The sequence below is a fragment of the Peromyscus californicus genome, unplaced genomic scaffold (assembly GCF_007827085.1).
Source record: "Peromyscus californicus insignis strain IS unplaced genomic scaffold, ASM782708v3 Scaffold_6__1_contigs__length_162567912, whole genome shotgun sequence".
NCBI classification, from domain to species: Eukaryota; Metazoa; Chordata; class Mammalia; order Rodentia; family Cricetidae; genus Peromyscus; species Peromyscus californicus.
This window is the reverse complement of record NW_026294584.1, coordinates 76,029,577-76,173,755: the sequence shown is the minus strand read 5'-3', so window position 1 is coordinate 76,173,755 and position 144,179 is coordinate 76,029,577. Positions and strand designations below refer to the sequence as shown.

The following is a 144,179-nucleotide window of genomic DNA, read 5'->3' as shown; positions in this document are numbered from 1 at the left end:
GGCTCTATTCCCAGGTCTATTTATAGATATTTTTGCATACCTATTTACTTAGGCATAAATACCATTATCATATTCAGATGCCTCAGATTTAGTACAAGGCATGAGACTCCAGAGCTCTTAGAGGCATATCATTTATTGAATAAGTGGGTTGCTTCATACCAGCCCTGAGTCTTGAAAGGATTACTTCTAACTTATGTAATGTACCTTGCTAATACTATAAATAAATATAATACTGTTAAATTTTGTAAACAAGAACTTCTGGGGTCTTCCCAGTCCACCCCTATCCCCTTGTGACTTGCCATCACATATGGTGAGAACACAGATTCCCCAAGTTATTCCTAAACCACCATGCTCAATCATTACACCCAGCCCATCTCCACTCTATGCCAACCTCAGACCCACACTATTTCAGGGACCCTACAGCCACAAAACTTGTAAGGGACTCAGGTAGGTTACCTGTGCCCTCCTTTCCCTACTCCATTCTTGTTTCTCTGGGATACCCCTTGGCCTGATGCCACTACCTACAGCAGACCATTCTCCCAGCCTATATCCATTCCCTGAGACTTACTACCTTCTTTGCCAACCCAGGATACCCATAGTTCTGCTTCCATTGCCCTCCATGGAAACCAAAGATGCCAGACCAGACTACTACTATACCCAGCAAGACTGTGAATCATGATCATCAGAAAAAGCAAAACATTTCACAATAAAAAATTTAAGCAATTTCCCCTACACTCAAGAGAATACAAGGAATAAATAACCCCAAAGCGATTAACCAAATGAGTTAAAAGTTTTTAAAAGTAGCAATAATAGAACAAAAAATAACAGAAATTAATAAAAAAAAAAACCTGATCACTAATAGCTCTCAATATTGACAGTCTCAATTCCCCATAAAAAAAGGCAAAGACTTGGATTAGAAAGCAGGATCCATCTTGCTGCTGTTTCATAAAATAAATCCTATTACATTTAAAAAATCACATATTTCCCCTATCATAGTATATTAGCTATGGTTTTCATTGCTGTGAAGAGATACCATAACTACAGCACCTCTTGTAAAGGAAAATATGTAATTGGGGCCAACTCACAGTTCAGATATTTAGTCCATTATTGTCATGGTGGGAAGCTTGGTGGCATGCACACAGATGTGATGCTGGAGAGGTGGCAGAAAGTTTTATATCTGGATCCTCAGGCAGCAGGAAGAGAGAGACACTGAGCATGGCTTGAGCTTTTGAAACCACAAAGTCTATGCCCAGTGATGCACTTCTGCCAACAGGGCCACATCTACTCCAACAAAGCCATACTTCCTAATTCTTTCAATCAATGCCATTTCTTAAAAGCCTATGGGGTCCATTTTCATTCAAATCACCACACACAGTAATGATGGATATCTTCAATACCCCACTCTTACCAATAAACAGAAAATCCAGACAAAACTAAACTGAGAAACCCTGGGGTTAAATAACCTAAATCAAATGAACCTAGCAGACATCTTCAGAACGCTTAATCTAAACACTTAAAAATTCACTTCATCTACAGCCAATAGAATTTTCTCCAAATTTAACCGCATATTAGAACACAAACCTATCTTAACAAATATAGAAAAGATGAAATATCCTGCATCCTGTCTGACAACTGTAAATAAAATCTGGATATCAAGAATGAGAATGGCCGGGCGGTGGTGGCGCACGCCTTTAATCCCAGCACTCGGGAGGCAGAGCCAGGCGGATCGCTGTGAGTTCGAGGCCAGCCTGGGCTACCAAGTGAGTTCCAGGAAAGGCGCAAAGCTACACAGAGAAACCCTGTCTCGAAAAACCAAAAAAAAAAAAAAAAAAAAAGAATGAGAATGGCAGAAAGCACCCAAACTAATAGAAGCTAAACAACTCACTGCTGATGACAGCTCAAGACAAAAATCAAGAAGGAAATTAAAACTTTTAAAAACTGAACAAAAATGAAAACACAACATACCAAAATCTATGGGATACAACAAAGGCAGTTCTAAGAAAAGTTCACATAAGTGCCTACATTGAAAAACTGGAGAGATCTCATATTAATAACTTAAATATATACTTACAAGCTGTAGAAAACAAGAAGAAACAACTCCTCAAAAAGGTAGGCAGGAAGAAGTAATCAAACTCAAGTCTCAAATCAATGAAATACAAATTCCAAAAATACAAAGTATCAAAAAAAGGGAAAGTAACTTCTTTCAAAAATTCAACAAGATTGACAAACCTTTTGCTGACTTAACAAAAAGAAAAAGAGAACCTTTGAATTAATAAAATTAGAGATGAAAAGGGACATATTAGAGTAGATATTGAGGAAATTCAGAGGATCATAATGACATATATTAAAAATATGTGTTCACAAAACTGTAAAACCTAAAATGAGTGAGTTTCTCTCTCTCTCTCTCTCTCTCTCTCTCTCTCTCTCTCTCTCTCTCTCTCTCTCTCTCTCTCCATAGATAGATAGATATAGATATGTTAACCAAAGTTAAATCAAGATGAAAGAAACAATTTAAAGTGACTCATAATCCCTACTAAAATAGATCTTACAACTGAAAAGATTCCAGGACCATATTGATTCAGTGTAGAATTCTGCCAGACATTCAAAGAACTAATGCCAGTGCCCCTCAAACTATTCTGCAAAATAGAAACTGACGGAACATTTCCAAATTATTTTTATGAAGCCACAATTTCTCTAATACAAAACCACACAAGACTCAAAACAAAGACAATTATAAACCAATATTCCATACCAATATAGATACAAAAATTCTGAATAAAATACTTGCCAACCAAATTTAAGAACACATAAAAATATTATTCATCATAACCAAGTGGGCTTCATCCCAGAGATTCAGGAATGGTTCAACAAATGTAAGTCAGTAAATACAATCCACCACGTGAACAGATTAAATGACAGAAACCACATTATCATCTCATTAGATGCAGAAAAAGACTGACAAAATCCATTGTCCCTTTGTGATAAAAGACCTAGAAAGAATAGGAATATGAAGGACATATTTTAATATAATGAAGATAATTTACCACAAGCCCACAGCCAATGTTATTCTAAATTTCAAAAAAATCTCAAAGCTCTTCTATTAAAAACAAGACAAAGATATCTACTCTCTCAATATCTGTTCAATATAGTGATTAAAGTCTTAGCTAAAGTAATAAGTAAAAGACATCAAGGAGATAGAAATAGGAAGGGAAGAAATCAAAGTACCCTTATTTTCAGGTGATTTGGTTTTATGCCTGAAAAGACCCCAAATAATCTTGCAAGAATTGTCTACATCTGATATCAATGAAGTAGCATGATACAAAATTGACATACAAAAATCAGTTGCCTTCTTATATACAATGACAAATGTACTGAGAAAGAAATTTTTGGAAACCATACCTTTCACAAAGGCCTCAGGAGAATAAACTATAATGGAATAGCTAACCAAGCAAATGAAAGCTTTGTATAATAAAAATTTTAAGAGATTGAAGAAGGAAATTGAAAAAATTCAGAAGATGGAAGGAACTTCCATGCCTATGAACTAGTAATATTAATATTTTGGAAATGACTTTTTTATAAAAAGTGATCTACAGACAATGCAATCACCATCAAAATTCCAGCACAATTATTCACAGAAATTTTAAAAATAATTTCAAACTTAATATGAACACACACAAAAATCCACAATGGCTAAAACAATCCTGAATAATAAAAGGAACTTCTGAAGATATCATAATTCCTGATTTCAAGTTGTATTAAAGAGCTATGAAATAAAACTGAAGAACCAGACATAGTTCCACACACCTAGGAGCACCACAATTTAAAGAAGGAGGTGGAAGAGGATGAGGAGGAAAGGGGGAAGAAGGAGGAGGAGGAGGAAGAGGAAGAAGAGAAGGAGGAGGAGGAGGAGGAAGAGGAGGAGGAGGAGGAGGAGGAGAAACAACACTGGAGAAAAGCCAGCATCTTAAAGAAATGGGGCTAGTCAAATTGGATAGCTTCATGCAGATGAATAAAAACAGACCCTGTCTACCTATCATCTTGCACAAAACTCAATTTCAATTGGATCAAGAACCTCAGAGTAAAACCAGATACCTGAATCTCATAGAAGAGAAACTGTGATATACGATTGAACTTATTGGCAAAAGAAAACACTTTCTGAGCAGGAGCCTAAGAGCACAGGCGTCAAGACCAACAATTAATAAGTGGGATTTGGGGAAGCTAAAAATCTTCTGTACAACAAAGAACAACATCATTTGAGAAAAGAAGCAGCCTACAGAATGAGAAAAAATCTTTATCAATTATACATCTGACAGATGGTTAGTACCATAAAAATAAAGAGAACTAAAAAAACTGAATGTCAAGAAAACAACCTGAATAAAAAAAATGGGATACAGAACTAAATAGAGAGTTCCCCCAAAAAATAATCAACATCCTTAGTCATGATGAAAATGCAAATTAAAACTACTTTAAGATTTTATCTTACTCCAGTCAGAAGGGCCAAGATTAATAATAACAATACGTCATATACTGGTGGGGGTTCAAGCAAAGGGGAACATTTATTCAATACTGGTGAGGGTGCAAATTGGTGCAGTCACTATGTAAATCAATGGGGATGTTCCTCAGAATGCTAAAAATAAATCTGCTACAAAATATAGCTATACTACTTGGGCACATATCCAAAGGACTCTACATCCTACTACAGAGATATTTGCTAATCCATGTTCACTGCTGCTCTATTCATAAGATCCAGGAATTGGTAGCAGCCTAGATGTCCATCACCTGATGAATGGATAATGAAAATTTATTACATTTGCTCAGTGGAATGCTATTTAGCTCTCTTAAGTGAAATTTTCTTATAAATGGATAGTACTAAAAAAAATCATCCTAAATTGGGTAACCCAAACCCAAGAATACAAACATTTCATGCTTTATCTTATACATTGATGTTAGCTTTCAAGTTAGGTGTATGTATTTCACTTACATACACTTTGTGTTTCACTTAGAACAATCACAGAAGTCAGGAAGCTAGTAAAGGATCAGGGTGAGAGAAGGATCTTCCAAGGAAGGAGAAATAGAATACAGTGTTAGAAAGGGAAATTATAGCAGGAAGATTAAGTGGGGTGAGGGTTGGAGGGTAAGGTAGAATAGGGAATAGGGAGAGAGATAACAAACACTAAAGGGCTTTTGAAAAGTCCTCTAGAAACTCACTACTGTGGAGATTTAATGGAGTACTATATAATGGGGAAGAGAGTGTCCCAACTATATATCATATGCTACCAAATAAAATCCCTAGTACCAGCAGTGGGCTGTATACATTTGAGTCAATGGACAAAGGAGTCCCATATACTCCCCTAAACACTATAAGCTATTGCCAATGCTATTGGTTACCCTCCAAAACCTGATGGTAAGGTCCTATTGCTGAAGACATCACATATTTTTGTTACATAATCATGAAAAAATTGAAATAGTCCTCAACTAGGAGGAGTAAGAAATGTAATCATCGGTCTCACTGAGCTGTGAATCCTGTGATATATAACAGTGTCATCTAGCCTCAGTATATGCCCACTGGTGCAAAAGTGGTATGAATGTTCTAGGAGTAACCAACTAATTTTTTTCTTTGATATAAGGCCCAGTCCATGAAATGGAACCCATGTCAGACACTGTCAATAAAGTGAATACCCTAAGCCTAGATAATTCATGGGCTCTAGGGAAAAACCTATAACTAGTATTCTGCCAAATGAACATAAATAAAATGACTTTGAAGGACATTATTGGTATTGCCATGAATCAATGCATTGCTTAGACCTCATCAAAGAAGTTTCTTCTTGTAGTAGGTAATAATTAACACAGAGACTCATAACTGGAAAATATGTACAGAAAGTCAGAGACTTTGGAGCACTCAGCCCTAAGTTGGACGCCTTTATTGCTGCCACCCGCCACCACCACCACCACCTCAAGGCTCATGGATATATGCAAAACAGTAGATAGAAAGACTGGAAGATCCCAAGGTGGTAGACAACTCCAAGAAAACAATGTATTTGAGACAAAACAGGGTTAATGAACTCCCAGAGACTGTTAGAGCATGCACAACACTTTCACAAGTTCAAAATAGACAAAAATCGCTGAACGGAGAAGAGGATTTAGGCATTCCTACTCAGGAATTTATTAGCAATTGTTTGTTATCAGGAGATGGAAAATCATTTCTCTTCAGTGAAGTGACACCAATCATATCCACCATAGGGCAGGGCTCATGCTTAGTAGTTGTTAAACACAAAACTTTTTTTCATTTTGGTTTTTGGTTGTATGTGAGAACACACATTTATTTGCTTATTCGTTTGTTTTGTGTTGCTATTTTTTCACTTTTTTCTTTATTAAGAAATTTTTTACTCTTCTAACATACCAACCACAGATCCCCCTCTCTTCCCTCATCCCACCCACCCCCAGCCTCCCCCCACTCCATTCTCTCCATTCTGTAGTAATATTTGTAATCTAAGAAATAAAGCTTGCCTGAAGATCAGAGGACAGAGCCAGCCACAGAGTTAAACATAGAGGTCAGGCATTGGTGGCACACGCCTTTAATCCTAGCACTTGGGAGTCAGAGATTCATCTGGATCTCTGTGAGTTCAAGGTAACACTGAGCTACATGAGATTGATCCAGTTTAAAAGAGAAAGAGCTAGACAGTGGTGGCACACAAATTTAACCCCAGTATTTGGGAAACAAACACGCCATTAATCCCAGCACTAGGAAGGTTGAGATAGGAAGTAAAATGGCCTGTAAGAGAATGGCATATAAGGCCTGAGAAGACTGGAACTAGAGCCCTTTCAGCTGAGGACTTAGGGGCATTCGGTCAGAGGATCTGTGGAGTTGGCTAGGTGAGAAGTGACTGTGGCTTGTTCCTTTGTCTCTCTGATCTTTCAGCATTTACCCCAATATCTGGCTCTGGCTTAGGATTTGTGTAATACCATTCCCTCCTCCAAAAAAGGCCTCCTATGGGGAGTCAGCAAAGCCTGGTACATCCAGTTGAGGCAGGTCCAAGCCCCTACCCCTGTATCAAGGCTGTGCAAGGTGTCCCACCATAGGTAATGGGCTCCAAAAAGCCAGCTCAAACACCAAGGATGGATCCTGATCCTACTACCAGGGGCCCCTTAAGCAGACCAAGCTACACAACTGTCTCACTTATGCAGGGGGCCTAATCCAGTCCCATGGAGGCTCCACAGCTGTTGGTTTAAAGTTCCTGAGTTTCCACTAGCATGTTTCAGTTGTATCTGCAGGTTTCCCCATCATGATCTTGATGCCCCTTGCTCATAGAATCCCTCTTCCCTCTCTTCAACTGGACTCCTGGAGGTCGGCTTGGTACTTGGCTGTGGATCGCTTGTGTTGCTATTTTTTTTTTTTAAGAGAGAAAAAGAACATGAAGTTTGGAAGGTAGGAAGGGAGGTAGGGATCTGAGAGGAGTTGGGGAAAGGGAAGAAAATGATCAAAATATCTTCTATGAAAAATTTAAAAAAATAAATAAAAATGCCAGAATGTTCTATTGTGTTTGCTGTTAAGTGTTTTTCATATGCACAATTTTGCCAAACATATTTTTATAATATTTACTGGGTTTAGATTTGCCTATTCATATTCTACACATCTGCAACTAAACATAATAATGTCTTCACTCTTTCAAAATGTGTATACAATTTCCTCCTATTCAATTTTATTCTATTAACCAGAATGAGCAGAAGATGATACTGTGATTGTGAACAGAATTATCTATTTTCAAACCCTTTCATTCAGCAAAATAGAAGTAGTGCAGATGCTTTCTACTGAAGACTAGAGAAGCAGTCATAACTGAGTGGTAGGAGGCGGTTGGATTTATTACTTGAAGAGTGAGTGTGCTGGACCACACCTAAAACCTGATCTTAGAAGAAAGATGAAAAGAATTAATGAAAATGTTAACTTTGTGTTGTGTGTTGGATACAAAGCAAAGAATACATCAGAGAAAGCAAAGGGTGTCTCTCTCTCACACTAGTTCTTGGGATGAAGCATGTGGACCTTGAGCTTCATGCTTAGCACTGATTTTCATGTTATCTGCAGTAATGAGCTCACATCTTTGCTTTTCTATTTTGAAATAAAAGCAAAGTTTTGTTGTCACCTGTGCTGGCTAGTCTTATGTCAACTTGACACCCAAACCAGAATTACCTGAAAGAAGAGAAACTCAATTGAGAAAATGCCTCCATAAGATCTGACTATAAAGCATTTTCTAAGTTAGTGATTGATAGGGGGGAGTGTCCAGTCCATTGTGAGTGTTGTATTCCCTGGTCTGATGGTCCTGGGTTCTATAAGAAAGCATACCGTGCAAGCTTTAGGGAGCAAACCAGTAAGCAGTACCCTTCCGTGGCCTCTGCATCAGCTCCTGCCTCCAGGTTCCAGCCCTGTTTGGGTTCCTACCTTGGCTTCCTTCAATGATAAACAGCAATATGGATATGTAAGCCAAAAAAGAAACCCTTTTCTCCCCAACTTGCTTTTTTGTTCATAGTGTTCATTTTAGAAGAAACACTAACTAAGACATCACCTCCCAGACATAATTAATTTCATTCAAATGATGTGTTAGTCAGGGTTCTCTAGAGTAAGAGAACTTACAGAATTTTCTCTCTCTCTCTCTCTCTCTCTCTCTCTCTCTCTCTCTCTCTCTCTCTCTCTCTCTCTCTCTTTCTCTCTCCATATATATTATAATGGAACATGTTATAATGATTTACAGGTTGTAGTCCAGATAATCCAACAATGGCTACCTATGAACAGAAGGTCCAAGAATCCAGTAGTTTCTCAGTCCATGAGGCTTGTCTTCAGCATACCTGGAATCCTAAAGAAGTAGGCTTCAAAGCCGGTAAAGGAATGGACTTGCTAACAAGGCAAGAGTAAGCAGAAAGAGCTAAAGCTTTCTTCTACAGTATCCTTACATGGGCTTCCAGCTGAAGATGTTGTCCAGATTATAAGTGGATTTTCCCAGTTCAAAAGATCTGGACTAAAGGTGTGTCTTCCTACCTCAAAGATCCAGATTAGAAGTTGATTTTCTTACTTCAAATTAAGCAAAAGTCCTTCACAGGTATACCTTCCACTTTGGGGTTTTAGTTAATCCCAGATATAGACAAGTTGACAACCAAAAATCGCCACTATAAGTCCACCCCTTGTCAACTTGACACATAATCATATCTCCTTATGCCATGATTAATTTCCAAATGAAAATAATAAACAGGTCATAATAACACCTAAATATGATATAACTGTCCAACATACAACCTCAAACACATTATAAATTTAAAATACTGACAATGTCCCTTGAGGGACATTCTTTTAGTGTCTCAAACTTAAATATTAAAAAAATGAGAAAAGAAAACACAAATATCTGCACAAATGCATTCTTAATAAAATACAACAGAAACACTTACATCAATTATAATCCTCTTTTCTGTAACTGGTCATGTGGCCTTAGCTGGTATTTATAACTACCTCTACTACCCATTCTGCATTTCTTCATGCTCTGTAAGCATTTCTATAGGTCTTGGCTCTTTTCCTGGAAGAGTGATCCATACCTTCATTCCTGATGGGTCTATGCCATTTGCCATCTTCCTGGATTAGGCTGTTGTAGTTTCCCATTGACTTTAATCACAGGACATGGTGGAACCAAGAGAAGCCCTAAAGGATCTTCTGCACTACAGACATAATCTTTCTTACCTACATTGTGGAAAATCAATCCAATTCCCCCATGGTATTCTGCATCAGTCACCCCTCCAAACACTGTTATTCCTTTCTTAATCAAATGGTTTTAGCCCAAAGTGGCTAGGAGGAGTCTGAGCATCCAGTTCAATAGAATGTTTATTGTGGTTTCTGGCAGAAGGGCTCCCCTCTCTGGAACCAGTAGTTCTAGCCAACAGAACTCAAAGTCACGGGAACAGGAAGCAAAAATTTTCCTAGTTAGGTCACTAGGGGTGATAGTGAGTGGAACTATTCCTTTTCCCACCACTTGATTCCTGGACTTATGGATCCTGGCTATGGGATAAACTATACCATGTATTGGATGCTAATTCAATACATATACTGCCTTCTGGAGAACCCTGCACCAGCCTTCCAGGTTCTGTAACTGTGTCTTCAAAAGGCCATTCTCTTTCTGAACAGGATCAACACTGTTTTTCTTAGGAATTTATGATTAAAAGTAACATAAATGTTTTCTAGAAACAACAACAACAGCAAAAAGTAATAAGAGAGAATGTGTTTAGAGTTTCCATGAGGTAGACTGTGTTCCTGAGGTAAGGGCCATGTAGTGACAGGATTTACTGGAAGTGAGAACTTAATTAGAGTTGACTCTACACAATCACAGGAAGATGTTAGACTTGGAGACCAGCCAGCATCAAGACCCCAGTTACAAAGAGACTGTTCCAACATGGCAGAAAGGTTCCTGGAAAGCACTCTCCTCAACTGGCAAGCTTCCAGCTATTGAGAACGCCTTATGGAAAACAAACAAACAAACAAAAACAGCAGCCAGACACTTCCTTCAGAGAATTAAATTTTAGGAAGGGGAAGTAGAGGTGCTAGGTATAATGGGTAGAAAGAATTTGTCTTTTGAAGTAAACTATGAGTTGGCATCATGGCCTCTCCTATCACATTAATACTCTGCAATATAACTTGAAAATATAAAGCTCAGTTGACTCATCAATAAAACAAGTGTGTTTCTAGAGCTGTTTTGCCAGGCTGTCCTATTGTCTCTGAGACTCTGCTTTGAGTGCTGTTGACAGCTCTGTTCTTCTTTTAGGTTAACTGTAGCATGAATTCTAATTGGTCTTAATAGTAAAAACCCAGAGTCTGATACTAGGGTAAATGCTGAAAGATCAGAGAAGTAAAGAAACAGCCAAAGTCACCTCTTACCTCCACAACTCCTCAGACCAAAAAAGGGGCTGATCTCCTGTCTCCACCTGCCTTAAAGTCCTCTCTCTGCCCAGCCATATCACTTCCTGTCTCCTGTCTGTACAGACCTCCAGACCACTATGGTTAACTAAGGGCTAGCTCCACCCTCTGATCTTCAGGCAAGCTTTATTTGTTAGAGCACAAACAAAATATCACCACAGTTAACCAAACTAGTCTTATGTAAAGTCAACAGGTCTCAAGCCCCAGGAGTCCCATTTCACTGTGTCTTTCACAGTCATGTGTATACTTATGCACAGAAAGACAACACTCCCAATACTGGAGTGATGCACAGCCGAAAGAGGACATGGGGTAGCCATTCCTACCCGAGGTTGCCATGATTTAATTATTCCCTCTCATCTGCCTCCAGGGACAGATTTTTTCCCTCTTTATGGGTTTTAATATGAAACGGAGGGCCTCACATATACACATGCTAGGTAAGTGCTCTACCACCCAGTTATATCCCCAGCCCCAGAATTAGTCATTTTGATTGAGATTTTTGAGATTAGATTTTGATTTGGCCTAGCAATTCAAAAGTTTGTAATTCTCTGGCACAGAGTGAATGGTTACAAGACGTCATCTGGCAGGATAATTGAGAACTTGTCTCTCAAACTTGTCTTGCAGCTAGGGGGAACCAGAGTTTCTCTTTCCTCTGAGATATAAAATGATAAAGGAAAAATCTAAGGATAGCCTGCCCGAGTCTGTAATTGGCAGAGAGGGAAAATGTACCAAATGATGAGGGGAGGCATTTCCTGAAGATGTTTGCATTCCTGGCTCTATCACTACATGATGTCACCTGGACTTCTCTGTTTAATGACCTAATAAATATCTTTCTTTTCTTATCTTACTTTATAATCAACATACATCTAATACATAGCACAAACTGCCTCTGCAGCCTTTTCAAATACAGAAGGTGTCACTGTATAGCCCCAGCTGGCTTAGGACTCATAAGCTGTCTAGTCTGGGCTGACCTGGAGTTCATGATCCTCCTACCTCAGACTCCTGAGTGCTGGAATGTGTCCCTGTGCCCAGTGTTCCCTTTATAAATTCCCATTACATGCCAGTCATATGGTTGTTTGTTTTTTTTTTTTTTTTTTTAGAAACATTGAGTCAACACAGATTAGAGAAGATTATACAGGAGACAGAACAATTTGGCCCAAAGAGGTCTACATTCTAATGATCAGAACCTATGAATATGTTGTCTTTTATGCAAATAAGTCCTTTCTAAATGGGACTAAGGATAAAAAGTCTTGAGATTCAGGAGGTAAGTGTAGTCACATGAATGCTTGGACACAGAGCAGAAAAACAGGATAGGATCATTGATGAGGTGATCCAGACAATGTAACACACCAACAATCCCAACAGTTACTAGTGGAAGAAGGATTGAGAGTTTGCAGCTAGCCTGGGGCACATAGTGAGATTTAAGGCCTGGACAGAGATAAAGTGGAGATGAGAATGAAGAGAGATTCTAAATCTCAACCTGAAAGGAAACGTTTACTTGAGAAAGTGTGCCCTCTAGAAACTGGGAACAGCCTTAGTAGGCAGCAAGAAAATAGAGAAAACAGCATCACAAATACAAGGAACTGAGTTCTGTCAAATACCAGAATAACCAGGAAGCATATTCCTCTCTGTACACCACCCCCTAAAGGATCATTCCACTAACACCACGTCTTCTCTCAAGACCACAATAGAGATCTGAGAAAGGTAAATCCCTTTCATGTGTTGATTATCATGACAGCAACAGAAAACTAATTGGATTTTCATCACTGCATTTGCCTGAGGAATCAGATAATACCACCCAAAGTCTTTTGGAACATATCCAGTGTGACTATGTAAGCACATCCATACAAAGAGGAGGACAGAAGGGCAGCCCGCTATAGGCAGATTTTTCTGTCCCTCCTGCCAGCTCCCAAATCATGACATAGAGACTTATTATTATTTATGGAAGCTCAGCCAATAGCTTAGGCTTGTTTTTAAACTAGCTCTTATAAACTTACATTTAACTCATTTCTATTGATTTACATACTGCCAAATGGCTCATAGCTTGTTACCTCATCTCCTGCATTTCTTGCTTCCTCTGCATCTCTGGGCTGGTTAATCCCCATTTCTCTGACATTCTTCTTCCCAGAGTCCTCTCTGCCCTGAAAATCCTGCCTAGCTATTGGCTGATCCACTTTTTATTAAGCCAATCTTCACAGTGCACAAAAAGATTATTCCATAACAGCCCACAAAAGTTGGTCTCAGAGAGGTCCAGGGTCTCTGACTAACAAGGTATGGAAAAACATGGCTTTTGTGCCATGAGCAGTCACTGACAAGGAACATGTTATCTGTGCTAGCCTTAGCACTGATCCAAATACAACACTAGTGTGATGGTTGGGTTTTTCAAGTTGATGAAAACCTACACATGTCTGCCATAAGGGAATTTTAATTAAGGAATTGTCTTCATCAGATCAATCTGTAGTCAAGTGTATAGGGATTTTTTTTTCTTAATAAGTATTGTAAGAGGGACCAGTTCACTGTGGGCAATGCCAACCCTGGGGAGGTTTTTCTGGGTTGTATAAAAAAGCAGACTGAGTAAGTAATAAGGAGCAAGTCAGTAATCAATATTTGTTCATGGCCATTTTAGTTCTTCCCTATAGACTCCTGCCTTGAGCTTCTTCCCTGACTTCTCTTCATGTCATGACTATAACTTGCAAACTGAAATTAGCACATCCTTCCACAAACTGCTTTTGGCCATGGTCTTTATCAGAGTACTAGAAAGAAAACTAAGACAACTAGTAAAGAAAAAAGCAGAAGGTATGAGCCTAGAAGTTCAGACAGCATTAACTGGTGGTGTAGGTGCTTTCCTCTGACCAGAGGTACTGGTAGCAAAAGCCAGACAGCAAGCACAGGTGTTGATGGGGGAGGGGGGAGGAAACAGCAAGGGAGGCTTACTTGGAATGATGTGGACATCAGCAAAGTTATAATACGAAGTCCCCAGACCCTAACAGAAAGGAAGAATACTCAGTGAGCACTGGAGAAAAAGGACAGTTTGGTGGTTTGAACAAGAATAGCCCCCGTGGATTCATAGATTTAATGCTTAATCAATGATGAGTAGCACTAAATAAAAGAAGAGAAGGTGTGGCCTTGTTGGAGAAAGTGTCACTGGGGTTGGTCTTTGAGGGTTCAAAATCCCAATCCAGGACCCAGTATTCCTGTTTTTCTGCTGCTTGTAGATCCAGTTGTAAAACTCTCAGCTTCTTCTCTGCCTACATGCTGCTATGCTCCCTCACCATGACAATGATAGACTAAATCTCTGAACCTGTAAACAAGCCCAAATTAAATGACTTCCTTTTATGAGAGTTGCAGTGGTCATGACATCTCTTCACAACAATAGATGAAGACATACAGGAAAATCAAAGCAGCATGATTTCAATTATTATGCAGGTCCTACTATGGCCATGGTCCTGCAGTCAACAGCAAGACAGATTCACCCCACTTCCTATTTGCACACCTGGCAGGAGGTTCAAAGTGAGCTCATTCCCATTTCTTCATGCTGTCCTTGCCTTCAGGATGGTGTCTCAGAAGCCATCATGGCAACTATGATTCAAGCCTAAAACTGAGTCTTACATTGGGGGATTTATGTTGTGATCACAGACACCTTGCAGACTTACAACTCATTATGTGGATGGGACACAGTGAAGGAAAAGCCTAGGGCCTTTAAGGAGAGAAAAATAAAAGCTTCATCCATGTCTCAATGTTTTTGTGATTTACAGGACTATCCTCTGAGCCAAACTGCCACCATCTTCAAGATTTCTTCTAGGCCTGCTTGCAAAAATACTATCACCTGAGCCTGTTGGCTATTTACCTACCCTCATAGGAGGAGGGGACAGTGAGGGTCATGGAGTCCTTTAGACCCCTCTCACAATTTTTCCCCAATTGCATGTAGTCTTGCAGGAAAGTATAGAAAGATGGAGGAAGGGAGTTCCATCTGTGCAGCCAAGGGAAGTCACCATCCCTGCTGAGGGTGGATATTCCAGGGTGGCAACTTGAAAGTCACCTGGGCTCCTTTCTGTAACCCTACACCCATGACTCTCTATGTAAAGAGTCATGGACTTCCTGGGTAAATATTATGGAATTGTAATTCAATTTCATGTTGAGATCTTAGGAGGAGGGGTAGATATTGTTTCCATCTCTCCTAGCGGAAAAAAAAAAAATTTTGACAACTAGAATGCCTGCTGAAGAGTGCTCATGAGGACAGTTCTAGTTTAGTTCTATGTACCTGAGCAAGGTCCTCAAGAAAAGGAGATAAAGCTTATGTAACAGAACTGTTGAGGAAGTGTAGATGTAACCAACCGTCTTATTAAATAAGAAACACAGAGCCGATTCAGAGAAGAAAGCCAAGAGGTCAGAACTAAGAGCCTTACCCTTCCTGCTTCAGCCAAGAGAGCTCTCCAAAAAGGGCCTACTTCCTGTCTGTTCGTCTTTATATAGACTGTCTGTTCTGCCTTCTTATTGGTTGTAAACCCAAACACATGACTGCTTCATCACTGCCTGTATGTACAGCCCTCCAGGTCCTCTATGGTATTGAGATTAAAGGCGTGTGTCTCCATGTTTGCTGTATCCTTGAAACACACAGAGATCTACCTAGCTCTGTCTACCAAGTTCTGGGATTAAAGGCGTGCGCCACCACCGCCACGCTCTTGCTATGGCTCTAATAGCTCTGACCCCCGGGGAACTTTATTTATTACCATACAATTAAAATCACATTTCAGTACAAGTAAAATACCACCATAAGGAAGATACCCTTGTTTTCATTCAAGGGCCGCACTCAGTGCAAAATCTCTCAGGTCAGCTTTCTTTCTCTTTTTCTTTCTTTGTTGTGATGGGCTAGCCTTGTACTGTTAGAATGAAAGGTTATAGATCATCTGAAAGATTACATTTGAAAAAGCCTAGAACACCTGAATTAGTCATTAAGCTTTTAACAAGTATCAGAATTCTATTTAAAGACACTTCTTGAATTTTGATATTAAGTTGGTCAAACTGGAAACCATAGAAAAACTATTAAGATTATTAATAATAAAAGAATTTATCAGGGCCTAAAACTTTCTGTACACTGAGGAATAATTAGGAATTAATACCATATTTAAAAATGTCATAGTCTAATGCATATTCTTTTCCTCATTAACACATGGTTACGATGCTATTATTTGTAAATTATTCCATAAAGCTGATCATTATACATGGCTTTTTAGATAGAACCAGGAGCCTCTCCAGCCACAACTTGAAAGACAGGCTTCCAGCTAATACTTCTCCTGGGAGGCTGAGCTTGGGAATTTTTAAAGGAGGAAAACTGGATTTTTTTTTCTTTTTTCTTTTTTCCTGTGAAACTATACTTAGTTTTATTTGTTTATCTTCCTTGCTGCTTAATTGAGATACGAACAAAGATAATCTGATTTCTTATCTAGGAAACTGCATCTGCTAAACAGAAAACATTGGCATGTCCCTCCCAGCCCCAGGGGGTCCCTGAGCTTAATTGCACTCGTCTACAAATTACTCAGTGGTGGATGGCAGTGCAGTGCCTTTCTTTGATCATTAAGATTAATTGTTATTTATAGTTCTGAGAAATATCCATCAGTGAGGTTAATAGTGTACAGTAACACTATGGGGTTTTCTACTGTTTGCTTATCTTAACAAATTAGGGTGAAAGTCTAAAGAACATTATGCAAGTGTTATTAAACACAAAGCACACTAAAAAAAAAAAAAGCATGTGGCTAAATTCTGCTTTTCTACGAATGCTTTTAATTCTTGGATTTCTGGGAATTTCTGGTATAACAAGTCTAATTTTGTATAATATGAGCTTCTCCCAAAACAAACAAGCCCTAAGAAAACCAATAAGTAAAAAATAAAAATAACCAAACAAAAACCAGAATTAAGATTCCATTACATCCTATCATTTCAGCTCTGGTTGAGTAATAGTGGACAGTGTCCTAAAATGATTCAGAGAATTTAGGGGTAGAAATAATCCTTCACCTACTTTATTACTCCTTTTCTCACATACCACAACCCTGCCCTCAGACACAGAGTGCCTCTGTGTGGGTGTCTGTTTGTGCATTTGTGTGTGGGGGGTGTCTATATGTAGGTATGTTGTGTCTGTGTGTACATCTGTGTATGTATGTCTGTGTCTGTATGTCTTTGTGTGTTCTGTGTATCTGTGTGTCTGTGTGTGCATCTGTGTGTGAGAGAGTGGGGGTAAGTGTCTCTGTGTGTGTATCTGTATGGGTGTATGTGCATCTGTGTATGTTTGTGTGTATCTGTGTGTGAGAGGGTGGGGGTAGGTGTCTGTGTGTGTGTGTGTGTGTGTGTGTGTGTGTGTGTGTGTGTGTGTGTGTGTGCCTGTGTTCCTTGGTAACCTGTTTTCAGAAGTGAGAATAAGGCTCAGGACTAAAAAGTGAACAGTCCATACCATGAAGAGATCCCAACTCCCAACTTCCTGACCAGTTTCATTTCTGGTGTCTTTTGTCCCTAGAAGATATGAAGGATCTGAACAATAGTCCCTATAATGTTACTGATATGGTACAAGAAGGAATATAGCCATCTAGTTCATGAGAACTATGAGACCCAGATAGATTGCAATTGTCAAGGCTAGACACATGTCAAAGGAAAATCATATCGCAGATATGTGGTCCCCACCCCAATTAGCAATTAGCATGCTTTCAACATTGAGACCTGAGAGTATGAGAATATGGCCGGCATCTGAAATACATCTGCTGTCTATTTTCTTTCCTAACAGAGGAGATTCATGTATGTTTCTTTCTCCAAATACATACTAGCTTCCTTACCCCTTCCCTCCCCCTCTTTTCTTCCTCCCCATCTCTCTCCCTTGATATTTTAATTGAAGGAGTAGAACTGTCCTCTGCAATAACTTAGAGCTGAATATCATAATTATTTCCCAAGGAAGCCAATTTTAAAGGAGGAGGTATGTGGTACCATTGAGCATGGTCCAATAAGCCATGTTTCAGTGAAAGAAAGGAAGAAAGAAAGAAAGAAAGAAAGAAAGAAAGAAAGAAAGAAAAGAAAGAAAGAAAGAAGAAAGGAAGGAAGGAGGGGAAGGAGGGAGGGAGGGAGGGAGGGAGGGAGGGAGGGAGGGAGGGAGGGAGGGAGGGAAGAGGAAGGAAGGAGGGAAGGAAGGAAGGAAGGAAGGAAGGAAGGAAGGAAGGAAGGAAGGAAGGAAGGAAGGAAGGAAGAAAAGGCATTAGTTGAGAGTTGCTACATTGAAGATGAAGAGATGGTGTTTTCAGGGGGTCAGGGTAGTAGGCCAGTTGCCCACGAGTCCAGGTTCTTCAGGGACAAATCAAGAATAGAATATATCCAAGGACAAAGAAAGTGAAGAAAAGGTGAAAACAGGTGTTTTACTGAAGCAAGCAGAGAGCAAACAGCAGAAAGCACCCTTTTAGGAAGAGTAGGGTCTCCAGAGATGGTAGACTACCAAGGCCCATTTATAGGGCCTCTACATCTTTATTTCTTTCTTTAGATCCACTTTCCCCACACTCTATCCCTTAACTACATGGCCCTGTTACAGATAATAATGACTAAGACTAGTGGCCTTGTAAGACAGATGCCTTTGTTAGAAACCTATGCTGTTTGGAAACAGGATGCCATATTACAGATATGAGGGGCTATTTCTTGAGGGAAAGTATTCTGTAAGTAGCAAAGGTGTGATTAGATTTTCTTCAGCATTTGGGAGGTGTGTTCCATTGACCTCAAGGACAACATTGATCCCATTTGAATTAAGATGCCTAACTGACCCTTCTAGGCACTCTTCCAAGTTAATAGTGGAGGCATGCTATTGTAAAATGCACCCCAAGGTTATTAATCACTCTTTTTGAAAAATAATTCAACTTGGAGAATGGTTATAATAATTGAGGATGCCTCGGGATGGCCTTTTTCAGCATCTCCCAGGGGCTATTGGGGCCAGATTTCCTGGCAGAAAAAGATTAGACTTGTTTTCGTAAGACTTTTGGGTCTAATTCTGAGTGAATATCTGGAGAAATCTTGTAGCCAGGTGTCCCATCAGTAATGAGATGGAGGAGGAATGACTGAGAAGTCTCAGGTTGGGTATGACCTCTTTCGTCTAGTGTTCTATAGTTTACCTGGAGGTATCTCCAGTCTGCTGATTGGGGGAATAACTGGGTGCACCTAGCATGTCCCAGAAGGGTTCTGCCGGAATGGTGAGAATTCTGAACTTACCTGTGGCTCAGAGCCAGATTCTTTTTTCCTCTTTCCCTCCTGCCTCTGAACTAATCCAGAGGATCATATTTGGCATCCTTCTTTCCCACTTGCAGGAAGATGGAACCAGACCCCTGGTGCTTCTTCTTATATCTTATGTATTTGTAAAGTTGCCACTTTTCAAAAGAACTCACTTACCATTTGACTTCCTGTAACCAGGGTACAAGGAGACAACAAAAAACTAATAAATGAAGGAAAGTGAAGGTACCTTGTGGTAGGGGATTAAAACCCACTGGTTGGGTCATGTTCAGGCAAGCAAAGAAATGGGCTGTTGTCTGAGTACCCATAGTATAGGGTAGGGCAGGGGCAGAAGGGCTCAGACAGACAATGTGGTTGTTGGCAAGAAGTGCATTAGCTACCATGATAGTTAAGTTTTCCTTATATCTTAGTTTGCATGGTACCTGCCAAATATGGGACAATGGCAGAGGGTGATGTCCAAAGTGGTAGATACAGGCCAAGAAAAAGGGAGCCTGACACAGGGAAATTGTTCAATGGAGAGATGAGGTAGAGAGGGGAAAAACTGATGGGCAAATTTAGAAAATGAGATGTCACAGAAGCAGGAAGACTACTTCATAGTACAATGCCAGTCATGGCTGATGAAATACCCTACATTCTATTCAAAGGCGGAGGTAATGCTCAGACATGATGAACAATTGAATTTACCCAGCCATCCTGGGTTAATGAGTTGTAACTAGTAAGACTTAGCTATCTTAAAGAAAACAATCAATTGAGTGAAGAAATTCACAGAATGGGAGAGAATTTTTGCTAGCTATACACCTGACAAAGGATTAACCTAGAATACACAAAGAACTCAAAAAACAAACAAACAAACCAAAGTTGGGAAAACAAATGACACAATTAAGAAATGAGGCAGGAACCTCTCTCATTCTTTTGAGGCCTGCCCACCCTATCCCCAGTCCCACACCTTCCTAGTTGCCTTATCCCTTGCTCAACCACAGGCCACACTGATCAGAAAGGAAGTAGAAACCAAGAAACAGAACTCAAATCCAACAAAGACAAACTCGTAAATCAGCACCTAGACCTATTATCACCCCAAACCCAGATGCCCTGACAACAGCATAAGAACATAATCAACAACAGCCAGGGCAGCATGTCACTACCAGAGCCCAGCTATCCTACTTACAGCAAGCCCCAAATATTCCAACACAGCAGAAGCACAAGAAAACGACCTTAAAAACAACATTATGAGCTGGGTGGTGGTGGTGCACACCTTTAATCCAAGCACTCAGGAGGCACAGGCAGGCAGATCTCTGTGAGTTCAAGGCCAGCCTGGTTTATAGAGCGAGTTCCAGAACAGGCTTTAAAGCTACACAGAGAAACCCTGTCTCGAAAAACCAAATAAATAAATACATAAATAAATAAATAACAACTTTATGAAGATGGTTGAGGTCCTTAAAGAGAAAATGAATAAATCTCTTAAATAAATCAAGAAAAAGACAAATGAACATTGATGGAAATGAATAAATCCCTTTTTAAAAGCCAAGATACAAACAAACAATTAGAGGAAATGAATAAAGCTGTTCAAGACCTGAAAATGGAAATAGAAACAATAAAGAAAACATAAAGGGAATTCTGGAAATGAAAAATCTAGGTAAGCAAACAAGAACTACAGACCCAAGTATCAGCAACAGTATACAAGAGATGAAAGGGACAATTTCAGGCACTGAAGATACAATAGAATAAATAGATACATCAGGCAAAGAAAATGTTAAATCTAAAGAATTTCTGACACAAAACAATTAGGAAATCTGAGACACTGTGAAAAGACCAAACCTAAGAATAATAGGAATAGAAGAAGAAGAATCCCAGCTCAAAGGCACAGAAAATATTTTCCACAGAATCATAGAAGAAAAATTTCCTACACTAAAGAAGGAGATGCCAATGAAGGTACAAGAAGCTTACAGAACCCCAAATATATTGGACCAGAAAATAACACATAGTAACACCCTTGCCACATAGTAATCAAAACACTAAACATACGGAACAAGGAAAGAATATTAAAAACTGCAAGGGAAAAAGATCAAGTAACACATAAAGACAGACCTATGAGAATTACACCTGACTTCTTAATGGAGACTCTAAAACCCAGAAAGGCCTGGACAGATGTATTGCAGACTCTTGAGACCATAGATGCCAGCCCGGATTATACTCAGAAAAACTTTCAATCACCATAGAAGAAGAAAACAAGATATTCCATGATAAAGTCAAATTTAAACAATATCTATCCACAAATCCAGCCCTACAGAAGATACTAGAAGGAAAACTCCAACACAAGGAGGCTAACTACATCCACAAAAGCATAAGAAATCAATAATCTCATACCAGCAAAACTAAAAGAATGGAAAAACACTTTCTCTCTCTCTCTCTCTCTCTCTCTCTCTCTCTCTCTCTCTCTCTCTCTCTCTCTCTCTCTCTCTCTCTCACACACACACACACACACACACACACATACACAATCATCATCAACAATAATAACAACAATAAACAGGAATTAACACTTTTTGGTCGTTGATATCTCTCAATATCAATGAACTCAATTTCCCAATAAGAAAAAAAAAAACAGATTAAAGAGAATGGATATAAAAACAGGATCCATCCTTCTGCTGTGTAGCATGAATCTTAAAGAGTCTTATTAATAAAATCAAACCTGAGGCCATTTATTGGGGTGAATGCTGGTAGATCAGATGCAGAACAAGCCACATCTATCTCACCTTGCCAATTCCTCAGCTGATCTTGTTTCCTCAGACTGGAAGCCTCTGAGTCTTCATATCCGAATGGCTCTCAGCTGAACTGCTGCTAGAAGCCTGAAAGCTTAACCAGCCAAATGCTCAACCAGCCAAATGCTTAACCAGCCAAATGCTTCTAGTTTCTGGTCTTCACGCCTTTTATACCTTTCTGCTTTCTACCACCACTCCCTGGGATTAAAGGCTTGCTTTCTGGGATTAAAGGCGTGTGTCATCATGCCTGACCATTTCCAATGTGGCCTTGAACTCTCAGAGATCCAGAGGGATTTCTACCTCTGGAGTGCTAAGATTAAAGGTGTGAGTGCCACCATTTTCTAGCCTTTGTATCTAGTGGCTGTTCTGTCTCTGACCCCAGATAAGTTTATTAGGGTGCACAATATTTTGGGGAACACAATACCACCACACTGCTGCATACAAAAAACACTCCTCAACAACAGACCTCAGAGTAAAGAACTGGAAAAAGAATTTTCAAGTAAATGGGCCAAAGAAGTAAGTTGGTGTAGGCATTCTAATAGCTAACAAAATAGACGTCAAACCAAAATTAATCAAGAGGGACAGGGAATAATACTTCATACTCATCCAAGAAAACAAGAAAAAATCTGCCAAGATGATATTTCATTTCTTAACATTTGTGCTGCTCTGCTTCTCTGATCTTTCAGCTTTCACCCTGATATCTGACTCTGGGTTTTTATTAATAAGACCAATTAGAATTAATGTTACAATTCCCCAAGAGGCACACATGTCAGTCATGGTGAGGGCTAAATTCCATCTGCTTTCCCTTCTTCTTTAAACATTTTCTAGCTCACAGGCTAAATCAACAAAAACTATAGGACAAAGCCAACATAAGATTGTTATTTTTCATTGGTCTTTTCTATTTTCATATGTTCTACATTTTGAATAGGAACAACATTACTAGACCTCAAAAGTTAGAGAGTCATATGGGGACCTTGGTGAAGTAAGCATTTGAGTGGGTTGAAGATGTTGGAGCTAAGGAAAACTAGAGATTGAAACTTGACACCTTTGAGTCAGAATAATATTCAAATACAAAAAAAAAAGTGAAGCAAAGTAAGTACTAACTTTGGACTAGAGTAGGTGGAGGAAACAATAAGATTAAAGAGGTTTTAGAAATACTGAGTAAGCTAGAAGGATTGTGAGAGGGGGTAAGGGGATAGTGTGGTTGGCAGGGTGGAGCTTTAGTGTAATTTGAAGGATAGAGGTAACCAGGTTTAAATGGGATTGAAGTGTTAGAGAGCCGGTTCCCCTGTTAGAGTAAAGTGTATGCAGAGACTCAAAGGGTGGGTGATTTCTTACTATCTCTTAAGTCTGTAAAATATTACAAAATTATGTTGACTCTTCCAGCAATAAATATTGACCTGCCCTGCAATATAACATGAAAGTTAATCTCATCTAGCTTTACTCAACAATCTTGTAACACTGAGATATGGCTCAACATTATTTAGGCTTTATTTTGGGCATGAAATTAATGGTTGATTTAATGCACAATATTAACTTGTGTTAAAATGGTATTTTTATATCCAGTGATTTTTCTCAGACTCTAGTAATGAACTAAACTCTTTTCTCTATTCTCATAGGAGAGATCTTTTTATTATAAAAGGTCAGAATGGACCAGAATGGAGTAAATAGAATGTAAAATTCATCTATGAGTGAAAACATGGTATCTCTTGTTTTCTAGGCTTCAGCAATAGAACTAGGCATACAGCTCAGTGGTAGAAGTTGGTCCAGTGTATTTATGAGCCCTTTAGTTCAATCCCCAGCACATAGAGAAAGAGAGGTGAAGGAGAGAGAGAGGGAGGGAGGGAGGGAGGGAGGGAGGGAGGGAGGGAGGGAGGGAGATGGGAAGGAGAAACAATGTCACTGTTTACCCTAACATTTGAAGCCTTATTATTTTTGTAACTATAGTTTATAATTATGCAACTTTCACAACTATTCTGAAAAATTACTGCTTGTTAAGAGCAGTGCATAGGAGAGAAGCAGACATGGGCAGACATATGTAAACATCTGGATAAGTGTCTCTGTGTGTTGAGTGCATACTTTTACTGTTTTGATCAAATGTTATTTAGGTGAAAAAATTTAACACTTGGGATTTTCAATACACAATCAGGCTTACAACCAGAAATTGGTAATGATTGAGTATTTTTACTTATTAATCACTCTAATATATCACACTACCATAATCAAAAAGATAAAATATGAAACCCAATAGAGAGGAGAGAGTATGTGTGGTGTGTGTGTGTGTGTGTGTGTGTGTGTGTGTGTGTGTGTGAGAGAGAGAGAGAGAGAGAGAGAGAGAGAGAGAGAGAGAGAGAGAGCATATTCTTGCTATTCTGTCCCTGTAGATCAATCCCCCTACTCTAGGTCCCTCTATTTCCACCAAGCATACACACTTTGAGCCACCCTTGGTGTCTTTTCTCTCTTTGCATTGTAGTTCTGCTTTGGGGTGCATCCATTTTTTATTATCACACCTGATAAACTCCATTTTTCTGTGGCATTAAATGGAGGAGTACATCACATATGTCCTGGCTAGCTTTGTGTCAACTTGACACAGGCTAGGGTCATCTGAGAAGAGGGAGCCTCAGTTGATATGGCTGTAGGTAAGCCTGTAGAGCTTTTTCTTAATTAGTGATCAATGGGGGAGGGCCCCACCCATTGTGGGTGGGGCCACCCTGCGCTGGTGGTCCTGGGTTCTATCAGAAAGCAGGCTGAGCAAACCATGAGCACCAAGCCAGTAAGCAGCACCCTCCGTGGCTTCTGCATCAGCTCCTGCCTCCAGGTTCCTGCCCTGTTTGAATTCGTGACTGCCTTTGATGATGACGCGTAATATGAAAGCATAAATGAAATAAACCCTTTCCTCTCCAAGTTACTTTTGTTTATGGTCTTTCATGACAGCAATAGAAAACATCACTAAGACATTACATTCTGCAGTTTTACATGTTTACATGTATGCACAAATGAGATTTAATGTCACAGAGTTCCCTAACATCTCAGAAAACCAGGGAAAGCCCACACACCTCCATCTCAAAACAGAATTCACAGTGAAAGAGGCTCACCAGTTAAATCTTTGTCCAAGGACAACCAAGTAGAGGAGAAAATCATCCCTTCCCATGTTTAGAATCTGGAGACGGTCCTGACAGGAAAATATGTAAAAACCTTTTATCTTGTCTTAAATTCTATGAGCTAATAATTTTATTAAACCAGTCCTGAATAAAACACATCTTTCTTATATTATTAAGTAAGCTTGTTCTGAACCAGTTTTTACGTTAACATCATGTATATCTTTTATGTTCTATTACACGTTGAAATGTAGGACCACTTCCTGCCACATAGATTTTCCTCCCCTTATTGAGAGCCTCTTGATTGTTGCTGATCAAGATAATGTTTAGGTAATAAAACACAAAAGAATATCAGTACATATTCCGATCTTCTCCCTTCACATATGCTCTGTGCTTCCCACAGCACCAATGTTGGATGTTTTGCTCACATCAAGTCTTCTTTGTTAGCACTGGTAATTCTACATGTGCTGAGGCTATAGTAAAACTCAGGAAATTATTTTATAAAGAAGTTTATGTGGATGTGCCTCCCATGGGAGGCCTTGCCTTCTTGTGTGAAGGAGTGGGGGGTGGGTTGGAAGAAAGAGGCTGGGGGGTGGGAGGAGGGAAGAGGAGGATCTTTGATTGGTGTGTAAAATGAATGGAAAAAATGTCTTAATAAAAAATACTTTCAATAACAAAAAAGAATTTTCTATGGGGCTAGGGAGATGGCTCAGTGTGTAACAGTGCCATCAATCCTGATGACCTTGAGAACCAGATAAGGGCAGGAAAGAACCAATTCCCGGACTTTACCATATGACCTCCACATACATGCTGTGGAATGAACACACACACACACACACACACACACACACACACACACACACACACACACAAATGAATAATTGTAAACAAAATTAAAGAACTTTTTTGCTATATGGATTACCTGCAAGAAAGTCTAGAAATGACCACAAACAATATGACAGTCATCAGGCATTAGAACATCACAGTTCACACAAGCAACAGCTTGAGTTCTTTTGAGGATGTAAAGCAAATAGGACCCAGTTCCTGCCCTATGGAAGTCATAGTTTTTGCTTTTTATTTATGAAGAATTGAATAATGAAGAAGCATTTGTTGTAAGCAGAAACTGAGGGTTAATAGTGGGAAAATTCTATATTTGGTGAGGCAAAACAAGAGAGATCTTTTCCATCCCAGACAGTACCTTTGCTGGGCTTTACCTTTGGTGCAGTTAGCAAGCATTTTCTGCACAAGGTAGAGAACTAAGAGTCATACTGCCTATCTTAGCTAGGGTTTCTATTGCTGTGAAGAAACACCATGACTACAGCAACTCTTATAAAAGAAAAGTTTTAATTAGGGTGCCTTACAGTTTCAGAGGTTGAGTCCATTATCACCATGGTGGGACATGGCAGCGTGCAGAAGACATGGTGCTAGAGAAGGAGCTGAGAGTTCTACATCTTGATCTTCAGGTAACAGAAAGTAAACTGTGTCGACACTGGGCATAGCCTGAGCATAGTCCACCCCCACAGTGATACAATTCCTCCAATAAGACCACACCTACTACAACAAGGTGACACCTCCTAATATGCCCATACCCTCTAGGGGTCATTTTCTTTCAAACCACCACATTGCCTTTGCAGCATCTATCTATCACAGCTATTCTGCATTCTGTTACAGCATATTAATCTTCTTGTAAAAAAGTAGGTGACTGGTCTGAGGGTCATTGTTCACTATTGACATTAATTATCAACTTTCAACATAAATGTGTGTTAAGAGAGCTGTGCAACTGACAGAGCAGAGATTTAAATAGTTTAATGAATTATAAATAATGAATTTGTTATTAAATATTTAATTGGACATAAAACATGCCCTAAACACTTTTAAGTGTAATGTTCAGCATCTGGGACAAGGAAATGGATAATCAAACAAGTTTCACGTTCATTCAAGGAACTTATTACTTACCGTGGAGCAGCAGGCCCAGGGAAAATGTGTTATCCTAGAATAAGAAAACATAAACAGCAACTTGCTAAACTGTCCTGTCATCATATCCTGATGACTTGTGAGTTGAGATGAGAAGGGCAGACTGAAAACATTACTAGTGAGTGTTGGCAAAGTGACGGGAGGAGAGCTTGAGGAGTTTCACATCATGTCATTGGAAATGTTATGAAGAACTTAGACTGCTCAAGGCTAAATTCTTACCAGCAGTTGAAGTAACCCTTGTTCCTGTTGGAGGAACAGTAAGATCAGAATGGGGCAAGAAACTTTAAGTTCAAAAATATCACAAGGCTATTTATATTTCAGGTAAGTAGGCTATCTACTTTAAACACAGAGAAATTCCATGTTTCGAGAATTTCCAGCAGAGAAAGAAGAACTTATTATCATTATTGTCACATATTTAGCAATCCAAAGATGTTGCCTACATGTGAGTGTTGTGGTTTGGATAAAAGAAGAGAACTCACTTACCTCGTTCCTAAAGACACTGAGTGAGAAAATATGGTATCAATCACTAGAGTTGTTTATTAAAATGACTTTAAGTATTTGACAAATGTATTAACCCTTAAAAAAATGTATGGTAAAATGGAAATCATATTCACCCCCCAAATATTCTAATATATACAAGCAAAACTGCATACAAAACCAGAAGATCAAAAGTCTGTTGAAGCCTGCATCTGGGTTTCCTGGAAGTCTGAGTGTGAGAAGTTAGGAAAGATCCACTAAAGGGAGAAGAGGGAAGCTGTGGTATTGTATTCCCCCAAGTATTGTGCATGCTAATAAACTTATCTGGGGTCAGAGACAGAGCAGCCACAATATTAAACATAAAGGATAGGCAATGGTAGCACATGCCTTTAATCCTAGCATTCCAGAGGCAGAAATCCATCTGGGATCTCTGTGAGTTCAAGGCCACATTGGAAACAGCCAAGTATGGTGACTCACACCTTTAATCCCAGAAAGCAAGCCTTTAATCCCAGGGAGTGGTGGTAGAAAGCAGAAAGGTATATAAGGCATGAGGACCAGAAACTAGAAGCATTTGGCTGGTTAAGCATTTGACTGGTTAAGCATTTGGCCTGGTTAAGCATTCAGGCTTTTGAGCAGCAATTCAGCTGAGACCCATTCTGGATGAGTACACAGAGGCCTCCAGTCTGAGGAGACAAGACCAGCTGAGAAACTGGTAAGGTGAGGTGGCTGTGGCTTGTTCTCGTTCTCTGACCTTCCAGTGTTCACCCCAATAACTGGCCTTAGGTTTGATCTTATTAATAAGAACTTTTAAGATTCATGCTACAGGAAGCAGACTTGATTCACTGCCAATGGTGTCATTTCAGATCTGACCCCACAGCAGTAAGGGAATACACTGTGTTGTTCCAAACCAATAATGTGTCACAGTTTCTTACTGTGGCAAACAGAACCTAGTTTAAAGAATACAGCCAAGTTAAATCAAAGAAAAATCAAAATTTCTATTTCTAAACCTCATAATTAGAGGAAGTTTTGAGTTCTCAGAACTTAAAACAATTCCAGAAAGATAGCATATATTTATATATTTCACTGTACAGATACATAGATAGATAGATAGATAGATAGATAGATAGATAGATAGATAGATAGATAGACAGATGATGGATAGATGGATGGGTGGATGGATGGGTGGATGGATGGATGGATGGATGGACGGATGGATGGATGGATGGAAAGACAAAGCAAAGCACCAGCGCTCACTATAGTAACATGACACCTCCCAAAGACAGAATTGAAAGAAGCTGGGGTATCATATTTGTGGGGAAAATGTTTAAACTGTTATTGGCAACTATAAAAGTAACTCTACTAAGTCACAGTTACAGCCAAGGTGAGAATGTAGGGAAAGTATTAGCCAAATTTTTAGATGATATTACTACAAATGAGCTTGCCTATGGGCCAATCTGATAGAGATATTTTCTGAATTAAGATCCCTCTTCCCAGATGACCCTAGCTTGTGTCAAGTAGACACACAGAGAAAAAAAGGGAAGGAAGAAAGGTAGGGAGGGAAGAAATAAAGGAAAGGAATGGAAAGGGAAGGGAAGGGAAGGGAAGGGAAGGGAAGGGAAGGGGAAGGGGAAGGGGAAGGGGAAGGGGAAGGGAAGGGAAGGGGAAGGGGAAGGGGAAGGGAAGGGGAAGGGGAAGGGAAGGGAAGGGAAGGGAAGGGAAGGGAAGGGAAGGGAAGGGAAGGGAAGGGAAGGGAAGGGAAGGGAAGGGAAGGGAAGGAAAACAAAACCATACCAGGGCAATCTTATTATTTATGAAGGAGTAGCTCATGCTTCTCTAATAAATAGCTCTATTTTCTTCTTACACAGTTCTGCTCATTTCTGAGATGAGGGAAGAAAACATGTTGTATGTCAGTTTGGGGTATATGTTAGAATTTACATGGTTCTGGAGAGCCTTGAGTTCATGTCTATCATATTTAGTATCATTAAAAGAAAGTGGGTGATTCTCTCTTTTCTATTTCAAACAAAATTCTTGCTTGTTCTCCTAGGGCAATATTAAATCTTCAAAGTTTACCAAAAATTGAATAGAAGAAAAGGATTAAAATATCAACTTTACTAACTAACTCTACTAAACCCTAGCCACTATTAATATTTATTGTTAAAGATTCTGGCTATCATAATAAATTCCCAAAATTTGGTAGGTTAGCATAATTCACCACATTTATGCTTATAAAAAGTTTATTTTAAATACTTAGACTTAGTAATCAGTCTTCCATGAGGTCAGCCAGAGACCCATGATCCCCCAGGGCCTTGCATCTTACTAACACAGAGAGGGCCAGGCAGACAATCGGCAGGGGTAAGTCTGAGGAGTTTTACATAGCTTCACTGCATGGCATTAGACAGAATGCATTCATATAACTACACATCTCACTCATAAGAATGCTTGGAAATCTCATTTGGCCTTGGAATTAAAAGATAGAAAAACAAGATAGAAGTATGTAAAGGTCTTATGCAAATTCTTCTACTGGTTCTTCTAGTACTCCCTATCTTTATCTACTTACCTTTACCTACTAGCTTATTTCCTTTTATTCCTCCTCTAATTTAGTTTAGTCTGACCATTTTTGGCTCCTTGCTGGGTTTGAATCATACCTAGGACTTTGCCCCCAAAGGCTGATGTAGCAGCTAGCTTCCCATCATTGACAAAATGCCTATCAAAACAAAGTGAGAGGGAGGCATATTTTACTGAAAGACTTGGGAGACAGAGATTCTGTGGGGAGATGACAGCAACTCACAACATAACATAGTGTATGGGAAGTAGAGACTGGTATTCTCTGGCCTTTGCATGTTACCCTTTTTTCCCACCTATACCCCAGCCTATGCAATCATTTATACTAGTATCCTAGGAGTCCTCTTATTTTGCTTAATCCTTTTTACGAATGGCCACAGGTATACACTCATGGGTGTGCTCCACTAACCTCCTGAATGCTCCTCAAATTTATCAAATTGACAATCAAGATTAGCCATTATAGGGTGTGAATTGGAGGTTTGGTCTCAAATTTATGTGGTGATATATTGTGAACCCTAATAAATTTGCCTGAAGTTCAGAGAACAGCTACTAGATTAAACATGGATCTCTGTGAGTTCAAAGCCATCCTGGACTACATGAGATTGACTCAGTCTAGGAGACAGACAGAGCCAGGCAGTGGTGTCACACACCTTTAATCCCAATACTTGGGAGTCACATGCCTTTAGTCCCAGCACCAGGAAAACTGAGACAGGAAATCATATGGGTGGACAGAGAAAGGTCTATAAAGCGTGAGGAGACACGAACTAAAGTCTTTTGGCTAAGGAAAGTTTTTCAGGCTGAGGAGTCCTAGAGGTAAGAGGTGGCTTGTTCCTTTGACTCTCTGATCTTCCAGCTTTCACCCTAATATCAGGCTTTGGGGTTTGTTTGTTTTTTTTTTTTTTAATAAAAAGACCATTTAGCAATTTGTGTTACAAATATGGAGAGGTTTTAGATCTCTACAGGTTGAAGCCCAGTGGAAGGTGAACACATCTCAGGGGCATCTCTTCAGAAAGGATTGGTGCAGTTCTCACAGGATCTGTTTAGTTCAGACAAGTTGTGGACTGTTACAAAAAAGGAAATCTCCACTCCTCCATGTTCTATCTTGACATGGGATGTGAACTTCTCTCATTTCTATATTCCTGTCATAAGTGACATAGGGATGTCACAGGAGACCGACTAGGTACAGCCACTTGATCTTGGACTCTTCCTCCAAAATTTCTTTATGTCAAATAAAATATCCATTCTTGGGTGTTCTGTTATAACACAAAATATATTAAGACTCCCAAAAAGTCTGTTTAGGCCCCTGCTAGTATCTGCAATGTTGTTCTTCACTGAGAACCCCTAAAACTTGCTCCATCATTCAGAGAGGCACACCCTGACTCCCACACCATTCATATCAGCACTCTGACACTCTCCATCTCCTCCCATGACCTTTTCCTTCATCAAATCCATCTCTAACATAAAAGCACATGTTCTTTGTGCATCCAATTGTTGTGCTTGCTGCACTAAAATGTAAGATCCTAAAGTTCCAGGCTCTTGTCATTTCTTTTCATCGGTATGTGGACCCTACCTAGAATGCTACCCGGAAGCTTTCTATCAAGTTGATTGAGTTTCTTAATAAGCACTTCAAATATGCAAGTACTGCCTGGGGTCCCAATCCTGAGACCAGCCTGATTATACTCCCTCTAAAACATCTCCTTCTGTTTCCTGTTGTTGTAAACACTCATTGTGAAGAGCCTCTCTTTCCCCCAAACTTCAGGTACTTAGGCCCTGCTGATGCTGGTTCATGTCTCTTTGAAAACCAACTGTTCATGTGGCTAGTATGAAACCTGAGAACTGTGAGGAGAAAGAACAAATCTCCGACTGTCCAATTAAAGCAAGCTTTATTAAATACTGGTCAGGAAGATGGACATTGGCCAGGAGCATACCAGGGATTCCCAGACAAAATGGCCATGTGCTACATTGCTCCTGATGCTTATAAAAGCAAACCCATGAGGTTACATACTTCCCGCCTTCATCCAATCAGGGGCAAGCATGCATCCTAACATGCTTTCTACCCACATATTGCCCACCTAGCTGTGATCAAGCTCATCCTATGCAGTTGGGACAACCAACCTTATTTACTGAAGTGAAAACACAAGACTTGTTATCTAACATGAACAACAGCCCCCAGCATTTCAGGAACTTCTCTGTCCTTGGGCAAGTAGGGTGTAGAGGTTAACTTGAGCTGGCTGCCTTCTCATACCAGGACAGGATTAGGTATGACAGCATTCAGCTCAGTGGTGTCATTGTCCAGTGCCTTGTGTGTTTTGCCATACAATGTAAGAAATGTCTTATCCAGTTAAACTTTCCTAGGCAGTTTTAGTAACAATCTAGTAGGACACAATTTCTTCTAAATCATAAGAAGGCAAACAAAATTATTCATTGAATCATGTCTAATTAACTCAATGGCTATTGGGGCTATAGTATTTGATTTAAATAAGTCATGTAATTTAGTACAGTTCAAATTGCTCAGTTGTATTTGTTTATATAGTAAATGAGAAATCCTTAAATAATTTATGTACACATCTTTTCATATCATTTTATAGATTTTAAACATAATCCTATTTTAAATGACTATAGATATTTTATTACTTGTTTCTGTGATATGTTGTTAATTTTTAAAATTAAGCACTTTCATTATTGAATTCATAATCAGAGAAGTCAGATCTATTTCTAACATTATTTCTACAGGGAAAAAAAATAGTATGCTTTTCTTACCAAAGGACCTGGTGACTTTCCATGGTAAGTAGATAATTAGACCAACAAGTTGCTCATAGAAATAAACAATTTGAAATGATGACCTAAAAGATGACTGGGAAAATTAAATGTTTTTGTTAAACAGACAGGATTTTTTTATATTTATTTTTAGTGTGTATGTATGTGCCATCTGTGTGTGTGTATGTGTGTGTGTGTGTGTGTGTGTGTGTGTGTGTGTGTGTGTGTGTGTGTACAGGAGTGTCCATATGCAATGTTAGTGATTATGTGTGTGTGTGTATGTGTGTGTGTGCATGAGCTCAGGCACAAAGAGTACAAAAAGGTTTCAGGTCCTCTAAATGGGGAGTTATGGATGATTGTGAGTCACCTGATGTGAGTGCTAAGAACCAAACTCAGCCCAAGGACAAGACCTTTTTTTCACTGATTTTTCTTATATAATATATATATACACGTATATATATATGCTATTTTTATAAAATCTGGTCATATTTTGATAAATTCAGTTTTATTAGAATAATTTCAATCTCTAAAACCAAAACACTACTCTTTATTTAGACATTACAATTCCCCGTATGAATGCATATGTTCTGTGTAGTCAGCAATTTGAAGGACAGGATATGAAGAGCCTTATCCTTGACACACCAGAATTCCCAGACAATTTAAAATAGCCACTGGATACATCAGACTCTCATTTTATTCAGCATTGAAGGCACCATCTACCTAGAGCACTTTAAGTTGTTCCATTGAGTTAAACAGTTTCAGTAGAAACTAGCTGAACTTAACCAACCTGGGACAAACAGTATTTCCATCAATCCATAAACCTTGTGCCTGTGGAGCAAATTCACTCATAATTCAGTTTTTACTAACACCTAACACTGGTGTAGACACCGAATGCCTACATCATTTTTATTGCAATTTTTTCACAACCATTACAGGAAACAAAATCTAGAACTATATCTTACTAGCAATTTATTTCTGGCTTATTTTTGTTTTATCATGTGATGGCACACAGTTCTGTCAGAGACTTCCATAGTTCTACATCGATACAAGGACTATCTGGCATACTGTAAGTTAAGCCTGTCAAAACAAAGGGCAAGGGGCTAGCCGCTTGGCTGGTTGGCTATTTTTAGCAGAGCCCCTTGGGGATGTACTACGTGTATGAGCTTACCACAGGCCTGCGGTTAGCTTTGCAGTTTGCTGTCAGTTCTGCTAATTCACTCCAATACAATCACAGTCTGTGGAAGCTATTTAGAATGGAACCATCTATAAGACACAGACAACAAAACTACAATATCACCAGAGACTGACACACTTGGCAGGATGAGACATACGTTGGTGAGATAATGCATCAAGCAAATAGAGTCAAGTGTCAAATACTGGTCTGCAAACTCACCCTTAGGATAATGGGAGTTAATGGTTTATAAAACTATTGCATAAAGCTAAACTACTTCTCCAAATAGTATTTGCAAAGAGATTTATTGAGATATAGTTCACAAATCACACAATTCACCCCTTTGAAGTGTACATCTCAGTAATTTTAGTTCATACACTGGGTCATATCATCATCACTACTAACTAGTTTCAGAATATTTTCATTACTTCAAAGAGAAATACTATGCACGTTAGATGTCTCTTCCCATTCCCTACTCGCTACCACAGCCCTAAGCAACCACTCATTTACATTCTGTCTGTATAGATCTGCTTAACCTTGAATTTTTTATATTGATAGAATTCTGTAAAATGTGATGTTTTGTGGTTGACTTTTTCCATTTGTCATATTAATTCCAAAGTACATCCATTCTGTCAACATTTTGTTCTTTTTAATTTACAGATATAATTCTACTTATAATTCTTATAATTCTACTTTATGAATCTATCATATTACATTTATCTGTTGGGGTCACTTGTACTGTTTGGCTACTATGAATAATGCTTCTGTTAATATCCATACTCTATGTCTAGTAGGTCATTTGATAACTTAAGGTTTAACTTCTTGGAAACCAGCCAGTGTTTATCCGTGGTTCAGTATGGGTGTCGCAGCTTTCCATAACCACGCCAGCAATTGTTCCCTTCTATTTATGACCATAGGCTGCCTTAGTCATTGTTCTATTGCTGTGAAGAGACACCATGACCAAGGCAGCTCGTGTAAGAGAAAGCACTAATTAGGGGCTTGCTTACAGTTTCAGAGGCTTAGTTCATTATCATCATGATAGGGAGCATGGTAGCAGGCATGGCATTAATAAAAGGCATGGTGCTGGAAACGTAGTTGAAAGTCCACCCTTATTCTCAGGCAGAGAGAGAGAAAGAGAGAGAGAGAGAGAGAGAGAGAGAGAGAGAGAGAGAGAGAGAGAGAGAGAACTGGATCTAGCATGGACTTTTGAAACCTCAGTGACATACCTCCTCCAACAAGGTCATTCCTCCTAATCTTTTTAATCCTATCAGAGTTCCATTCCCTGATGACCAAGCATTCCAAATATACAAATATACACATGTATAGGGGCTATTATTATTCAATCCACCACACAGGTATTCTGGTGAGTGGAGATAATGCTTCACTATGGTTTGGATTTACATTTCCTTAGTTGATTATTATGTCAAACATCTTTTTACAAACATATTGATAATTTACATATTTTCTATAGAGAAATGTTTATTTGCATTTCTGTCTAATTTTCATTTACAGTATGTATCAGCATTTCATTCTTTGTGTTAGCAATTAATGTTACATAAATTAACATTGTGTGCTATGGCATACTTCTGTATCCATTTTTTTTTCAGTTGATATCACAAATAGAAAAAGAAAACGGTAAAGGGCAGAGATGGTCGTTAATCTGGGACACTCACTCCCTTGTACATTAGCAGTCTGGCTCCCAGTCCTCTTGAGACTAGACTGCAGTTCTGTCAGTACACTTCATGAGGCTTTTCCTTGCAGATGGCAGATTATGGGGTTTCTTCACTTCCATGATCACAAAGTCAGTTTCTCATAGTAAATCTCTTTCTCTATATTCCAATAGATCATCTTGAGAACTTTTCCAGAAATTCCTAATAAAAATCACCATGCAAAAGGACATTTCTGGGAGAAGACTGGACACAACTAAAAAGTTAATATGCGGTATCATAAAACAATATACTAATGTGTTATAGATATCAGTGTTGCAAGAATAATAAATGCAAGGTAGGAACAGCAAGCTAGAAGAAAGTAGAACAAGCAGTCATTTTAATGCCAGCCAGTCAGTTGAAGGAGTCCACCTCAAGACTATTCCAATGACAATAGGGCCTTGACAAAATAAATAACAGAAGGCTAAGCCCCAGAAAAATGTGTTCTGGGAGAGGTTATTTAGCATCAAAGAAAGTGGGAGACTGAGGAAGCAAAGAAATTGGACAGTATCACTCAAAACTATATGTGTAAAAGCCATGGTTGCCAGGGTTCAATTTTTAGAAGATAACAGACTACTGGGGATGTGGGGTCATGTGAGAGGAATAAAGGGTTGCCCCTCAAGGATGCCCCATCCTCTCTTTCTATGCTCCTTCACTAAGGTTAAGGTCACTTGCTCCATCATCTGCTCCTGCCATTACTACCTGCTCCCTTCACCAAAGTTATTTGAGTGGAACCTTCAGTTGTTGGCTAAATAAACACTCTGTCTGGATAAGTTAATTGTTTCAGGCATATCCTTGCAGTAGTACAAAGCTAGCAAATAGGAAAAGAAGGAGAGGAGAGAATGTGGGAGGGGAGGAGGGAGGAAATGGGAAAGGCAAGAGAGGGATGGAAGGAGAAATAAGCAGAAAACCTGATTTATACTTATCCTTGTACTTGTCATGGACTTCTGGAAATCCCAAATTTACTTGTCTTTGTTTGTTTTCTGCTGCTGTGATAAAACACTGACCAAAACTAATGTGAGGGAGGATATAATATTCGGCTTATACTTCTATGTCACAGTCCATCACTGAAGAAAGTTAAGACAGAAACTCAAAAGGGAACCCAAGAACAACTGCCAAGGGATGGCACCACCCACAGTGGACTGGGTCCTTTCACATCAATTATTAATCTTAAAAATGCCCCAAAGACAAATTGACCCCTTATAAACTTGACTCAACTCAAAAACATATCACTATTAAACTACAACTTTTTCCTTGTCCCCAAGATCTCATATTACTATGACAATACAAAATACAATCCAACTTTTAGAAGTCCCACAATCTTTTAAAAGTTCAGCATTTTAAGAGTCCGGGGTCTTTTTAAACATCCAATCTCTAAACTGTTGACTCCTATAAAATATAAGAAACAAGTTTTATACTTTGTTGTTCCAAAAGGGAAGAACCAGGGCACAGTTACAATCAGATAAAAGCAAAATCCAAAATCTAGAAGTGTAAAATCATATACTGTAGCTCAGTGTCCAGCATCTGGAACTCATTCACTCATGATCTTCTGGACTCCAAAGGGTTTAAGTAGTCCCTGCTGTGGAATAGTCCTCTTGTACACTGAAAACATTTGTCACTCAAATTAGTTTAATAAAATACTGATTGGCGAGTAGCCAGGCAGGGAGTATAGGCAGGGCAACCAAACAAAGGATGATGGGAAAGAGAAAGGCAGAGTCAGGAGTTGCAGGCAAATGCAGAGAAGAAAAATGAGAATACTATACTGAGAAAAGGTACCAAGCCATGTGGCTAAACGTAGATAAAATTTATGGATTAATTTAAATGTAAGAATTAGCTAGTAACAAGCCTGAGCTACCATCTGAGAATTTATAAGTAATATTAAGCCTCTGAGTGGTTACTTGGGACCAAGTGGTCAGGACAGGAAACATCTGATTACACGTCCCACCTTCTTAGATCCCCTCCACCCTACCCCCAAACACAGAGCTAATCTGATAAGCTCAGTACATTTCTCTCCACTCCCACTGTGTCCTTGGTGGTCATCCCATGCGCCTGGCATATCAAATATGCTGGGGTCTCCACCTTAAATGAAGTTGTACCTTTACCAATAGTCTCTCCTGGCCTCTCACAGTGTCAAGTTTTGGCTCTGCTTTATGAATCTTCCATGCCTTCAAAACCAGCACCCTGTGGAAAACTCTTATGTGTTACTTGCCAAGTTCTTCTGCCAGCTTGGTGCGAGACTTAGTCCTCCACTGGAGCCTAGCTTCTGTATGCTGACCCTGAGGAAATACTTTCCAGAAGATTTCACCTCAATGACATAGGTCTCTTATAAATCACAGCTAATTCATTAGCCTCAGCTGACCAACATCTATTATCCCAATGAAGCACAGGCTTCACGTCCAAAGATTATTAATTCAAATAGATCACATTAATAGACCATTATTGTTTTGAGAGACTCTCAAATTTTATTCTTGTTGCTGTGTGTTGTGGCACAGGTGTGTGGGTTCACACAGATCCATGGAAAGAAGGCTCAGAGGCATCTTAAAAATGCATCTGGCCTTTCATGGTTACAGGGGGTCCAGCCTTGAAGGACTGAAGCACTTTCCCTTTACTTAAGGCATTTTTATTTTCTTTCTATTTACAGTTTCGTCAGTTAATTTCCATACCTTCAAAGCAACCTGAAAGGAGCTCCCAAAGATAAAATGCCAAGTGCAAATTCCTTGATTTCTCAGCCACCACGGTTTTCCAGGTTTCCTGAACCAAGTTTTGCATAGGCCTTTGATCCTTGGGAGACTCTCAATCAAGATTCCGGTGATAAGAGAAACAAAAGGTATAAGAGAAATAAAAGGTGTCGGTAAAACAAAAGAAAGATTAGGGCTAGGTGCTACTTTCTAGAGCCAGGCCAAGAGTAGCTCAGCAGTAATGCAGCCCCAACTTCTGAAACTTTTCAAGTTTGGACTTCATTGTCTAAAACTCTCTCAACATTCTTATCATCCAAACTCTCACAATAATAACTCATTAAGTTCTGAGCACTCAATGGACATTTCTGGCCAAAAACCTTAAAATTCTTTCACACACACACACACACACACACACACACACACACACACACACACCCTCAACTAACACAAAAGTCATGGTCAGATCCATTACAATCATACCTTACTCTTGATCCTAATTTCTGTCTCAGTTGACTTTCTTTGCTGTAATGAAACACTGACCCAAATCAACTCCCAGGAAGATAGGCTATTTGGCTTATTCTTCCATGTCACAGTCCATCACTGGGGGAAGCTAATGCAGGGACTCAAGGAGAAGCTTGGAAGCAGAAACTGTTGCAGAGACCATATAGAAACACTGTTACCTGGTTTGCTTCTCATGGTTTCCTCAGCTTGGTTTCTTACACAACCCAGGATCACATGCCCAGGGGTGTAAGTTCTCCCACTGGGCTGGGACCTCCCATATCAATCATTAATCAAGAAAATGCCCTATGTCCTTGCCCACAGGATAGTTGTCATTGAGACAATTCCTCAGTTGAGGTTCTCTCTTCCCAGATGACCCTAGTTTATGTCAAGTTGTCAGAAGAAGAAAGAAAGGAAGGAAGGGAGGAGGGGAGGGAGGGAGGGAGGGAGGGAGGGAGGGAGGAAGGATGAAAGAAAGAAAGCGAGAGAGAGAGAGAGAGAGAGAGAGAGAGAGAGAGAGAGAGAGAGAGAGAGAGAGAGAGAGAGAGAGAGAAAACCAGCCAGTAAGGACTCAAGCAATATCAAGACTGTCTTTAACTTAGTCATCAGTGTACCTGCTGATTCCTGTGAGCACCCCTTCATTATCCAGTATTAATGGAAGGAACATTTCTTTTAAAACAATAAGAGATCAAAACAAACCCATTCGTCCATGTACCTTCACAGACTTCATGAAAGATCTAATGACCAAATTCCAGGAAATGACTTGGAGGTAGGACAGTTAATTCTAGAAAATAATATTTTCTTTTATGAACAAAAAGCAGAAGTTGTCTTCTCTACTAGGACTCCCTTCTTGTCTTGAGCATGACTTGTAACTTATGGTTTTGGAAGAGACTGAGCCATTTTATACACGTGGAAACAATTCTGTCCAGAGCTCAGTAACAAGAAGAGCATAGGATTATAAAAGGTAGAGAAGCTGTGCCCACAGAGCCAGAGAGATCCAGAGAGTAGAAACATACCCCTGAATCATCTGGCAAACAACACTGATGCCATTGCTCAGTGATGAATTGCTTATTTGTTTCTGTATTTGTGGATGTGCATGCTATGCATGTGTGTGTTTACATGATGTAAGCATATATGCTTATGTGTAATGAATGTGTGTTTACATGGTGTAGTTTGTGTGTTTTTATATATTGCCAGTACTTCCTGTCAGTACAGCTAAAATGAATATACCTAATGAAAGACATGGCATTTAGAAAGAAAAAAAGAACTTCAAAATTCTTATGTATTTTAAATGTATTGTGACCGCTGCACATCACTAGTGATTTTCACTTCAAAAACATATGGTATCAAAAAAGTTATTGGGCTGGACATTGAATTTCAGTCATGATAAAGCCAATAAATAGCTGTGGGACACTGCAAAGGTCATTTGAATATTTCAGAATCTGGATTCCTAATTAGTAAGTTGAGGATAATGATTCACTGAACTAATAATTTCAGAGCCCTTTAGTGTTGGGCAGTGTTTATGTGATAGAGACATAGCAGTAAGAACACACACAAGCCATTACATCATACAAGGCAGACATACAACACACAGCTGTGCAACATGCATTAGTGACTTTCTTTGTACACATGATCACAGTAGCTTAATTCAAGAGAGGTTGATTTAGCTTACAGTTTAAAGGATGCAGTCTCCCATGGCTAGGAAGGCATGGGAGTTGGGACATTTCAGCCTTGGGTGACAGCAGCTTGGAGTACAACCTGAACAAAGCTTGGTGGGTTAGGATGGAAGCAGAGATCAACTGAAAACAAGGACCAACTGTCACCTTCAAGGCCTTCCCATTAGGGCTTGTGTTCCAAAGGATCAACAAACCCTCCAAACAGTGCCACCAACTGGAAGCCAAGTCATCATCTGTCACTCTTGTTTCTCCTCTCCAAATCTTTTAGGATCCATTTTTCATAAATTCTGCATCCTCAAAAAAACCCAGCTGGGCAATTGTGGCGCACGCCTTTAACCCCAGCATTCGGGAGGCAGAGCCAAGTGGATCTCTGTGAGGCTAGCCTGGTCTACAGAGCGTGATCCAGGAAAGGCACCAAACTACACAGAGAAACCCTGTCTTGAAAAACCAAAAAAAAAAAAGAAAGAAAGAAAAGAAAAGAATTCCTGTCTATAAATGTCTTGAGTGTAAGAGCATTCAGTCATGCTTATTATTTTGTCTGGTGTTTTGGTTTATCATTATTATGAAAACTTCCTCTGATAGGATTGGCATCATATTTGGTGTCTTAGTTAGGGTTTTCGTTGCTGTGAAGAGACACCATGACCATGGTAAGTAACACTTATAAATGAAAACATTTAATTGGGGTGGCTTGCTTATGGTTTCAGAGGTTCAGTCTATTATCATCATGGCAGAGAGCATGGCAGTATGCAGACAGACATGGTGCTGAAGAAGTAGTGGAGAGTCCTACATCTTTCAGGTAACAGGAAGTTAACTGAGACATTGGGTGGTATCTTGAGCATAGAAAACCTCAAAGCCTGCCCCTACAGTGACACACTTCCTTCAACAAGGCCATACCTACTCCAACAAAGCCACACCTCCTAATAATGCCACTTCCTATGAGAATATAGGGGCCAATGACACTCAAACCACCACACTTGGTTTTTGTTTGAGTTTGTAACGGCTTCATTTCTCTTGCATCTGTGTGCTGTTGAGGACAGAAATGTGAGAACTTCTGTGTTGCTAAAGAAGGGATTCTAGTTGTATCAGGGTGATACTTAAGAATTACCTCAATGTCCAGCTTATCCAGAACAGTCTAAATCTTCTGCGTCCTGTCCTGACCATAACCCCTATATGTCTTCTGCATGGCTTTGGAAGTATTTCTTGCCAGTACTCATTTGTTAATACCATTTCTTGAATGATTTTCACCTGAGTGCTTAAGTTGAAGGAACTTCCCAACAGTTTGAAACATTAGCACAAGGAAGGTCTAAGTGAAACTTAACAAAATCTGTGGGACTTGCTCTGCGCAATGGGAAAGCAGAATAGACCCTAGGAACCTGTGAAGGTATCTTCCCTTGTATTGCCCAAGAGATTTTGCTTATGCATTAACTGGGTGTGTATATGATTGAAATAATTATGGGATTAAATAACTATGGGAAGCGATATGTGTAGAAAAAGGGAATATGCAACCTATTTGTCAATCAAAATAGGGAACCACCCTTAGTATGCCCTTTAGTAACCACATCTTCCTTCTGTTGGATGTACAAGAGTAAGTCCAAACAATAATTAGGTTTTGAGAATCTCCCTCGTGCGGTCTGCTGTACTATCCATCTTGACAGAGTAGCCCTCTAGGACTCTGCACTGCCGCTTCCCTCTGAATAAAGTTATCTTGCTCTGTTTTCAAATCAGTATGAGCCCTTACTTTCAGTTCTGTGGTTGAGAGGCTAAGAACCTGGAAAGACCAGACCACACTCCAGCCGCTCTTGTGAGAAAGCTATTTCAGGAGCGGCCTGGGGTCACTGCAACATTTTCATTCCCTTCCTCCTTCAACCAAAAGGAGACTTGAGAACTGCCTTCCGCTTTGCTCAAGAGCCAAGATATAACTTCTGAAAATCCTTCTTAATCCACCTCCAGGAAGTATCTAAAACCAACATTAAAGAAACATATTTCAATTCCCTGGCCTAATGACTGAGACTGTTCGGCCTGAGCCGGGATTTTGTTCAAAACTCAGATCCTTGGACCAGGCTATGTAGTCACCATCTCCACAGGATCCCTGGGGAAGCCCTGAGTAGCTGAAAGGCCATTTCTTTGAGGGATTGGAGCCCCAACCGCTGTTTGCTACCCTAATCTCAAGCGAAGTTTCAAAACATGATGAACAAAAAGCAGTAACACCCCCTTAATAAGTAGTTGTGAGAATTATAGCTGCATGTTGTGCAAACAAATACTCAGTTATCATAGTTCTTGCGGTGTTATTTAGCACCATCTACAGCAGCCCACCAGACTGCACACTACCTATTCAGTGTTGCCACAGCAGATCAGAGAGGGCTGGGTCCAAAGCCATCCAGACACTTGGAGGGGGAGGGACCCAAACGTTTTGCAGTGGTAATTCCAAATACTTAAGATGTTGTCCATGTTACCACACATATTAGACGCCTGTGGTCTGCTTGCTTTCAAATCACTGCATGTGGCTTTATAAGGAGCCACCTACTCCTCTACACCCAGACAGTGGGTATAGTTAATTGTAGCAGGGAGTAAGGAAGGGCCAGACTTCCTGCTGAGTGGCTCTGGGTCTTCAGTCCTCTTCCTTAATCTCCTTCTTAACTTTCCATCTGTCACTTGTCCACCTACAACAGAAGCGCAGCCATCCAGTCCTCTGAGCTTCCCCGGGGAGCTTCCAGCGCTAGGGCCCGGGGGGGCCGGCTAGGGCGGAGCTCGGCTGGCTCACAAGGAGCTGCGGCCGGGACTCTGCGGCTGGGGCCTGGCCACGGGGGCGCGCAGGGCTGGCGCGGATCTGCCAGCACGTGAACTCCACCTCCACGTTGGTTTGGCGCCGAGCGGCCGGGCTGCTGGTCTCCGCCCCGCTCCAGCGCCGCCTCAGCTCTTGGCATAGTAATCTCAGTTCCTGATCGCGCAGAGAACTGGCTCCCGGCTGCAGGGGACCGCAGCATGTCCCCCAGCATCGGTGTGGCCGAGCCAGGGCTGGGAATACACGTGCGACTGGAAGCCTAGCACCGCGCAGGCAACGGCCCAGCCAGGGCCAGCCAGGGACAGCCCGCCGGAGCAGGTAAGCAACCCGCGGCCGGAAAGGAGCCGCCCCCGCGGCCAGCTGGCCCAGTGGCCAGCCTTGGGACAGGAGCTGGCAACGTGCCCTGTGTTGGTGAAGGAAGAATTCGGTCCCACATTTTGTTCGTGGATTCTTTGCCTGTTGCTCACGGCCCCAGCCCATCCTGCTTCCCAGGCAGGGCCGTGTTCCCCGCAGGTGATGCATTTCTCTGCAAGGTTATTGCTCTCTTGAGCTCTGACCCAAAGGTAAAAGAGACACCGCTTGCTGCTTCAGACCTGGGAATCCTAATGAGTAGGATATGCACACAGCAAATATGCGAAGAGGGGCGTGTGTGTCTATGTGTGCATGTGCGTGTGTGTGTGCGTGTGTATGTGTTTGGCATTTTTATTATTTTCCTATGATTATTTCCGGTAAGGTTTAAAAAAAACCAGTCATATGCACTATTCACAGGTTTACATGCGTGTATGTGTATGTATTTATTAATACATTTGCATACATATTTATTCCTGAGGTAGGAAGGGCGAGAAGAGGAAGGTTGGGCTGAGGCTGATAGCAAGGGAAGTCATTGTCGAGCATGTTCAGTGTCTAGAGGTGAACTTTGGAACCACAGTAAATCAAGGCAGTGACTAGAGGTGATAAACCCTTCTCCGGGCAGATTAGAGCAAAAGTCTGAGATGGTTCATCCAGTACACAGCAAATCTTCTTGCTTTCCAGACAGACGGAAAAGGCAGTCGTAGGCAAGATTTTAAACAGTGGACAAAAGGGGAGGAGAGAGAGGAGACTTCGTACTGGTAAGTAAATTAGGGTGGAGGGAAGGCAGATCAGGCTTCAGGGGCTTTGGAAGGGATGTTAAGAGAGATCACTGGTTGCATGTGGACAGTTCAAGGTTAGGATGATGTGAGAGCAGCTGAGGAGATGGGGGCGGGGGTGGGGGGGTCGGCAAAAGCCTGGAGTAGGTGAGGAGGAAGGGAGTGTTAGGTAGCCGCCCAGCTAGCAGCCACCTTTTCTGAAGGTGTCTGCTTTCTTCCGTTTTCACAGCACATTTGTTCAAGATCCGTAGGTCCATGCTTTCATTTTATTTTTTCATGGAATCTGGGTCATGGCAGAACTGGAAGAAACTGAAGTGTGTACACCACCAGAAAGATTTGGAGAAAGGGTGATTAAGGCTGAGCTTCATGAAATATTTACACAGCTCTTGCGTGGGCTTTTGTTTGCTCTTGTTGGTACCTCTGCATATTTTACCTTGGTAATGCTTTGGGCATACTTCTCCCCAAAGAGCCTATTTCCCCAGTTACAGACTGGTCTTCCCCTCCCATTGTGTTCACCATTGGCCTGCCCTGAGGAACAGTTGTGGGAATAAAGATCCGCAAGTCACAGTGCAAAGAAGAAAATCTTCTCTATTGCTTGCTCAAATGGCCAGAGTTCACACAGAAAATGTTCCTGGATGAAGAGTAAGGAAGAATTTGTTTGTTTGTTTTTTCCCCAAGTTTGTGGTGTGTGTGTGTGTGTGTGTGTGTGTGTTTAGTGGGAGGACTATACAGATCGTAAACAGGAAAACAATGTAGTAACCACCACTGCTATCACCAGTCTAGACATTCTGTCACTGAAACGGAGCCAGGAACTCAAGGAGACACAGGTAGCCTGCTGCGGTGTGGTGAGGGTCACCTAACCACCAAGCATTGTTGGGAACGGGGCACAGCACAGCATGGTGCACTCTCAGGGTGGAGGGGTAAAGTACTACCTAAATCAGGTCAACCTCAGTTGGTGAGGAAGTGTACTTCCAGTAGGATATCCTCAAATTTGAGTGTTTTAGTTGCCTCAAAGACTTTCCCAGCACAATTATTAGTTCCTGCAATTTTTTTCTTGATTATACCTGAAATGTACTTAAAAGATGTATTTAGCGGTGGTGGTGCACGCCTTTAATCCCAGCACTCGGGAGGCAGAGGCAGGCAGATCTCTGTGAGTTCCAGGCCAGCCTGATCTACAGAGTGAGATCCAGGACAGGTGCAAAGCTACACAGAGAAACCCTGTCTCAAAAAAAAAAAAAAAAGAAATGTATTTAGACAATGGGCTCCAAAAAGCCAGTTTATAAACCAGGGATAGATCCTATTCCCACTGTCAAGGGCCCCTCAAACAGACCAAGCTGCACAACTGTCTCATCCATGCAGAGGGCCCAGTCCATTCCCATGCAGGCTCCACAGCTGTTGGTCCTAAGTTCATGAGTTTCCACTAGTTTGGTTCGGTTGTATCTGTAAGTTCCCCCATCATGGTCTTGATGCCCCTTGCTCATAGAATCCCTCTTCCCTCTCTTCGACTGGACTTCCGGAGCTCATCCTGGTGCTTGGCCGTGGCTCTTGGCATCTGTTTCCATCTGTCAGTGGATGAAGGCTCTATGATGACAGTTACACCTTGCACAGCCTTGATGCAGGGGGAGGGGCTTGGACCTGCCTCAGCTGAATGTGCTGGGCTTTGCTGACTCCCCATGGGAGGCCTTACCTTTTCAGAGGAGGGGATGGGGGGGAGCTGGGGGGGGAGCTGGGGAGGAGCAGGAGGAGGGATGAAGTGGGGAGATCTGTGGTTGGTATGTAGAAAGAATTTTAAAAAATTAATAAAAAATAGATGTATTTAGAGACAACTATCCTTCACTGTTGGAGTTCTGTCACAAAATCTGCCACTTCCAGGGAAGCCGTTAAATATCAGTCATAGAATCACAAAATGATAGAATGCTGGCTTCAGACAGAGAGGGTACAGTTTTCATCACAGCTTGCACTGGGGCTCTCCATGATGGCTGCTTCCGCCCTCTACACACTCACTCCTTCATTCAGCCAGCCAGTCACTTGCTCATCCATGCTGTCAACATGTATTTTCTTGAACAAGGCATGGCCCTTGAGTGTGACATACAAGAATAAATAAGACACAGTCTGAACTTACAGCACCTAATGAAGTGACGGATGACGGACGATGGCCAGGGTACGGTGGGAAGGAGCTTCAGTGGCCAGGTTGAGGGGGTGAGCAGCATAAGGCAAGTTTCCCAGGAACCAGAACAAGGAGAGCTGCTGCCCTGGTTTAGGGGAGAGGGAAGGGCCTTAGGTAAGCAGAGGCCCAGGAAGGCAATCCTGTGAGTCCATAGAGGTAAAAGACGAGGAGAGAAGGCAGCAGTCTATTGCCAAGCTAAGTCCAGAAGGGCTTCTACCTCTCAGCCTTCAGGAAGGCCTTCTGTTTGGAGACAATGAATCCATTCATAGTGAGACTGTTCTAGACTGTGCTTACCCACACCTGTATCCTCCAAAGAGCTACAAAATCATAGTTAGCTTCATCTGCAATGATTTGCTCGGAGGAGAGAAAGGCCTTTAAGTAAGCCATGGCCTCCTGTGCCTCGGCTGCTTTATCCTGTGTCCATCACCACTTTGCATGTTGTAAAAGTAAATGAAGGAGGAGAGATTGAGTTTATAGAAATGATTTTAGAGATGCAGGAAATCTTTCCTGTTTTCGTTTTAATTTGTGTTTATTTGCTTCTTTACTCATTTGTTTTGAGACATGGTCTTGCTCTGTAGCACAGACTGCCCTTAAACTCACAATCCTCCTGCCTCAGCCTCTGAAGTTCAATGAAAGTAGATATGCACTATCACACCCAGCTTGGAAATCTTATTTTTATGATAACAGAACTCAGGGATAAAGGATGGATCCTAGTGACTACAGAAAGCATTTAAATATCTCAAATCACTCAGTAAAGCAAATGCAATAAACAGATAACAATTAACTCTGGAAAATGGATCAAAGAAATACCAAAAGGCACACAGAAGTTTTTGTTAATTGTAAGTGAGAGAAATAGTTGCATCAGTAAGTGACCTTCTAGACCTGGACTTTTCAAACCTCAGGCACAAAATGACCATGGAATCAGTTAACTGAATGTGATCAGCATTTTTGTTGTTGAATATACCGGGGAGTAAGATAACATATTAAGGCAGATGTAGCCCAGAGGACTTTAAAATGGTATGTTTGTATGTAGGTACATAATGAACCACAATGTAAGCGCATACCTCCTGCTCCCCATGTCCTGAGTCATCTGGGTGCAGCTGCATTAGGTGATGGAGAGGCTGCTGGTTGCAAGATGCAGCCGTTGCACTAAGAGCCCCATCCAGGCTTTTATGCACGGTCCTGAGCAGCAGAGCTGCATCCCTGAAAAGGCAACAGACACCGAGGAACTGACCAAATGTGTCCACAGAAATTCCCTCAAGTGCAGAATTCATCTGAAAAGCTTCAGCAAGGAGTTGGAGCTTAAGTTAGTTTGCGAATGATAGTTGGATTCAAGTGGGTAGTGAGAAAAGGGTGGTATGTAGGCATGTGGAAGATAGATATTTACTATAGAGAAACCATCAACATGTGAATCATCTCCCAGTTGCCCATTTCTCACTCCCTACTCTCCATCCCCATGCCACTCTGCCTGGCAACAGCAACACTCACTAATGTAGCAAAACTCTGGAATACTACACACTGCTATTAATGACAGCCTTCATGTTATTCCCAAGAACCTTAAACTTGTTCTCCCTACAGGTCTTCTGCTATATGTCATTTGCCCTACACCATTCCATTCCTCCCCACCTCCCTACAACTGCTGTCTTCTTCTCTTTCTGAATATAGAGCATTTTATGTTGTTGGTTATTTTGTAGCTAAAATTTATCTTCTTAATACTTCAACTTTAGGGAAAATCTAGCTAGAATGGTCATTGCAGCATGAATCTGTTCTTTCCTGCCATTTTTTTTTTCCCTGTTGCAATCATTTCCTGGTTGGACCTAAATTCAGTTGAATATGATAATTGAACTGCTAACTATTGACAAGATGTACCAAAGTGTAGCATGACTCATTTCTCAGAACACAGCTACAGTCACTGGAACAGAAGGGGCAGGGGGTGGTCAGGTGATTGTCAAGTTCAAAAAGCAAGCACTCATCATAAGCAGAATCCCAGGCCAGGCACCATCACTAAGCAGCCACAATCCCAAAGGGAAGCACACCATCGGCCATTTTTTCTTTCCTTTGGTTTTTTTGTGTTATGGCTATCATCTTAGTTTAATGTTTTAATATGTTTGTGTGAAATTCTTGGGTTAGCAAGATGGCTCAGTGGATAAAGACACATTCAGCTGAGCCTGATGACCTGTTCTATTCCCACATTTTGGAAGGAGAGAACCTCCAGGGAGTGCATCCCCTACCCCAGGTATATACTGAAGAAAGAAAGGAAGAAAAGAAGGAAAGAAGGGAGGGAGGGAGGGAGGGAGGGAGGGAGGAAGGAAGGAAGGAAGGAAGGAAGGAAGGAAGGAAGGAAGGAAGGAAAGGGTGATAAAAATTAAATTTTAAAAAGGGCAGTTAGCACCTACATGTTCTGCTGTGGGTGGCCTAATGGTTATTGTGAGGAGAAAAAGTCACAGAAGAAAGGTTTTGTGCCCCTGAAAGCTCATTGACTTTCCCCCATCTCTTGCTGTCTCTGCTCTGGAATAAAACCACATTGTGTTGTTGACCCCTTCTGAATGAAGCTATGCCTTTACTCAGAACAACAGCACTAGGTCATACAGATTTACCAGCATGAATTCATTGATTTGGAATCAAATATGAGAATTTCACTGTTTTCCTACTCCATCCTGGACTCCATGCTCATCCTCCTTTCCTATAGTGGAGTGTTTAGATTAGTAGTAATCTCAGAGTTTAGCGTTTCATTCAGGTTTGGGACATTAATATTCAGAGCTGCATTTGAATGGAGGAGACATTCTTGAATTCCATGGGGGAACAGTTGAAATGACTTAGTGTGTTCAATGCCAGTGAGGTAATCACTCACAACTTCTGGGCATGTGTTGGAGTTAACAACATAGTGACAGCATTCCACTGTTCAAATTTGTAATTAGGTTGTCTTATTTTGAAGCCAGCCATAACTTAGGACCAGATCATTAATGGTCGGCAGTAATAACTGACCCATGGCCAGAGGGCTAAATGAAATGACCTCTTGCTTCCTAATCCCAAATCCAGAGGTGAAGCTTTGAAATCTGTACTCTATTTAAAGGTTCCCAAAAGATTCTGATAGCCATATTTTGGAGCAGTATATAGTTACAGAGGAGTTCCTGTGAAGTCTGTAGTGTATCTTCAGTCACATTAGGTTAGAGCTTGGTGCAGGGCCTGGTAGTGGTGACGGCGGCGGTGGTGGTGGTGGTGGTGGTGGTGGTGGTGGTGGTGGTGGTGGTAGTGGTGACGATGGTGGTAGTGGTGACGATGGTGGTGGTGGTGGTGGTGGTGGTGGTGGTGGTGGTGGTGGTGGTGTGGTGATGGTGGTGGTGGTGGTGGTGGTGGTGGTGGTGGTGGTGGTGACGATGGTGGTGGTGGTGGTGGTGGTGGTGGTGGTGGTGACGATGGTGGTGGTGGTGGTGGTGGTGGTGGTGGTGGTGGTGGTGGTAGTGGTGACGATGGTGGTGGTGGTGGTGGTGGTGGTGGTGGTGGTGGTGGTGGTGGTGTGGTGATGGTGGTGGTGGTGGTGGCGGTGGTGGTGGTGGTGACGGCGGCGGTGGTGGTGGTGGTGGTGGTGACGGCGGCGGTGGTGGTGGTGGTGGTGGTGGTGGTGGTGGTGGTGGTGGCGGCGGCGGCGGCGGCGGCGGCGGCGGCGGCGGCGGCGGCGGCGGTGGTGGTGGCGGTGGTGGTGGTGGTGACGGCGGTGGTGGTGGTGGTGGTGGTGGTGGTGGCGGTGGTGGTGGTGGTGACGGCGGCGGTGGTGGTGGTGGTGGTGGTGACGGCGGCGGCGGCGGCGGCGGCGGCGGCGGCGGCGGCGGCGGCGGCGGCGGCGGCGGTGGTGGTGGTGGTGGTGGTGGGTGCTGTCAGATCCCCTCCTTGGAGGCAGAAAAGCCTAATTATGTAGTCTTTCCTCCCATATTGAGGGTGAGTAAAATATGCCTTTCTACATCAGAAGCTGAAATGGAATATGAACAAAAAAAATTCTTTGTATTTTATTCAGTATCCCTCTCCTACAGAGCCACAATTCAGAATGAAAACCTGGAAGCCATGCCCAATTTTGCCGCATGGAGAAGTTGTATAGTGTACTCACTAAGGGCAGTGGATGGGCAGAGCCGGTTGTACTTCAGACTATCTCTGTGCCCATAGTCCAAGGTGTTAGTAAAACCGTGGAGATCAACTGAATGGTGTTTAGCACACCAGGTTCCATTTGGAATGTTTAATTCCTGGATCCTAAAGAGGATGCATACCACTCTTGCTACCGACAAGGAAGTTTGCTGTAGTCAGGATTCACAGCCGTGACACTTTCTGAACCAAGAAATCCATTCAAAAGAAAGTGGCAGCCAAGTCACAGGCATCTCTAGGACCTCCATCATGTTGCTCAGTGAGGGGCAGCTGTCACAGATCCAAGCCGCCTTCAAAATTCACATTTGAATCTAGCAATTTTCTGAAGAAAAAGAAAGATTTGGGGACGATACTTAAGCATGGATTGCAAACAAACCATCGAAGTGGGATATCTAGTTTGTGAAGAATAAGATGTTGATAGATTCTTGATTATTTCTCAAGGCTATTGATTATACATCATATAAATGTTAAGTAAACATATCGTGTCAATGGGAAGTTCTTTATATATAATGTATGCAAATTTGCTTAAGGGAGTAATCCTTAAGGGAGTAGAGTGCTTGTGTTAACTTTATTTTAGAAAATTGTGTTAACTTTATTTTAGAAAATTACTTAGAAGTAATTGGAGCCTCTCCCTTTCAGAATTTGTGGACCATTCTGAAGTGTAATCTGCTCTGCCCATACTCTCCCCTTAGTGAGTACACTATACAAATTCTTCACATTACAGAATTTGGCATGGCTTCCAGAATTTCATTCTGAGTAGTGGCTCTGTAGGAGAGAGATACTGAATAAAATAGAGACTTCTTGTTATCCACATTCTATGTTAGTCTGTGATAAGGGTGTGCTTTCTCATGATAAGCTTTTGTAAATTGTTCAAAAAATGCAAGCCCTGTTCATTGTGAGTGCCACTTTGTTCAGATTTGGTCTATGTCTTTGCTGTATGGCATTTAGAAATAAATGCTCATTTATTCTAAGTCAGTTTCTCAGTGCACTCAATCATAGGTTGAAACTCTGCTGTTTCCAAAAACCCTCCTTGATTCTTGAGCACTGTGTATGAAATTGTTGAATATATAGCATGAATGTTTGACGTGTGCTTAGTACATCATTAGTTAAGAATGCCCATTTAAAAAATTCTTCTATAAATTATTTCTCCTTAAAAATGAAAATCAAAATGAAGTAAATAGAGTTTTAAGTGGAGGTTGGTTTTGTTTTCATGTGGAACATTTTCTGAAAGCAGTCAGAGAACAGAAACCTGTCAGGTAGGGGGTAGAGGCTGAGCTCTGAGTAGGGGTGTGAAATGGCTTTGCAATCCCCACCACCTCAGCATGATTTCTTGTCTTTACATTGATTCTTAGAACAGATGAAGGCATCCCAGAGATCTTCACTGCATGGGCCTCAGGTTTGCTGACATAGGTACCAGCTTAGAAACTGAAACCCATCAGTCTGCAGGCCAGCAAAAGCATCTTAGCCTGCAGGTATTTGCTTTTCATTAAGTCAACATTCAAAGATGAGCTCTATTATAAAAACATGAAACACTGGCCCATGGTCTCTGGGTTGGCACAAAGCAGCTGCATGTGCTACCTGCAATAACTTTCTTACATGTAGTCTCCACTTCCCCCTGTTGCCCCTCCAACCTTGAGGTTTCCTATAAGTCACTTGTACTCAACCCTTCCACTTTATTCCGAAATAAACTTAGGACTCATAGGTATGGATCTTGGAACTCTGCACTAGGTATTCCAAAGGTACCATAGAACTCTAAAATTCCATGTCTCAGCTACTCCCATAAACTGGTGAGCTTAAAAAGTTTCCATCTTCAAAATATGTAGATTATATAAAAGCTTAATGAATGCAAATTGAGTTGACCTAGTCTGTTAGTAGGAATAGAGGAGTTTTATTTTTCATTTGCTTGGTCGACTGGTTGTTTTTAAGGGTCTTGAAATTGAAATCATTATCAGTTTTTATAATAATTTATTTGTTCTTCCTCTGAAAGAGCCATGGCTAGGATTTTATCCTGAATTGCTTTACATAATTTTAAATGCATCATATGTTTACATACAGCATCATATGTTTATATGCCATATTTGCATAGCCTTCTGAAAACTCAGAGCAAATCCTAGTCTTTGGAGTAGGGGTACTTGAGTTAATCTTCCAAGAGTAGCATGGAAGCATGCATATCCCAGTTCCTGACTGGGTCTTGTGAGCTGAGTTATGTTCTCTAAGATGCCAGTTGGCTGTACATATAGCCCTTCTCTGAAACTAACCTCTAATGCAGTTGCCACTGAACGGCAGAACCGTGCTGTGGATATGGATAGGATTGAGGTGACTTTGTCAGGATTAATGAATTTGTGTTGCAAATAAAGACAGATGCCCCTTTGCTTATTTTGTTTTTGTTTTTGTTTTTACAACAAGGTCTCCAGTATCCCAGGCTGGTCTCTAACTGGGTGTATCGTTAGTTGGAGATGACCTTGAACTTCTGATCCTTCCTGCCCCTACATCTAGAATGTTGGGTTGCATATACTTCCCTGACCAGATTTTCTGTGGTGATGGGAATCAAATCCAGGACTTTGTTCTCCTTAGGCACTCTGCTGACTAAAATGCACCTCTTTGAGACAACAGGATGCTAACCTTAGGCCAATCTTTTAGTAGCAGAAGCTGCCTCAATAGCTCTGAAGTCTCTCATCCTTTTTCCACTTTCCTTCCTCGTGAGCACTTCACAAGCCGCCCCCACATCAGACCTCCTACCTTACTTCTAAAAACATCCCCTCATCTAATTATTAATCCTAAAAGTGTCGGTGCTTTGGCAACTTCATGCCAAGAAGACAGTGCTGAGAATAGTATCCTTTGAAGGGAATAGAGGACACAGTACCACATCCACTCTGGGCTCTCTGGAGAAGTAGCATTTTCTTGTGCCATAAGAAGTGTGTAACTGTAGGTGCCATGCCCTCCGAGATGTATTGATAGCATGTAGGCTCATAATCAATAAAATTCTTCAGAGATTTTTTTTTCTTAGTAAAGGTAATATAAGTTCAATATTTTTGTTAAGAAACTGATCTGTAGATCTCCTACTGATTATTTTGATATTTGAAACTGTAGTGGTGGCTGATTAAAAGACTACCCCTGTAGGTTTTGTGACTTCTGAATGGAGGGCTCCTGAAGATAATAATGTAAGACAGGATGGATGAGGGATATGTCAGTTCCTTCTGCTTTATAGATTAAAGAAAAGCATTGCTCGATTTATTCTGGAGCTAACTTTTGAAATGTGGCTGGGGGAGGCCCTGAATGGAGGAAGTTCAATTCATTGGTCATTAGTCAAAGCATATTGAGCCTGTGCTATGTGCTAGGGATCCAGAGTTGAAGGAAATTGTCTAAGCTTTTAAATAATCCCCAGACTCCGGGAATACTGTTATCAGTAACTGATTCATCAAAGTTACAACGGGCCGTTTTCCCGGCCAGCATCTCAGGAATTCCCCTGGTAGCCTGACAACAAGCATGCTCCTCTGTGCCCTGTATCTCTTCCTTCCTGTGGGCACCGGCAGTTAAGCTCAGCTGCTGCACATCCTCATAGTTTCATCGCATGCCACGTTCCTTTCTCCCCTGGTAGGTCAACCTGAAAACTAGAAGTAATTCTCAATCTAGTCTTAATGCTTCAGAAAATAAAACCTCAGACACTCATGTCTTAACTGTGTGTCAAAGTGATTCTATGACTGTTAAAAGCAAGAAATGGGGCAAAGTGAGAGCCATGAGGCAAAGAGAAGAAAAGCCTTCCAGTTTCTCCTGGTGGCTAGCGTTGGCACAGGAAATCTCTTCCACGTGAATTTGTCACAACTTCGGTAAAACTTCAAGAACATAGCTAGAAATAAGATAAACAAGGGTGATATTATTACAGAAACCATTTTATTATCAACATAATATAACAGATGTTAGAAATGGTTCAATGTTCTGATAAACCCGTGTTGCTAGAATGGCTGGTGATGCTCCAGTGAATGTTCAGAGTGTTTAGTGACCATTGGCTTGGATAGCTGCTTAGACGTGGAGATAATCTCTATCCTAGGGCCTCACTAATGGGGCTGCCCTTCCAGAATGCTGGAAATGTCCAGCTGTTTCCATAGCTGCTCTTTAAAATGTCTCGGACCCTCTTGTATTGCACCCCGCCCCGCCCCCATTTGGTGCTGTCTATCACTCTTCTGTGAGTCTCATCTCCAGGCCACAAACCTGGTAACTGAAGGACAAACGCACACCTCTGGCCTCTGGAATTTTCCTAGGGTGATTGTTCCCATGTCTAACTGAGAGGGAGGTGTCCTTGCTTTATCACCCAAAAGGCAAGAGAGAAAGAAGGCTAAAGGGCAGGGTGCCACTTCTGCAGTGAAAGAGCAGCCGGACCTGTGGGGGAGATGAGGGATGGAGTGAAGAACGAGCAGGAGCTGAAAGGGACCTTGCAGGCACCCAGCAATGTTGGCTCCAGGCAGTAGGAGAATTCTGGTGTGTTATATTTTAACCGTCTACTTTGTAAAAAAAATGGATGACATAGATTATAACTCATACAACTCTCAAAATGTTCTCCCGGACTCCCTGTCTATGTCATTCTGCTGAACCCCTTTCTCATGAAAGGTAGAAGGTTGTACTATTATTCCCCCATTTTAAAAATGAGGAAACAGGTTCCACAAACTATCCTGGAGAGAGCGCTGTACGTTCAGAGTCACCCAGCCACAAAGCTAGCTTTCCCATGGCGTGCACAGCTATCCCTCAGAAATCATCAATAGGAAGGACTAACCAGGGTGTTATGGACAGATTTCTTCCCACTTGGATTTCTTTTCATGGTGCATGAACAGTAAATATGAAAACTTCTGAAATAGTTGTAAGACATATTTTTTTAATAAATGGATAAGTTCCAGGACAAGCCTTTTTAGTCTGTAAATCATTGTATAGGCAATAAAACCAGCAAACATGACTTTATCAGAATATCCAGGTAACACATATGTTCAGCAAACAACATTTCTTTGTTTCTCAAAAGCAAAATTAAGTGCATTCTCTAAAGTCACGTGCACAGGCCAGACACACATGTGCGCAAGCACGTGAACATTCACGTGCACAGCAAGAAAAAGCCAGGCCTGTGTTTTGTTGAACTTGCTGTGGACTTTGGACTTAGGAACTATTTATAGAACTGGTGTTTCCGAGATTGATCTTTTAATCTTAGGCGTTCATTACTCAGAAATGTTAAGCAATGCCCTATGATAGCTTATAGCTAAGTGTTCTACATGAAAACTGAAAGCTGAAAAAAGAAAAATCTATGCACAGGAGGCTGGAGAGAGTCTTTAAACTCTAATGCCAGGCAAATGCTAGAGGTCTTCTGTATTGTTCTTTGTGGCACTCACTATGGAACCAGGGACTCATAAATGCAGTGAAGTACTTCACCACCCCCAAGCTATGGTTCTGATGCAGTATTGGAATTGAAATATCTCTATCTCTGTCATCTTTGAAGATGAAAATTAACTTTTCTTAAAAGTCATTGATCTTTGCCTAGTAAATTGGAAATTGAAGGAGTTCTCCTCAGGACTGGTCTTGTCCTGCCCCTTGCCCTCTGGAAGTCTTTCACCTCCATTATCATGTCAAAATCCTCTCTGTTGCAGGAGGTGGTGGCCCAGGACTGAGCTCTGTGTGTCTGGAGACTTCCAGAGTGACCTATGAAATGAGCTTAGATAGTCAAGGGTTTATTTCTAAGTTTAACCATTAAGAAAGTATGAATATGTCTTTTAAAAGCACGTGGCAGACATGCCAAACCTGTGATTTCATGGCTAATATTTCTTATGCAGAGGCCAATCTTTTTTAAATAGGTCAGCAGCTAAAGTCGATTTAATAAAAATATTCACTAAAAATTAATTTAGATAAGTAGCATATAAGAGAAGATCAATGTAAATTGGATAGAAATATGCACGTGGTACAGGACGCCATGCTGTGGGCCTCAGAACCTGGTGTTCATCCAGTTCCTACGGTGGCTGTCAGCTCCAGTGTGTGCTGCTTTCCTCTAGTCCTTCACGGTTTTTTCTTCAGCCGTGTTCTGTCGTCATGGAGTTAAGATGCCCTTGACAATTTTTCCAGCACACATCTTTCTTATCTATACCCTTCTGCTCACCAGCAAGTTTACTTTCATTCACTAGTAGGTGGATTTTTAAGGATATGCCCCATGGAGCACTCATGCTCTAGGCCAGCAGTTCTCAACCTGTGGGTTTTGAACCCTTGAGTGTGGGGGGTGGAAGGATGGGGGTCATCTAAGACTATTAGAGCAAACACAGAGATTTACATTACAATTCATAGCAGTAGCAAAATTACAGTTATAAAGTAGCAATGGAAATAATGCTGTGGTTGGGGGTCACCACGACATGAGGAACTGTATTGAAGGGTCACAGCCTTTAGGAAGGTTGAGAACCACTCTGCTCGAGGTAGTGTAGATACATAGGAAAGCTGCAGAACTCAGTGCTGCTGTCTGCAGCGTTCTGTTAGTGTGAACCTCTGCCATTCACACTGAAGACAATGCTCTTGAGAGCCCTGGACCTATGCCATAATCTTTTCTTTGTCCTTCCTGGATGCTTAGAGATCTTTAGCAGGAAGTTCCTTTATTGATAACATGTACTGTAAGAGACTCCTATCACAAACCTCAAGGTATTCTGAGCATGGACAAAGGGGCTCTTATTTTCACAGCTAGACACAGAGACTCTGAAGCCACTTTAGATACAGTAGGAGAAACTGGTACTGATTTAGAGCTGTAAGGTAATTCAATTTTGTTCACATGGAGATTTTACAAGGCTAAGACACATGTAGTAGAAATTTAGCACATCAGTTTCTTGGAATTTAAAAAAGTCAGCTACATTGAGATGGGTACTAGATTTCAGTAGTATTTCCTTGCTTTTTTTTTTCTTATAAATTGCCCCCCTGATAAATGGTTTATGTGTAACTATTATTAGGGCTGTTTTTTCCTTGGGAATTTGCCCTCGGGAAACATTGCTGGACCTTCAAATGCTCCTGAATGAGGAGAATATACATTTTCAAGAGCATCTGTGTAGTGTCACATCTGCTTTGTGCTGGCTGGCTGGCAATTCCTGTGATTTGAGTTGGTGAGGAGGAAATAGCTGTGGTTTCCTGCCGGAGTTTCTGAGCAATAGTGAGAAGAGCAGGAGAAGACACAGGTCCTTGTGGTTGCCTGCTCACACAGTGCTGCTCTTTTCTCTTTTGTGAATAACAGGAAGCCAAAATGTGTACTTTACTGATTTCAACTTATGTTCAGTAAGGACTAATTTCTGTGCCAGTATGAAGAGTGTAAAATAAAAAGAAGATCCCCCTGCCTTTAAGGGGTAAAATCCTAACAAAGAAAGTAAAATATCAAGAACTTAGACAAAGAAAAATGAAGCTGTCACAGGAGAATTTATCTACATTTACCGGAAACACGTTGTGATAAACTTGATTAGCTGGAATTGTTTGTAAATTTTTAATGTTATATTTTATTGTGAGTAAACATAACTCTGCAAGTAGCATGATATTAAGACATGTTTTAATGGAAGAACTAGTGAACTCTGGTAGTTTGGGTGCTGTATGGTAAATTGGTTGATTATTTTTGAGACAGGGTCTCACCACGTAACCTAAGTTGACCTTGAACTTACTTTTTAGCCCAGACAGTGTAGAACTCAAGGCATTTCCCCTGCCTCAGCCTCCTGAGTTCTGTGGTTATGGGTCTATGCCACCATTCCCATAGTTTTGAAGTCTAGTTATTGAACCAAAGTACAAATTATTTTGGCAATTTTTCCGTTCTCTTAGCATGAAACAGACTCCCAATTTCTCAACTCATTACTTGGTGCGTGTGTGTGTGTGTGTGTGTGTGTGTAAATGAGTGTGCAGGTAAGTATGCATGCAAAAGCCAAAGCAGGACATCAGTTGCCTGCCCTGTTGCTAATAACATTATTCCCTTGAAACAGAATCTTTCACTGAACTGAAGCCCAGTAACTGGACTGCGGGCCAGGGTGATCTCATGGTCCACATGATCGCCCTCCAATCCTGGGATTGCAGCATCTATGTCTGGCTTTTCACATTTTTACATCAGATGCTATGAATTTGAACTCAGGTACTCATGAACACTCTGACCACTGAGCCATCTCCTCTGCCCCAGTCTATTATTTTTTATGTGAATAGAGAATAAAGTCATATTCCTTGCCCCTGTCACAAAAAAGGGAAAATGAAATGATATAGTTTAGTAATTTAATAATATTTCCTTTTGTATTGACATAATTTTTAAAGATTCATGTTTATTTATGTGGAGGAGTGTTTTACCTGCACGTTTATATATGTGTACTACATGCAAGCAGGGCCTGGTGCATATAGTACAAAAGAGGCCATTGGAACAGGAGTTACAGACCTGTTGTGAGCTGCCATGTTGGTGCTGGGAGCTAATCTGGGTCCTCTGCAAGAGCAGCAAGTTCTATTGACTGCTAAGCCCTCTCTCCAGCCCCTATGATCATTTTTAAATGGGTATGCATATAAAAATACTTATAACCCACCACATACTCTGGACAGGAAAGACTTAATGGAAACTTGTTATGGAAACTAAACAGCTATCACGATACATAATGGTGAACTCATTCTAAGTTTTACATCCTGTCCACGGTGGGAACCCCAAGTTGCTTTTGCAACCACTTAATGCATCTTTTGTCTTTTCCGGAGGCCCAGGAGATCCGCACGTGAAATATTTCATCATTCCATTTATATCATCCAGTTCTCTCCTTTCTAAAGCAGGCAAATAAAAATGAATTATCCATGAAAACCACTGAAAATTTAAAAATTCATGAATAAAAAAGGAAGAAGGTACAGTGGTTTAATTGAAATTCTTTTGCCACCCCAAAGGGGTAAAATTAGGCAACAGTACATACCTCGGTTGTGTTGGTGAGTGTGTTTGCCTATTCTGATCCTATAGAAACACTCCAGTCACACCAGTCACTTGCCGGTTTGCTTTGGCTAGAGAGACTGTGCATCGTATGTGCAGGAGAACGAAGGCTTGCTTCTTACCCCCCCCCCCCAAAAAAAAAACTGGAGGAGAGAACGGTCGTAACCAAGTAGAGGGAGGAGCACTGAGTGTGGCCTTACTATGGAAACAGAAATATTATGGATCTAAAAAGACGAAGTTTTCAAATTTTATGCTTATGATGGCAAAGGTTCAGAAAAAAAAAGGAGGTGGTGGTGAGGGTGCTGTAAAAACCCTGACAAATATACAAGCAGGAACGTGAATCACTGGGGCCTCTCTTATTTTGCTAGTCGGTATCTGAGGTCCTGGGACTGCAGGGGATCCTGAATTTCTATAGTGATGAAGATGCATCTATGCTAAATCAGCATTAGGGTGAAATGTATTTAGTCCATTAACTTAGCAGCTATCATGGCTTACAACAAAGGGCAAGGCCAGTACTGTTCCCTCCCCTGCTTGCACAGCTGACTGACCTGTGGCTCCTTGTTGCTGCTCAGGGTTTTGAAACCGTTTAATATTACATGTCATTCGCCTGGACGAAAGACCAGATCCTACATTTGAAACATGGTTTCTAGTCCATGTGTATTGAACATCAGTGAAGTACAAAAAACAAAAAGGCAGTCCATCAAGGGCTGTCTGCTCTCTTGGTTGTGGTGATGGTTCTTCTTCAAGCGTTTGTCAGAATTCATAGACCTGCATCCCCTAAAAAGAGCAGATATAACTGTATGTGAGTTGTTTTCATTATTAAAAGCACTGAACTCCAACTTAGAATTGTGGCTCAGAGTATAGTAGCCTCTGAATACTATATACATCTATAGAAATGTGAGTCATTCGGAGAAAATGCTTCTTCTGATCCTGTTAAAATGGACCTTAGATTTGAGCAAACATCTCCATTGCCTGGGATAATGCCGCCATGTTAGTGCTCTGGGGAGCACGTGTGTGAGCACCATAGGCAGTGTATCCTCTGCTGTCCGTGTGATTCCGCCATGCTTGGTCCCCACACTCACACTCAGACTAGGGAATGATGCCTGCCCATTTTTCTGACTCGTGAGCTACTCAGAGTCCCCATAAGATGTGGGACTTCTAACCTAGCACGAAAGAAAGACAGGCGCATGCCTCATTAACTCTCATCCCTTCAGATTGCAGCAAATCCTATAATCAACGTTGCTTCCCTGCATTGAGGCTATGGAGAGAGGGCTATGAGGAAAGGATTATTTCACCAAGACTGGCGTCTTTCCAGAAACTTAAGTTTCAGCAATTCTAACCTCTTTGAGAAATGAGGGGTTTTTTTTTGTTGTTTTTGTTTTTTGTTTTTTTTGTTTTTTTTGTTTTCCTTGCCATTCTCACCAGGTTTCTGTGCACATTGCCAACCTCTGTATACAGATGACACTTCAGTGCTTTGGGATAGATGAGAGGGAGGCGGGGAGGGACAGCATGGTCAAGGTAAGCTACATTTGTGACAGAGCCCAAGCTGAGGAGTACAGGCCAAACCTCTGCCACATTTGAAAACTGGAACGATTCTCACTGGCTGCCGTCCAGGCAGATTACTGGAAGCAATGTTTGAGAGCTGTGTTGGAAACACCATGAACAAGTGGAGCTTTTTCACCATGACCAGCCACTGAAGGGTTTTTGAGCTCAGACTAATAGGATCAGACCGGTTTCAACAGGATGTCATTTGACACAGTGAGACTGTGAGATACCCGAACCTCAAACTTGACTGGGGATCAGCAGCCACTGTACTATTCTGTCTGGAGAGCAGGAGGGAAGAGCTGGGACAGTGCTCTTAATTTGACTGCTGCACTGCAGCACACACACCACAGCGTCTGAAGCTATGGGTATCAATGATACCATCATTATGGATGTCTGAGGAGGACCGGAGAGTGCTGTGTGGCTGAGCTGTGCAAGGATGGTTGAGTCTCAACGGTTGCTGCCAGAAAAGGTTACAGGTAGTTCTGGCAGAGATGAGGCAGGAATTGGTGACTTCATGACTAGAGGCAGGAAGGGTGCCAAAACCACCAAATGATGGAGAAAACATTGGTGATGTTAACACAAATAGAGATGCCAAGACAGAGAGCTCGTGTAGGTAGACTAGCACTAAATCCAGTGGCAGATGCTGCTTGTGGTGTACAGGCAAAACGCTCCGCTCAGCTGCCGAGCTGCACATGCTGGAGAGCTGAACAGGAGAGAGTGGAAGGCCTCTAACTGTAGCCAGTACCATTAGACACTGTGATTCCTTCCCAAGGACAGGGAGCTGGAGTCTTAACAAAGGGAATTCAGAGTCCGAGAAAAGGAAGTTGAAGTCAAAGCCACAAAGAGGCCTTGTACCAGTGAGAGGAAGAAGCATCAGGCAGAAGTGACAGTGGCCAAATGATCCAAGACATCATTGCAATTAGGAATACGATTGGGCTTGCTGTGGAAAGGAAATAAGATCCGGCACTAAGCAGTCTCACACGTAGCAGGCATAAAAGTAGGAGCAGTTACTAGGCTGTCATGCTGTCATTGAAAAGGCACACTCATCTTCCCTAGACTTTAGGGCTTTTGAAAACTGTAACCCAGACCTTATGAGGGTTGTGTGTGATGCCATTTTTTTTCTTAAAAAAAAAAGAAAGAAAAAGATCCACAGGCTAAATTTGTTGCATAATAACATCTCCTGACCTTTAAAGGGTAAAATGATGTAGCTCGCTCCAGTTTAGAAGAGCTGTGTAGTCCTGACAGAGCATATTGTTTTTCGGTAACTCTCCTGAGAATGAATGCCCTGTTTGCAAAAACAAATTTTCCTCAGCCAGACTGAAGCTGAATCCCATCAAGTTACATGAGATAAAGCAACTTGCATGTCATCTTCCGTCTTCTCTTGTGTATTGTGTATGAAAGGCTCTGTTGCAGTCCTGACAGTGGCAGTCATATGTATTTATGAAAATGCAATTGGCTCAAAATCATTAGTTAAGAGAAAAATTAAACAGAATGTTGGATGGCATGAACATACTGCAATTTTCTATGCATGAGTGAGGCCCAGGAGCACCATCCAGTCTGTTTGCATTGCTCTGCCCCAAGAGGCTAAGCCTCTCTACTGTGATGCAAACAAAAGTCGTTGGCTTTGCTGAGACATGAGTTGGAAAGCATTTCTTTTCCAGGACCATCAATTTTTTTTTCTCTCTCAAATCAGCCTTTTTTAAAATGTACACAACTAAGAAATCACAGTGGGAATGAAGAAAAGACTTCAGACATCTGCAGTTTCCCAGGAGAAACTACTACAAGGAACAGGGTTCTGGAATCTCTAGTGATTTCTCCCCCATACTACCTTATGGCATGCATGAAGTGACTCATCAAAAAAGCTGGGCACTCTTGGGGCCACAAAGATGGCTCGGTTGGAAAAGTACTTGAATTACAAGCAGGAGAACGTGGATTCATATCTCAAGCACTTTGTCTAAAGCCGTCACAACAATGCACACTTAAAATACCAGCACTGGGAGGTGGAGACAAGAGGCTTGCTGGCCAACTAGTCAACTCTAGGTTCAGTGAGAGACACTGCCTTCAAACATAGAAGTTGGAGAGCAAGAGTAAGATATAATGTTACAAGCCAGGAACACCTTTAATCCCAGCACTCAGGAGGCAGAGCTAGGCAGATCTCTGTGAGTTCGAGGCCAGCCTGGGCTACCAGGTGAGTTCCAGGAAAGGCGCAAAGCTACACAGAGAAACCCTGTCTCGAAAAACCAAAAAAAAAAAAAAAAAGTTACTTTTATCACATACATGGGCATACACACACATGCACATACACATACACATACACATACACAAACATATACATATACATGTGTACACATATGTATACACAAATGCAAATACATTAATATGTACATATACACACATGGATAATGAGGAAATTCCATGGAGTCTACTTGATAATCAAAGGAATTTATTCTGGATTAACTCACAAAAAACATAAAGAAGTTGGTCGTGGAATCTAGGAGGGGTGGGGCATAGTCCAACGTGGTTCTCTGGAGAACTCTACCTTGGTTCGTGGCACCAGCATCCAAGACCACGAGGTAGCGAAGAGAGAGTGAGCATGTACTCATCCCAGGTCTCGGCCATGGCGGGGTGTGGTACCTAGCAGTTACCTGCTGCCTACTAGGGGCAGTGCTTCAGGTTATAAACAACCATCCCTACACATGTATATACGTATAGTTTCACATACACATACATATGCACACACATGTACATACATTCACATATACTCTTATATGCACATGTAGGCACACACATGCATGTACATACATGTATGTACACAGACACACATACATGCAAGTAAACAACACATGTATATGTGCACACGCATACACACATGTATATACATGCATATATACATATATACATGCACATGTATACACATGTGCACATACTTGTATGGATACATATACATGCACAAATACCATACACACATATACACACATGCACATAAACACTCATGTGCAAACTTACACATAATATACACATGTATACACACATACACTCAAATACACATACATATACACATGCGCACACATACACACATACATGCATATGCACACATACCACAGATGTACACACATGCATATATACATACATACACACTGATAGGAATTCCCCATGGTCTTGCATGTCCGGTGGGACACTTAGTCATCTCCACCTAGTCATTTCCAGGCCATACATCCTGTGTGACCCAGGCCCCATGGTTACACAGTCACGTAGTCGCATGGACGTGACCGCGTGATCTCTGCACGTGGGCCTTTGTTCTGCACGTGGGCGGAGCCATGTTCTCCTGGTCTCTCTCTCTTGCACGTGCCCTTCCACAGGCCTGATGACATCTATCCCTTTCTCTTTGTCTTGATAAAACTCTTATTAGTGGAATCTGTCGTATGTCGTGACTTTTCCTTGGGGGCAAGAGCACCACAAAAAAAAGCTATCACACATACTTATACATGCACACACGAATGCACACACACACATATATATCCACACACACAGGAAATACAATGCTGTAGGGTTTCCATTAAAATTTATTTTAAAATGGACACTCTCAAGAAAACTGGTGCAAACATCTGTCCCTGATGCTCACACTCAAGCCAACACATGAGCGCCTTTGATCAGCTCAACAGTGATTAGAACACTTGTTTGTGCCTCCCCCAGCACTTCCTTTATGTCTAATGCAAGAGTCACCTTTATTGGTAGATCTTCCCTACAATGTTCAGTTTGGAGGAGAGCATCCAGAGTTCCTATGCCTTAATTTATCTGTGTAGCACTTACAGAACTTAGCACAATCCTTGGGTATGTGGAAGCCTCCATATGTAATTACTGATTTCATTTCCATTTTCCATTGAGTTTAGTACTGAATTCCTCAAGATTCTGAGACTAGATTAGTAAATTTAAAGAAATAGTTTGCTTTGTCAATATTTTTGTGGAGTTGTTTCTAAGTTTTAATATCATTTGACAGTGGGTTGTTGTTTTTAAATGTTTTAGTATGTTAACTGCAATAAGAAAACCTTGTTTCCCATCAGTACTTGGTTGATTTTCTTTTCTTTTCGTTTTTGAGACAGTGTTATGTCACCCAGGTCAACTCGAACTCATTATATAGCTGCTGAGAATGACCATAAACTGACCTCCACCCCCACTTCCCACAGGCTGGGATCACAGGCATGTGCCACCATTCTCTTGAGTTACTTTGTTAATTAATTGGGTTTTTTTTCTTTTTTATACATTTTTTCCTTTAGAATTTGATACAGGTACTATAATTAAATCATTTTCCCCTCCTTTCCTGTCTAATATATCCATTTAGTGTTGCTGGCATATATATATATATACACACACACACATATATATGTGTGTGTGCGTGTGTGTGTGTGTGTTTAGGCCTGACAACTTAAATTACATAACCTATTAGAAGTCTTATCCCTGGACAAGATTGTTTTTTGCTCTCTTAGCAGCCCTTACTTGCCTGTAGCTATCAATCTAGGTGTGGGGCCTTCTGAGATTTCTTCTACCCACAGATAACGTATGTTATTAGTGTGCAGGTCTTGTTTAGGCAGCAATATTGCTAACATGTCAAGGGTGCAACTCCCTGTCATATATATAAGACACTACATCCCACCAGGCATCCTGGTGCTCTGGCTATTAATCTCTCTTTCCCCGCCGGGCGGTGGTGGCGCATGCCTTTAATCCCAGCACTCGGGAGGCAGAGCCAGGTGGATCTCTGTGAGTTCGAGGCCAGCCTGGGCTACCAAGTGAGTTCCAGGAAAGGCGCAAAGCTACACAGAGAAACCCTGTCTCGAAAAACCAAAAAAAAAAAAAAAAATCTCTCTTTCCCCTCTTCCACAATGTTGCATGAGCCTTAAGTGTAAGGTTTGTATTGCATAAATTAGAGTTGGGGACCCCATGGCCATTTGTCTTCTGCATTTTGTCTAGTTATGGATTTCTGTAATGGTCTCATCTGCTGCAAAAAGAAGCTTCTTTGATGATGGGCGAGAGCTATATTTACCTGTTGGCATAAGAATGGGTGTTTTGCATGCACTTAGGAATTAAACTGGTTTAAGAAAGTGATGACAGTAGGTTCTCTGGGGTGATGACCTCACCAGTTGGTCATGTTTACAGTGTGAGGCCTTAATTTCCTCCTGCTAAGTGAGTCTTAAGTAAAACTAAATGACTGAGGGTTACTTCCTGTAGTAGCCACTATTGCACCTTTGGTGTTATCTTTCCATGATGGCCATTGTTGTGGTTCCTAAGCCTTACAGCTGGGTAGAAATGTTTATTGCTTTTCTCTCCTGGCAACTTGCATTGCATCTTCAGATATTCTGAGAGCTAGTCTTCAGGGAGGAGGCTTCCAGGACAGTTCCAGCTTGATCCCTCCAGATCCTGTGTCTGATGTATGTGGTGTTTTCAACAACAAGGTCTTACCTTCAAGTTCTGGGAGGCATCCACGGGCAATGACAATAGCCCATATTGTTTTGTGTCTTCTTGCACTCCCATGACCAGCAACTCAAAGGGAGGTTCTCCAGTCCTGGTCCTGGAGCCTTGTTAGATAGTTCCAGCTCCTGTAGGGAATAAGAGCACAGCAAGTTGTATAACTTCATTTAAACTATGTGTGTACACATATATTTTCTGTATGTACTTTTAAGTAGATGTAAAATAATATATTTTCTATGGATTTTCAAACATCCTTATCCCTCTCCTCCCCTCTCTACTGTATCGCCCTCCCTCTCCATTCCTGTTTAAACCCCTCCCATTTTTCTCATTTCCTCCTTCACACCATCTGTGTCCCTCCATCTCCTTTTCTAGGGTTCCGTCTCCCCTCCCCCATGGTCCCTCTTTTGCTTTCCCAGCTTCTGTAGTTATTTCATATAACTGCATGAGGTTATATACTCATAGCTAATGGTTTAGAGATAGAGCTCCAAAATAACAGAAAATATGGAGCATTTTCTTCTAGGGTCTGAGTTACCTTACTAAATATAATAATTTCTGGTTTCGTCCATTTTGCTTGCAAATTGCATGGTTTCCTTTTAATAGTCATAATAGTCAATGTATATGTACCACATTTTCATTATCCACTCACCTGTTAAGGGACATATAGGCTGCTTCCATTTCTTAGCTATTGTGAGTAAAGGAGCAATACACATGGCTAAGCTGGTGTCTGTGGAGTAGGATGCCTAGTTCTTCTGAGCATATGCCAAGGAGCAATATAGCTGTGTTATATGTACTTCTACATTTAGCTTTTTGATAAGTCTCCATACTCATTTCTAGAGCTGCTATACCACTTTTCAATCCCACCAAGAAGGAACGAGGGCTCCCTTTTCCCCACATCACCAACAGCATTTGTCCTCACTTGTTTTGTTGATATTATCCATTCTGACTGGGATAAGATCAATCTCAACCTAATTTGGATTTTTATTTTCCTAATTACTGAGGATGTTGAACACTTTTTGAGATAGCTCTTAGCCATTTTTATTTCTTCTTTTGAAAAGTCTCTTTTCAAGTCTGTGGCACACTTTTTTGTTTAATTAGGAAAACTTCATACAATATATTTGATCATGTTTTACCCACCCTCAGCCCCTCCCAGCTCCCCCAACACCATCCTACCTACCACAAATCATGTTCTCTCTTCTTCTCCCTTTCCCCCTTTCCTTAAATCAAAACAAACAAACAACAACATAAAAAATAAGAAAAAAAAGCCAGATCAAAACAAAATGAAACAAAAACCCAGCAAACAAAACATGGAGTCCATTTATGAGGCCTGACCTACAGTGTGGTTGATATTCCCAGGGGTAGTCCATTGAAGGAAACTGATTTTCTCTTTCTAATAGGTATCTATTGCAAACTATTCTCAGTTAGGGGTGGAACTGTGTGTCTGCTTCCCATGCTCAGTGTTGGGAGTTTTTCTGATTTGAACCTGTACATGCTGTAACCATCTTTGTGATTTCACATGTGTATCAGTCTTGTGCCTGGAAGATTTTGTTCCCTTGGAGTCATTCACCACCTTTCTCTCTCTCAGTCTCTCTGCCTCCTCTTCTGCACAGATCCCTGATCCCTGAGTGGACGAGTTTGATAAAGACCTTCCATTTACGACTGCTCCAAAGTCTCTTGCCCTCCACACATTGTCCAGTTGTGGGTCTCTGTGTTAGTTACCATCTGCTGCAAGAAGAGGCTTCTCCAATGAGGGTTGAGTGATGCTAGCTCTAAGAGTATGGTGGTATGTCTGTAGGAGTCATTTTATTGCTATGTTTCTTTAGCATAATTGTGGTTGTATGTCTTCCCCCAGGTCGAATCTATATAGTTTCAGGTTTACGGTGAACTTAGCAGTGACAAGGTATGGGTTCCATCTCATGGAGTGAACCTTAAATTAAATTAAAAGGTGGTTGGTGGCTCCTATATTTGTGTCACTGTCGCACTCAGGTCACTGTTGCAGGTCACAGGGTTTATAGGTAGGTGATACTGATGATGATGGTGATGATTTTTTATAGGAGCATGCAGAGTACCTTGCAATACTGTGAATACTAATCAGTAGGGTGAGTAGGGTAAGCTTCTAGTTGAATACCAGCTTGATATCTCTGCATTCAATGATATGAGTAAACAGTGTCTCCACCAATAAATATGGCTTTATTATCAGGTTTTAGAGAGTAACCAATAGCCTTGGCAATGGCCTGTGATTTTTGAGGTGGTGGTGGCAGGGGGGTTGGTCTATGGGACTGCTTTAGCCAACAATTCAACAAGATGTAGCCAACTCCTGGCATGAGAAGTTTTACTTGGTGGCATAGGATGTCGCGTTAAGGTATTGTTTCCCCCATTATATGGTGACTCTATTTAAATTCCTTTAATACGTGTATATATTTTAGGGTACTTCTACAGCAGTAGGTTTCATTATGGTTTTTCAAAAACCATATGAACTTTGGCTTTTAGTGTTAGTTGTCCCTCCCCTTATTTCCTCCTTTACCCTACTGTCCCATCCCCCTCCCCATTTAATCCTATTTTACTTTCCCATTTATCTCTTTATCACACTGTGTTCTATTTTCCCTTCCTTGGAAGATCCCCTCCTCCCGCTCCTCCATTGCTAAGTACTTATGTGATTATTCAAATTGAAGCTTAAAAGTTAACATTCACATATAAGAAAAATTATGCAACATTTCTATTTTAGGGTGTGGGTTCCTGCACTCAGGATGATTTTTTTTTCTAGCTTCACCTGTTGACTACCAAATTTTGTTTTTCTTAACAGCTGAATAATTTCCCACTGTGTAAATGTATTACATTTTCATTGTCCACTCATCGGTTTATGGACATCTATGCTGTTTCCAGTTTCTGGTTATTATGAATAGAGCAGCCATAAACATGGATCGGCAAGTATCTCTGTAGAAAGGTATAGAGTTCTTTGCATGTATGTCTAAGAATGGGATAGCTGGATCTTGAGGTAGATTGACTTTCACTTTATAGATGAATCCACACTGATTTCCATGATGACAATACCAGTTTGCACTCTCTCCAGCAATGAATGTTCTCCATCCTCGCCAACATGAGTTGTCATTTCTTTTATTGATCTCAGATGTTCTAACTGGAATAAGATGAAATCTCAAAGCAGTTTTAAGGCTAAGGATGTTGGACAGTTTTTAAGTGTTTCTCAGACATTTGTGTTTCATCTTTTGAGAACTCTCTGTTCAGTTCTATACCCCATATTTCAATTGGGTTATTTGTTTAATTGATGTTATTTGAGTTCTTTATATATTCCAGATAGGAACCCTCTATCAGAAGTATAATTGAATAAAGCTCTTTTCACATTCTGTGGCTAACACTTTGCCTGAGTGCTATTCTTTGTGATAAAGATGCTTTTCAGCTTCATGAGGTCCCATTTATTAATTGTTGGTCATAGTACCTGTGCTATCGGTGTCCTGTTCAGAAAGTTGTATCCTGTGCCACTGAGTTCAAGACAATTCCCCACTTTCTCTTCTATCATATTTTAGTGTATCTGGTCATATCTGATACATATTTAGTGTATCTGGTCATATAGGTCCTTGATCTATATGGAGTTGAGTTTTGTGTAGAGTGATAGATATGGATCTCTTTACATTCTTCTGCATGCAGCCAAACAGTTTGACTAACACCATTTGTTGAAGATGCTGTCTTTTCTCCAGTGTATATTTTTGGCTTTTTTTTTTTCAAAACTCAGGTGTTCTTTGTTGTGTGGTATTATATCTGAGTCTTCAGTTTGATTCGATTGACCACTGTGTCTATTTTTATACTAATGCCATGCTGTTTTGATTGCTCTAGCTCTTTAATACAACTTGAAATCTGGAATCGATACTGCTAGCAGTTATTTTATTGTTCATGATTGTTTTAAAAATCTTGATTTTCTGGGGCTTCCATGGGCAGTTTAATTTTTTTTAATTTCTGTAAAGAATTGTGTTAGAATTTTAATGGGGATTAAATTGAATCTGTGGATTGCTTTTCTTAGGATATCCATTTTCACAATATTAATCTACCAATTCATGAGTCTGGGAGATCTTTCCATCTTGTAGTGTCTTCTTCAGTTTCTTTCTTCAATGTGTTAAAGATTTTATTATACAAGATTTTTTTTCTTACTTGGATAGAGTTATCCCATGGTATTTTGTTTGGGGGCGCTATTGTGAAAGGCAATTTTTTCCTAATTTCTTTTTCATTTTGTTTGTTATTTGTATATAACAGGGCTGATTTTTGTGTACTAATTTGATACCCTACTACTTTGCTGAGAGTTTATCAACTGTAGAAGTTAGCCCTGTTCAGTCTTTGGGAAATTTTATGCAAAAAAAAAAAAAAAAATCATGTCAACTGTAAAAAAAGATACTTTGACTTCTTCCTTTCATATTTGTATCCTCTTGGTCAACTTTGGTTGTCTTATTGCTCTAGTTAAGATTTCAAGTACTATACTGAAAACCTGTGGATAGAGTGAACATCCTTGTCACTTTTGTCGCAAAGAGATGTTGGGTTTTGTCAAAGGCCTTTTCTGCAGCTAAGGAGACAATCGTGGTTTTTGTCTTTCAGTCTGTTTAGGCAGCTTACATTTATCAATTTATATATGTTGAATGATCCCTACATCTTTGAAATGATCATGGTGGATAACCATTTTATGTGTTCTTGTATTCAGATTCCAAGTATTTTACTGAGAACTTTTACATCTGTGTTCATCAGGGATACTGGTCTGTAATTTTTTTTGCTTGGGTCTTTGTGTAGTTTTGTTATCTGGGTAATAGTGGCCTCATAAAAAGAGTTAAGAGATGTTCCATCATGTTCTATTTTATGGAATAATTTTAGAAGAATTGGCATAAGTTTTTCTTTAATGTCTGGTAGAATTCTGCACTATGTCTTTCTGATCCTAGGAAGTTTTTTGTTAGGAGATTTTTGATTAATGTTTCTATTTCCCTAGGGGTTATGTTTCTCTAAGTTGTTTATTTCATCTTGGCTTAACTTTGTTAGGTCATATATATCAAGAAATTTATTTCTTATAAGTTTTCCAGTTTGATGTAGTACAGATCTTTAAAGTTAAAGCATGTTCTCATGATTCTGAGTTTCCTCTGTGTCTATTGGAATATCTCCCTTTTCACTTCTAACTGTATTAATTTGGATCTTCCTTCTCTGTATTTTGGTTAATTTTGCTAAGGGTTTGCCAGTCTTGTTAATTTTCTCTAAGAGGCATCTCTCCATTACATTGATTCTTTGTATTTTTTTCTTTTTGTTTGTTTATATTCCATTAATTTCAGTCCTGAGTGTGATTATTCCTTCCCATCTTTCCCATCTAATATTTTTGAATATTATTTCTTCTTGCTTTTCAAGTGTGTCATTAAGTTACTAATATGAGATCTCTCTAGTTTTGTTTGGATCCTTTTTTTGTTTGTTTTTAATATAGGTGCTCAATGCTATGAACTTGCCTCTCAGAACCACTTTCATTGTGTTACATAGGTTTGGGTATTTTGTGTTTATTCAATTCTAAAAAAAAAAAGGTTTTTTTATTCCCTTCTTAATTTTTGACTTGACCCAGTTTTCATTCATGAGTTGTTCAGTTTCCATTAGTTTGCATAATTTCTGCTGTTTGTGTGGTTGTTGATTCCACTTTAATCGTTGGTGGTCAGGTAGGGTACAGGGTTTTATTTCAAGTTTCCTATATCTATTGAGAGTTGCTTTGTGTTCTAATATGTGGTCAATTTTTGAGAAAGTTTCATGAGCAGATGAAGGTATATTCTTTAGTGTTGGGATAGAAAGCTCTGAAAATGTCTGTTAGGTAGGTCCATTTGATTTATGGTATCATTTAATACCATCATTTCTCTGTTTAGTTTTTGTCTCAGTTACTTATTAGTGAGGGTATGGAATTCACGTTTCCAACTATCTCTGTGTAAGGGTCAATGTGATTTTTTTTTTTAGCTTTTCTAGTGTTTCCTTTATAAACATGGGTACCATTTTGTTTGGTGTATAAATGATTAAAATTATAATATTCTCTTGTTGGGTTTCCTTTTAACATGGATGTAGTGTCTTTCCCTGTCTCTTCTGGTTTGTTTTCATTTAAGTCTGTTTTGTTAAATATTAAAATAGCTGTGAATGCTTGATTCTTGGGTCCATTTGTTTAGAATACCCTTTTCCATCTTTTTGCCCTAAGATGATATCTGTCCTTGATGGAGAGGTGTGTTTGGATATATCAAAAAGTGACTATTCTTTTCTTATCCAGTCTGTTAATATATGTCTTTTTATTGGAAAATCAAGACTATTAATGTTGAGAGTTATTAAAGTACAGTATTTATTTATTCTCTTTATTTTGTTATACTGGTAGGGTTGTCCTGTCATGACCCCCAACCCCCACCGCCACCAACACTACCTTTTGATTTACTGTTCTGGGATTATTTATTCCTTGTGTCTTCTTTGATGTAGTTAACAGTCTCTTAAGACTGAAAATTTCATTCTAGTGCCTAGTGTAGAGCTAGATTGGTTGACAGAAATTGCTTATATTTTTTAAAAGTATATAATGCTTTAATTTTTGTTGGTTGTTATAGTTTTGTTGGGTGTGGTAGCATGGCTAGAATCGATGATGTCTGACTTTCTGAGTTTCCATTGAAAACTCAGGTATTATTCTAATGGGACTCCCTTTATTTGGAATTTGGTCTTTTTCCCCTTGCAGCATTGAATATCTTTTGGTTTTATTTATTATTACGTGGTGGCTGTGAGGCCCCCTGAATACCAACCGAGTGTGGGTGCTGGCAGTCTATGATGAGAGTGTATATGGGGGTTGACAGGTATAATAAAAGAATCTATAGCCCACCTTTAAATTGGATCATTTGTTTTCTTGATTTTTTGTTATTTGAGTTCCTTATATATTCTGAATATTTATACTCTATCAGTTGTATAGCTGCTAAAGTTTACCCGCATACTCTGTAGGCTACGTTCACTCAACTTACTGCTTCTTACCTATACAGAAGCTTTTTTTAATTTTATGAGGTACCATTTGACAATTATTAGGATGAATTCTTGAGTAAATAGAGTTCTATTCAGAAAGTCCTTTCTTATACCTGTATCGTGTAGGGTACTGCCTATGTTTTTTTCTAGCAGTTTCAGAATTTCAAGTTTTGCATTGTAGTCTTTGATCCATTTAGAGTTGATTTTGTGCTGGGTGGTAGATATATATCCAATTTCATTCTTCTACATGTGGACATTTCATTTTATCAGCACAAATTTTCAAGATGCTGTCTATTCTCCAGTGTGTATTTTTGATATCATCACAAAATATCAGATGGCAATAGTTACATGCACTCATGTTTGGGTCCTCTGTTTTGTTTGTTCATGTCTATTTTGTGCCACTACCATGGTGTTTTTACTCTCTCTCTCTTTCTCTTTCTCTCTCTCTCTCTTCTCTCTCTCTCTCTCTCTCTCTCTCTCTCTCTCTCTCTCTCTCTCTCTCTCTCTCTCTCTGTAATATATCTTGCAATCTGGTATGGTAATCCTTCTAACATTGCCCCTGTCACTTTGCTGAAAGTTTTATCATTTATATGAGTTTTCCAGTAGAATTTTGGGATCTTTTATGTATAAAACATATCATCTGCAAATAGGAAAAGTATCCTTTTAATTTCATTCTTCTGTCTTATTGCTCTAGCTAGGACTTCAAACACTATATTGACAAGGAGTAGGACTCGTGGAAAGCCCTGTCTTAGTCTTGGTTTATGGTGGTATTGTTTCAAGTCATTCTTTATTTAGGATTATTTTAGCTATGTAAGTCTTGTGCAGGCAATGACAGCTGCTGTGAGTTTGTAAGTATAGTGGTCCTATCATGTCCAGAGACACTGTTTCACTCCAGGCTTCTCTGATCTCTGGATCTTTCTTTCTGACCCATTGTCTATGATGGTGGCGTATGGTATAGAGATACCACTCATGGCTGAGCAATCCACAAACACTTATTCTTTTCATTTTGAAAAGTTGTACATTGAAAAGATGGTGTATTAACTACCATCTACTGCATGAAAGAGCTTCTCTGATAAGTTGCACTAATCTATGAGTAGAGAAAATGAATTTATAGAACAGTTTGATTCTGTATCCACTTAGAAAAATAATAGTATTCAGTTCACCCTAGCATGAATTGAGCTCCCCAACCTTGGCTTCTTGGCCAAGTTTACAGTACCAGATATGTGTTTCCTTCTATACAGCAAGTGGTTGGTTATTCCCATAACATTCATGACACTATTGCACCCATGAGCATATCTTGCCGTATATGGTGGTTTGAATGAGAATATCCCCCAAATAGGTTCATTTATTTGAATATTTGATTCTCAGTTGGTAGACTATTTAGGAAAGAGTAGGAGGTATAGCCTTATTGGAGGAGGTACAACCCATGTCATGCCCAGTCTTGCTCTCTCTCTCTCCCTCCCTCTGTTATGTGGGTCAGGATACAAGCTCTCATCTACTGTTCCAGCACCTTGCCTGTCTGCCTGTTGTCATGCTCTCCTTCATGATGGAAATGAACTAACTCTCTGAAACTGTAAGCAAGCCACCCTTAAATGCCTTCTTTTATAAGTAGGCTTGGCCATGTGTCTCTTCACAGCAGTAGAACAGTAACTAAGACACCATGCCACTTATTATTTCAGTTCAAATTGTTCACAGCTGGATCAGACTGATGATGACTTTTTTTCCATCCAGCAATGTATATAACATCTTCTGATACTGTGAGAGCTAACTAACAGGAAAGAAACATCCTGGTTAATACCAATATTGGTTTTTCCATGTCCTATGACCAATGTGTATGATATCTCCAGAAGTAGGGTCTTATGAAGTTCTGGTGGGCAGCCAAAAAGAATGGCAATTGCTTGTATTTTTTCAGGGGTTTCTGGGACACTTCTATCCAACAGCTTGACTTGTGGTATCCAAGACCTGGCATTGGCCTCTTAATTTGGCACCCTATGGCTTTCTGAATGAACATACTACCCTACGTAGGATAACTCCAATTAAACACATGCACATATCTTATAAAATAGGTAGTTTCCCATGTTACTTTTCCAAACATCCTTAAGATGGTTTTCCTTTCTGCTGTCCCCTACTCTGCCGCCCCCCGAACAGCAAGTCACTATAAAATGTATCACAATACTTGATTTCATGTTATAATATAGAGCCATAGTAGTTATAGCAGAGTGTGGTACTGGCACAGGAACAGGCACAATGATTGGAGGAATAAAATCAAAGGCCCAGATATAGCTCCATGAACCTGCAGCCCCCTGATTTTTACAAAGATACCAGAAATAAACATGGGAGGAAAGACAGCACCTTTAACAAATGATGCTGGAAAAACTGGATATCCACGTGTAGAAGGGTGAAACTTGATTCTTCTCGAGCACTCGTCACACAGATCAATTCCAAATGGATCAAAGATCCACAAAGGTAGACCTGAAACTCTGAAACTTCTTAAAGAAAGAATAGGAAGTACACCTGAGGATGTAGGCTCAGGTAAGGACTTTCTGAATAGGACTTTGGTTGCCTAGCAAACAAGACCAACAATCAACAAGTGGGACTTAATGAAATTTAGAAGCGTTTGCATTGCAAAGAAAACTGTTAATTGGCTAAAGAGGCAGCCTACATAATGGGGAAAGAAGTCTTTGCCAGCTATATATCTGACAGAGAACCATTTGTCTAGAATATACATGGAACCAAAAATACTAAAGACCAAAAAAGAAAGAAAAGAAATAGTTAAATACTGGGCTCTGGAACTGAACAGATAATTCTCAGAACAACAACTATAAATAACTAAAACATACTTTTAAAAATGTTCACCAACCTTTGCCATCAGGAGAACACAAGTGAAAACTACATTAAGATCTTGTCATAGTCAGTAGGGCTAAGACTAAGAAAACAAAAAATGAGAAATCTTGACAAGAATGTTGGGAATGGGGAAACCTCATGCACTACTGGTGGGAGTTCATATTGGTGTAGCTATTACAGAACTGTAGCCATAAGCTTCTCTGGTCCCACCTGGCCCTGCCATCCCGCAGCCACTTATAAAATAATCATTCAGAGACTTAATATTAATTGCAAATTCTATGGCCTGTAGGCTCAGTCTTCTTGTTAGCTAGCTCTTATAACTTAACTCAACCTGTTTCTATTAATCTATGCATTGCTATGTGGCTTCGTGGCTTACCAGTACTTTCACATCTTGCTTCTTCTGGCAGTGGCTCACAGCATCTGCCCCACTCTCCTTTCTCCTCTCTCTCCAGTTGGAATGTTTTGCCTAACCTTATTCTGCCTCACTATTGGCCAAACAGCTTTATTTATCAACCAATCAGAGCAACACGTTTTCACAGTGTACAGAATGACAACCCATAGCACAGAACTTTTAGGAAAATATAGGGAACAAGAAACAATATACCAAGTGAAGTAATCCAGAAACACAAACATTACATATTCTCATTCACATGTGGATCCTAGTGTCAAACTTTTCAGATTTGTGTACTTAATATGGAATAGCTGAAGAATCTTGAAGCTAAAGAGGAACCGTTGGTAGGTAGAGGGAAGAAATATCTTAATGGGGCAAGGAGAATAGAAGAACATAAATGCATATCCCACCCCTAATGAAACATCAGGTAGAAATTGAGGCAAAAGAATGGATTGTGTCACAAACCACTTGTCAATAACAGTTCCTTCCCAGCACCCTCACCCCCAAACCTGTGCTTTGGGACACACTGGTTTTCTTCATATTTCTTTTCCCCATCAGTGTCTGCTTCTGCTTGTGCACAAGTGAGTATTCAGTAGTTTCCTTTAGGAATGATTATGCAGAAGGGATTATATGTCCTACTTTGGAAAAAATAAAATGATGTGCATTGGATGACAGAAGAAGGAGCTGAGGTTAATCAACATCACCTGACATTCCCAGTGCATTTTTAGAATTCAAATGCCAGTCGTGGATGACGATCCTGTTACTCTTTGAGGATGGAGTAGATATGATAGGAAAGGGGAGAGTGATGATACACAGTGGAATGAAGAGACCGACCTAGTGAGACAGCCAAACTGCTCTCATTGGTATGTTCCAAACCTCTCCCAAGAACAGACACTGGCACCACAAGCTAGGTGCTTTCATCCCTACCAGAAAAACTTTATAAGCATTAGGCACCAAGGAATTAATTTACCTAGGGCCACACAGCTAATAAGTGGCAAGCTGGGTGTGAACCCAAACATTCTTGCTCTGAAGACATACCCCTGACAGCTGTTCTCTCAAGGACAGTATTTACTGTCAGGCACACAGTCATTCTGAACAAGTAATAAATAGGTCCGGGTTGTATCTACCATGTGTCATTACTGTTCATCCTCTGCCCTGTTGTTTCCTTGGCCTTAAAATCCTTCACTTGACTAATTCCTCACATTCAAGTCAAAGCTCAGGCAGGTGCGAACAGTGACACCATCTTCCCAGGTCTCTCAGGATGAGTTGGATCCCATGCCTCACAGACTTACAGTGAACAGCCTATATGTGAACAGACAGCATCTACAACCTCATTTACTTTCAGCTTGCCTTAGAAAACTTGCATTTTTATTCCGTCTCTCACAGTCTTGTGGTTCAGTTGAACCAACATCATATGCATTCTAAATCCATTGCTTCTCCAGTCACCCTCTGAATGGGCCTCTGTCTCCTGTCTTCACATGCCTCCCTGCCTAGCATATCCTGGACTGTCCATCACCTGAACCTACTGTTGCCTGGTTTTCTTGTTCCCTTTGGCCTCCTCCCTCAACAGATGGCTGCAGTGCATGTGAAGCTCCAGCAACAACCAGCTACTATTTGTTCCAGCCCCACTGCACCCTCAACCACTCCCCCCCCGCCCCACTCTGCCAGCCAGCTGTCACTATGCCTGGTCATGTGTTCATATGCACCTGAAATGCCCTCTGCTCTGTCTGGCAAGCCCAAATGCAAGGTTGCCTGCACTCCAAGAGCCTGGCTGGACCCTCTCCTGGACATAGCAACAGTGTGTGCTCCTGATATTCTGTGCCTGACCCTATCCAAGGGCTGACTGCATTGCCTTCCAATCTCCTTTCCTTTTAGCCACTAGGTGCTGTCTCTCAAGAGTCATTGTATGTACTATAACCAATTAGACACCTATGCTGCTCCTGATGGTTCTGCTTCTAGGGATTTGCAGCAAATTACCCCTAACTGTCCAGGAAGCTTTCAATGATTGTAAATGTAGGAATGGTCCATTATGTTCTTGTATAATACTGAATACACTGAAATAATATAATATTTTTATATAAATTATATAAAAATAAAAAACTTATATTAAAGTTAATATAATATAACTGTATAATAATAAAATACACTAAAACTGTATTTTAATAGATACAAGTCTCTCAAGTCCAAGACTGGGCACTGGCTGTCTTTCTGACTACTTAACCTACCACTGGCCTGGCACAGAGTATCTCTTAAACACTTTATCATGGCCCAAAAAGTATGTTTAGTGCATGCCTTCTGGCTGCAAAGAACAGGCTGCGCCTTCTCTTACCTCACGGCCCTCAGATAAACAAGAGGTTTCATAAGTGAAAAAGTAAAGCCTCCCTACCCCTATCCAGCTCTGCTTATTTCAATAATAGATCATCTTCTATTATTGAAGATGATGGGCCTGTACAAGAAGAATATTATTAATACTTTTAGGGGGAAAAGACCCCCATTACCACCTATAGTAACATCATACATACACAGGAAATAATCAAAATGATGGATTCTAAAAAGTAAACAGCTTCTGGTCAGTATGTCTTTATTAAGAGAACCTCCACAAATTGGTGAGATTGTGGTTATGATTCCTAAGTCCCACAACAACAATGTGGAGATAGCCCATCTCAGTCCAAGGATAGGTGGCTTCTAGGCAGTACAGTGCCTACACTTCTGACAAGCAGTTTCTTGGCCACCTTTCTACATATTTGGGTTGCTCATTTCTAAATGAACTCTTGAATACCCAAGCGTTGGTCCCCACAAAAGATCATACCACTGAAGCCAATGAGAAATCACAACTGTCCAGTGGTCCAGCTAACAAGGTGAGTTGTAAATATTCCTGATTTCCACTTAGCTTATTGTTTACAAACATGTGTCTATTGTAAATACTCATTGTAATTTGTTACAAATTACTATTCAAAGCAGAAAGACAGACTCAAAGCAAATAATTCATTCTTTGAGATACTGTGGACATAATTCTCATCATTGATAGTGAATAAAATTAACACAGTAATGGAAATAGCTATTATTTTAAATTAATTTTTGTTGGCAATGCACTGTGTATTACTAACCTTCCATGATCTCTTACTTTTCCCACTAACTTACGTCCACTCTACTTAATGATATGTAAGGGTACAAAGTGAAATCACACTTCTTCTGAGACAAGTTGAAATCACCAAACCTTAAGTGGACTCCTTCCTCTTTTTTTCTTGCCCATGTTGTACAAGATACTGAAGATGCCAGGCAAGACACCCTCATTTCTTTACTGGATTTCATCATTGAACTATAAAGACCAAAGCAAACGACAGTGTAGCAGTGCATCTTCATAGAGCTATGCACAAATTCACTGAAAAGACAAGGACAGCTGCATTAAGGGTTGGTATATGCCAGGGCAAGGGACTTTCCCACATTAGGTTATGCTGAATTGACTTGAGGTTAGCTTTGGAATAGGAGTCAGGACAACCTGAAGGTTTTCTGTAGGCAGAAGTTTCTGTCCCACCAGAAACTACCAAATACCCAGCAGCTGCTTCCCAAATTACCACATAGAGGTTTATATTCATTATAAATGTTTGGTCGTAGCTTAGGCTTATTACTAACTAGCTCTTACACTTAAATTAACCCATAATTCTTATCTATGTTTAGCCACGTGACTTGGTACCTTTTCTCAGTGCAGCATTCTTATCTTGCTTCCTCTGCATCTGGCTGGTGACTCCTGACTCTGCCCTTCCTCTTCCCAGCATTCTTAGTTTGCTTGCCCAGCCTATACTTCCTGCCTGGCTACTGGCCAATCAGCATTTTATTAAACCAGTTAGAGTGACAAATCCTTACAGTGTACAAGAGGATTATTCCACAGTAGTTCTCTAGAGCTAGAACATTGAAAGCAAACAACACACACTTTTTCTGCCCTAATAATCTAGAGAGGCTGTGCCATGCTGCCTTAGCTTTGCTGGCTGGCAGTGGTTTCTCAACACACTATACCAATCTCTGTATCAGTCTTGGTAAGATTTTCTTCCATGTATCTATGTTTATGAATACACTGGTCATATTGGATTAAAACAAATCCTAATCCAGAATGATTTTATCCTAAATTGATTATATCTATAAAAATTTATTTTCAAATAAGATCACATTCACAAGTACACCTGAAATTTAGAGAATTAACATCACTCAGACACCATCTGAGAAACAGACAACTGCATGAATGAAAGCAGAAAAGCTCTTGCTGTATTTGAGCAACCATAGATCCTTCTCACATGATTGAGTTGAAAGACTCTGGAAACTCCAACAAGAAGGATGAGGCATAAAGAATAATGAGAGCCTCATTGTACAGACTTGTGTGCCATACTCAAGAATGTGAATCCCATCCTGAAATGGATGTGTGCCATTGTTCTAAGAGTTACGTGATTAAATTTGCATTGTAGAAATGCTCTTTGGCAGCAGAGTAGAGAACTGAAGGTACAGATTGGAGGGGGTGAGTTTAAGAAGTCACTGAAATAATTCTGGCAAGGGATGATAAGAGTCTACACAAGACAGATGTAGGCTATATTACAAAGAAAGTGTAAGACTTGGTGGCTAGAAGTATGGAGTAAGGACAGTGAGACAGGAATATCTCTGACATTTCTGGCTTGAATAAAAAGCTAGAATTGCATTAAAGTGGATGAATGTGATCACAGTAAAAACATATGTGTTGTAGATATCTTTAACAAGGTACCACTAAGACTTGTAAATGGAACTTGTTAGCTTTGGAGATTAGTGGAAGCTCTGGATGGAGACAGACTGGAGGTTTGGGGCCATGCAAGTGATCAAAATTCTAGGTGGAATGCATGGATTGAAAAAAGCAGACTTCTAGGGAATGGCAACATTGAGGAAATCAATTAACAAGGGAAAAGGGAGCTAAACAATGAAATTAAAGAACCCTCTGTAGAGAAGAGAATTAAACCAAGTAAGAGCAAACCACAGCTAATGGACCTTCCATAAAGAGAGTGTCTTAAGATTTCTACTCCTTTGATAAAACATTATAATCATAGGCAACCTGGGGAGGAAAGGGTTTATTTTGCCTTACAGCTTGTAGTGCATCACCTAAGAGAAGAAAGGCCAGGGACATGGAGGCAGGAACTAATACAGAGGCTATCCTTACTGGTTTGCTCCTCATGGATTGATTGTTCAGCTGCTTTCTTACAATACGGAGGACCACCAGCCCAGAGGTGGCACTGCCCCCTGTGGGCGGGCTCACATACATCAATCCTCAATGAAGAGAATGCATGGCAGGCTTGCCCACAGCATTTTCTCAATTTAGCTTCCCTCTTCCCAAATGACTGTAGTTTGTCTCAAGTTGACATGAAACTAGCCAGCACAGACACAGTGGTCAAATTAGCATATGTTCCAGGGAAGTCCACAAAAGATGAGGGAGGGAGGGAGCCCATCCATTCTGGCAAAGGCTAGCCAATTTAGCAAGGACCATTTCAGTGAAATGAGGATTGGCCAAAGAAGACGGCAGATTTGGGAGTGACTTTAGGAGAGAGTTGTGAAGGGATTGTAGCCTCTTCAAGAAGTTGAGGTGTGAGGGAGTCAGAGCTCTACAGAAAACAGTGGCCACCCTGGTTAGGAAAGAGTATGCTGTGGTCCCACTCAGGTGTGAGGATGGAGTGCTATAGAATAGCCTCACAGGTCGGGCAAGGCCTGGGAAAAGTAGAGCCGTCTTCCACACTGGGGACATGGGGACATATTTTTCAGGTAGCTCAGGGTTTCTCACACAACTGCCACTGTTACTAATCAGGAGTAAAATGATTTCCTTCTTGTTCCAAGTCCTGGATATTGTTCGCTGCCCACCCTTCTCAGATCTGGGTTTCTGTTTTTGTTGTTGGTGGTGGCGGGTTTTTTGTTTTTTTGTTTTTCTGCAGCACTCCTGTGGCATGGAAAGGAATCAGTTCTTCCTCTTTATGTTCTGCCATTGCGGAACTGTCAGTCAAGAGTGTCCTAGCCCCTCCATTCAGGGCTAACTGGGCCTCAAGTATGAAATGTTGACTCTGGAGACTTTAAGTTGGTAAAAGGCTTCAGGTGATGGGAATGACGAGAATGATATGCCCCCTCTACAGTCCCTGGCTGCTCCCTGGTTATGAATCTGCTGCTTCTCTAACTTCCATCTCAGTCTGTTCACTCTGGATGTAGTCCCTCTATCTTCCAAGACTTCTGGGTCAGTGAGAAGAAGCCATGAGAAAGGTCACCTATATTTTCTCTACAGGAACAAAGGAGGGAGAATTGGTTTTAAAAAGAAATTGCTAGTATTTTTCATATGTAAATAATGAAGGTAAAATCAAATTTTGGGTAATAGAAGTAATTAGTAAAATAGTAAATGAAAGGGGTCTATAATTATATTAAAAATACATTAAAGTGAATTAGAATATCATCAGCTAATGTCTTAGTACTCATATCATGATAGTCTAAGAGACTTAAAGATCAATATAGTCTACAGAATAAAAGGAAAAGTAAACATTATATAAAGCAAAAGTATGCATGGTTTTACTGGTGCCAAATATATAATTTTCAAAGAATGATTGATGTATTTAAAAATCCATTGTTCATATAAAAAGATACCTATACTGTTGGCTAGAAGAGGGACAAGATAGCTCCGAGAAAAGGTCTTATTGTTTTTCCCTGTTGTACGAGTTCAGCCAAGCATTTCCTGGAACTTAATTCTCTTAAGGTAGCTAATGCTCACAGAATCATCCTTTGAAATGAAGTGTCCCTAGCCTACATTTAAACTGCAGACATTATTATAATAGATTTGCGCATTATGTCTAAAAGCCCCTGCCCCACCCCTTTAAGGGAGGCAGACAGTGCTTTATCTTTCACATTCCTTTATAAAATATGTGAGGAAGTATTAACTCATCACATCAGAAACCCAGATTGCATTTAAGTGATGACATTATGGTCTGTCATTGCTGGAGATGGGGACAGGGAAGCAAACAGGTCTGCTTCATGAAGGTAAGGAAAAGACCACAGAGAACAGGATAACCAGGATTTCTTCTGCAGCTCTGAGCAGGGCTGTGAGGAAGGAGAATATTCTGAATCTCCTCCCTGAGCTGATGCCATTAGTGTTTTGTTAGCTAGGGCACAAAACTGCCAGAGCGAATCTTATCCAACTGTTCACTGTTCTCAAGGAATAAGAAAGCTGGCCCTTTGCCTCTTTGTCTTTCCCCCGCTTATTCCAAGATAGCGCATATAGTCCAAGGTCAAAGAATATGCTAACTTCATCCAGCACTGAGTGCCAGCCTGCTCTCGGCAGGTACGATTATTTGAGTATTGGTTAGACTTACTTGACTAGAAGAATGTACACATCATCAGAAGTTTACAACTATATGTCCAGAGTTTGTGTTTGTTATTCAAATCAGGGGGCCTGAATTACCTTGGAATGTAGTGCTCTTCTTACACAGTGAAGTTGCTAAAATGGAAAGTATCAGCTCAGGACCCCCAAGACCAAGTTCTCAGCCAGAGGGACAGAGGGCAGGGAATAAGAGACAAACACAGGAGATAGAGGACAAGGGAGAGAGGAGGGGGAACAAGGGAAAAAGGGACAAAGGACTGCCTCTGGATAGAGAGGAGACACATGTGGCACACAGGAGAATGACAGTTTATAAAGGTAAAAGGAGAAACCTCACATTAGGAAGGGGTGTCTAATTTTAATTGGCATGTTAATTAGGTGAGCCAAAGGGGACTTTTGATAGTTGGATTCAATACTTTGATAGCTGGACCTTAGTAGCCAGCCTCAGAAGGAGGAAGTGGCCAAATAAGGGAATAAACCTTGGTGGCTAGCTTTATGAATGTGATCTAATAGGGTTTTAGCGAGAGCAGAAATCAGAAGAGGGCCACGCACAGTCTGCCAGAGCCACATCCTCGAGTGTCTCTTCAATTGGTTTACCCTCAGGGTAATGCGTGCCCATCACCCCTTCCATGTGAGTGCAGAATGACATACAAGAAGGCAAAAGGTGAGAGGGGGAGAGAAAGAAAAGAAAATGAGAGGCAGGGAGATCAATAGTCCCTGTGCCTTTCCTGCCCTAATAATCATATTGGGTGTATGGGTGCCACCAGCACCTATTCCTCTCTCTCTCTCTCTCTCTCTCTCTCTCTCTCTCTCTCTCTCTCTCTCTCTCTCACACACACACACACACACACACACACACACACACACACACACACACACACACAGCCAATTCCCAGTTCCGAGCTAGGCAGAAGGCACTGCTAGGGCAAGCACTTGGGACTTAAGAAAGCTTCAAGACACAGCTTGGCAGGTAGGAGAAGTAGGGAAATATGTTCCCAAGCAGATGCTGGCACAGGAAGCCAGCTCACTAAGCTATCTGAGCTGTTCGTTCACCAGATGGTCATGGGGCTTCAATTTAGAGTCTATGTGTACTTTATTGAGAGTGAATCTTCAGTGTTTGATAATACTTGCTTTATTTCCCCCACCTAAAATTAAACTGTTGCCACCCTGCATTACAACCTGGAGGATGTGGAGCAGAGCCAGTTGGCCTTTGAAGGGAAGTTGGCCCTTGTGCATGAGAAGTCTTTTGGCAAGAAGGATGGCCTGTTAGTCAGGCATGAGCCCATTAGACCAAAGAGATTCCACAGGGGAAGTAGTCACTTCCATGTTGACTTCTCTGTGAAGCTGCTCCAGTGAGCACAGAAGTTAACTCTACAGAACTGGGAGAACATACACAGCAATCTACATTTTTCAAAGCTTTCCAGAGCATTCCTATATTTGGGCCCACTCACCCAAGTCTACTCAATTATTTCCCAGATAAAGATACTGCTGCCAGTTCAACTCTCAAGGTTTCCTACTTTCTAATTTTCCTACTGCTCCATGCTACCTTACAGCTTATTCTCTGGAAAAGCATCCCAGGCACCAAAAGGATCAACATAATTACATGATTGGCCAGTCAACGATGAGAATGTGTTATGAAAAATGCATCATTAGTTCATCTCATCATTGTGCATCATCATGGAAGGCGGATGGTCCATGGCATGGCCTCTTGAAGCAATCAAATGTGGTACATAGGAATGTTGGAGCTGCTGCAGGAATATCACCTGCTATTTCACGGTAGACATTTTATAAGGACAAGTACACTCTAAAATAATGATAAAAATTAAGGGTGGGTCGTGAGGGGGAGGCTGGATGGGTGGGAGGAGGGAAGAGAGGGGGATCTGCAATTGGTATGTAAAATGAGTAAAAAATTCCTAAAAAAGAATTATGGTACAGTAAGTAAGCAAACGAACATGGTCACTTACTGTCATTGGAGATTGTTACATCTGCACATCCCTGTTTGCCCAAGGCTTAAGGCTAGTGACAGCTTACCGGGCTTGTTTAGGGTGGTAGCATCGTGTTGTGATGGCTGAATTGTCACCTGTATGGTCTTATGGGAACACTATCCTGTTATCTGGCTCACCACTGATAGAAATGTCTCTTGTGACTCACAGCTGCACTAGCAAACCAAATATTACTTTTTTGCACCATCAGTGCAAGCACAAGCAATATTAAAGGCTGTCCGGATTTGTCTAGACATAAAATACTCAGACACACTTTTGTGTCAGCGTCTTTTGGCTCACCATTTTCTCACCACGCTTCTGTGTTGTAGATGCTTGGGGCAGTATTATTCCCTCCCTGCTTCACTTAACCCTTTGGCTTCATGTTCTCTACCCTCGTAGACTTCAACTGCCCCTCCCATACGTGCCTTGGCCACTCTGTAATTGGCGTTTTCTTAGACTCCTACCTTGCTTATTTTAACCACTCTTCTTGAGGTCAGAGTCTGTGCTTATTTTGTGTCTTCAGTGCCTGCTTCAGTAGTTTGTAAACTCTAGGTGCTTAATTAGCTGAGCTGAACTAAACTGCAGTTGGAAGTAGCATGGAGGAAGACGTGGTCCTTGCAAAGGACATAGAGTGTCATATATAAAGGCACAAATGCTGGACACAAGTCAGGTCACCATGTGTCACATGGACTTGCTTGTTGAAATGAATCTGTGAAACGGTGTTTCTATCATCACTAAGTTTCCAAAGTTTGTATGATTTCTAGAAATTTCTGAGGTGGGGGTGGGTGACGGGGTTCTACTCTGATAATCTAGTCCAGATTCCTACTTCTGTTTCTCCTTTCTACTGTTAAAATGTTCCCAATTATTGTACTGTTCAGATGTAACTTGGCTATGACCTTCAGGGGGTTAAACCTTGTTTCTTAGTGATGGTTGGATTAGTGATATAATTAAGCATTTTGGTTAACTTGAATTTTAGTCTTGGGAACATATTTACTGAATTTTCATATAACATTAACTAAATAAGACTGCCATCAAGATATGTGTCACATTTTAAATTAAGATTACACAATCTACCAAGAAGATAGGATCCACTCCTTTTCTTGTGGACACAAAACCATAGGTCTCACCTTACACAGGAAAGGGTAGTCTCTTCTGGAGGCAAATATGAGTGCCAATGGCCCAGGAACACAGAGTTAGGTTTCTCAAATTCCATGTTTCAAGGTGGAAGCAGTTTTGTGAAGTCAATTTATAGTAACAGAACAAAGAAGTGAATCAAGGCACTTTTCAAATACATTGGTGGGAACATTGAGAAGGTAATTACAGCACAGCGGAGAAATCTCAGCTATAGGCCTCAGATGCTGCCTGATGACAGGCTTTTGGTTGGTAGAAACTAAGGTTTTGTTAAGTTATTACATTATAAAAGGCTTCTTTCTGATAGACACACATGTTAGGTCTGAAACAAGGGTGGGCAAGAAAAAGCTACTTAAGAGGCTAAAGGTAGCTCAAGGTAAATTGTAATTAGGAAACAGACCTGCAGCATTCCACCTCCATGTCCTGGAAGGTCTGTTGAGTTAACCAGTCTAGCAGAGGGTGCGGTCTGAAAGTGCAGCGCTTTCTGGGAAGTTTTCTTCAAAATTCTAAAGCTCCATGTTCTGGGTTCTGCATTAGGCACCAGAGCACATTCTCAGCATGTGGTTGCACACTCACACATGTTCTGTGTGCCAGGTTCTGTGCTGGGCACCAGAGCACACACTCAGCACACATCTGCACACTCACACATGTGCTGTGTGCCGGCTTCTGTGCTGGCACCAGAGCACACACTCAGCACACATCTGCACACTCACACATGTGCTGTGTGCCAGGTTCTGTGCTGGGTACCAGAGCACACTCTCAGCACACATCTGCACACTCACACATGTGCTGTGTGCCATCTTCTGTACTGGAACCAGGGCACACTCTCAGCACATGCCTGCACACATGTACTTTGTGCTTATATCCCCAATGAGTCTCTTTAGATTTATGAGCTCATGGATGAGAAGTAATTTATAAGAACATGAGTATCTTGCCAGTGGCTATACCACTGAAGAAAATGCCTCTTCTTCCTCCATCAACCATTAACTACCAATAATCCTCAGGGAAGGGTGGGCCATCATGAGCCCTTTCCCCTTCCATGACAGGATATCAAGGGTGCCAGTCTTGGGCAGGTCGTGTGCAGGTGCTCACAGCTGCTGAGACTTTAAGAGTGCAAGGCCATGTTATTCCTGGAAGACAGTGTTTCACAGCTCCCCACCCCTTCCTCCGGCTCTCACATTCTGTGTGCCCTCTCCTCCATGATGGTCCCTGTGCCTTAGAGCAGGTGATGTAGATGTCCTATTGAAGGCTGGCTGTTTAACACTCATTCAGTCTCAGCACATTGACCAGTAACTTCCACCCACTGCAAAAAAGAACCTTGTCTGTCCAAATACAAAAGCGGCACTATGAGTCTCTGAACTTAAACAGTTATTTAGAAAGCAATTTGACAGGCACGTCATGTCAATTTATCAAAATGTTACCAGTGTTCAGGGGTAGGTCAGATGTTTCCAGGTTCTTAGCTTTTTATTCAAAGACCTGAAATAAGTACACAAAGATTTCAAAGTCGCAAGAGAAACTAGTTAAGAGCAAATGATAATACATTCAAGATATGTTTGTGAAAGGCGGCACATGAGGGAGACACTCAAGGGTCCCAAGTTACTGTCTGTGGCTTCTTTTGTGGAGTCTGAAGAAAGAGAAGCTAGTTGCTAAGGGGTATGGGATGGTTTTAATGGGAAATGTCCCCCAGAGACTTATGTATTTGAATAGAAGGTCCCCAGTTGATGGTGCTGTTTGGGGGAAATTACAGATGCTTTAGTAGGGGCACCCTTGCTGGAGGAAGTGCCTCACTAGAGGGGAGCTTTGACAGTGTATACACTGGATGGCTTCCTGTTCTCCCTGCTATTTCTTGTATACAAATGAAATGTGGTCAGCCTGCTTCTTGCTTCTCCAGCCATGGCCAATCTGCTGTCCCTCTGGAACTAAATAAACTTCTTTCTTCCCTAGACATGCAGGCCAGTGGAGAAGAATGAGATAAACTTCTTTCTTCTCTCGGTTGCCTTTGATCATGGTATTTTTCACAGCAACAGAAGAGTAATTAATACAGGGTATAATTTGCATAATTCCCTATTTTGATTGACAGATTTGAGTTAGGAAAGCTTTTGATCACTGTGCACATCCTTTCTCATGATGCCTTTGATTTTAATCATATGCACACCCAAATATGCATAAGCATAAAGGATTCCCCAAAAAGGTCCAAGTAGAGGACACACTTTGCCCTATGGCCCATGCATCCAAAATTATGACAGGCCTGATAGTTCTTCCCTATTCCGCACTACCTAGGTATAACTGGAGCAGATTTCAGTAGAAACTGTCTGTAAGTGATGGTCAGGAATTGCCAGGAGGAGAAATTATAATTAATCCTCTATCAGGGGTGTAGGTGGTGAGAATTTCTCCCATTCTATGGGCTATCTCATCACTTTATTTTGAAAATGTTGTGAGCTCCCATTTTTCAAATGTTTGCCTCATTTCCTGAGCAACTGCTTGGAGAGTGTTCCTCTTCCTTTTTCCTCTAGCCCTTACAGACTTTCAGGACTTACATTATGGAGCTGGTTGTTTGGGCAGAGGGAAAGATAAGAGTCTAATTTTGCTCTTCAACATGTAGCTATCCAGTTTTTCTAGCACCATTTGCTAAAGAGGCTATCTTTTCTCCAATGAGAGTTTTTTATATTTTTGTCAAAAATTAGGTGGCTGTAGCTGCGTGGATTTATACCTGCATTTTTCATTCTTTTCCATTGGCCTGTATGTCTGTTCTTGTGACAGTAGCATACTATTCTTCATACTGTATCTCTGAAGTATAACTTAAAATCAGGAATGGGGAGAGGTTCTGGAGAGTGTTATTCTTTTTGCTCAGAATTACTTCACTATTCAGGATCTTTTGTGCTTTCATATGAAATAAATTTTTTAACATTAAAAAACTTCTCTGAAGAATGGTGTTGGGACTTTGATTGGGATTGCAGTGAACCTGTAGATTGCATTGTTAAGATGGGCATTTTTGCATATTGATTGCTCTGACCCATGAGCATGGGAGGTCTTTCCATCTTCTAGTGATTTCCTCAATTTCTTTCTTCAGTGTTTTCATTATAGAGGTCTTTCAATTTTTTGGTTAGGTTTATTATTCCAAGATGTTACATTTTTTTTTGAGGCCATTGTAAATGGGATCAATTCCTTCTTTCTTTTTCAGTATCTTTGTCATTGGTGTATACAGGAAGGCTACCAATTTTGCATGCTTAATTTTGTATACTAGGTACTAATTTTGGATACTGCCATTTTACTAGAACTATTTATCAGTTATAAGAGTTTTCCATTGGAGTCTTTAGGGTCTTTTAGATAAAACTTAATAAAAAAAGAAGACAAGTATTGCTTATATCAATATTTGATTTGGGGGAAATAGAAAAGTGGTTAGATATAAATATGTATATTTGGTTGTAATATATATTTAAATCAGGTTGTGTCAAAAGGTTTATAGTTCATTGACATATGTGAATAGTGGATGGAGTTTGTTAAATCTTAATACTTCATTGAATTGGGAATCTTGTTAAACCACTTAGAACAACTAGAAACGTGTTATGAAGAAAGTATAAAACATTTAGAGGAAATGGAGATTTGAGTTGCACATTCAAGCAACTGGGAATATAAAGAAGAAATTTTCTTCTTACAAATCCTAACTTCAGAAATACTGAGGTTACCTTGACTAACACCTTGGTGTGACTGACTATGAAGAAGGCTTCTTAGGGGACTGTCAGAGGCATGTGTACTGGATAGAGCCATTTCTTAAACTGGGTCTCCACCCTATATAGAACATATACTAATGGAAATTGGGAAAAATTAGCAACAATAAAATTAATTCAGAACCGGGCAGTGATGGCACACGCCTTTAATCCCAGCACTTGGGAGGCAGAACCAGGAGGATCTCTGTGAGTTTGAGGCCAGCCTGGGCTACAGAGTGAGTTCCAGGACAGGCTCCAAAGCTGCACAAAGAAACCCTGTCTCAAAAAACAAAACAAAACAAAATTAATTCAAAATCAAACACATAATGCATCTATCTGGTGTTTCTGGAAGTATTCTCCATGGTGTAGCACAAATTCACTGCAGCTTTAGTCCTGAGCTCGCACATGTACATGCTCCCTTGGTATCCTACCACACAACTCCAGTGAACACTGCCTGAAATACCTCAGCTAGGATTCATGACACTGTGTGTTATGAACTGACGTGGCATTACTGTATAAATGACATTTTCTCCTTCTACAGAAACATAATGTTTTTATTTCAGAACACAAAGACTTTTAATATTTTCTTATTGTAATTCCTCAGCTTGGGTCAAAGTATGTCTTTGGATCCTGTCATGTTAGAATGTTTGGCTTCCAAAATTGCTGTTTAGTAGGACTACAGAGCTGGCTCGGCAGTTAAGGGCTCTTTCTGCTCTTGTAGAGGACCTGGGTTTGGTTCCCAGCACCCATATGGTGGCTCACAACCATCTATTACTCCAGTTCCAGGGGATCTGATGCCCTCTTTTGACCTCTTCAGGCATCAGGTACACATACATTTAGGAAAATACACACACATAAAATAAAAGTTATTTTAAATTCTATTTGAGTTGCTGAATTAAGTTTTGTAAAAAATTATTTGATGAATTTGACTTGTGATTAAAACAAAATTTACAGCAGTTTCTGAAATGGCCCTCAACATATTTCTGCCATTTTGTACCACATATTTACATGAAGCAACATTCTATCATTGACAATTGCAGAAAGTACATATCATTCTAAAAAGCAATACTCAGTGTCCTGAAGTGATAATTATTCAGCCAAGATTTAATTATTTATATAAAAATAAACAAGGATTTGCATAATATTAGTATGCAATTTTACTTTAATCTTCAATAAATGATACATTTATATGCATACCAAAGAATTGTCTTAAAATAAATTTCTTTTAAATCTATCAGTAAAGGTTTGTGTTGTATACTGGTTTTGTATAGCTATGCGATCAAGCAAAACATTGTTGGAACAAAAGTAGACACAAGTAGGAAAAGCTTTAGAATGTCTTGGTGATGTGACCCTATCAATGGCAGCATTGGCAGTTGCTATACTGGGTCACTGAAGCCACCCTTGCCCAGCCTTTTTGTGCATCCCTTTACTCATTTATTAGAATCCTATATGTTGCAAACATTCATCAAGATATAGGTTGAATCTCTAGGTTTTGGCTTTTGTCACAATACTCCTTAGCATATTGGTGTCCGTGTGAACACATTAGGAATGTATGACAAGAACCATAGACCTGGCAGGCTTAAACAACAGACCTTTGTTCCTCATAGTTCTGGAAGCAGAAAAGGCACAGGCAGACTGGGAGGGAGTCTGGTGAGCCTTCTTGCTGCACCCTAGCAAGGCAGAACTGTTGAAAGCTTTAGTCATTTTTTACAGAACCAATAATCCCATTCATAAAAGCTGGACCCTTAGGTTCTAATCATCCATCCATCCATTGCCCTGGAGATTCGGTTTCAAAATCTGAGTTTTGGAGAACACAATTATGATGTCTGGAGTAGAACCCTAGTCTTAGCTTGTTTGGTTAGTTTGATTGTTTCTGTGGGATGTTGTTGCTGCTGCTGCTGATGATGATGATGATGATAATGATTGATTGATTGATTGATTGATTGATTTGATGTGCTTGTTTTTTTTTTCTTTGATTGGTTTGGGTTTGGGTTTTATGTGCAGTTGAGGTTTTTGAGACAAGGTCACTCTATATAGTCAAAGTTGGTGTCCAACTCCAAATCCTCCTGCCATGGCCTTCTGAGTTCTAGGATCACAGGCACATGCTACCACATTCAGCTAAGTTTTCATAATTCTCTTTTGAAAAATACTGCTACAGTCTGGATAAGAAGTGTCTCTCCCCAAAGGCTCATGTATTGGAAAATTGGACCCCAGCTAGTGGTGCTATTAACTGATAACTAAATCATGAGGCTTTTAGCCTCCTTGGTGTATTAATCCATTAACAAGTTCATAGGTAAGTGGAGAACATAGACCACTATACTTTAAAGGCTATCATTTATCCCTGGACCCTTTCTCTTCCTCTCTGTTCCTGTCTATGTCCTGTCTACCATGAGGTGAGATGCTTTGCTTTACCACATGTTTTCAGCATGACACTCCATCTCTGTATACACCATACACCTGGCCAGTTGAGCCAAGTGACCTGGGACTGAAGCCCAAGAAACCAAGACAAACCTTTCCAGCTCCAAGTTGATTAGCTTGGGTGATTTGTCTTTATGAGGGAAACTATTACAGATATGCTCCCTCCATGTCTTCTCTTTCCACTGATTGCTCACACTGTTGATTTAGCCATTGGCCTACCTCCACACCACCCCCCCTACAGTAAGTACTCTTTGATTCTGCCATTCCTATCCTGGAATGATGTCAGTGGGCTGGTAAAGAATGCAGATGAAGGGCAACAACACTGCTCATTGTTCTGTCTGGCTTTGGGAAAATTGACTAAACATTTTGAGCTTGTTTCATCAATTATAAAGTATGAGTTAAATGAGTACTACCCCTTAGGACTATCGTGGCATTTAAATGAGAACTATACAATCTTCAGAACATAAGGACACCTGTAGCATAGCACATGCTCAACATTATGTTCCCATCTCTTCATTCATTGTCAACCTACAGGAGACAGAGAGTACTCTCAGGCTTTCCACAGACTGCCACGTTGCATCTACAGTATTGCTAAAGACTCCTGCTTCACAGCCTGCCCCATCCCTGAGCAGTGTAGACTTGACCTCTTCGGCAGTGTTCCTTCTAACATGCCTGTGAATCCTTCCAGCCTGAACCAAGTCCCAGCTTCAGCATTTACGGATTATTGCTCTTACCCAGCATTATTCGCTAACATTTTTAATGGACTTGTCTCAGGTCATCTTTCTCATATAAACTAGCAAGAAACCCTTAACACCTTCCAACTTCAGATTTTGCTGCAATGAAACAAAGCAATCCTAAGAACATGAATATTCAGTGTTGTGGCAGAGATGGCTCAGCAAGTACAGGTTCTTGCTGCCCAAGCCTGATGTCTGTGTTTAGTCCTGGAACCCAAGGACAGATGGTAAAAGAGAACCAGCTTCACAGAAATTGTTCTCCGCCCTGCACACATGCATGGCATGTGCATGCTTACACATATACCCCACACACACACACACACATGCGCGCATATTAAATAATAATTATAATAATAACAAACTTTTTAAAGGATTATTCTGTGTTTACAGTTATTGCCCTATCTTCCCAGCTATGTCATTCACTGTTAACTCAATAGCAACATTTTTAGCAACCACCATTGCCAAGTTTTTCCAAAGATTTCATTAATTTCAAAAAATACTTTTTGTATTCCTGTTCCATTCTTTCATGCCAACTGATATGGTGACTAGAACAAAAACTAGCTAGTAAGTTGAGAAAGAGCTCCTGGCTCCTACTGAGCAGACACCCCAAGACTGCCTGCTGATGGGACACCATGTCATGGGCCTCATCAGTACATTTGATGCTGGGGACAGAAAGCTAGTCAGTAGTTATTTAGAGAGCTTCTACTATAAACTCCATGGTGAACTTCATCATTCCCTTGCCAATTAGTTGAGCACACACAGATGTTGTGGGTTTTGTTGTGGGTTGTTATGATTTTGTCTAAGGCTGATGATAAGTTAGGGTTATACTATGGTTGGGTGGTCAGTTCCTATAGGTAAAATTATTGGTTCAAAGTTTACCCAAATGATGTGGATACCTGTGATATTCTCCATCGGTCAGTTCATGTTCCCATAAGCAGGACTAAAATGTCTAGTTTTACCCTGCCCCTGTAACTACTGTGGCTGTGGTGTTTTGTGCTAATTCATTTTGATGTAGTATCAGATAATGTGGTCATTCTTAACTGTGTGTATATAAGTTTACCAAGAAACTTTTTTAAGATTTTGTATTTTCTACACAACCTTTTGTGGTGCTTTGAATGAGAATGCCCCCCATAGGCTCATCAATTTGAATGCTTAGTCACCAGGGAGTGGCACTATTTGAGAAGGATTAGGAGGTGTGGCATTATTGGAGGAAAATGTGTCACTGGGGGTGGCTTTAGGGTTTCAAAAGCCCATGTCAGCAATCCCCCCTCCAGTTTCTCCCTTCTTCTCTCTCTGCCTAAGGAATGGGATGTAGCTCTTAGCTGCTGCTCTAGCTCCTACCTGCATGCTGCCATACTCCATGATAATAATGGACTAATCCTCTGAAACTATAAACAAGCTCCAATTAAATGATTTCTCTTATAATAGTTGCCTTGGTCATGGTGTCTCTTCACAACACTAGAACAGTAACTAAGACACCATTGTATAATTAATTTTTGCTACAAAGCATATTACATTGTTCCAAAAGAAATAGTGAGAACAACATCATGATTTACACTTTTGCTTTATACTATTATAGAATATTTTTAAATAAGTCAACAAAAATGTAGATGCAAAAGGAAGAAGTGACAGGGGGAGGGAGGGAGGAAAGAGACCACCCAACCATAGTATAACCCTAATTCATCATCAGCCTTAGACAAAATTGTAGCAACCCACGACAAAATCCACCTCTGTGTGTGTTCACAGGCACTTCATGAATTCATCACAAACCTGTGAATATGCAAATACAGCTGCTCTCTAGATCAGAAAGATGTCAGAAGAGACTACCTAATCTCTTACATTTTCCTGTAAATCAATTTATATATTACATTTTCTCCTAAGTATTTGAGACAAACAAATAAGAATGCGTTGTGAACACTTATTTGCCAGCCCCGAATAAGCTATACCCATCTACATGGAGTTAGAAATTCCCTGACTCCTGATAGATATAAGATTTATCATCTAGATGAGGTATCCCTTTATATTAAAACAGTGTGTTTATAAGTAAAACCTATGGCCAGCACAGGGATAGTCTGGCACAAGTAACTTAAGCAAGATTTGCTCCTGTAAGCTCACACATACCACTGTAAACAGCGTTTTTTTAGCTGGGGCCTATGAAAGTTGCTTACATTGCCTGGAGTGTGTAGATGACCAAGAGAGATAAGGACATTGTGACTTCTTTAACTACTTACACGGCCAGGCTGGCCTCCTTACATAGCAAAAAGCAAGTAGGAAGTGTGTTAGTGGCAGGGCAGTCCAAACCCTCTCCTCTAATAGACATGCTGCAGGGTACGGGCTATGTGAACATTACACTATGTAAACATCAACTTGGAAATTTTTTATTGTTCTGAATGTGTAATGCAGCTATATACTTTAAAATTCAAAATGTATAAAATAGGTTAGGAAAAAATATTCTCTACCCTGAGTCTTGGCATCCCCTTCACTATTCTAATCAATTTCATACTTATCCTTGCAGAAATATTTCCTGTAAATATGAAAAAAGATGCTTATTTCCACCTTTTAGTATGAATGGTAGCACTCTAAATACATTCTTTATCCTGACATTTTTAAAATTATTATTAGGTTTTTGTTTATTCATTGTCATTTCACTTAAAATTGTACTGGAGAGATGATTCCTTACCATTCTGTAATGCTGTCCTCAGGAGATAATGCTGCCCAATATGTCATACTCACTTGTGTGCAATATTGCCATTTATGTAAAGAATTACCAATGCATACTCATTTAGATTTCTTCTAATTTCATGTACGAAATAACCTGGTCCATATATGCATTAATACATTTCTATAAAGTCAGTATCTAAAGTGGACTTGTGAGCCAGATCTCACATGGCCTTGCATTTTTACAAAGATTTCCTTCCATAGGCTGTCCAAACTTAAGAGTCTCAGAGGTAGAGTATCAGCAATCAGAGCACTGTCTTTACCCTGAGAGCCAACCCCAGTATCGCTCCATGCCCAGCTGGAATAAATTAGTATACTTTGCAGATATGTTTCTTGCCATTAAGGAAGACTACACTCAAATAACCCAAAGTTATTTGATGATTTCTAGAGGCAATCTAGACCAGTGGTTCTCAATCTATGAGTGGCCACCCCTTTGAGCATCAAATGACCCTTTCACGGGGATCACATATCAGATATCCTGTGTATCAGATATTTACATTATGATTCATAACAGTAGCAAAATTACAATTATGAAGCAGCAACGAAATAATTTTATGGTTGTGGGTCACCACAACGTGAGGCACTATATTAACATGTTGCAGCATTAGGGACGTTGAGAACTACAGGTCTAGATTGTCACACTCAGAGGCTAGGCTGATACTAGAATCTAGTGAGGAGAGGGGAGGGGAGGGGAAAGGAGGGGAGAAGAGAGGAGAAGTCAGGACAGGACAGGACAGGACAGGAAGAGAGTAGGCTGCTTGGCCTCCTGTTGTGTATAGGACAATGATCTTTCACCAAAAAGAAGCTCAGAATGTCCCTAGTGCTAGGGTCTCACACAACATCTGCTTCTCTTCATCATACTAATACAGTTTGCAAAGACCTGCATCCTTCAGGGTGAAGTGTGTGCCAAAAAGTATGAGCCCACATCTGTGGAACATTTTGGGCTTTTTATTTCTCTTTTTTTTTCTTACAACACCCCAATTTTACTCAATGCTTTGCAGGAATTGGGAGCCCCTCACAAGCATGAGCAAAGGCACATTCTTTATGTTTTTTTATCCTGAATCTGTGGCACAGAGAGGCACTCAGTTTATTAAACAGACGCATGAGTACTCACGGTCTTACCTTTGAGTTTGACGTAAAGATTTTCAAAATCCCATTCTGTTTACACTGACTCTCTTCTTTTCTCTGAATTTACACGGGCAGTTGTTTTTTCTGAAATTTCAGAGTGGTGGTGAAAGGAGCCCTCCATTGAATTGCATTCTTCTGCTGATTTGAACATCTACAGAGTGTGCTTTATTGCCACAGCACCAAGTCACTGCATCAGGTACTGTTGTGCTCACTTACAGCCTATGGTCGAGGTTGTCTTGTCTCTTTAAGTGGGTGAAATCTCCTTAAGGGACAAAAGCACAGCAGGTCTGCATTCCTGATGCCTAGCAGAGTTTTGACCTGCAGAAAAGCAAGGTTGCTTGTGCTAGTGTGCTGGCTCCCTCCCCTCCTCCCCTTCTCTCCCCTCCCCATCTTGCCTCTTCCCTCTCCCCACCCCCTCCCTCTCCTCTTTTTTTAAAATTTACTTAACTCTCATCACAGTTCACAAGCCAAACCCCAAGGATCCTGAGTCTAGCAAAGAAACCTACTCATTCTCAAGAACAGAGCACTTCAGAATCTTTCTCAAGAACAGAGCACCCCAGACTCTTTCAAACACACAGAGCAAATGAGCTACAGAGCAGCAGAAGGAGCTGGAAGGCCCAAGCCGTTTCCTGGTAATTTGTCTCTTCTGGGGTTTCTGGGACTTTGAGAGCAGGAGCCCTGTGGGCTCAGTTTGCTGCACGGCTTCCTTTTCAGGACATCTCTTTCCATCATCACCATCAGTGTTGCCCTCAGACAGGTCCTCATTCATCTGTGATCAAAGGCCCCAGCATGAGAACCGGAAGAGAGACTCGTCTGATGTGAGCTGAAGGCAGAACTCATTCCTAAGTGTCTGCCCACTGGGGTGCTCGCCTCAGTCCCTGGAAGATGCCTTTGCCAATAGGAAAGTGGGCTGAGGTGAAGGCTTCATTGTAATGAGGACTTGGATAGTTGGGAATCAGTGATGGAGGAGCCAGAGGGAAAGGCAGCAGGACCAGCAGGGTCAGGGAGAAGAAGCAAGGACAACAAGGTCATACAGAAGACTGAGTGGTGCTTCACTGCTGCTAAATATATCCTGCAGAAAATCAGGATGGGGAGTAGCTTTGATCATATCTAACATGGGATTTTTAAATGCAAATGCAAAAAAATGCAAATACAGAATGCCAGGTTGACTTCCATTAGCTTGCTATTTAACCACTGCTTAGCCCTGAGATCCCCCCCTTGCATGATCTTTGCAATTAAAATAAGCTGAAAATTGAAGCTCTTCAAAGCTGAGTTGCAAAAGAAGACAAAAACACCAGTGTCTGGGTATCTATCAGACAAACCAAGAAAATGCTGTGAGTCAGCTTGATTGCCCAAGGTGAAAGTAGAAAACATAAATGTTGCAAATGCTTATTCTCAAGAGTTCAAATTAAAAACAAAAAAACCTTTAAGAAATTTTTAAATGCTGGTTTTATATTTAGCCACAAGTTAACCTGCAGGTATATTTCTCAAGGTTACTGAAATCAGAGTTTTTTTTATTTTGCTGATAAAAGGCCCAAGTATCTCCATGTTGCACTCATCTAAAAAGAAGAGGGAGGGCTTATTGATGTGCTGATTTCAGATGCACAGAATGCATCTTCCACAGGACCATCTTTAGATGAGAGCATGTAGTGAATGTATTTAAATACTGAGCCATTTACAATACATTGCATAGTTGCTTCATAGGTGAGTTTTGACCAAATGATTAAATAATAATTTTGAAGTAATAATAATAACCCACTATTACTTCTAAGTGCCAGGCCAAGTGATACCTGACTTATTTCACTTAAGCTCTATCACACTCTTTGAGGCAGGTAAATTCTATTTATTGGCATTTTCCTGTTGCCTCTGAGAAGAAGATCCATGTGCTGTGCAGTGGTGGGAAGATTTCCGCTACCTCATAGGATGGTGCCCCAGCATTCTTTCCTAAGCTGAAGGAATTGGAAAGTGGCATGGACTGGAAGTACTCTCTGGACCCTTCCGTGAACCAGATCATGATATCTCTCCATTCAAAGCCCCTACCCCTTACTCCAGCAGGTTAGAGCATCCTGGTCCTAAGAGAGAAGGACTAGGCACAATCTTAGGAAGAGGCCTTGCCACATCCTCCCAGTGCCCTGCTGTTAACTGATGCTCTTTATTCTGCCATCTCCCATGACTTTCCAACCTAGCATAAAAGCACCCAAGCTGAGTCACTTCTTTAAGTTTTTAATTATTATTGTGTATGTATGTATATGGTATATGTAGACACAGATACATGTGTATGGAGGTCAGAGGACAACTGTATGGAGTCAGTTCTCTCCTTCCATTTTTACAGGGGTTCTTTGGATTGAACTCAGATCCACATGCTTTCACGGTGATCACCCTTACCCACTGAGACAGCTTGCCAGCTCTTTTCATTTATTTTCTACAAAGGTTCCTCTGTCATAGGAAGTATACATTAGGTTCATGTACAAGTGTATCTTTCTTTCTTTTTTTTTTTTGTTTTTGTTTTTTTGTTTTGTTTGTTTTGTTTGGTTTAGACAGGGTTTCTCTGTGTAGCTTTGGAGCCTGTCCTGGAACTCACTCTGTAGACAAGGCTGGCCTTGAACTCACAGAGATCTGCCTGTCTCTGCCTCCTGAGTGCTGGGATTAAAGGCATGCACCACCACTGCCCGGCTGTGCATGTATATCTTAATACTCTGCCTTCTGTCAATCTGATTTATAGGTAGTATAAAACATATTTAAGCCAGATAGTGGTGTTGTACACCTTTAATCCCAGCACTTGTGAGGCAGAGGCAGGCAGATCTCAGAGTTTGAGGCCAGCCTGGTCTACAGAGCTAGTTCTAGGATAGCCAAGGCTATAACTACACAAAGAAGCCCTGTCTCACAAAACAAAAAACAAACTATATATAGTAGAAATTTTTTTCCTTCTCTACACTAGGAATAAGTCCCTAAAAATATCTGTAAGTGAGTGTGTACACAAGTGTGTGTTTCTAGATAGAGGGTCATCTTCTTGGAAGAGATTGTGGCCTTCAACATGTCCAGACTGGACTGAGAAGGGCAGTAATGTCTATACTGCTAACTTCAATTGCTTGAGTTAGTAGTGTGATTTAAAGGTTGTATTTTTTCCACAACTCTCAACCAAATTCACTGTCACACGGTCTGATGACACTGCTTGCCCTAGTCACTAAGCTAGCTCCATGCAGAAGTACTTAGTGGTGTGGACTTAGTCATCCATGCGGTCTGGGTTTTAATCTGATCTGTGCTGATTACTATAAATGTCATTGCCTCAGATCCCCATCTGCAAAGCAGAGCTCAGAGCAAGACAATCAGTTTCCAGGAGTTATTCTGAGGACTAAACAGGTTTGACACTTAAATATCTATGTGCGTGAAAAACACAGCTCTATTCTCAGAATAAACAGGCTATGCTATATGCTGAGCCAAATGAGAGTGACCACGGCATGGGATATGGATTCACACTTACCCAGATAACAATGTGTTCCAATGTGAAAGTAGTTGCATGCATTTTTAGTAGTCGTAGACCAAAAGAAAATCATAAAGCAAGGCATTTACCAAACGCATTGGCAGAGACAGTGGGTGGATGAATTATAGCAAAGTGAAAAAAAATCTCTGCCGTAGACTTCAGATGCTGTCCATTGAGGATCTCAGCTTCTGGGTTGGTGGAAGCTGGCCCAAGAGAATTTGGGCTTGAGATCCCTGCACTGCAGCTCCCTGCATCCTTGTACTGTCGTCAGCTGTCTAGAACCTTGAACGTGGGTGCAGCTTTAATCTCAGGCACCTCATCCATTCTCCTGGGCTGGCCACACAGCATCACATTTGTGCCCGTGAACACCAAGTGTTTTTGGTGACGCCAGGAAGACTTGTTCTTAGAATCTATAAAGATGGAGCTAACTAGGCAGAAGAACAGTTGTCAGCAGAGAGAAATCACCCATAAACCTTTGTTTTCTTGGGCTTCCTTGTGAAACTGGTGTGTGGGTGTCCTGAAGAGTTACCACTGACTCCTCCATCCTGTACCCTGGATGAGATGACTCTTTTCTTTGATATCTTTATGATTAGGCACTCAGGATATGTCTAAACTAAAAGGGCATGGCTGCGCTGTGCAAGAGAGGGGCAATGGGGAAAAAAAAAAGTTGGATATTGGAAGAGAAAAGGGTTAGATGCAAGGAAACAGATTCTGACAAAAACTCTGAATTGAAGTCTGGGCTAAGAATGCACTGAAGCAAATCAGAGGCCATCCAAGACCAGCTCCCAACAGACCCCTGACCAAACTGAAATGGGGAAGCTGTCCCCAGAAAGAACTCCAACAACCGCCTTTTGAAGAGACATTAAAATGACCGGGCACAAAGGACTTATGCCAAGACCTGGAACCAGTTGGTTGAGTCAGTACATAGAAGTGGCTCACCTTTGTGACCCAAAATTGGGTGCCAAATTGTCACCAGAACACATAGCCCTCCCTTCAAAAAGAGTAAGAGATGGTTTATTTTCAGTGAAAGGAGTGACCATGGTCTTGGACCATGGATTCAGGTTGTCCCAGTGACATGCTCCAACACAGAAATGCTTATATGAACTCCTTAAAGAAAAAAATCATAAATAAAGGCATTTGCCATACACATTGGATAGGCAAGTTACAGCAAAGTTGGAAAATGCCTTTATAGGTTTTATGTGCTGTCTGATGACAATCTTAGCTTTTAGGATGGTGGGAGCTAAGGTTTTACCCGATAGTCATAGAGATGTTGAATCACAGTAGAGATGGGAAGGAGTGGCAATACAGGGGACCCCAAATAGCCCAAGATAAGTTAATCATGGATCCGCAACATTCCAACTCTCTAACAAGTTGTAATCAGCCTTGTCGAGTCTGATTCCAGAGTCATCACAGATATAGGGTTTTTGTTTTGTTTTTAGTTTGTGGTTGTTTTTCAGGTTACTCCAGTTCTTGTTTGGAATATAGGAAGTAATAAATACTGCGCGTTGTAGAATGATTCTACCCTGTTGGGAATTTAGGATTAATCTTCAAGCTATGTCTTATAAAGGGGAAGGTGCTTGGGGTCTTACACTAGGCCACCTCCTAGCTTCAAGTCCCACTTACTATGGAACTCAGTGACACATGAACCCAATGTCTCATTCTTCTCGAAAGCATCTAACAGGAGAACTTGTAGGGTACAGCTTGCTCTTCATGCGCCTCTTACTGAAGCAGCAGTTGCACTGGAAAGTGCACCCACCACTGCCCATCCTCTTGGCCTGACAGCCCTTTTCTCTTCAGACCTTTATGTTCTCTAGACACATGCCAAAGGGAAGAGTTAGATGTTCAGCTAGGGAGCTATTGGTGCTGAGCTGTGGTCTTTATAGTTGGCTCTTTGCAGGCTGTGAGTGTTTCTGCAGGTAGAATCACCTGTACGCAAAGCCATGCATAGCAGGATGAATTCAGCTGCACATGCCAATGACAGAGGCAAAGGCTAATAGGGAAAAGGATGAGAAAACCTTACTGAGTGGGTGCCAGGCAGCTGCTAGTCCCTTACCTCCTGTCTCAGTCACCTGAAGTCTAAAATCAGCTGTCAGAGAACTAGAGATTGGGGTGCTTCCCTGGGTCCCCAGAATTTTGGGGGTGGCATCTTTAAAGAGGCATGGCGTAGACTAAGTCCTAATCTAGGGAAGCAGCCCGCTGTGCTCAAAGGTAATTAATAGCTGTCTGAGCCATGCTGGCTTTGTCTTGTAATGCAATGACATCCTGTTGGTCATCATCACAGGCTTTCTATGTTCCTCCTTCCTCATGCTTTTCCACTACCCAGCACCTCAGGTTTGAAAAACCTCATGAAGGGCTGAGGTACTTTGCTGCCTGTCTTATTGAGAGTGGGTGTCTGTTATGAAAATAGGGGCCTTGGTGTACTCACTATTTTCAGAAGGAACACTGGAAGTGTAGGGTCAGCAAGCCTCACTTATCCTGAGGTCACCAGTTAGAAGTTACTTGCATCTCTGCTGCAACAAAGAAAGGCTTCCTCTCCCATGTGGAGTTGCTGGTGTGTGTGTGTGTGTGTGTGTGTGTGTGTGTGTGTGTGTGTGTGTGTGTGTGCACATGTGTGTGTCTGTGGGTTTGCTTTCTATCTTCTTTCTGTAGTCAGACAGTAGAAAGGAGTCACTCATGAGCACTCATTAGAATTCAGTTAAGCAAGAATTATAGGCATTCCACTGTGAGGTGGTTCCTAGATTCTGAGCCTCAATCTCCTTCCCGTCCTGTAAAGAGTGGGTCGTGTTTACCCTATGGTCCTGCTACATTGGCAGAACAGGGTTTCATGGTTTAGACTGTGGAGAGACCAGAAGAGTGTGTGCCATGGGGACAGTTCCTGTTATACTGTAAGACAGACTCACTTTCAGATAACCTTCAGATCCATGATTGATACCCAGTTCAGACAGAATTCCCGAAAGCTACAGGATCTTGGAAGAAAATCTATTTGCTGCTGCAATTGACAAAGACCCTCATTCACTAAACTTTAATCAGGAACCTCTGGGTCCCTTCTCAGCTCACTCAGTCTTGACTTTGAGCTTCAGGCCATACTTACAAAGTTAAAGTAGTTTAGAGAGGGTCCCTGGTCCTTGGTATCTGCTCAGTTGGACCTACCTTCAGAAAGAACCATCGGTAGCTTTACAAAAGTTCTTCTACCTTGATGTCTCTTGTTACTAATTTTCCATCCACAGACCTCTAACCCCACTTCAGCCTGCTGCCTGGCCACATTAATAAATTGTTACACATTCTTGTGCTATTTGGGTGTGAGTCTCTCTCACCTCCATTACAATTGTCTTTACACCTATCACATTCTCTTTAACATTTAACATAATAATGTTTTCATAAACACAGATTGAAGCATAAATCTTTTTAAAGATCATCAAAATGGTGGTTATTGTGTCAAAAGATACCATTTGTTATCAGAGCTGAAAACAGGACCCCAAGAAGCAATTACTCACCTGAGCACACAAAGACAGCTGCATAGTGGAACTGATTTTCAAATCTAGAGAGGATGTCTGAATTCCACATTTGTGGGTACGAGGTCAGGTCACCCTCAGAAGAGTAGAAATTAGGCAAGATTTTCTGCTCTGTCAGCACTTAGAACAAGACCCTGGGACCCAGTCACTTAACAAGATTCTCCTAATCTTAAATCAAGAAAGCACTGAGGGGCCAGTTATTTGGAATGTCTGTGCTCATGACAATGCCTTCTCAATGTTGTGTGGTCACTGTCATTTGGGAATATAAGTGATATGAAGGGGGAATGGGCAAAATGAAGAAGGGGCTTCAATTGGGAAAGAGGGGCTGCACAGAATGAGGAGGAGGGATAAATATAAATATCACTAAGGATGCTTGAAAAGCCTTAAGGAAAAACATTTTATATTTACCAAAATTCTCTCTCTCTCTCTCTCTCTCTCTCTCTCTCTCTCTCTCTCTCTCTCTCTCTCTCCCTCTCTCTTCTCTTCTCTTCTCTTCTCCTCTCTTCTCTTCTTCCTCCTCCTCCTCCTCCTTCTCCTCTTCCTCCTCCTCCTCCTCCTTCTCCTCCTCCTCCTCCTTCTTCTTCTTCTTCTCTCTCTCTCTCTCTCTCTCTCTCTCTCTCTCTCTCTCTCTCTCTCTCTCTCTCTCTCTCTCTCTCTCTTAAATGAAGTTATACCACTTGGATAGACAATGCTTCCTCCAACAAGCAATAGACCATCTAACAAGAACCCCTTAGCACCAAGCTTGAGAACCCTCCATTCAAGTTGTTGGTCAAGGGGAATCCATGAGAGTCCCAAAACAATATAGACTGTCCCTGTGCCCTTAGCTACCTCCCATAGGTTGATCAAGTCCCTATCACTGAAGACACCTTGTGCTTGGACAAGACTTGAGCTGCATCTGACCTGAGGGAGAAAGGAGAGCTGTGACATAGGAGGGATTATAGGGGGACACAGGAGGGGCTGGAGAGAAAAGGGGAAGGGAGAACATGATTCACTTATGTTTCAATTAAAATAAAATAACTTTTTTTAAAGCAAAGGAGAAATCTGGATTTTTACGAACTGCCTTTTCTGTGACTTCTGGGCAGTCAGGGACAAACATCTGTGCATAGGGCAAAGGCAACAGACCCGATAAAAGATTCTGTGCATCCAGAGTGATGAGCCAGTGAGGCTTCTGGGACAACTTACAGGAGCATGGATGACTGGAAGCCACTGCATCACCAAACAGTCTACCCAGGTGTTGTGAATGGCTCTGTGTCCCTGCAGCTCCCTGCCCAACTTGCCAGCATTCCACTGGACATGTCCTGTCCCTAGCAATGGCTACCATCTATTTGTGATCCCTGGGAGGGGCTTCCTGGACCTTGTAAGTCCTGAGAGTTCTAGATCTCATCAGTTTCCTGCTCTTAGGAATTTCCCTCCCCTGCCCTCCTGGAGAGGATGCTTCAGTTAACTCTTACTTAGTAAGAGGGAATAGCTACACAGCAGATTTTTTTAATTCAGGAAAGAAAAATAAACGCAGAGGGAAAGGTGAAGGTGAAGAAAGATGATGGAAAGAAGAGAGAAGAGAGGGGAAGGGAAGGAGAGGCTCTGCAAAAGGAATTAATTCTGTCCAGGGGCTGTCTTTTGTGGGGGCATTGATGTTTTCTGTTTTCTTTGACTTTGTTGAGACAAGGCCTTGTCCTGTAAGCTAACCTGGGACTCACAATCCTTACTGTCCCAAGTGCTGGGATCAGGGTGATGGTAAAAGTACACATTAGTACTTCAGTGTCTGCTTGTCTGACGTGGTAGAGATGGCAGCTTCTGCCATTTGGTGGGGAAAGGAGAAGAAAGCGAGGAGCATTTCAGCACTTGGATGCTGTGACGGCCCCATTACCAGTTCTGTTTGCGACCAGTGGGGCTAGTATGTGTTAGCTGATGATCTCGTCTTTTCCTCTTTAGTCTTAAATTGATGGATAATTTGACCTCTGTTAACAAAACTGATTAAAGGAATCACATTTCAACGCTGAAATAAGCCTGCAAGTGGGAAATGGAAACAGCACGACTTCTGGAAATGCTGTGAAGTCATTTCTGTGGAAGTCTTTTAACTTTCAGATGCTGAACTTCAAGCCATCCCTGTTTTACAATTCTACTTGGCACGCTCATTTCTTGGATCCAGCCACATAACACAGGAGACAGGCTGTTCTTCTAACTTTATGAGATCTACCAGCTTTTCATAGCAGGTGTCCAAGCCTTAATAGTCTAAATGTGGATTATAGACGTACACAGTTTAATAACTAAGACACCATAAGTTTCATACTTCCCCATCAACACTCTTTTTATGTTTTTGTTATCATTTCAATTCACGAGTTAAAATATCCCATTCCTCTGGAGTTTGGCAGGCCTTTAATAGTGTCCATTTTAGAGGAGAGCAGCATCAGCTGACCTTTCTTTATGTGTAAGACCCTGCCCTGTATCCTGTGGAGAGAAGATAACCCAGCCTCTCCCTCCTGCCTTCCTGGAACTTTCAATACCTGTGGAGACATGAGGAATTTATACAAGGAGCAGCTATACCAACTGGTATGTGAAAATTACAATTCAAAGAACAAAGATGGCCAACCTCTGGATGATCTAAAAAAATAAAGACCATGACTCAAAGGCTTTAGCTATACTTCCCGCCTGGCTCCTGGCCAATCAACATTTTATGAAACCAATTCGAGTGACAAATCTTCACAGTGTACAAGAGCATTATTCCACAGCACAACACAAATGCAGGAAAGCGAGCGAGAGCAGGAAACAGCTATGGTGTTGCATGTGGCGGCACTCCAGTGAAAAACAATAGAATGGGAACTCAGACATGGTATCAGTGTGCAGACAGCAAAGACTGACGATGGATAAGTATTCAACACACTGATATGAACAGTAAGTTAGAGCAGTAAGTTTTATTTGTCCTTAAATTTCTTGATAGTGGCCTAGGGTAAATAACACTAGAGATAAAGGTCTCTGTAAACAGAGTTTTGACTGAGCATTTGATAGTGAACCTTCCAATGTGAGCTTGCCTGTGTCTACGTGATCGTGCACACCATCCACCAAAACTTAGGGGAGAAACAAAGACAAGAACAACAAATTACTTTTATTATTTAAAAATACAATAAATTTATTTAAAAAAATCTTGGCCTAATTAGATTTGACTTTATCTTAGGAGTTTGCAGCCTCATTTAAGAGTGTCTGTTGATATACTATGAACCCTATGGAAAGAAACAGGATCCTTGAATGGTACCAATTGAGAGACCTATAGAAATCATTGTGCCAATGGATTAATTGTGAGCCCAGAAAAAATAAGTGATTAGCTTGAAGTAACTGCCTGCTTGTAAGAAAAGTAAGTTTAAATACGGTCACCACTAATTTATCATCTGTTGCATTGTCCACATGCCTTGATTTCTACTTCCTAAAATACCAATGCAGAAACATGTATATAACTTTGCCTAAGTACATATCCTAGGTCATATCAGATACATTTTGTTTTAAATCAGCATTTTCCCAACTAGCTCATTTATCTCCCCGCCCTGTCTCCAAACTAGCAATCTCTTTTCATTTAATACTTATTAGGTCTCATCCTAAATGTATTTAAAATCTGTGTGTTCTTAAGCAAACCTGTGTGTGCATACATATGAAGCACTTGGTTTTCTTTTGCACAAGAATGAATAATATATATATATATATATATACGTATATATATGTGTGTGTGTATATATATATATATATAAAATACTGTTTTCTGTGCCTTGATTTGCTCATTCAACCATGTCTGAGGAAATCCTTGCCAAGGGAAAAGCTGCAGCCTCATTATGCCTTTATTTTCACAGTTATGTTGCATATTCCTTACAGTAGAGTATGTCCTGATACTGCCTACTGCCTCCCCAGTCTTTGTTTCTGGATTTTGCTCTGACAAAGGAATGAGCATACCATTTCTCCATTGATCTTTCTATTGATCGAGTCTGCTTCATCGGGTCAGGGGTGTGCTTTAACAGCTACACTACTTCCCTAGAAAAGCTGGAGTGAGATGCCTCTCTGCCTGCAACTATTCTTTCCTCCACTCAGCCTCCGCAGGCCACGATGCTGCCCATCTGCCTTTGCATGCACAGTTGGTGTAAAGTAAAATCTCACTGCGCATTTATCTGGTGACAAATGAACTCGCCCTTCATTTCTGAGGCTCGCTGGTTATTGGTTTCTTGTCAACTGTGCTTTCCAGTTCTTTCACCCACTTTTCCAACAGATTGTTTGATCTCCTTTAAAATTTTAAGGGCTTTTAGTATAATACAGATATTTTCAAGTGCCTTCCAATTTTTGTGAACTCTTTTCCCTCAAATCTATGATCTAAAATATATTTTATTGAACCTTTTGTTATGCAACAGTTTTAAATTTCCTCTAGCTATCCATTTGTTTTTCTTAATTTATGCCTGATCACAGAAGCATACTATTGCTGCCCCTATTACATTGATGGTTCCTAGATTTTATTTCTTACATGATCTTTATATCTTACATTTTAATGCTTTAGTCCATATAAATACATTTAGGACTTTTTTCAACTGGAATATGATTAGTAAAATAAACCCTCCCTTTCTTTCCTTCTAGACCTTCTCAACCTTCCCAATGCTGCAACCTTTTAATACAGTTTCTTATGTTGTAGTGACCCCCAACCATAAAATTATGTTTGTTACTGCTTCATGACTGTAATTTTGCTACTGTTATGAATTGTAATGTAAATATCCGTTTTCCTATAGTCTTAAGTGACTCCTGTGAAAGGGTCATTTGACCTCCCCCCAAAAGGGTCTCGACTCACAGGTTAAGAACAACTGTTCTAGATCATTTACTAGTCTTCTCTATTAGATCCTTTAACAGACTTGAAATGCCCCTTTTATCAGAGACTATAATCCCTTTTACATCCGAACCCATTTCTGGATAGTGTGCTGCAAAGATTCTTGATCTCCTCAGGCCTGCTCAGCACTTCATAGAGTTAGTACCAGGAGCACTGCCAGATTTTAGTTTTCTGACAAGTCGGATTACAGTGATGATTTCTGAAGTAGCTTTGGAAGGTAGCTATGCTAAAAACTCATTCAATAGACAGTACTGGAATGTGAGCAGAAACCAGTCAGTCAAAATAATATTGGAATAGCATTAGTAGAGTTAGAATATTTTTTTCAGTCTTTCTACCTCAGGTAGATTTCAACATCAACAGATGTGAGCAGTTTTTTGTTGTGGATTTCTGTGTGTGTGTGTGTGTGTGTGTGTGTGTGTGTGTGTGTGTGTGTGTGTGTGTGTATTGGCATTTGCTTGTTTGTCAGTCCTAGCGAAGGAACCTGTGCCATCTGCACCACATGCCAGGAGCTACTCTGCTGCTGAGCTACGCCCTAACCCTTTTCACACCTTTAGGGCACGCTCTCACTCCCGTGCCCAGGCTTACCATTCCACTTGGACTCTAGCCAGAGTGGGCCTTGAACTTGTGACTCTCTTGCCTTTGTCCTCGAGATCTGGGAAGACAGGCCTGTACCACCAATCTAGTTTCAAGCAGAAAAGTTTAAATGAGCTTATAAAAGTGGGAGTTCAGTATTTTTTTTCCTCCTGAAAAAGTATACATATTAATGATACTGTTTGCTTGATTCCCCAGGCCAGTTCTTTAGAGGACTCATCCCGATAGCTCCCCTCTGAGTTCTGACTACTTCCCTGTGGAAAACGTACTTGGGACAGACACTGGAGTGCTCTTGGAGAGAAGTCCCATGGGGACTGTACCTGACCCTCTGAGAGTGACTAAAGCTTCCATAGTGGCAGCTTCTGGAAAGGAAGAGGGTCGAGGAGAGCTGCAGAATACCTCCCCACAACAAGCTCAGCTGGATAAGAATGCTGGTGGCATTGACAATGCCCCTGCTGAACTCAGCCTCAGGCTCAGTGCAGCTGCTGAGGCCCTGATGCAAGCTTGTGTACATGAGACCAGCCAGCAAGACATGGCATCTCCTGGTGTCCTCAATGAGGTGGAGCCAGTGTCTCCCACACACAACCCTCCTGATGACTCCCGGCTGCAAGGAAGCAAGGAACTGACAGCACCGAGCCTGAATCCTACTGCAGAGAAGGAGCTTAGATCTGCACCATTTTTAATGCCAGCTGTTGTTCAGCACACTCACCATGCCATCCAAGGTGACCCACCAAATACTAGCAGCTGCCTGGCACCTGAAGATTCCTTGGTGAAATCAAAGGCAAACTCAAACAGTGAGAAACCTGAGACGTCAAGTTGTCCTCCCAGGGTCCCCTGTTGCAGCAGCGAAAATCAGATGCTCTGTGGTGTTCCTTCTCCAGAAAATACCCAGGGAATTGTACAGGCTTCGGATCCAGCAATGGGGGTTCACTTGTCCCCTTCTGCAGACAGACCAAACGGGGAAGGGCAGAAAGTCAACAGTAACACCACAGTGGGACCCAGTGAACCTCTAGCAAGAGGAGGATGCTCAGAGAACAAACAGCCCTTTGCCACTGCCAAGGATACCACGGGGGAAGGGTCTGAAAACCTTCCCCCATCTCCACTCACCAGCAGAGATTCCACATGTTCTCCAGATGCGAAGGAGGTGTCGCTGCCAGCGCAGCATCCGGTGTCAAGGTTCAAAGAAGCCAGTACAATGACCTGCCAAGCTGAAAGGGAGACTAAGGAGGTCCCTGGCAGGGCTTGGCAAGATGCCGAAGTGCAGGCAGTGGCAAGTGTGGAGAGCAGGTCTGTCTCTACCAGCCCCAGCATCCTCCCCGCATTCTTAAAGGAAACCCCTGCTCCCGAGGGTGAGAATGGGCAAGAGCAGCTACGTGTAGTTTGCCATGGCCAGGGCAGTGGAAGCCACTTACTGGAACTCTCTAACAGCACAGTAGACCCCCAAGAGTCAAGGCAGTGTGCCGGCATTGTGCCCCAGGTGCACATCCTGCCAGCCGCTGCCACTCCTGCTGCTTCCAAGGGGGAATGCAAAACAAAAAACCAATCAGGGGAAGCCTTTAAATCCTCTCTGATAGCCTCCAGTCAAAAGCAGGCTACAGAGGAAGATGGGCGGGCTTCAGCAAGCAAAGAGGCAGCCTCCAGGCAGCCTCCAGGTACTAATCCTGGCTCCCAGAAAGCTAGCCCCATTGGCCAGATTTCCCTCATGGCTGGGAGTCAAGCTGAGATCAGTCATGGGCTGGGGAACTCTGAACCCAAGCCACCTGAATTTGCAATGAAAACTACAAATGACCACAAAACAGAGCCAGACTGCAAACTGCCTGACTCCCGTGGAGGTGCCGGTAAAGATGACCAGCTGGAGAGCTTGAACCCTGCTGATAAAAGAGGTGCAAAGGACGGGAAGCCTGCTTCTCCTCATATTGTGAAAGAGCACACACCTGGGACCACCTGCGCCCTAGATGCCAAAACCCTGCTACTAAATCCTAAATCTCAAGAAAATGAAGGTACAGGACCCGAGAGCAATCTTGCACCCTCCCCAGGGAGGAAGAACCAGCAGAACACCTTGGAAGAACACAGACAGACCAAAACAGCCACGAGCCTGAGCCTGCCACCCGATGGCACAGGGGACTCGAGCCCAGGCTCTGGCAAGAGGACCCCTTCTCGCTCAGTCAAGGCCAGCCCACGCAGGGCCAGCCGGGTCAGCGAGTTCCTGAAGGAGCTCAATGTGACGGCAGCCGCTGCCCAGGTGGGGCTCACACCTGGAGAAAAGAAGAAACAGATGGGTGCAGACTCCAAGCTGCAGCTGAAACAGTCCAAGCGAGTCCGGGACGTAGTGTGGGATGACCAGGGCATGACCTGGGAAGTGTATGGTGCGTCCTTGGACCCAGAGTCCCTGGGAATTGCCATCCAGAACCATTTACAGAGACAAATTAGGGAGCATGAGAAACTAGTTAAAACACAAAGTGGCCAGACTCGAAGATCTATCTCCTCAGATTCTTCTTCAAGTAAGAAGCTCAAAGGGAGACAGCAGGGGGTCCTACAGTCCATGCTGCAAAACTTCCGGCGCCCCAACTGCTGTGTCCGCCCGGCGCCGTCTTCTGTGTTGGACTGAAAGGAAGCAGCACCGCTGTATGAATTGTGGTATTCCTTCTGTCTATCCATGTCGAAGCTTAGGAGTTTGGGTTTCTGTTTTGTTTGGGTTGGTTGTCCTTGTTGTTTCCTGAGAGACCTAGAAGTAAAAGTAACTATTAAGTTTAAGACGTAGCCATTACGAACTCTCTGGTCCTCCATAAATAAAATGTCATTTCACATTGATAGAAAGAAGGCAAGAAGTGAAGCAAAGCTCGGAGTTGGTCTGCACTCCTAATTCAGAAGAAATAATCTTCACTGAGTTTTTTTTTTTAAATACGTAATTGTTTATACAAACATATTTTCACTACACACGATTCATTTGGTATTATCACCTCAGTCTGTCACAGGGTGGTATTTTCACTAAAATGTCTGCTTTACATTAAAACTAGCAAAAAAGCCACTATTCGCAACACTGTGATGATTTCTAGTCTCACTGAAGTAAGGATGCTGGTACCACAGAAGTTTAGGTTGTTCATAAGAACCCTAATATGAAAAACTGAAACAAATTTGATTTATTCCTGGGACAAATAAGATGAAATGAAAATAGTCAAAAGTATTCAATAACAAATGTGAATTGGCTATAAGCATCTGAAGTTAGCCCTTTGTATGTGAACAAGTTTCTAGTTAGAAAAGCTAGCTACACCTCCAAATATGAGTACTGCCTGTACCAAACATGAATCTCAATCTGTACATTTCCTTGCCCTGAAAGCAAAGTGCATCTCTGTGCTTCTGACCAAATTAAAATGGTGTTTTCTTACACTAGAGGAACTGTCTGCGACTAGAGGCATGAAATTAAGGAGAACAGTAGATTTTGAATTGTAAATGTGTCCTCTGGTAACAGTTTCTGACTCCTTAAATGTACAGCCTGGATTCCTTCAGATGTATCACTTTTTCGAAACACACTTCAGAGATCTTTGTGAAATCTTGAGCTTTGGGCGGCCTTGTTCTCTCACTGGTTTCTACAGAAGGGTATCCCTGGACCATGAGAACATCCTTGGGGCCCTGAGCTAGGCTGAGAGCATCAGCTTGCTCATTGGGGTTGTGTGGAAATGGAGTACAGCAAGCATTTGGGGAAGGCCTTCATTCATCACTCATCTTCTCTAGCCAGTGCTGATCTGAACGTTGCTGTTAGCACACTGGACTAAGACGTGAGAGAAAGAGCTACATACAGTTAGCTGCCTTTGCTGAAATTACTCCCGATAAGCCAGTAAAAAGGACCTGCCTTGTATCTTTTTTTTCCTTTAGAGACTCAAATATCAGTGGAATAACCAAATACCTATTTTGGCTTTTTTCAATGTATTTCTATTTTGTAGATTATTAACATAAAAATTATACCTGAGCTCTAAAAGCGAAGCTACGTTGCATTTGATTTCTAGGAGAGCAATTTAACTGTGTATGTAACTGCAAATGTAGGCCACGGTGACAGCACCCTCTGAGTCGGAGAATGATAATTACAGTGTTATACTTGGAACTTATAACAAATTTTTTTAATAAGGCACATTTTCAGTTTCTTACTAATTGGCCTCTGTTAAGAATGCTTTATAAAGTAGAAATTACTGTCAAATTACTGATCAAATTGCTATATTAATGATTAGAGATTTAGTATAAAACTCTCTTTTAGTGTAAGTACTCATTTGTCTCAGATGCCTTTGCTGGGACTTAATTTGTCTCCCATCTTGCACACACTGGGGCCTTCTGTCACATGTCGGCACCCACGCTGGGTATTCACAGGGTACCCCTGGCACACCCAGGAACAGCTGTCCACAGGACCCACTCCAGATGGTGGAACCTGGCAAGCCTTTGCAGTGAAGTGCTACAACAGGCTGTTCCTACATTCAGATAGGGGACAAGAAAGAATTCTGGTCAGTAATGATGTTTGTGGATTTAGAGTAAGCATGAAATGCCTAGATGCAATGAAGCAGAGGCCTGAGAGAGCTGTAGGCGTCTGTCCCAGATTTAGTAAATCAGAGCTGCCTCAGTTGGTGTTACAGTTGAACCTCTCAAATCCAAGCCTTAAGAAGAAATATTTGATTTGATTAGTAAGTTTGGTTTTCTTTGGTACTGGCACTAAATTCTTAATTTCTACAAGACTCTAGAAAACATCACAAAATGGTACAAAGAGGTTTTGGTCCTTTTGAATCTTATAGAATTGAAAGCTATTAGAAATAGTCGTGGAAATACCTCACCAAATGGATACATTAAGCTGGGAACCTATTCAGGTGTTTGTATCATGGAACCTATCCATAGACACTCTTGTAGTAAAATTCTATTTGAAGTTTATCCTTCCCATAAGTCTGTGACACAGCGTTCGACCTTCAGGACATCACTGGTACATCTTGCCTTCTTTATCCAGGGAGGCACACGGTGGCTTTCCTGGCACACTCTTCATTGCTTGCTGTTTTGCTTTCTCTGTGTGATCTACACTGGTCTGAGAGTAATTTTGTGTCTGACATTAATTTTTTTCACATGTCATTTAGACCTCCCTACTACATCTTAGATTTTTAAAGATAGATAGCAAATGTTGTATCACAGAAAGAAATAGAAAATATTTCTTGCATCAGTAATAAAGGAAGTGAGAACTCAGGGTCTGGAAATTCATTCAGCATTTACAATGTAAAGATGCTATACCACTCACGAAGAAAATACTACATCTTATTTAAACTGTGATTATTCTGTGTCTGTGACCATGAGACAAACATCTCAGCTTCCACTGCAATTTGTTTATTGTGAGTGATTTTATAACAACATCTTTTTGAATTAGTGGGTTTTGATGCCATGGCCACATACAGTAAAATCCTCATTAACCCTTCATTTTGAATCAACGACATAAGATAAATATTTTGTTATGTCAAAGTTAACCAGAAACCCGGGTGTATGTATGTATGTCCAAAATGAAATAATTGTAAAATGGATTCATATGTTTTCCTACCTTGACCAGTTCAGCTATCTGGAATGTAATTTGATTTTTGATAGTTTTTTTTTTATTCCTAGAAATCATCCAACGCATATTATTTTGGATATCTGTATTCCCTGTATTGTAAATTAAATATAAAGCTGTAGTAAGGTAGATTGAATGTTTATGTAACGCTTCTACCCAGAGGTTGGACTTTGTAACCAAATCTGTAACGGGAGCTTGCTGTCTCAAAGCAGAAAGATAAAGATAAGGAAAGTGTCATTTGATTGGCTCTGAGAATCTTGGGGTTTTGCTCTTCCCAGTTTGTGCTGTTTTGCTTCATTTTGGGATCCTCCATCATTCTGGGCATGGTGTATATACCACACCAAAAAATAGAACACAATGGGATTTCACCTTTTTGTGGGGGATGTATGAGAGTGTGCTTTTAATGTCACTTGTCCAGCTATTTTTATATTCACCTTTACATTTACTGCAAATATGTGAGAAATCACTGTCTCCTTCCACTTCTACAGTGAAAGTGTTTTTAAAAGGTCTCCTTCTAGTGCCACATAATTCTCCATATTTCTTGTCTACTTTTTCAGATCAGTATAAAGAAAACAATATATTAAAATAACATCTGTGTATAGGTTTATGTGCTTTTATTGAACACTGGCCAGTCATGGCCTTATGTAGACTCAGATTTACTAATTATCTACAATGCTGCCATAGAGATGAGGCTGTCTACTCTCTCCTGCTCTGTTCCAAGTGGTGTGTGAGACATAAGCTTGTGAACTCCCCAGTGTGGTGACACAGTGAACTCTGAAGTATCTTAAGTAAGCTGACGACATTGTCACTACCACCGCTTTGTATACGTGATGAATCAGAAGCCTTGTATCTGTCCATGTCAGTACTGACTGTGTCTGTCACATTGATACCCGAGCGTTTTGTTTTCTGTTAGCAGTGTCCCTGGATGTGTGTGCAGCCTCTTCGGTTGGTTCTTTCCCAATGCAGGTCAGCTGCTGCCCCCTGGCAAATGAAACTGCAATCTGTGAATCTCCTGCCATCCTTGGGACCATACCCTCCCCTAACGAAATTCTGCAACTGATGAATGATTATAAAAGTCATCTGTGCAGACACATAGGCTTATGAATAACTATGTAATTTTGAACAGTTTTGCAGAAACAGCTTTGTAAATACTGAAGCAGTTTTCCGTGAACTTTATCTTACTTTTGGAACAGAAAGTGTTCTCCTTGGCTATGAAAAATCAAATAAGTTTGATTTGCAATAACCACGAAAATAAATGAAGAACTAAGGTGGGACATTTCTGTCTCATGGTGTAATCTGCCAGAGGTCTTTACTGCTACGTTTAATGCTGAACACTCACCAGCTCAGCTACTCACTTGCCACAACTGAATAACCTCTCTCAAAGTAAATCCAGTACGTCTGTAAATGTGTATATATACAAACAGCAGACAATCCTGAAAACACTTTGGATGTTGCAAAAATCAAGGTGACAGTAATTATAAAGGACATCCAAATAACTGCAGACTTGGTGAGATGGTGGGGTCCAGAATGGTGCAACAAGATATTATTTTCACATTTTTTCCTAAGACCCAGATATCTCAGAAACCAATTTGAGAATAAGACTGTTGACTGTGAAACTAACGCCAAGCAATACCATGCCAAAACGAGGCAGTTATACCAGCAAGTGCATCAGCTGTGGGCACACATTGTGTAACTCTGGTTTGCTCTGGTTTGTGAAGATTGACTGTAACTCGGAGGATATGTAGAGGGACAATTTCTGCTTTCTATTGGAAAGCCTAGGTAGATGCTTCACATATGGAAGCAGCACCAGTGACCAGGAGCAGAGATTCGATTCCATCTCTGTCTCATGTCAGTCATGACAGAAGAGGAGCCACAAAAAGTCTTGCTGACTTCAAACTCAAATCAGCTGCAACCAGAACCTTTGTCAAATAAAAGGATTGAATTTACAGGAATCTCTCTTCCTGGACACTAGCATGTCATACGCAATTCACTTAACTCAAAATAGTGGATTGCAGGACTTAGCAATGAAAAGTAGGCTCCCAAAAGTGCTAAAACATGAGCCCATCTAACAAAAGGAGCCTCAAATAATGCCTTACAAAGAAAGTTCTAGATGATTTCTGAATACTAATGACTCATCAAGTGTCTATCTGGGTTCAAGTTCAAAATTAATTGGCTGCAAAGTATTAGGAATTAAGTCACATATTTTGTACTTCAGAAAAAGACACTGATGATCAATCAACAAAATGATAATTATGATGAGATGTTCTCATGATTTACGCATGCAAGGGAGAATTAAAATGGGAGAGAACATCTAACCTCTGGATCTCTTCAATTTGGAAATGTCCTCATTTTTCCCCCCCTAGGGAGAAAATTGTAATTTGGGTTTTTTTTTTTTAACATTGCTGCTAGTATTAAGTTTTGTTATTTTAAAAATGAACCTGTTTCCTTTGGGAAAACTTCTAAGTATTAAACAGTTTCTCTCTGATTTGTGTGACTTACAATAACTCTTTGTGAAGGTGGTGTGTGGAGTAAACCCCACCAGATGAGGAGAAGGAGCTTGTCTGTGTTGTAGGCATTCTTACTGATTTCACTGTATATTCATTGGCATTCATTTTAGGCCATGTCTTGGAGTAAGTCACTTTCTACCAAGTCCTAAAATGACACATTGTGAAATGGCAGTATTCTAGTCCTGCACCTTGGTCATTAGAAGAGAGGAATGACTACTAATGCTTGCTATCAGGAGGTCTACAGATACCTCCTATTAAAGATGACAGAAGCCAACCTGGCCTGAGAAATCAAGAAAAACTCTCTAGTAGCAATTCCCAAATCTCTGTATTTATTTACCTCTGCTGTGCTAATGTGTGAAAAAAATATGTTGTGCATAATACTGTAGCTGGTTGTGATATGTCCATACATTCTATAAGTGTGCACAGTCTGTGAGTGACTGTCACTTTTATGTGTAGAAAAAAATAGCATGTTATAGCCCATTTAAAGGCTATTTCCTATTACCAGGTAGGCACATGCAGGAAAGTAATAAAATCAACAAATGTGTGCATGTATGTTCAGTGACAGAATCAATCCTTTCAGTTGAAGGTCAAGAGGAACCGAACTTGTTTTGTTTGTTTATTTGTTTTATCATTTACAAGAGTAGCCAGCATAATTACCACAAAGGCTGAATAGAGTGGTCTGTATGTTGGTGTGTTACTGAATATACCAGAGCTAATTTCACATGCCATTAGTCACAAGTAAGGTCAGTTCTTTGACCGCTCAGTTGATTTACATTCCTCACACATCCTCTGTGTTAACTGTGTGATAGTATGTACATACCATAGGTGTGATTGTGTACATACCTTGTATGAATTATCTAAATTCTCTAAAGCAGTTGCAGGAAGCAGAATGAAGAAATAATTATTCAAAAGCCTCAGAAGGGCTAATCAATATGTATTTTCATTTTCTACACATAAAATGTATATATAGCCAAATGTAAATAGCATATCAAAATAGATATGCACACAAATGCATTTTATTCATAATACTACATTTGAATAAATCATTAACAAATTAAAACAACTAATTAACAGCTACATCTTTCCATGAATTTGCTGTTTTAAATCTATTAATGTTGAACTTAATGCTCCCTCTTAAATGATATTACACCCCAAATGGCAGATTTTATGTAGAAGAAAGTCCAGCCTATTTATCATTTCACTGAGTCTGGTATCTGAACAGCTTCAGAGTATCAATGCTGTTTTCTAAATACAGAAGTATATCTGAAAATGGCACACACTGGGGAAAACTGCTTATATTTGGGGAGCTGAATTTGGACCTTTACCAGTATTTATATGCACAGCCTGACAGAAAGCTTACATTTTTGTTCAAGTATCCCTGGATTTCTCCAGTGTACATAATCAAAGGAGAGACAGTCACAGGCCTTCTCTTGAGATTAGTAAAACAATGTGTACCCACACTGAAGAAAAATAAAAGTGAAAATAAATTACAGGTGATGTTGGTAGGATTGGACAACACGAACAATTGGGAGTTTCTTAAGAGAGACTTTTGTACTCTGCAGACTAATCTGAAGGCCAATGCCATTAACCAGTCAGTGGCAATGCTGAATAAAAAATACCCTGTTTATCAGTTTTCAGCAAGGAATTGATCAAAATGCTCTCATTTTTTTCTCAAAGAAAATTCTCTGTTAAATAAAGATCAGAGACTGACATTCTTAAAAGTTAGTATACTTTGGCCCTGACTCCGTGACACTAAAAACTGTGTTAGCTAGTTGCTGGGCTGACAATATGAACAGAAATATCAGTATTGTCCTTTGATAGAGAATTCTATTTGGAAAGTACAAATACAACTGCTTTGTACTAAAGGTTATGAATAACATTTGAACACATCCGTGGATTAGGAACTGGATGTTCAGTCTTCACATCTTAGAGATGGGTAAGGCTAACCTGTTGGACAGACACTACATGATGACCTGCAGCTGGCTGGGTTTACTGTGATAAGAATACAATTCCTGAAATCTTGATGTTCACCAATATTTGCTCTTACATATAAGAAATTTATGTAATCTTGAAAAATGTATATTAATTTAAATATCACCAAAAAATCTGTCAACGTGACAATCATTTGTGGACACTCACTGAGAATGACCAAAATGAACGACCATATTTAATCATTGAAGAAACAGTAACATTCAAAATTTAAAGTATGAGAGTAGTTATGGCATCATGTCTTTCTACAAAGATCATAAAACAGCATGTTTAAGAAAGTTCTCATCTCTTGGCCATTGTTCAGTAAACCTTCATTACCCAGATAAAGATGGAAGATCATGTTTATACAAAGATAATGATTTCACAGACTCCAACCTTCATTTTGCATATGGTTTTTAATTGGTATTTAAAATGCTGAGATTCAGCTGGTTAGCTACTTTTGTCCTTAAAAGTTTTGAAATATGATTTTTTGCATCTCACTTCTCATAATAAATATAATAAGGAATAAAATGTCTTGTGTTTCTATCACTGTTTCTGTTGTCATTACTGCTGTGGAAATTGTTGTTTTAGTCCAGGATGTATCAAGTCAGTTGTTTTCCTGACTGACACTTTTCTACTAGGAATGTGCGATAGAGCCGAGAGTGTTTGCTATTGAAAGAGATGTCTTTTCCTTAGATTAGAATAGAGTTCTTATTAGGTCAACAATGCCTCCTGATTATCATAAGCACAGGTTCTCCTGCACTTGATAGAGCGAGGCAGTGGGGAGAAAGAATATGTCTGTGTGTTGATGCGCATTTATCTTACATGTGTGCATGTATGTGTGTGCACATTCACAAGCCTGAATGGAGAGATGTAACAGCTTAGTGCTGCTGGAACTGTATGCATGGTGGTGGAACACAGCACCTAGATTGCCTCACAGCCACACTCTGCTGCCTTTCCTCCAAGATTATTGGTGTGTACTTCCAACCTCTGTCTGCTCCTCAGTAGGTTATTGGAGCCTGCCATCTTGATTCCCAGAAGGCAAAAGGAAGTCCAGCCTTGTCCTTGATTCGGTCTTGATAATTAATTAAATGAATATTATAATTTGATACCTTTTGCTTCCTTAAATCTGTCTTCATTTGTCAAAGAACTTTCAAGGAGAAGTGTAAGGTTTATAAACTCAAACTTTCCAAAAAGTTTTCAATTAATTTTCTAGAAACTTTAAACGAGAGGTTCTCAACCTGTGGGTCACAACCCCTTTGAGGGTTGCAAATCAGATATTTACATTACGATTCATAATGGCGAAATTACTTATGAAGTAGCAATGCAAACATTTTATGGTTGTGGGTCACCACAACATGACAAACTGTTTTAAAGGGTCACAGCATTAGGAAGATTGAGAACTACTGCTTTAAACAAATATTTTTTCAATAGTGATAGCTTTAAATTTTCCTAGAGCCATACAGTCTTTCCAACTAACATGTACACATGCTGTTTCAATGTCAAATGATGCCTGGAGCAGCTATTACCCAACTCTTGTATACTAAGATATTCCATCTTGACCCAGTTAAGCCTCAAACATCTCCATTCTAGGAGATGTTGTCTGGCAGTGGTCCCAGGGTGGCTGCACTAAATTGTTTGTCTTCTTATGTGGCTCTTCAACTAACCATTCTTACCATCGACATTTTTATGTTTGAGAAACACACAGAGGAGGTCTTTGGGGCATCATTTGGCTTAACTGGCATGATAGTAAATAAAATTATCTCTTGTGCAAGTAAAGTTGTTTGGGCAAAGGGTATACTGTATGACACTGCAGCTCCCATGGTGAGATTTTTTTTATTCTTTATTTTATTATTTTTTATTTTCTTTGGGGGAGGATATGTGGCAGGATGGGGCATGAGTGGGACTCGGGTGCATGATGTGAAATTCACAAAGTGTCAATAAAAAGTTAAAAATAAAAGCAACAGCTATTGTTTGTGAGAAAAGAGCATCCCTTTACAAATCTTCCTTGCAGGATTCCTTTCTGAGTACCATGCTATCTGGGTCTACTTGAGCTATGTAATACACATCATAAATTTGGTGGCTCATAAATGTATTATTCACAGCTCCAGAGGCTGAAAAGTCCATCAGAAGAAAGTTGATTTGCTGTCTAGTAGGTAGCTCATTTGGATCAAAGATAATGTTGCTTTGCTATATCATCACATAGTAGAAGTAGTAAGGAGTATAAGGCTTCTCTTATAAATGTGACGTGAGAGGAGAGATGGCTCAGTGGTTATAAATGTGACAGTAGTTCCATCTGTTCTCATGCCCTACTCACCTACCAAAGATGGCACCTCCTATCACCACATCAGGAGTTATGATTTCCACATGAATTTTTGGTGTATAAATACATTCAGACCACAGCAGATGCATTTTTTTCAATTTTTAAAAATTTTCTATGTAGGAGTATTTTGCCTATATGTGCTGGTGCCCACAGACACCAGAAGCAGTCAGCAGGCTGACTAGAACTGGAGTTATAGATGGTTGTGAGCTGCCCCCGTGGATTCCGGGAATCAAACACAGATCCTCTAGAAGAGCAGCAAGTGCTCTTAACCACTGAGCCATCTCTCCAGCAGCAGCAGACACAATTTTAATAAATTTGCAAATTTACTAATTTATGACTAATATTGTAAATGCCAACATTAGTTCATCCCCCCCACACCATTATAAAGTATCAGTGAGCTAATTTTTAGCATTTCAAAATTTGTAGATATAATAACTACATTAACAAAAGCTAGCTTTTCTGCATATAATGTGGAGCACTAGCACCATTAAATTCATATTATCTGGGTAAACACTAAACATGCTTGCATTGCTTCTCTGGAATAGTATTTCCCTAAACCTGTTTTGTTCTCACTTCACACACCTCAGTTAAACTGTGTCTACACGAAGATAGACTTCATGAAGAGGTGGAAAGTATTTGCTTGTTAACTATAAGCTAAAATAATGGTTACATACCAAGCATTCATCTGAGTACTTCCATATACACCTGAACCTCGGATGATGCTATGTAAAAATGGGCACTAGTTCTCAGCAACATGTATTTTTCCCATTGGCAGATTCTTCAAACAAATTAGATGATCGAAGGGATACAGTGTAAATACTCAGGCTTGGTATCAATAGACCTTGGTCTACATTTATAAGCTGGACTTTCTGGTCTGAGTAATTTAATTTTCTCAGTCTTGGAGCATTCATTTACAAATTGAAGATAATAATAATTCTCAAAACTGTAGGAATTTAATTGGATAGACAAAACAATTCCATTCCCATCTCCTTTGAACTTCATTTTCTCTTTAGATAGAACTTTATCACTCTATTGCTAAAAGCCTAGAGTTTTGCCATTTTCTTCTACCTATTACACTTTTTGTAAATCTAGACAACTACTAAAAATAGTTTTAAACATGACTATGATACATCAAATTTGACTTTTAAATTATTTCCTTTTGTTGTTTGAAGCATGAGGACAGGCAATACTTCAACCATTTACAGTTGTCAGATCTTTGAAAAATGGGAAAAGATTTTGATTAATTTTGTCATATCAAGTGTGATTTATAAGTTAAAATGAAATATTAATATAAAATGTTGCCAGTTCAAAAAAAGAGAAAAAGGAGAAATAAACTTAGAAAATTTTAGCTACATGAGAACTTAAGCTTTAGATGTGATTTTTTAAAGATTCTACATACAAATTACTAGAAAAGTCACATGATTGACATTATCATCTAAAAATATAGGAAAAGCACCTACAAATCACTTTGAAAGAAGACCAGTAGAGCAGAGGATCTTGTTGAGTCCACACAGTTTAATGCTGACAGGTGAGAACTTCCACGTTGCTAGAGGTTGACCTAGGGTTCTACATCAAAGGGTCAAGAGAAATTACTTCACCTTATTAAAACAGCTACAAGATGGAGCTGCCTGGTGATGTGTGAGTCCCTGCATGATGCTGAAGAGGGAGAATTCTCCAAAGAACCTACAGAAGCCATTGTAGTCAGATAGAAGGGAGCACCTGCTACTTCTGATACTGCAGCACCCGGAGAGATATGAACCTTCCAGATCATCTCTTCTCCTCCCTCCCTTATCTTCACCCAGACTGTCTTAAATAGAACCTCTGAAAAGAGGAGAAAAGAGTCAAAATCACTTGATCTACACAGGGCTAGATATATTTATCATCTCTATATTGCTCTGTCGAAATGCCTGACCCTGACTGCTTATGAAGAGGTTTATCTATCCCATTTGTCTGGAGGTTCAAGGGCACGGCACTAGTTTGAGCTCCATTCTCAGCTTTATTCCTGGTCACTGTATTATACAATATCTCAAGATAGCCCCTAAGATTTCTTTCCCCCACTTTGTGTGCCTTCTGCTTATTGAATCACTGTTACATGTAATTCGAGTCCAAAATCAGTTGGCCTTAAAATGCAGTTATCTAAGTCTGACACAATCATCATAGGTCATTAAAAATAGTTTTCTCCAATTGATTATAGAAGGAAATGTCAGAGAAACAATTTCCAGTTAACTGACCTCTAGGAAAGGCCACGTGTCCCAGAGCCCCCATCAGGAGAAGTGCCGCCCTGCTCTAGTTGCTGAAAGGGGACCCTAGCTGATAAGCTAGGAAGGAAAAGGCACCTAGTCCTTCCTAGAGTTGTATAGAAATCAATTTTGCCAACAACCAGTCAGCTTAAAAGAGAACATGTACATTCAGGAAAGAGATACTTCTTTCATCATCCATACCCTGGATGGTTTCCTAGCACAACCCGAGCAAAGAAGTAAGCCACACTGTGACCTACAGGAAGTATGAGACTGTAAGTGTGGTAGTTATCTTTAACTGTCACAATGTATAGTCACCTGAGAAGAGAATCTCAGTGTGGGACTGTCTACACTGAGTTGGCCCATGGGTATGATATATCTTGGGGAGGGATTGTTGTAAGCTAATTGATGTGGGATGACCCAGACCAATGTGGGTGGCACCATTCCGAACTAGGAGAGAGTCTTGAACTGTATAATAGTGAAGAAGTCAAGCCAAACACAAGCAGAAAAGTAAGTGCGTATGATTGCAGATACGATATGATGAGTTGTTTTGAGTCCCTGCCTTGGCTTCCCCACAATGACAGGCATAAACAGGAATTATAAACTGAAATAGACTCCCTTTTTGCCTAACTTACTTTTTTCAGGATTTTTTTTTTTTTACCACAGCAACAGAAATGAAATTAGAACAATTATCTTGAGTTGAATTAAGTTACTCGGTTTGTGGTCATTCATTACATGGCAATTGAAGACTGATATAGCACCATTTCATTCAAGTGGAGAATCAAAATTGCCAAAACTCAATTTTGTATTCAAGGACCTGTTTATCTCTATGTTACCAGCATCAAGAAACACAGACCCTCCCATTCTGAAGCATCAATGTTACTGAAATATTTAATGGTATGTTTTCTTTATTATATGATAGTGATTTTCAATAAAGGAGAATAATACTGATGTGGAATAAACACTAAGTTACCATAATGTATAGATAGTTCATGAAAATATATGCCTTATTCTATTTGTTCTTTGCTTACAGGTAACTTATTCATAAATGGATATACTTTGGCTTTTTTTTTCCAGACTGCTAAATTAAATTAGCAATGACAAGTCACTATTTACTAAATGCTAGTCATTATTTGAAGTTTCTTATCCTACTGCTCACTATAAGAGCCCTATGACTTACTTCATCATTATAATTATTGCCATGCTTATTTAGTACATGAAAGAGTCAAAATACAGAGAACAATAGAGAGTTAGTGATGCACCAAGACTCTCCTGGTATCTTTGTTATCTACCCAACTAGTCCAGTGTGGCCACCTTACAGTACAGGCTGAGAGTCAAAACCACTGATAATCAGGAAGCCAGATGCTATTTGAGTGGTGGTTACCTCCTTACTACCTAATGTTTTCTCCTAGTAGCCTTTATAACGTTCTACTAAATCAGGCTGCCAGAGAATTATTTATTGTCATTAATAAAGTCAAGAGACTTATTTCTAGAAGAAAATGAAGCCCATTTCCACTACTGTCTCTAAGGGCAGGAAAAAAAACAAGCGCAGTAAGGACTAAGAATTTTTTATTTGCATACAAAACCTCCAAAAACCCAGATCTTTATTCTTTTCCCAAAAAGTGACTTTAGTTTCTGTAAACATTTTTGTTTATTTTTGCAGTTCTGGAATTAATTGTTGTCAATATGAATATGAGATTTATTCGTGTGACAGCTGAAGTACAATTGCACAAATTAACTAAGTTATTTTTTGGCTCTTCTTGCAAATGATGCTATAGCAAATAATATTTCTTTCTACCCTCACCACTATTTCAATAATTAATTATTAAGTTAAATTTTAATGAACTTTACAAATACAGCTCATAAAATGTATTAATAAGTGTTGAACATTTTTAAAGTAATTAGTAAAGTAAAATGATTGGAAGGTATACATTTTTAATCAGATCACCAGCCTTTTTAATGGAAGAAGAGAAGCTTGTCCTGACTTTTCCTTCCCTTTAAGATAAAATTCTTGTCTGCAGATACTGATCCTAATAACACCAGACAAATGTGTGGTCAAGATATTAAACCAATTAGGGATTTATGAATGATGTAAGCATTCCATTTTTAAAACTAGGTGCACTTGTTTTCAAAGGAGATGTGTTTTCACAAAGTAGAATCTGTATCCCTGAAACAGCACTTAAAAGTCTTCAATCCCTTTCTAAACCTATACTCTTCTGGAATTTTGAGAAGACACAAATGTACAGGAGTAACCAACTGCTTTTTTTACTGGATTTAAGAACTGGAACCTGGGTTAGCTTAATGGTTAAGAGCACTGATTGTTCTTCCAAAGAACCTGGGTTCAATTTCTGGTACCCACATGGCAGCTCACAACTGTCTGTAATTCCAGTTCCAGGGGACCCAACACCCACAGCAAAACACCAATGCACAAAAAATAAAAGTAAATAAATTAAAGACCTGGAACCCATACCAGCAACTGTTAATGAGGCCAAGAACCTAAGACTAGACAGGTCATGGGCCTAATGGAAAACCTACTGCTATTATTCTACTAAATGAACATAGCAATAAAATGACTTTTAGTGACATATTGTTATACCCACAGATTAGAGCATTACTCCAGTAGATGGCAATTAACGGAGGTTCAAAGCTGGACAATTGTGCTGAAGCACTCTGTCCTAAATAGGATTTCCTTTATCACACTCCTTCCAGGCTCAGGGATTTATGTGAAAAAAAGGGCAAAATGTTTGTATTAGCCAGAGGTTATAGGCGACTCCAAGGAAAGAGTTTTCCAAACACAACAGGGCTGATACACATATGAAATCAGAGACCGTAGTGGCACACAGATGACATGTGCTAGTTAAACCCAGACAAAGCCCCAGCTTGGAAACGGGGAATGGACAGAGTCCCACCCCTAACCAAGAAGCCTTTTGTGACTGATGCCTGGTGGCAAAGGGAAAATCATCTTTCATAATGGAGTGACGTCAGGTCTGTGTGGGACATGAACCACACTCTAGGGCAGGTCTCATGCTCAGAAGAAACGGACTAACACAAAACAGACTCCACGGTTTTGTTTTTGTTTGTTTATTTGTTTTGTGCTATTTGTTTGTTTTCTTCAGCTTGATTTGGGCTTTTGGTTTTGGTTTTGTTTGTTTTTTTGAAAAAAGACAACACTAATTTGAGTGGAAGGTGTCTGAGAGGAGTTGGAAGAAGAAAAAATATAATCAATACACTATATGAAAAGAATTAAGTTAAAAAAACTATTAAAGACAACTGTTTGGGAGAAACTCACTGAGTTTGAAGAAAACACAGAGAAGTATCCATTTGAAGAAAACACAGAGAAGTATCCATTTCTCTCTGAGAGAAACCTAACAGAAATGCAAGCGATTTAAAATTATTAACAGAAATCCTTGAATTTAAAGTACACTCAGAGAAATTAAAAGTGTCTCAGAAGGTACACATCACAGAGTAGATTGAAAAGAAAAAGAGCGAGTCAATGGAAATACAACCCGTTTGACAATATGCAATTGAGGAAGAAAATGGAGTAAAGAAAACTGACAGAAGCTTTAGTACAAGGTTAAAATAGCAAATATTTGGGATAGTGTTCAAAAAAGACTTAAGAAAGCTAATGCCATAAAAAGATTATTCAAAGAAAAAGAGGCTCTTAGCCTTGCCCATCTTAGGTTGTTATAGTGTATGGTTTTTTATTGGTATACCATGTTTGACTTGTTCCTGGTACCTTAGATTTGAATTTTTTTTCTGAGAAATAGAGCAGTAAGGCAGCATCAGCTTATTAAAATGCATTTAAACCTTCAGAAAAAAAAGTTGAATTCATAGACGTCAAGAGGAGCCAGGCACAGTGGTGTATACCTTTAATCCTAGCACTCGGGAGGCAGAGGCAGGCAGATCTCTGTGAGTTCAAGACCAGCCTGGTCTACAAAGCAGGTTACAGGACAACCAGGGCTCTTACATAGAGAAACCCTGTCTCAAAAAACCAAAAAAAAAAAAAAAAAAGTTAACTGGACAATTGTGGTTACCAGAGGCTGAGTAGAGTGAAGGGGACCAGGGTAGGGAAATGCTAATTAAAAAAAAAAAGACTGTGTGTGTGTGTGTGTGTGTGTGTGTGTGTGTGTGTGTGTGTGTATTTTGTCTGCATGTATGTCAGTGTACCACATGCATGCAATGCTGGAAGAGGCCAAAAGATGGGTGTCCATTCCCGTGTAACTGGAGTTACAAAGATGGTCACTCTATAAATTGATGACATGACTGATCCATGCTATGATTAAGGGCAAGGTTTTTATTGTGGATATGAGACAGAGAACAGCTTGAGACATCTGGAATGGTCCAGTACAGAGAGAGAAAGTAGACTGAACATGGCCAGCTGCCTGGACATGGCCAGGGCTGTCTGTGAGAGACAGCAGGACGGCAGGGGACAGAAAAATCATAGTAAGAGGGGCAGAAGCAGGTCAGAGAGAGTGAGGGGAAACATAGAAAGAATAGCAGGGTTATAAGGAAAATGAGTAGCTGTAGGAAGGGAAGCCTGTGAGCTGGAGAGACTTTAGGGTAGATAAGGAGGTCAGAAGGGCTAGCGTGCTAGCATGGACTTTGAAATGTGTAACAGGTACTTTGATGCTGAGGGAGCCTGGAGGTCAGCATGTTCTTTGGTATGCTGATAGACACTACAGGTATCCATATGTCCCTTCTGCCAGAAGGTAAGGGACATGACTGATGCTTTCTCTGCAGTTGGGGTCCCACTGTCTCTGATCCCGGGGGGCAGGGCGTAAGTAGAACCAAAAGACACAGGCTCTGGAAGGTTGTAAGCAATCTAGTTTATTAAACAAAGGACTGAGGTATTTATGTGTGTATTTTGGGGCGGGCTCTTCTTCCAGCTGCTGTGGTGTTTCCTGGTTGGTTCTGGGTCATAGGTCAACAGTGGTCATCTTGAGGGTCCAGTTTCAGGGTCTCTGGGTCAGGATACTACTGCGCATGTGAGAGCTCTTTGTTAGCTTAAGGCATGGCCCAGTGCTTTAGGCCTAATCTGCCTCACATGACACCTTTTAGTAGTGAGGAACCAGTTTCAAAGGTTTCTAAGGAATGCTGGCTTTTATCTAACCATCAGAAATCCTCCAGAGTCCAGCTTGAACTCATTGGACTGCCTTTTAGTGTTTGGGGAACTGGAGTTCTCTTTGAACCTAACAGTTGTGAGCCATCATGTGGTCCCCTGCAAGAGCAACTGCTGAGCCATCTCTCCAGCCCAGAAGTGTGAACAGGCAACATGTTGTCACTAAGTAGGAACAGGAGCTCTAATTCAGCATTGCTCCTACAGTGACCATAGAAAACAATAATGTGCTACACATTTCAGATGGCCAGATGAAAGAAATTTGAAAGCTTCCAGTATATAGACATGATAAATGCTAGATGTGACAAGCATGCTTAACTTAACTCAAATAATGTTTAACATAATATGTGGAAACAGAACACGTGCTGAATTAATACACACAAGCTTACTTTTTATGTATCAGCTTAAAAACTGTTTTTAGCTTTCTCCCTTCAGACATCGTTTTTGTCTCTTCCAAGATATTTAGACAACCAAAAACATCAATCAAATGTTCATCTGACTCATATTGAGTTCTAACAGATTTTCTAAAGAGACAACCCATCACATATCAAAACAAGAGAAGGAAAAGAACCTATGAGATAGGCCCTTGTTTCTGTGCCCTGAGTGAAGAAAAATCTCACTACACTTCCCCCAAGGTCCTCTCTGGGATTGGAGGCTTCACTAAATGCCTTCTGCCTCTCCATGATTTGGGAAAGATTTTCTTTGCACAACAGAAGGAACTGCCCTACCATGGGCCCTAGAACTTCATCAGCCTGAACTAGCCTGAAAATGGAAGACTGAGTGACAGTTGCCTTCTGCTGCAAAGCTCCATGTGGCCTGCCCCCAAGGCACCTTGGTGGGACCCAAAAGCCAGCTCCCCTCTGCTCTGCCTTCTGCCTGCTGGCCTGTGATGCTCACTAGGTCATTGCTGTAGCTCTCACTCAGCTCAGGCTGCACCTGTCCTCTCAAGTCTGTGCTGTGACTCCTTAGACACAGGAACTAAGCCTTGGATCTTTGTTTTTCCACAGAGACATCCTGACATAAGTTTGAGATTATCTCACTCCCAGTACCCCTCACCCCCAGAAATATCCCACAAAATGTTCATCTTTAGAACTGAGATGGACACATGTGGTGCCAGCTCAGCCAACTGGTGCAGTCTACCCATTGCTTTGTGTATATTAATAGAGATAGCTAGAAGCTACTGAGACCCAAAATGATTAGAAGGAACGAGAACCAACAAAAAGACAGAAAGACAGATCCAAGGATCTGGAGAGATAGCTGAGCGGTAAAGACAGTGTGTACTGCTCTTGATGAGGACCTGAATTCTGTGTCATAAACTTCAACATGCCTGTTACTCCATCTCCAGGGATCTGACATCTATGACCTCTGTGCACATCTGTGCTCACATGCAACCCCTACACACACACACACACACACACACACACACACACACACACACACACATGCACATAATTAGAAAGAAAAGGCAGTCATAAGAAAACAGACTCAATCTCAAATGCTAGTTTTATCACTTTGTGCCATTTATCTACATCTGAATGAAAGAAATGAACTGATTTCTAGAGATGGTAGAATCTGATGAGCTGTGACTCACAAGTATCTGACACAGAAATGACAGTGCATAAATGACAGTGCTAAAGTAATATGTTCCCAAAGAATTTAATTATGATAGTTTCATCATTATTTAATATAATGTAAGTATTAATTCTATCCTACACTAATATACTTAGGAAAATTAATTATATTGGTTTTTTTTTTAAAAAAATCATATGTTTTTTCTCCTTTGTGAATTTAAATAACTTTACATTTTCACTGCAACCAAAGTTTGTCTGATTGGTCACCCTCTTTTATCTTAATCTTGTCTGTAGTAATTATACCTATAAATCTCTGAGGAGCTACAAAAATGTCCACAGATTGGTGAAATGATTTCTTTCTCCTGTCTCGTTGATGGTGTCTGTTGTCTGCAGAGCCATCTGAGACAGTAAGATGATGTAGAACTCTTTATTCTATGGATGTCTCCCAGCCTGGAAAATCTGATCCTTATGCAAGATCCAGGGGTGACTAAGCCCATAAGTATGTTCCACATGAGCTGAGCTGCATTAAGCACAAAAGGAGGAAAACCTGTCTATGTTACCTCACACAAACCCATGGAACATGGCCAAGCAAGCAGCAGACACGTCAGTAGGCTCTCAACCCTTATTTTATGGGCCCTTTCACCACTCACCTACCCTATCTTAATTCTCTAGACAGAGAGGGAGGAGAAGATCATTTGCCTTTTCAGGATTCCTTCTACATATACTAATTCATGATATATCCCATCTCATGGCAAACTGATTGTTCTCAATGGCGTCCACAGTGATAAAGAAGGCCTAGATGGTGATCAAATTTGAGCCCTGAGAGAGGTTGTCCTCAAACTCCTCTTCCTGGACTTTCTTTTATTTTTTTTCAAAATTAAAATATAATTACATAAGCCCCTACTTCCCTTTTCTACCTCCAAATGTACTCTGCCTGCTCCCTCTCAAATTCATGACCTATTTTTCTTTGTTATTGTTACCTATATTATGTAAATACATAAATTTATCAGTTCAACCTGCTCAGTTTCCTTAGTGTGTCTTGTATGTATCTGATTTCAGGGCTGCACAATTGGTATTGGATAATCAATCAGGGGCCTCATCTCTGGGAGAAAATAATTCTCCCTCTCTGAAGTCATTAGCCACCCATTTTTCTTTGTCTAGGGGGTGGATCCCTGTGAGACTTCTCTCTTCCATGTTAGCATATCTATTGGTGTTGTACCTGTTCAAGCTTATTTAAGCAACCATATGTTGAAGTATCTTGAGTGAAGCTTCCCTCTCATGTCTAGGATGAAAGACCTCACGGCAGATATCCTGGTTCTCAGGATCTTTCAATCATTCTGCCTCCTCTTCTACTATGTTGCCTGAGCCTTAGGTGCAGAAGTTGTATTGTAGGTTTATCCATCAGGGCTTGGCACCCCACAATCATTTATTCTCTATATTTTGATCAGTTATAGCTTTCTGCAATAGTCTCCATTTGTTACAAAGAGACATTTCTTTGATGAGAAGTGGTAGCTATACTTCTCTGTGTTTATGAGGATAGATATTTAGAATGCATTTAGGAATTATGCTTGGTTAGCAAAGTAGTATGAAAAGGTTCTCCTCTAAGACCATGACCTCATTATCTCCAGGAACTTGGGTGGGTTTCCAGTACCAGGCGTGATTTCTCTCCTGTTGAGTAAACCTTTCCTCATGCACAACTTGCCACATCAACCTTTCCTGCCCAAGGATATGGAAGTTTTCTTTATCTGCTCTCCTGGAAGGATTCTCCCATTCCTTCTACCAGGGATACCTTCTACCAATCCATGATCTACTCTCAGTCCTGTGCACTCCTGTCCCACCTAAGAAGCCTGATATCTCATCTGTGAATGATAAGCTCCATTGCCTAACAAACTGATTTTGTTTTTCATATATTCCAATGTCATCAAAGAGTGACTTGATAGTTTGACATTAAGAAGCTTCTTTATATAATATTTACAATTTATTGAGTGGTTTAGAGATAGTTTATGTTATACTGTGATAAATGAATTCCTAACCCCACTTAGAGAATTTTAAAATGGAGTGATTTATTCTTAGACCATCAAAAGACCAGAGTAAGGGTTCAAAGAGTATATTTTCAAGTCCAATTTCCAAATCTGTACTCATGAAGCTAAGAACCAAAAATAAAAGTCACCAGTTCCCTTGGCTCAAACTCATTAACACATCCTCGAGAGAGTCCTCGGGATCTTAATCAGAGGCTATTCAGTCTAATCCTAAATCACAATTCCAGATCACCAGTTTTCAAAATTTTGTTGGGTGGGAAACAGCATTTTAAAATCACTGAGAGGAATAAGAGATGTGATTAACAGATTCAAAGTAAAATTCATAAAAGCCACAAAAATTAGTCTCAGAAAATGAAAACAAAACAAAACAATCCCTGGCCAAATAGGACTACATAGACACACATGTCTCTGTATTCTCATGTTAGATTAATTCAATAATTAATGTTAACTAGCATCAGGGACATCTTTCTGTGACTCTTATGGCCTCCAAAGAAGATTCAGCAGCTGTGTATCTCATCATTCTTTTTATTTCTTGAAGTTAACTTTCATCTTGAAGAAAATAACTGGTTCTTCTTGGAAAATGATTGATAATGCCAAGTTGAATTTAGAAGAACATTTGATGTCCTAATGGTGAAAAGTACATACACACGAATTCATTTTTCTAAAGCTTAGAAGGAGCAAAATATAAAAATGCTTTATTTTGGAAAATATGACTGGGCAAATTTTTTAATGTGGGGAAATAATGACTCTAAAATTGGAGGATGAGTCCAGGAGGTGACAGGGCAGGCATTATAACCCAATCTAAAATAGGTGAAGGATGTGAATAGATATTGAATGAAGGAACATGTGCCAATAAACTACTAAGATGCCTACAGGGCACATACAGACATGTTCGATATTAAATAGAAAAGTGAAGATCAAAGCCACATGGAGACACCATTGATATATGAGAATTAATTTGATAATTCATTGCTGGGAGGACTGCTGATCAGAGATTGCACTCTACCATGGCCTAGCAGCTCCATAACATGGAGGACTCCCCCAGCCCTGATGGAAGGCACCCTCACCCTGTTCTCTACCTGACCTTATTTGGAGACTGTCTCTAGGCCCAGATGCCTGACTTATCTCTAGTATGACTTATCTCTAGTATGGTATAGTTCCGTGCCGAAGCTTTCACCCTGCTGCCCATATGGTAATTAGACATTGTGCTAGGAGCTTTAAGATAGGACCATGCTTCCACATATGATACCTAAGACTTGCACTAGGAACCTTATTATAGAGGAATGCTGTTTAATGAAAATTAGCATATAAAGCTGTCCCTACCGCTAATAGGAGAGCTGGTCCCCCACCCCTAACCATGGGCCTTGGAGAGCTGGCTCCACTTCTCACTGGAGAAAAGTGATCCCAATAGTTCAGACTGACCATTTCAGCTGCCACCCAGGAACACAACCAGGGCTTGGAGTTGGCACATCCTAATATCTACCCCATCTATGATCTGCTGGAGTGTTGAAGTGACTGATTCTGTGGGACCATAGCTTCAGGATCTCCATGATTCAGGGCAACAGCAGAATATCAGAAAGGAATGTCAGTGGGGTCCAGTTTTGATGATGTACCAAAGCCAGAGACCTCGAACCTAACCAACAACTCATTACACAATGAACATTTGCAAGTAATGCTGTTTAGACAAAAGGGTATACTGTATGATATGCAGAAGTCCCCAATGCCTCTAAGATGAATGCAGAGGCAATGGAATAACAGGAAAGGCAGAGGAGCAAATTGTTTTTCCTTTTAAAAAATATTGGTTTTTTTATCTTATTTTATCAATTTTTAACTTTCTTTTATGGGGGACACTACAAGAGTGAGGGTTGGATATGTAAGGATTGAGATATGAGCAGGACTGGGGTACATGATGTGAAATTCCCAAAGAACCAATAAAAAAAAAAAAAAGGTCACCACTAACAACCGAATGACAGAGTCAATACTAGGCTGACAAGAAATCTCCTCTGCAAATGCCATTAATCCAAAACTCTTCAATTTAGCCTCAGGCAGATTTTTTGGCCAAGGCCAAGAGAAGCCACATTATTTGCCAAAATATTACAATGGTCTCTAGGCCACATATTAATATTCTTTCCTTCTGAAACTTTCTGAGCTGGGCTCCCACACTTCAAATCACCCTCAGCACCACTGTTTTTTATGCCCCTCCTAGGATGGCCCAGTGGGACCCACTTAAAGTGTCCTGTAGCTAGAGTTTTCCTGCCTGGCCCACAGTCAGGACAAATCTTTGTCACCCGCCAGTCCCCCAGCTGCTCAGAGAGCTATTAGAGTCATAGCAAATGGGCGTTGGTGGTGCATGCCTTTAATCCCAGAACTTGGTAGGCAGAGCTAGGTAGATCTCTGTGTGTTCAAGGATACAACCAGCATTGGAGACACACACCTTTAATCTCAATACCAACCATAGAAGACCTGGAGGTCTGTACAGACAGGCAGTGTCTCCCTCCACCTTCCTGTTCTCTCCTTTCTCCTGTTAGTCCTGCCTATACTTTCTGCCTGGCCACTGGCCAATCAGTGTTTTATTTATTGACCAATCAGAGCAATTTGACATACAGACCATCCCACAGCAGTACCCAATCACTTTTCTAGTCCAAAGTCCCAAAGTGTTCCATAGTCTTCCAAACAAAATATGGTCAGGTCTATCACATCAATAACCCACTCCTGGTACCAACTTCTGTCTTAGTGTTTCTATTACTGTGCAGAGACACCATGACCACAGAAATTCTTATAAAGGAATGCATTAAATTGGGGCTAGCTTATTAATTCAAACATGCAGTCCATTATTATCAGGGCAGGAAGCATGGTGGCACACAGGCAGACATGGTGCTGGAGGAGCTAAGAGCTCTACATTTGGATCTGCAGGCAGCAGGAAGAGAGAGAAAGGCACTAGGCCTGGCTTGAGCATTTGTAAGCCCAAAGCTCACTCCCAGTGATATGCTTCCTCCAAGTGACACCTACCTATTCATAACAGGGCCACACCTTCTAATCCCTGTCAAGTAGTATTACTCCCTAATGACCATGACCAAGCATCCAAACATATGAGTCTATGGAGTGTGGTGATATATTGTGTACCCTAATAAAGTTGGCCGGAAGATCAGAGGACAGACCAAGCCACTAGATTAAACATAGAGGCCAGACAGTGGTGACACACACCTTTAATCCTAACACTCAAGAGGTAGAAATCAGTCTGGATCTCTGTGAGTTCAAAGCTACCCTGGACTACATGAGGTTGACTCAGTCTAGGGAAGAAACAGAGCCAGGCAGTGGTGGTACACATCTTTAATCCCAATACTTGGGAGTCATACCCCTTTAATCCCAGCACTTGAGACCTCTTGCCTTTGCTTGGAAAGCACACACATTTAATCCCAGCACTAGAGAGGTTGATACAAGAAGTGATATGGTAGGTGGAGGAAGGTGTATAAGGTGTGAGGAGACAGGAACTTGAAGCCTTTTTGACTGAGGAAGCCTTTTGGCTAGAGGCATTTTGGCTAGGCTTTTCAGCAGAGTGTCCCTTTCAGCTAGAGGTTTTTTCAGGCTGAGGAGTCCTAGAGGTAAGATGTGGCTTGTTCCTTTGTCTCTCTGATCTTCAGGCAAATTTCATTAGGGTACACAATATATCACCAAAATGGAGGCCACTCTTATTCAAACCACCACATCTACTCTTCAACATCTACCCAAGAAAAGTAAAAGGTATACATAAATACATAAAAATGTATACATTCATAAATATTTTTGGGATCACTACTCACCATGATTAAGAAAAAAAAAGAAAACTGGAATTAACTCAAATATTCATCAGCTAGTGAATAGGTTTTTAAAGTGTTATGTAACTGCAAAATGAATACCTTCAGTAAGCACAAGGAATAAAGTTCTGATGGGAGCTGCCCATAAATGAGCTTCCACAAGCAGCCCAAGCAATGCTTGTGGAGGTACATTCTTTTACCCTAATCTCAACATTACAGAGTGGTCACGTATATTAGAACACCAAACTTCCCCATAAATGTGTAGCTTTAGGTGACAATTTAAGAATCAAAATAATTTGCTGCATGAAGGAAGATAGATATAGAATACCTATGATATGATTCTGTTTGTGGGAATGTCTTAGAAAAACAAGACAGGAGCAGTTGAGTGCCTATTGCTGGAAGCAGGGAGGAGTGACTGAGGACAAATACAAAGTTCTTTGAAAGGTGATGGAAATATTCTAGTTAAATTATGGCCATGGCTGTACAACTCCATAGATAAGTTATGCTGAATTTTCAATGAAGTGTACACCTTAAACAGTAAATCTTACTATGGCATGGAAAGTCTATCTTAATAAAACTATTTTTAAGTACAGAGTGGTTGTTTGAATAAGAATCACTCATATGTTTAGATACTAGGTCCCCAGTTGGTATAACTATTTGGGAAGGATTAGGAGGTGTGGTCTTGTTAGATGAAGTGGGTCACTGGGGTCTTTGAGGTTTCAAAAGCTCACACCATTTTCTCTCTCTCTCTCTCTCTCTCTCTCTCTCTCTCTCTCTCTCTCTCTCTCTCTCTCTCTCTCTCTCTCTGCCTCTTATTAGTAGATAAGGATGTAAGTTCTCAACCACTCCTCCAGAGTCAGGCTTGCTTGCCTGCTGCCATGCTCCCCACCATGCTGGTCATAGACTGAAACCTTCTTGAACTGTAAGCCCACAATAAACTCTTCTTCAAGTTTTCTTGGTCATGGTGTCTTTTCATAGCAATAGAAAAGTAACTAAGATAGAGTATATTTAATTTAGCATTTTAATCGCCTACCCACATTATTCAAAGTCCTCCCAGAAATGTTTCTTAATTGAAGCATCACATGACCATGCAGCTCATCTACTTCTCATTTGCATAACTGTCAGGTGGAAAGCAGAAACTTAATTGCCCACAAATTACTCTCATTATCATCCCCACCAATTTTAAGCAACCACGGTGCCTATATGAGTAATGTCACTAAAACTGTGTAACTTCAAAGTCCCACCAACAATAGGAAATAGTGACAGTGAACTTTGCCTTACTCTCTCTGTATGATGCATGTTGCATCTTGTCTTAGCCCGGGCTCTATATTGTTATGTCACAATGTCCTTATCTTTTACATTAAAGCAAATTGAGAGTAGCTGTTTATAAAACTCAACCATGTACCCCATTTTGTTTATCCATTCTTCAGTTGAAGGGCATCTGGGTTGTTTCCATGTTCTGGCTATTACAAACAATGCTGATATGAACATAACTGAACAAGTGCTCTTATGGTGTGGTTGAGCATTTCTTGGGTATATGCCCAAGAGTGGTATAGCTGGATCTTGGGGGAGATGGATTCCCAATTTTCTAAGAAAGCGCCATATTGATTTCCAAAGTGGTTGTACAAGCTTGCATTCCCACCAGCAGTGGAGGAGAGTTCCCCTAGCTCCACATCCTCTCCAGCATAAGGTGTCTTCAGTGTTTTTGATCTTAGCCATTCTGACAGGCGTAAGGTGGTATCTCAGAGTTGTTTTGATTTGCATTTCCCTGATGATTAGGGATGTTGAGCAGTTCCTTAAATGTCTTTCGGCCATTTGAGTTTCCTCTGTTGAGAATTCTCTGTTTAGTTCTATAGCCCATTTCTTAATTGGACTGTTGGGCATTTTGATGTCTAATTTCTTGAATTCCTTATATATTCTGGATATCAGTCCTCTGTCAGATGTGGGGTTGGTGAAGATCTTTTCCCATTCTGTAGGCTGTCGCTTTGCCTTGTTGACCGTATCCTTTGCTCTACAAAAGCTTCTCAGTTTCAAGAGGTCCCATTGATTGATTGTTTGTCTCAGAGTCTGTGCTACTGGTGTTCTATTTAGGAAGTAGTCTCCTATGCCAATGCGTTCAAGACTACTTCCTACTTTCTCTTCTAGCAGGTTCAGAGTAGCTGGATTTATGTTGAGGTCCTTGATCCACTTGGACTTAAGTTTTGTGCACGGTGATAGATATGGATCTATTTGCAGCCTTCTACATGTTGATATCCAGTTTTGCCAGCACCATTTGTTGAAGATGCTTTCTTTTTTCCATTGTGCACTTTTGGATCAGGCCCTCTGAATGGATGAGACAGTTGATTGGCTTGATCTGTTTGGGAGGCACCCAGGCAGTGGGACCAGATCTTGTGCTCATTGCATGAGTTGGCTGTTTGAAACCTGGGGCCTATGCAGGATTGTTTGGCTCGGCCTGGGAGGAGGGGACTAGACCTACCTGGACTAAGTCTACCAGGTTGACCTCAGTCTGTGGGGAAGGCTTTGCCCTGGAGGAGATGGGAATGGGGGGGGGGGGGGTTGGGGGGAAGGTGAGGGGGACGGGAGGGGGGAGAACAAGGGAATCCGTGGCTGATATGTAGAACTGAATTGTATTGCAAAATAAATTAATAAAAAAAAAGGAAAAAAAAATAAAAAAAAAAATAAAACTCAACCATTTATGTACTGTATGATCTTACTTACATAGGGAAACTTAAAAGACCAAACTCATAGGTGCGGAGAGTAGAATGGTAGTTGCCAGTGGTGAGAGGTAAGGGGCAGGTAAGTTAAGGTAAGTGGGGAGATTATGAGTCAAGGGATGAATAAGGTCTAGGGTTCTAAATCAGTAATCATAGTCAACAAATATTGTATTTTATAATTGAAACTTATTAAGAGTAGATCTTACCATACACAAAGAAGGAAAAAAAATTTTTAAAGAATCTATCAAGAGTTTTTCCTGATTATTTTTTTTTAAATATGGATAAGATAGAAAGCAAAAGTGAGAAGCATGAATTCCCATATAAACAAACATCATCTTGGAGATGTACTTTCCATTATGTCAACATTCTCACTTGATTCTTACCATACAGTTAATAATGTTTGAACTTTTCTATCATTGAAATGTCTCCCAGGGACTCAGATTAGTACTTCTGATACAATTGTTTTAAGGAGAAACATATGCCATACATTTATGTCCAGTGCATTATTGTTCTGTGCTGTCCATGTGCATTTGGTACTTTTAGCGGGCTGCTTTGAATGCCTTGCAGATGGAGGGTGAAGTGAATGTTACAGTCATCATTTTCCAAAGAGCAGGTTATCACAGGCTCTTTTTGCATTGCAAATGGAAGTGTTGTATGTGGAAACACATCATACATAGACCAACAAGCTTTTCTCTGACTTGTGGAGCATTACACCAAAGCCAGAACATTGGGACAAATGTAAAAAACAAAAAGCCCTGGAGAGCACATTAGCCCCAAAAGCTCACCACTGAACCATGTCCCAGGCAGTACAGCAGGAAAAGAGCAGAGCAGCAAGGTGCTGGACCAGCTATCTCATCTTTGTTTATCAATAGCTATTCAACCAAACAGCTGACTGAGTGAACAAAAAACAGCTCTGGAGAACTCTTACTTTTCTAATAGAGTAATAGAATTTGAATAAATGCTCTTCTCAAGGGAATCTGGACTATACATATTGTCATTATTCAGGGCCCCCCCTTCCTGGAATATCTTCTGCTTCCATCTACATCTGGTAAAATTAAAGTTCTTTGATACTGAAAAATAAGCAAACAAAAGAGATAATGGAGAAATCTGAGCAAAATCTGTAGTTTACTGCAAAGTATAATTATCAGAGTTAATGTCTGAGTTTTCATGATTGTGCCAAGCATATTATAAGAGAAGGGCAATTGGTAACAGGAAAGAAAGCTGGGTGAAGGATATACAGAAATTATCTTTGCAAGTTCAGCAGAAAATAACAACCTCCATTGGCTTAGAATTGGAAGGAACTCTTATAAAAGGCAAGGCAGTATTAAAACTCAGGTATAAATTTGTTAAAATTGTAAAGTATATATATGTACAAGATATCCAAAAGTTTAATGACCCTCAAACAAGTGGCTTTGGAGTCCATCTTCTACAGCATCCTCAACGAGGAATAGCAGATGTTCAGAGAAATGACAAAGGAAAAGGAGATTTGAGTCTGATAATGGCAACTTTGGGGGAGAAAACTAAGTGACAGAAAACACAATTAGTAAGGCTTGTTCATGTAAATAAATCCCCTAGTAACAACTGCAGGCCAGTTAGGAGCTATAGCTAGTTTCAGTGGTCAATCTTTGCTTCCTTGGTAGAAGGCAGGAGGCTGTGTCTTTGTGTACCTATGTCTCGCTTTGGGGGAAATGGCAGGAAGTAGAGAGCTGCTGCTAAAAATTGCCTTGAACTCAACAATATATCTTAAAGTAGCATCTTCTGACCCCTACACAAGGTTTCCTGAAATTCAATACATGTCACAATACAACTATTAAAAGTGGAACTAAACTATAGAGCAAGTACTAAACTCAAAACAGTATGAAGTCTTTTCCTCATGTTCCACCCATTGTCAGGCATGATCCTTCCCATGGTGTCAGCTCTTTCACCATGGTGAGAGGGTGGTTTTATATTTTATTTACTCTCATAGCCTTTCATTTTCATGTAACATATATCATACTCTCACTTTTATCTCTGATGTATATGCTTAGTCTCACCTGTAAGGAAGGCAAAATGAGTTAAAGTCTGAAATACGAGTTTAAATCCTATCTTGCCAACCTTGGTCAGAGGTTTTACTGTTCTTTAGCCATGTTTTTTCATCTAAAACACTGGTTCTCAACCTGCGGGTCATGACCCTTTCAGTGTCGACTGACTCGTTCACAAGTCACATATCAGGTATCCCATCCCATATATCATATATTTACATTAATATTCATAACAGTAGCAAAATTGAATTTATAAAGTAGTAACAAAAATAATTTTATGGGTGGAGATCACTAAAACAGGAAGAACTGTATTAAAGGATCGCAGCGTTGGGCAGGTTGAAAACCACAGATGTAAACTAAAATGAAGACAATAAGTTGACCCATTCCTTGTGCAAGTAAATGATGAGGAATTTTCACAATGCCTGGAGTGCACCCGATTAATATGAAACATATTTCATAATTGTGCCCCAACCGTCACTGCTGTATTTGGTTTCTTGGCACAGGGACTTTTTGGTTTAAGTTTCCAGAAACTCCAAACACAGATGCTCTGAAGTGAGTGAGTGATATTAATCATTGCCTTGTGTGGCTGTAGGAGCTGCTTTTCTATTGCTGTGATGAAACACCATGACCAAGGCAACCAAGGTTATTACACTTCCCAAGGGATCAGGGCAGGGATGCTATATGGTGCCCACAAGAGAAGAATGCTCAGACACAGTTTATAGCCAACTGAAAATCTTTTTTTCCAGCTGACTGGGACTATACTTAGGTATTTGGAACCCAAGTATATCGCCAAGTGCTGTGGGATGTTCTATATGCTGTGAATGTGTTGCTCGGATTTGTTGATAAATAAAATGCTGATTGGCCAGTAACCAGGCAGGAAGTATAGGCGGGATAATCAGATAAAAAGAATTCTGGGAAAAGGAGGCTGAATCAGGAGATACCAGCCCACCGTCCAGGGAGCAGCATGTAATGGCACACAGGTAAAGCCACGGAACATGTGGCAACATATAGATTAACAGAAATGGGCTGAGTTTAAATGTAAGAGCCAGTCAGTGGTAGGCCTAAGCTAATGGCCAAGCAGTTTAAATTAATATAAGCTTCTGTGTGTTTACTTGGGGAACATGAGTAGGAGAGATTTGTCCAGACCGCCAGCCGGCCAGGACACAGGAAATCTTCCAGTTACAGCCAAGTGTTTAGAGTAAGGAGCTTTTAAGGCAAAACCATACCCTGGTATCTTGCTCTGCAGTTGCAGGGAGAGGTTTTGCACAAACAAGCAGTTTTTAACAGAAACTAAGATAAGTTAGCTGGGCATCTTGACCTCAGGTTCCTAGAACAGAGTTGGGTAACTTTTCATGGGAGTCTCCATGAAGGTGAAGATGTATTTCTAGTGAATCCTACAATGGCCTCAGCAAGAATATAAGATGAAAGAATCTCTGCGCTGTCTTGTCCTGTCACATGGTGACATAGCAGCCAGTGGGAGGCATGGCGGCAGGAACAGGAAGCTGAAAGCTCACATCTTGAACCACAAGCACAAAGCAGAAAGAGTGAACTAGAAGTGGCTCAAATCTTTGAGCCCTAAACACCTGCCCCCCAGCCCTATCTCCCCACACACACAGGACATACTTCCTTCCTCTAGTAAGACCACATCTGTAAATCTACCCAAACAGTCATTAACCGAGGACCAAGTACTCAAATGCCAGAGACAATGGGGACCATTTATCATTCAAACCACCACAGCAGGTAAATAAGCCAGAGCAGTGAGGGAGTGGGTTTCTGGGTTTGTGAATCTGCTAAGTTTCTG

The 144,179-nt window shown here is 40.7% G+C and overlaps 1 protein-coding gene across 8 annotated transcripts; it reads left to right on the top strand.

Moving 5' to 3' along the window:
• The first annotated feature begins 43,354 nt into the window (after positions 1–43,354).
• Positions 43,355–121,109, top strand: Gprin3 (GPRIN family member 3). 8 transcript variants are annotated; one of them, XM_052719239.1, is made up of 4 exons: positions 43,355–43,645; positions 44,360–44,436; positions 44,684–45,096; positions 110,721–121,109. In XM_052719239.1, the coding sequence occupies exon 4, from the start codon at positions 110,830–110,832 to the stop codon at positions 113,128–113,130; it is 2,301 nt and encodes a 766-aa protein (XP_052575199.1). In that variant the 5' UTR covers positions 43,355–43,645; positions 44,360–44,436; positions 44,684–45,096; positions 110,721–110,829; the 3' UTR covers positions 113,131–121,109. The 8 variants fall into 8 exon arrangements, with proteins under 8 accessions (XP_052575199.1, XP_052575198.1, XP_052575196.1 ...); XM_052719238.1 differs by lacking the exon at positions 44,684–45,096; XM_052719237.1 differs by lacking the exon at positions 43,355–43,645 and having other exon boundaries at positions 44,185–44,436.
• The last annotated feature ends 23,070 nt before the right edge of the window (positions 121,110–144,179 follow it).

Coding starts and splice junctions, on each gene's coding strand:
- Gprin3 (XM_052719236.1), top strand. CDS start 110,830: ATGGGGACTGTACCTGACCCTCTGAGAGTGACTAAAGCTTCCATAGTG.